Genomic DNA, 144,179 nt, shown 5'->3' on the forward strand with positions numbered 1-144,179 from the left:
ACTCAGAGCTCTCCCTAGCTTCAATTTGCTCAAGTCGGTGTTAGGAGCGTAGGCCTCTGCTGAGGGAGGAGGTGGTGGGTGGAGATTTGACCACAGTGAAAGTTAGAAGTAGTCTTTAAAAATGGAAGGGTTGCTGGACCACTGGGGCTTTGAGAGCCCACCTACATGAGTCCATTTGTGGTGCTACCAATCAGTGGTGTGTACTCAGTAGTATTAAGCAGCCCATGAGGGCAAAGTCAGATGGCTGAAATGATCCAGAAATCGAGTGATGGGGAAACACCATGAGAAGATAGGCCACGCAGCCTAGGCTAAATGGAGAAGATAGAGGGTGGGATATTCAAAATAGTCTTAATATTCCCTCATCAGAGTGAACTGAAGATTGGAAAGAGAAGAGCAACTGGGGGTTTCTCAAGGTCATAGAGTAAATATACCGAGAGGGAGAGATCAAAGGACAAGATGTTAAAAATCAGACTAGTATGACTAAGATCCTAGACATTATTTCAGAAGTAAGGTTTTTAAAATTGTTTTATTTTTAGAGAGGGGGAGAGAGAAAGAGGGAATGGGCTGAAGGTGAAGGAGGGGGAATGGGAGAGAATCTTAAGTGGGCTCCACAGCCAGCATGGAGCCCAATGTAGGACTCGATCTCAGAAACCTGAGATCATGACCTGAAGGGAAATGAAGAGTCAGATGCTTAACTGACTGGGCTACCCAGGCAACCCCCCCCCAAAATAAATTTTTGAGAGTCCAAGCTATGGCCTTGGAATTCGTTTGCTAAATGGAGGGAAAATGATTATTGGAGGTGGAAGTCCAGAAACGCTGAAGTCATCCATGATCAATGATACTGCCCAGAATAATTGTAGGGATGGAGGCAGAGAGGCACTTGAACCATCGAAGTCCTCCATGAATGTAAAAGAATAACCAGTGATGACAGCAATGAGAATAGATGGTAGTACAGCTGAATATCAGAGGCCTCAATGTGTGGCAGTGGAAATCAGTAACAACACAAGCACAAGAGCCCTTATAATCTACCAGTTCACACCTTGTAGTAGTAAAGTGAGAAAATGAGCACCCTCAACTTGAAATAGCCCTAAGGTAATGTGGCTGAGAGCCAGGTTCCACTTAATGAAAAAGTAGGGAAGCTCACGAAAGAATAGGGAATATATATATATATACATATATATATATATAATCTCCATTTACATAATCTCTGCACCCAACATAGGGCTTGGACTCACAACCCCAAGAGAGCCACATGCTCTACCAACTGAGCCAGCCAGGTGCCCCTCTATAATGCAAGAAATTGGAAGAAAGGGCCACAATGGGAACATGAATTGGGGATAGTAGGTAACAGCAATGGAAAACAAGGAGAGAGGACTGATGACTGGATAGGTTTCTATCATTTATTCTTTCCTTCTTCCTTTCTTCATTTTCTTTTATTGTAAGTAGGCTCCACACCCAACACGGGACTTGAACTTAAAACCCTGAGATCAATGCTTGAGCTGAGATGGAGAGTCAGCACCTGCCCTCTCTGGACACCAATTTTAGATGGCAGTAATGAATTACAAGGATGAGAAGCCAAGTGTATTAAACCAGCCTTAATGTTCCAACTGGAACTCTGATGTATCTATGACAAAATAAATAGAAGCACTGAGCCCTGATCAAGGCGAGGTGTGCTTGAACAGTTGTTCTGGGTTCCAAAGAGTGTCTCAACAAAGCTTAGCCCCCAACTCAAGAGGATGGCAAGGTTACTCCAGAAAGAAGACTAAAGTAGCGTACCAAGACTAAAGACCAGTGAGTGACCTACTGGTTTCAGCACAGTGCAGCCTAGTAGGGAGAGGGAAGAGGCCTTTGCTTTGAGTGGTGGAAAAATATTACTAAGACCAAATACCAATTCAGGAGGAGTGGCACACTCAGGTCCGTCAAAATGTATGATACTCTCACCTTCCCTCCGCAGAGTTGGGCACTGGATAGAACAGCGAGGTGCCAGTCTTGGTGCTTCATAAAAACGCCTGATAAGCTCTGCAAAATTCAGACCCAAGTGAAGACTATGGGTAAGCTCTAATAAGTAAGTGACTAAGTACGTAATATTTACATTTTCTAAAAGAATACTCACTGTAGTCTGTATATTCCCTCATCAGAAGTACTGAATAGATCATTAAATAGGGATTTGGACATGTCCAAAGTCCATCTGCCTCTTAAAATTCTCTAAAAGTTTTAGTAGGAAACATCCTTAAAAAATCATCTGTCTCACCCTCTTAAGGGGAGGGGCTATAACTTAAATGTCTTTCTATCCACACAAACTAGCCCACACATGGTAGGAAACTCAGTCTCAGAAAAACTAATATAAGGGCACCTGGGTGGCTCAGTTGGTTGGCCCACTGTCTTTGGCTCAGGTCATGACCCTGAAAGTCCCAGGATTGGGTCCTGCATCAGGCTCCCTGCTCAGCAGGGAGTCTGCTTCTCCCTCTGACCCTCCCCCCTCTGATGCTTTCTCAATCTCTCTCAAATAAAATCTTTTTTAAAAAGCTAATCTAAGGGGACGCCTGGGTGGCTCAGTTGGTTAAGCGGCTGCCTTTGGCTCAGGTCATGATCCCAGCGTTCTGGGATCGAGTCCCACATCAGGCTCCTTGCTCAGCAGGGAGCCTGCTTCTCCCTCTGCCTCTGTCTGCCACTCTGCTTGCGCTCACTCTCGCTCCTCTCTCTCTCTCTGACAAATAAATAAATAAAATCTTAAAAAAAAAAAAAAGCTAATATAAGGTCACATACAGAGCTAAAACCCATTATTTATTTTTGACTCCTAAATCTTTGTTCTTTACTTTATGTGATCCTAAAGTCCTCATCTTTTTGAAGTTTTTGTTCTTTGTTTTTGTAAACTACAAACAATTCTGACTTCATATTCTGGGGAACCCACCAGGGTTCCTTAATACAAGGTTTACCAGCTGGATCCATTAAGCCATTTTCTAGACTTCCTGTGGTGCCTTCTTTCCCATTAATAAGATATTCAACCTAGCTCCAAAGACAAAGTTAGGAAAAATCTTCGGTAAAGAAATTTCATGGAACTTTACTATATGGAAATGTGAATTAAATCTTTCTTCCTACTAAAAGTAGTGCAGAAATATATTTCAAAGAACAAGTAGGTAAAAAGAAATAAATTCCAAAATCATTCTAAATTTATTCATATAATATAGTTTTTTTCCTGTGTTTTCTTCTCTTTTCTCTCCTTGTATCAAGTGTTGACTTCCCAATTAATGGCTAACGGCCAAGATTCGGGCTCTTCAATTTATTCATATCAACCACAACACTAAGGTCCCATGAAATATTTGCTACACAGGGAGGATCCCACATAATTCTTAAACAAAATTTGTCACTGTATGGAATTTCAGGGGTCTTCTTTTGTTGGTAAGAAAAATATTTTCCAATTTAAGAGATAACCAGATTTTTTCCCTTCCTTCCCACCAATTCATACATATACGTCACATACTTCATATTTGAGGCCAATTTCACTGAAGACAGAAACATTTTCAGCAATGCCTGTATGACCTGGTAACGTCGGCAATGAGTAAAAAATGCAATCTCTAAAGTCAGCTGCAGTTTGAACTAGTTTAGAGCATTAGGAGACCAAAATATAGTACTTCCTTATTTTCCCTCTATTACTGGTTTGCTGCAAGGAACAAGCTGCTCAAGAATCACAGGCGGGGAAATGTCCGTTGGTCATCACTGGATTCTTGCTGAAAACAGAGGAGAGCTGAAATCTTCTGGAATCACTTCTTCCACTTCACACTTTGTGAAAACACTGTTCTCAGGAATAGGGTAAACACACCACTGATCAAATTATTTGAGGCCAGTATTTTATTTTATAGAGAGCAACTGCAATATTAGAAACTGCTTTGGCACAGGTTGAAAGTGGCTCTCGTATACTTGCCAGTTTTCCCCAGGATCAATACTCATGACCAAAATTGACCTTTACTTGGTTGCCATTTAGAGCGGCCACCAATGTAAATGACAGAGTAGGGGGGAACCTGAGCACGCACACAAAACTTCTTTTATTTTTTCAGATGTAATGCAAATAACCGTATCTAATATTCTTTCAGAAAACAAAAGAAATGGAAAACATGCTCAAAAAACAAGAAATCAAGTTATACTTTTCATAAGGCACCACCAAAAACCCTGGTAAATTAGAGTCCGTATTATATTTAAGTGTCTCACTAACAGGTAAATAAATATGTAAGAGAATAATCAATAGAGGGTCTTGAGGTTTACAAAAGACATTCCTGTTCAGACATCTTGGAGTATTGTAAAAGTAAGAATAAGCGGGCTCCATCTGAACCCGGCATCTCCTTTCCCAGTGCACATTATTCATTGCATAGTGGTGACTGGATATGATCCAGGCCAAGAGAAGACTGCAATTCCAAAACATATTCACATCCCATTCTTTCCTTCTCATGTTGTGAGTATCACTTGGCACATCCATATCCAAAAAAGTAATGATATGATTTAATTTTAAAAAGGGGGGCGGGGTTCAAAAGGTAAAAGACAAATCAGTTGCCTGCTTTTTAAAATTTAGCTTAACAGACCTACTGTAGCAAAAGCAACTTTCTACACGCATACGAAGCTAGTTCCATATGTAAACCTTTATTGAGCCTGGTTTATGTGGGACTTTAACAGCTTAATTCTTTCACAATTCACAATTTTTAAATCCCACTCCAAATTGTCACTTTCTCCTTTAAAAAGTAGATAGTCCCATCGTTTGAAAGAAGGGGTTTCTCAATTTCTCCTTTCATCTTCCCATTTTAAGTACTGGCTGATAGTCTCACAAATGTACTACAGAATTAAAATATCGACAAGCAGGGGGTTTCTTTTATGTGCACTGAAACTGTATCCAGAATCTTAAAATTAAGAAAACCAAATAAACTGACATTTTTTTGGACACCAAAGACAAAAGCAGAGAAGAACAGAAGTGAAGCACAGGTAAAATTATTCTAATCTTACAGGTCTGCTAGCCTTTGCTAAGATTTTGATTATTAAATAAGTACATGGTAGGCAATCACAGATTTAATGCTCATCTTCTCAATTATTCAAAGTATGACATACAGTAAGTTGTAATTTTATTGAGGCACAAATTTGAATCATGTAGTGCAAAGGTGGTTTGCAGCAACTCAGGAAGGGAGCCTTAGCATCTAAATCTCAACATGGCTTTGTTGCAGTAACTATCAGTAAGTAAAATAAACATTTGTGGGAAGAAAACGTCCCCTCTTCCGCCAACAAGAAAGCAAACTACTAATGTTATAGCTGTAAACTTGGGGATTTGCATAGCTCCAATGACCTACCCCTTTTGAGAACGTTAAAGACTTACATAGCATTTTTTTCATTTTTCTTTCTATAACCTTCCCCAACATAGTTATAATGAAGGTAGTAAGAAATACCTTTGATAGAATTAACATAGAAGTTAAAATACCAATGGTGAAAATTTGCAACTTTGGAGAGAAGGGTAAAGGAACATTTTAAATCAAGTTTTAATATAAAATGTTACAACACTTAAGAATGGATTAAGTTGTAAGTAATTTCCTCTAACTGAAAACAATGTTTTATATTATATCAGGACATCAGCATGCCTTTAAATAGATGAATCTTAGTTCATTAATTCCAAAATTACAGACTTGTGTATGTTCATTTTTCTTCCTCCCTCCCTCTCTCTCCCTTTTATAATTGTTTTAAATTAACTTCTCTTATCTGTTCTTCTCAGCCTTGGTCTAAATCTATGGTCAAGAGTCAGACCAAATCCTCTGTGACTTTCAAATAAATACAGAAAAGCTCATAGTATCAACTAAATGATACATTTAAGTTTCAAAATACCAGAAAGTAAACAGGGAGCTACTCATGGGGGAAGACTGCCTGGCATCTCTCTCTCACATCTCCAGCAGGTGAATACCATATTAAGGACATAAATTATTCCCTAAACAGCCACCTATATCCATCCACCATACTCCAGAAGCAAAGCACCTTAGCCATCTTTCTCAGCATCTTCATGCCCCTCCACTGATGGCTGAGTAAAGCTAACAGGTGACTAGGAAGAAAAATTAAATATTTTTAAATGTAGTCTACCCAGGCAGCCATCACTTAAAACTGCAATTTTTTTACTCACAAGTAATTTGAAGATCTTTACAGAGAGGATGATAAGGCAAACAATATTGTGCTTTCTTTTATAACCAGATGAAATTTTTAACTAAGTAATATCTTCATACAGATTGGCAAAATGAAAACTTATGAAATTGGTTAACAGTTACTTTGCAATATCCACTGAAGTCTTAAATCATATACACACTTAAGATGAGATCATGCACAGTGACACTTATGAACCTCTTAACAGGTCAAAATACTAAAAATGTTATATAAGATTAAGGGAAGAATAACTAAAAATTAGGTAGTATGAACCATAGAGAATGCATTTACAGAAACTGGGTTTTACAGGAAAGCTTTTGCTTTTTTGTAGTAAGATGCCTTTTGAGTTAAATCTCATACCCACTCAAACTGTAACTGGACAGTACATTTCACTTCTAGTTACTAGAAGACATTTCTTTAAAAGAGACTGGGGCCAAAAGGGAAAAGCTGTTCTCTAGGCCCACCTTGCTCCTCCCTTTTAAAAAGAAAATCAATGAATTAAGTCAAACCACAGATTTTTAACCAAAATAAAGGGACACAGGATAGTGAAGACCAAACACTTCATTTAGGGTTTTTCTTTTCTTTTTTTTTTTTTTGTCCTTTAAAAAAAGATGAGTCCCCTTCTAATAAACATTTCCATACAGCTTACCTAACACCTTAACAAGAATAGAGAACACAACAGGAGGAAATAGGACACAGCACCATAGTTTCAAACATTCACATACAAAAACAAAACAAAACAGCCACCACAGAAATAGTAGGACCAAGTTTCCCAACAGATAGGGACAAGTTCTAACACACAAAGGAAATGTAATTATCTATTTGAACAAAACAACATGGAAAATCTGGTCAGGCTAGGACGGATAAGGAAGTGCTAACTCCTTGTACTACAAGGAAGGAATGGGATTTCTTTATTGAAAAGCAAAAAAGAGAAAGCAAGCCCCCAAATGGATTTTTGATGCTGAAACTCTGTCATATGCTGCTGGTAACAGTAAATATATATATATTTATATATTCATATATGTGTATTAAAAAAGGAAAAATAATCTATTTATAGAACAGTCAGTAGTCAGAGACATTTAGAAAAAAGTAAAAACAAGTCCTTTTTTCTTTTTTTAAAAATGGATTTACTAAAACAACTTTATCACCCAGAGGTGCTACAACCCCACATTCTCTGATGAAGCCATGGTGTTATTCAACAGCATCTGCTGTGGGCCACAATCAGAAATTGCCAGTGTTGCAAACAGCAGACATTGGGGTCAGGGCTGCAAGGCAAAAAGCTGTTATTTGCTGGTCTTGCTCATGGCCATGCCTGAAGCCTGGTGGTATCTGGTATACTTGTGAATGAAGGTTTCCCCGAAAAGCATGCATCACTGTGTCTCAGTAAAACATTCTGACTTGTCTTCTCTTCTTTAGCAGGAGCCTGGATCCATGTACCTGCTCGTCTCTAAAACGCAGACCCAAGATAGCAAGACTTCTCAAAGCCAAAAAAGGGCTCCTTGACTTGAAATGAGAAAAGCTCTTCTTCCCAGAATCCAATCTAGTCAGATTTCTGAACTAGAGGACATACTCCTCTCCTTGGGAAGATAAGGGGATCTGCCTCTTACTTAGGGTTTTCTTCTTGGTACAAACACACACAAGTAGCTGGGATCTAGACTCTGGCTACTATCCCATGATTAACAGTAACTCTGGCCCTGTTGCTCCCATCGTTGTAGCTGTAGGGCATTATATGCCAGGTAACAGCAGAAGGGGGGTGGTACTCTCACTCCTCTCCAACTGTCCTAAGGAGAGCCAAGTCATCGGCACCTCCAGATGGTGCTGTCGCTAGGTTGTACTCCACTAACTAATACCAACCGGCCATGAGCCACATCCTACACGCCCTGCTAGCATCCCAGTGTATTAATGCCAACCAGCATTCTAGAGCTCAATCACATGTCTGGCTGTAAAGTAACAAACCATATTTCAGAGGAGACAAATTGAAATATTGGCTGCTGTACCAAAGACACCCTCTGCATAGATGTGTTGAAGAGAATGTAGATCACACAGTCCATGCAAAGAGGAAGTCAGCTAACAGGACTTCCTCTGAAGGCCATTCGTCTTTGGAAGCAACATTCTGAGTGGATCTAAACCACTCTACTTGATGACTAAGGTCTCAACGTGGTCCATTTCTCCCCATGTCCCAAACTAACCCAGCAACTGCTAACTGGTCTCCTTAAGATCCTCCATTGGTAGTTTGTAGCTCATTATGTAGGAAGGAGGTGGTGCTTGACCTGGGCTATCTGGCCCTTGCTTCTTTGCACAGTTTATACAGATGTAATCTTCATTTTCAGCCATTTCTGGAGATACACCCACACAAACTTGATGAAACCACTCATCACAGCCACCATCACATTGTACCCAGTCTACCTGTAGGAGACAAGATTGGGGAATGTTTAGGTTACATAAACATTAAGCCTAGGGGAAAAAAAAAACCAACAAACAAAAAACAAAGAGCTTGCTTGGCTTAAATGATAGCAAATAATTGGGAACGTCCAGAGACAGACAATGACTTCTTATGGGGCTACTTTTTAAAGATAGAAATTGGGAAGTTAATACCCCCAAATTCTATTTTACCATAATATGTCCACAAAATTGGGCCTCTTAGGTACTCCATTACCTCATAATTACCCGGGGCTCCTTTTCAGGCAGAAACATATTTGAGAAAAACTTGACAAAAAAGGAACTTCTAATAGAGCAGCCAAGTAGTTTTAGCTAATATTAACAATTTCTAGGCTCTAAGACAATGCAATTATCGATCAAGAAAGGAAGAATACAACAATGTGAAGGCAATCCTGTGTATTAGCTTTATTTCAAAGAGATAAGCCAAAGTACTAAGAGCATTAAATACCTTTTTAGAAAAGCAGTCACATAGGCCACTTTTAAAACTAATATTTTTTATTCTTCTCTTCTTCCGTTACAAATACAACTCCCTATAAAAAGTTAGCAAATATCAGAGGTCAAATCTTACAAATTATCCAATTAAAACAGTCAAAGTCACAGGTCAATAGATTACTCTGGGGTTTCAAATTAGAGTCTGTATAACTGATAGGTCAGTAGCGGACACTAAGCAAACTTTGACCCTCCAGAGAATATTGTGATTATAGGATGCTAGACAGCGATTGTAGTTTGGTGACTTTAAGCCTTGGGCCTAGAGATAACAAGAAGGTGACCTGGGGCTTTTGTATTTGGAGGGTGATTGTTAGTAGTTTTTATAGCTGATGTCACAGCAGATGAGAACATTTAAGATTAAAAGAGCTACTCCTCAGTATGAAGTGGATCGTCTCACTGGCAACTTACAACGCCACTTAAAACACTGAGCTCCGCCAGTTTTCAGAACAAAGAGGCATGAAAGGGTATAACAGGTACCTCAGTGCAGCTTATGAGAAAAAAGAGGAAGGAGGTTTTGGCTAGGTAAATGAGTGTCAGGAAAAGGGAGTAGTTTTCAAAATTAGATAAGAATTATCAAAATGATATTCATATTAGTGGTTTTATGGTTGTGATATAGCATGGGAAAAATCATTTGTCAAAATAATCTTTCTGCTTCTACTGTTCCTATTCTAGAGTTCCAGATTTAAGAGATGGTGTTGTGCCAAATGAAGACTACTGAATTCAGTCACAAGTTTTGAGTTCTGTACGTATGGCTTGAGGCTAATAATTTAATCTCATTAAGGCTCAATTTCTTCATCTGTAAAATGGAGATAACATCTTGTTTACAGGATTATTCAGAGGAAGAAATGAAATAGTATATGGCAAAACAGCTAGTTCACTGCCTAGGATACTGGAGGCATTTTTTAAGATCACGGTTTCATGGCTCTATCATTACCTTACCTTACACAAAAAGCATTTTGCACCTTGAATAACTGCCTACAGCACTGTTTCTCAAAATGTGTAGAGCACTTGCATAGAATTACCTATTGTGTTTGTTAGAAGTGTGGCTGAGACCCATCCCAAACCTACAGCCTCAGAACATCTTAGGCGTACAAGCCAGAAGACTACATTTTCAGTCAGATTCGAGGTAATTATATATCCTAAATCTGATCGTCCCTGGCACTCTGTGATACTGTTTGCTAGTAAATTCACGGCCATTTAACAACTTTTCCTAAAACAAATTCTTTTTTTGTTCTGTAGTTGTTTATGTAATATTTAACTTCTGAAGTCTGTGTAGTAAAGAAAATTGATCAAAATGTTCCTATTGCAGCAACCTAGTACATGAAAGACAGAAAGGGGAGATAAATGACTTCTGGGCAACAAACTAAAAATACAGGTAGTACAGCTATGAAGATTTACAAAATGTCAATCTGACGGTAAGTGCTTTGGCTCTTTGGAGCTGGTAAGGAGAACTGGGAAGATGATCTGTTTCTCTGAGCTGCCCAAATTTCAGATATTGCCCTCTTTATGATGCCACCCTGAACCAAGAGACAACTCTACTCCTACCTCCAACCCTCTTACTCCAGTCCAGTCCTCAGTCATGCTAATCATCCACAGAATAAGAAATTTCCTAATTTATCAGTATCTGCTGCCAAGAAAAGCGGTTCCATGTTTCTTAAAATCTAATTCTTCACTACACTCACTGGCTTCCAGGTTTCCTCAAATTAAATCAACCAACCTCTCGCAAGTAAGGAAGACATGTTCTCTTCTGTGATTTTGGCTAGAGATCCATTCCTAAGCCTACCTCTCCCACCATTCCAAAAAAGTATAAACTTTTCTTGAGACATTCACCAGTACACAGATTCTATCCCAGCCTATGGATTATGTAACAGTTCACTTCAATAATCGAACAGGGGAAAAAAAAAACCCAGTCCTTCCCTTACAAGTATCTCTCTCTCTTTTTTTTTTAAATCACATTCACATACTAACAACCAAATCCAGTGCTATTTTTGTTTGAAAAGGCCCACTGGATCTAAAGCAAACTAAAGTCTGGAATGTCAACTGAATCCACTGATGATTCTGATACAGGGGCAACAGAGTATGTAGTGGCCTGAAGACACAAGAACATAGAATGTGGCTGACTGCATATTAAGTTCTAACAGTCACTTCCCCTTTCATTATTTTCGAAAGATCTACTTATCAAATCACAAAAATAATTATCAAAGAACTTCAAAGCTATAAGTTGTTCAAATCTCAAAGGATAAGAGATTTAGAAGTACAGTACAAACAGGCTACCAGCTCAATTTGGGGAAATTTTTAAAAAGAAATATGTTAAATACAAGAAATAATGTTAATTTGGCATGTTCTGCTATATGGTTTTGAATTTACCCTTAAAAATATCTTGTTCACTTTGCAGAGCATACTACTGCACTGGGGAAAAAAGAAAGCCTGGAGATGTAGTGATATTCTTAGCTTAGTTCCCCTTAATGAGCTTTTGTTATTTTGGCATTCAACTCTACTTCACCAAGATTCCCTGCAAAAACCAGATACAAAAAACTAAAACAATTTACTCAAAGTACAATATAACAATGTTCAGAATCCTTGTGTTTATTTTTTTGGTGCTCTCAACATTAAGGGACCAAGCTTCCTAGCCAGCCCAAGACTGATATTTCCCAAGACACAGGAATTTCACTGCTAAAATTAAGAAAATCCAGGCAAATTGGAACAGCTGGTTAGCCTATTTTCACATCACCATAATTTCTCTGTGTGTGTGTGTGTGTGTATTGCACACTCACTCAGGGTAATCCAACCTTTGATTATCTGTGCTTTTAAAAAGAGATATGAACTAGTAACACAAACACTATAGCTGAGGCATCACCATGAAAATCTTTTAAAATGAAAATGACTAACAAATAATAAATGTGAGAGACACAGGCTTATAAACTTAATCTCTATTTACCATCCCAAACTTCTTATGAAAGTGGTAATGGGTATGGAAAAGGCCCACAGGAAGAGTTTGGTTTAAAAAAGGAAAAAAGTCTATTTTCCTAAATAAGATGATTAAGTATTTACTCTAATACAGAAAAAAAGTTACTTAAATGTTAGCTTGAAAGAGTTTGCTCCTTCAAGTTAGCTTGTTTTACTCTTGGTAACAGTTAAGACTGAATGAAAGGGGCAGACCTCAGGGAGGAAAAGATTCTGAACCTTCAAACTAATTTTTTGAAAATACTCCTTATTATTTTATTATTTTTTTAATTAATTTCACCTTGAGGTTAATTTGACAATGATGGAAGAGACAATTTTTTTAAAAAACCCTTTACAGTATTATTCTGATAATGTTTTCCTTTTCTCTTTCTAAAACATCCTGAAATTGAGCCTAGATATATTCAGGTAGCCCTTCAAAGTCTTCTCAGTCTGCACGTTTTGGGGGAAAAGTAATAGTAATTACTGGTTAGAAAAATGGTAAATGTACATTTACCTAAATATGAATAAACTCTAGAAGTTATTTTTGCTGCATGACATTTAAAGAGCATAGACTTCTCTCAAAACATTCTTTTCTTATCATTTTGTTCTGAAGATATGTGTCATGCATGTTTTCTTAGAGAAATACTATACTTCACATTGAAAAAGTTGTAAGATTCTTTTACAAAGCAGTTAAAGAAATACACCTTTTATTTAGTAAAACTAGTGCTGAGAACAAACCTAGAGAACCATAAATATTGCAAAACAGCAACGATACGCAAAATGTTTACAATCTGAAATAATTTGTTTAAAGTTAAACACGTTATAGAAATACATTTACTGAGTTTCTTTTATGTAGGATGATGACAGGTTAAAATATGCCTTCCTCACTTTTGTATGTGTTTTAACAGTTTGAAACAGACATTTTATCTGAATGTTCAGCTAAGGCTCCCTTTGTTCTATTAAGAAAGCTTTGTAGGTTTTAAAAGACTACCTTTAATGTTAGGAGCAAATCTTAAGGCTCATTTAAAAATAACCATCACATTTTAACACTGCATTTTGTCAGCAAGTACTTTCATAGAGATTATCTCCTCTTATTCTCATAACCCTGAGAATATGCAGGGCATGTGTTAGGTTAACAATTTCATAGCAGATGAGAAAAAAAACTTCCTGTAGTGTTTATATGCTACAGGAAGATAAGAGATGACCTGAGCGATATTTAAAATGCTGAGCAGAGGAGAGGGAAAAGATTACTAAGTGAAAAGGTGAAAAAAGAGAGAGCAAAAGGTTCATGATGGATATAAACATTGTAGGAAGGATGACAGGAAAACTTGAAAAAGAAACACCACTTCTTGCTGTCAGTCTGATACTACCACAAAATCAGTTAGAAGAGAAACAAAGGGAGAAGGTGCTGCCAACACTAAGCTGCCAATACTTCAGTACCTAAAGAGAAACAGCCTTTCATCAGCCTCTTTACTGAACAAATTCAGATGAGAATAAATTTAAAATGAAAGAAAAATACAAACACACATATAATGTAGCTACTAAAATACTTTAAAATGTTTATAAAATAGAAACATATTTATGAAATCAATAAAGACACAAAAGTGAAAGACAGTATGACATGATATAAAATAAACTATATGGAAAAAGGATTAGAAGGAAACACACTAAAGTATGTATAGGTATTGTCCCTGGAAGGTTAGACTATGGGGATATGTTTCTTACCAAAATATATTCATTTTCCAAAAATAAGTGGAAAACATTTAATAAGTATAATTTAAATCTAAGTGTCATTTAGTTTTGGAATGTGTTTTTGTACTTACATCTTAATTATCGGTAGGGTGGGGATATTAGTGAAGAAAACCTGGTCTGGGAGCCAGGAAACCTCGGTTCTACTTTTGGCTTTGTACTACTTAGCACTGTGACTTTGGTCACATCATTTATCTTCACTGAGTCCTGGTTTCATCATTTGTAAAATAAAGAGCCTGAACAAGGTGACCTCTTCAAGCTCTAACAAGTATTTGACTGAGGAGGGAAGTAATGGAGTAATGATGCAGTTATACTATTCTGTTCATATATTCAAATTGAGGAGGTAATAAAATTTTAAATATCAAGTGGTATAATGAGCAAAATAAAATGAAAACTATGAATTACTAATCTTGATGGGAACCATAACAGATGTCTCCAGTCATTGAATGAACTGGGATTTTTCATAAAATCTATCCATCTTTCTCAGAAATTCTTAACATCAGTATTACCTAAAGAATGGACATCATGTAGTAACTATACTTAAAATTTAGGGCCAAAACTTTTAAAATAATATCTTCAAAGGTCTTAATTATTTTTTGCAAGGTGTCTGGAAAAAATCTCATTCCATTTTAGAAGAATGCAGATAGGCCTGAGTGTGTGTAAGACACAGACCAAAAGTGAAGCTTTAACCCCTTAGTTTTAGGTCTTTAGAACAAAAATTTTAACACAATTTGCCAGAGCTCTTAAAACACTGGCACAGAATGTTTTGAGGCCACCGTGACTAACTAACTGACAAGGTATTTAGTTCTCTGAGTCACCCTACAGGGAAGGCAAAAGGACTAAAGGACTACACTGAACCCCGCTATGCCAACCGCACATGAAATGCACGGCTACCCAGGGTTATCACATAGCTTCCCTCTGCTCTGGTCTTCTTATGTTCACCAGGTACATGATTTTTAAAGCACAACATTTCTTCCATTAAGCACACTGACCTAAGAGCCTCATAATGAAAAACAGTTTATAGAAACTGTAGAAAACATATTCTGCTGGAAGCCCAAATCCTGGAATCAAAACCAGATTCTCATGACATCAGGCTTCTGTCTCGTGACTGCTGCTCCTTGGCCTCTCCCCCAGGGGGGTGGATACAGTTAGAGCTCACCTTGTCCTTGCAGGGCCGCTGGCAGTTCTGTGCGGCACACACGGCATTTTCGTCATCTGACTCCTCTGCTCCAGACCAGTCGTACTTTGAGGGGATGTCCAGCACCTTTTTCTCTCTCTTCTTCTCAGTAGTCTCTTTCACAAGGTCAACTTTGGCTGCAGCAGCCTTCTCCTTCTTTTTCTTTCTCTCTTCTTCCTTTGCCAACTTCTTGGCCAGTTTATTCAGCTCCTTTGATTTTTCTGCACTTAGTTTTAATTTCTTCTTTTTAGGTTTATCCATTTTCTTTAACTCCTTGGACTTCTGTTTTCCTTCTCCAAAAAGTTGTTCTACTTTTTCTAACTTCCGTTTCCGTTTCTTCTCTGAAGAGTCTTTTCCTTTTATTTTTAATGGTTTCTCTTCCATGCTGTCATCCTTCAACAATATCAAATTAGAAAGAATTTTAAAGCAAGACATTTTAAAAAGTTTTATTCTCTTGTAGGAGGTACCTTGAAGAGACAACTTCATAGAGACAGAAAGGACAAGAGAGGTTACCAAGGGCTGAAGGAAGGAGAAATGGGACTTATTGTTTAATGGGTGTAGGGGTTCTGTTTGGGATGATTCAAAAGTTCTGGAAATGGACAACGGCAATAGTGTAACACTGTAAATGCCATTAGTGACAAGTGAACTGTATACTTAAAATGGATTAAAATGGTAGATTTTATGTTGGGTACAATAGAACACAATAAATGTTATAAAGATATTTAGAAGACATTTTAAGAAAACAAATGTAATATTCAATAAAAACAGAAAATAAAGAAAAGCCTGTAGAAAACATGTGACTTTAGCTTAATAGGGAAAAAAGATCATTGTTAGCCTATATCAGTGTATGTGTAGTACCTCTAATTGAGATAAAAAATACACATAAAGCTAAAAGTATTAAAAGTATTAAATGTAATAATCTTCTTGGTCTTCACTTAGCACACTAAGACAGTTCTTTATTAACTCGTAATTCCCAATGGCTAAGAAGTTATTAAAATTGTTGGCAAGACAAAAAACTGTATCCATGATCTCACTACATACAGTGACTCTGGCAAGGGCTAGAGATGTTGATGTGACAAAGCAAAAAAACCTCTTATTTTTCAATTTTCTAATATTGTTCCAATTTCTACTATCTGCCGATGTAATACACATTAAAATTTAAAATTTTTTTAAAGATTCTATATTTATTTGAGGAAGGGAGAGAGAGAGGGAGTGCATGAGAATGGGGGGAGGGGCAGAGGGAAAGAACCCCACACAGACTCCCTGCTGAGCACAGAGCCCAGTGCAGTGCTGGATCCCACAACCCTGTGATCACAACCTGAGGTGAAAACAAGAGTCAGGATGCTTACCTGACTGAGCCACCCAGGTGCCCCAGCATTAAAAATTTTTAATAGTGAAAGTGTGTCTAGCACACTTTCAGAAGAACAGGAGGAGGTAGAAAAAGAAATACTGAAACATATAAGCTTGATAATTAAATACCACTTGAGAATTCATTTTGTGACATATTTGAGACTGAAAAATCTTTGACAAGAACCTAAGAAACTGTAGAACGCAGAACACTGCATTATAAATGTCTTAAGTCGACCACATCTCGAACTACGTATTTACCTTCTCAATAGTCTGTGTTTGCTTATGTGTAAAATAAAGAGGATCAGATGAGATAATGGATGTGAAGAAAACCCTTTGTATTTTGGAAAACAGTATCTAAATCAGGCTACCTTTAATCTGAATTCCACACCAAAAGCTAACTATAATCTGCCAAGTGTATCCGTACCAACGGTTGGTGACACCGTATCATTCCACTGCATCAAAATAAGTAATGGAAAAGAATAATGAAAAGAATACTCGAAGTGAAATGCCCAAGTTGGAATCCAGGTCTTTCTGTTTTTAATAAATGTGTGGCCTAGGCAAGTTTCCACATCTCTGACCCTTTATTTCTTAATATGCAGAAATAGGTCTATCCTTTTCTCTCACCCATTCAGGATTATTTACACTGAGGATAGAATGAGATCATGGATATAAAAATACTGTATAAACTGCAAACTGCTCTTTAAGTATTAATATATGAATGCAGACTTTCTTCCCCACCCCAATCTGCTGTTTAACCCTCCCCTCTTGTTCCCTTGTGCATCCCCTATTTAGCCCTCCCCTTGCTTTTTTTTTTTTTTTTTTTTTAAAAACACTGAATTTTCTTCCACCTTCTTTTTTGGGCCTTTCAACAGTGGGAGTATGGGCTAAGGAAGCTGTTCCTTCCTTAGTAGAAAAACTAAGAGTTTTCAGTATCCTCCATTCTTTTTAGTGGAAATGGCGTTTGGTTTTCCCCCCAAAATATTACATAAAATCGCAATTAGACCATAAAGCAGAATTACACTTGGTTAATAGAAAAGGAGGACAGCCACAGTACTACCCACTCAGCCATCCCCATCCTGGCATATGTGGCACCTCCAAAGAACCAAGGCATTCTAAAAAATTTTAAAACCACTGTTTAAGTAAGCTTTAACTCCTTGCCTCCATGATATGCAGGAATCTGTCTTCAGAGGGTGGGTGTGTGGCCTGCAAAATCCGCCAAATGTGTTGAGTCTCATCCAGAGATACTTCTAGGAGATCTCCAACCATCATAAGTTCTTCCAGCTGGGCTTTAGCTCCAGGTGACAACTCTAATACTGGAGGTTCCAAACTTCGGGGCACCAAAGGGCTCTTCCGAGGTTGTTTCCTTGGGGTGCTAGAACCTTTCCAATAAGACAAAACAAAAAATGAAAACCATGGGAAAAAATGTCATGTTTCGAAAGTAAGTATTTAAGAGAATGGTCCCTCCTCCTCCAGTACTTTATATGTCTGAATTCACTTTATCCATATGAAAGTGAAAATGAAATCTTCAAAAAAATACAAAACAAAAAGATCCAGAATTCTAATGCCCACTCTAAAAAATTAGTTCAGAGTAAAAAATTGGGGGGAGGCCTGGGTGGCTCAGTGGGTTGAAGCCTCTGCCTTCTGCTCGGGTCGTGGTCCCAGGGTCCTGGGATCGAGCCCCGCATCAGGCTCTCTGCTCAGCAGGGAGCCTGCTTCCCTTCCTCCTCTCTCTCTGCCTGCCTCTCTGCCTACCTGTGATCTCTGTCTGTCAAATAAATAAATAAAAATCTTTAAAAAAAAAATTGGTTCCTTATTGATTGTTTAGTCTGTGACTAACAGTGTAAGGAGAATGGGAAAGAATCTCTTATTTTCTCTCCACTTTAGAGGGGACCGAAAGATTAAGCACATGAGGTGCCCTATAAAAATAAGTTGCTATCCTCCTGATAAACCAACCGTACGTAATATGTCACTCCATAAGATCCTAAATTTTACTATGAAAAGAGAAACACCCTTTACTTCCCAGACATGTGACCTAAAGCAGTGTGATATATTTTCAATGGGGAAAAGCAAAGTAGACATATGAGGGCAATTATCTACCAAGGAAAAGAGGAACTCTCTAACACTTGAAACTTTCCAAAATAAGAATAATATTCTCAAAAAGCAACAAGTTCCTCAACAAGTGGTAATAAACAAATAGAGGCCTATCAGAGATTTTATATAAATGGAAATGGCACTAGAAGGCCTCTAAAGTTCTTACTAGGATTCAATAATTCCATGTAACTTTTTTTAGGTTACCACCTAGTAACATAAAATGCACACAGAGACTTAGCTTTTCTTTTTTTCTTTTTTTTTTTTTTAAGATTTTATTTATTTGATAGAGATCACAAGTAGGGAGAGAGGCAGGCAAAGAGAGAGAGGGGGAAGCAGACTCCCCGCTGAGCAGACAGCCTGATGGGGGCTGGATCCCAGGACACTGGGGTCATGACCTGAGCTGAAGGCAGAGGCTTAACCCACTGAGCCACCCAGACACCCCGAGACTTAGCTTTTCTTAATCAAAACAGCATTTTCAGGTTTTACAAACATTTCATGGCCAGGATGTACATTTAAGAGGGATTCATAGTCTGGAGCGCCTGGGTGGCACAGCTGCTTAAGCATCCAACTCTTGATTTTGGTTCTGGTCATGATCTCAGCGTTGCTGAGATCACGCCCGGAGTCAGGCTCTGCCCTTGGCATGAGGTCTGCTTGAAATTCTCTCTCCCTCTTCCTCTGGCCCCTCCTGCTCCCGCTTTCTAAAATAAATAACCTTAAAAAAAAATTTAAAAAGAGGGATTCATAGCCTTGATTAATAAAATGTTTTCTCTCCCTGGTTTCAGGTGTATCTTTTTTTTTTTTTTTTTTTAAGATTTTATTTATTTGAGAGAGAGACAGAGATAGTGAGAGAGAATAAGAGCAGGTAGGAGAAGGAGAAGCAGGCTCCCTGCTGAGCAAGAAGCCCAACGCACGGCTCGATCCCAGGACCCCGGGATCCTGACCGGAGTTGAAGGCAGATGCTTAACTGACTGAACAACCTAGGCACCCCTCAGGTATATTTTTTTACACTGTTTTAAAGGGTAATACCTTGAGAACAACTCTTAGAAGCCGAAGAATAAGCATGTTCCGCACAGAATGAAGGTGCTGTCCACATGTGAGTGACCACTTCTTCAGACTTGATGGGAATTTCTTCATCACAAAAAAGATTGGGCTCCAGACTACTGGAGGACTTCACACTGGCTGTGTCCTGAAGAAGAAACAAAGAAGGAAAAAAAAGAGGAAAAAAAAAGAGGAAACGAAGAGGGGTATTCAGAATTAGAACCACTTCATTTACCCTGTGACAAGGACCTAACTGCAGGTTTTCAGGCTTGTAATATACTAAAAATATGACATTAATGGAATACTACCAGCCATCAAAAAACTGAAATCTTGCCATTTGCAATGACATGGATAGAACCAAAGAGTATTATGCTAAGCAAAATAAGTCAATCACAGAAAGACAGTTATCATATAATCTCACTCATATGTGGAATTTAAGAGACAAGGCAGAGGATCATAGGGAAAGAAGAAAAAATAAGACATGACAAAATCAGAGAGGGAGACAAACTACAACAGACTCTTAATCATAAGAAACAAATAGGGTAGCCTGAGTGGGGGGAATGGATGGGGTAAGTGGGTGATAAACATTAGGAGGGCACGTGATATAATGAGCACTGGGTATTATTTAAGACTGATGAATCACTGAACTCTACCTCTGAAACCAATAATACATTATATGTTAAATAACTGAATTTATATTAAAAAATTAAATAAAAAAAATTTAAAATATGACCTTAAAATTAAATGCACAGTATTAAATAAGACAGAAAATGCCCACGGTGGCGGGGGAATGGTGGAGGGGGTCAGTAATGACTACAGTTTTAGGTCAAAATGGAAACAGTAAACCTCAAAAACAATCCAGAGATAATAAACCTATAAGAAAATAACTACTAAATAATCTACCTTCTACAGTCTACAACTAAAAAAAACTCCTATACTCCCAAGTTAGAGAACCTTGACACTTTTCGGACTTAGTAAAGGGAAGAAAGGTTTAGATGTGACATCTGAAAGACACAAATCATTTAATCCTCTCTAAAGGTTTTCAAGCCTAGAGGCTTATCAATTGCTCTTACAGATTGTTCTTTCTTAATACAATGAAGAGCCTAAGTGACAATATTCAAATTATATACTTCTGGCAGCTTTAATTAGTTCTCAGATGATTCTCCCCTGCAGTTAGTTTCCAGAAGCTCACATGTAGAGCTTTAATGGTAGAGTGCAATCAGGAAGACAGAAATCACCGGCCTTTCAACAAGGATAATTTAATGAACTGGTTAGATATATATTAAAGGCTTGAAAAGACAAAAATAGCACCGAGCTAACACCAAGAAAAAGTTGTCAACCCTAGAGTTTGAGGTAACAAAGGGAAGAAGTGGGGTTATTAGAACCTACAAGCTCAGAGAAGAAGCCCTGCAGAGATGGGAGCCAGATCTCTAAGAAGGAAGTGTTGGCCAGTTCGTTCCGCTCTAACAGAATGTGATGTGGTTGGTTTCAGGGATGTGAAAAAACAACTACAAATTGGACCCAGTTCCCACTGCCAGAGCAAAACAAAAAGAAAAAGAAAAAAACAAAAACAAAAACATGCAGTTCAGATGATGACACGAATAGAGAAAAATAAAACATGGGAAAGATCACGTCCCTTCTCACTGTTCAGGCCTTTTAAATATTTTCTAATGTCCTCTACTGACAGAAGGCAGGCAGCAGGCAGAAAACAAATGTGGAGAGCAGAGTTGGTTGGCATACTGCAACCCAGTTGGCAGCTCATTTTTTGTATGGCGTATAAGGTAAGAATATGTTTTTAAAGAGTTGTGGGGGAAAAAAGGATATCCACTAGGGACCATATGTGGTTTACAAAACCTGAAATATGGGGCACCTGGGTGGCTCAGTGGGTTAAGGCCTCTGCCTTCGGCTCAGGTCATGATCTCAGGGTCGTGGGATTAAGCCCCGCCATCAGGCTCTCTGCTCGGCAGGGAGCCTGCTTCCTCCTCTCTCTCTGCCTACTTGTGATCTCGATCTGTCAGATAAATAAATAAAATCTTAAAAAAAAAAAAAACCTAAAATATTTACTAAGCTTGTGTGTGTGTGTGTGTGTGTGTGTGTGAGAGAGAGAGAGAGAGAGAATACACATGCACATACATATATACAATATATATAAATATATATTACTGCATATTAATGTGTATTGACATATATACATTACTTCACAGAAAAAGTTGACCAGCCCCTGGTGTAGAGCCCCAGTACCAGCATCACAAAGCAAAGTACAGAAGTCTGAGTTAGGAGAGGAGCCAACACCTTCATGACTAAAGACACCTGATTCTCTTGGTGGGGTGCACAAGAAGATCTGCTATTGTGAGATGATCCTTAATTAAATAGGATACTTAAAAGGTTTTGTAAGAAGATTCTGGAAGACAATGCCACTCACTGAGAACAGCAGTTCCTAGTCTTCTTCCCTATTTAAGAACTTAAGCCCTAAAAAGCAAGAGATGGAAGAGTACTTTAGTTCTGTCCTACTTTCGTTCCCATAGCTTTTTCTCAGGGACTAGAAGTGTCTCTTCTGACTTTGACTCTACTCATTTCGTTGTTACGCATACAGGGAACTTTCTGTTAAATTTCCAAAACAGAACAGACAGTGATCAAAAAATAATGATGGAAAATAATGATAGCTAAAAAGAGATTTGTTAAAAAAAAATTACTTCCCCAACATGAAGCTTCAAAAGTGAACATGTACAATACTGACTTTGGTAAGTTAAAGACATACTGTTAACCAGTTAACCATCCATGACGTGAATGGAACTAAAGAGTATTATGCTAAGCGAAATAAGTCAATCAGAGAAAGACAGTTACCATATGACCTCTCTCAAATGTGGAATTTAAGAAATAAGGCAGAGGATCATAGGGAAAGAGAAGAAAATATAAGACATGACAAAATCACTGAAGCAATCACTGAAAACACATAAACAAAAAGAGCTATAAGGCAAGAAATCAATAAAGGAAATGAAATCAAACATTACATTTTTTTTCCAGGTAACCCAAAGAAGTACAACAAAGGAACAAAAAACAGAAATTAATAAAAAATAAACAGCAAAATGATCAACTTAAACACAACCATGTCAACAACTACATTAAATGAAAATGAACTAAATACCCATAATTAAGAGAGACTGTAGTATTACTTTAAAAATGAAACACACAAAAAAAGACTCAACAGTATTACACAAATGCATACAGATGCAGAAGTACAGTTCGGAAAGGACCCTACTATATATACTATCTTCAAGAGACACATTTTAAATTAAAAAAAAAACAAACAACAGACAGGCTGAAAGTAAAAGAACTGACAGACAACAAGCTTAAACAAATTACTCTCCCTAAGGAGGAAAATTATAGTTCAGTCCCATTAATGGCAAACATAGAAGAAAGGTAGAATGTACTTTGTGAGAAATGTGTTTTATATACAGATCCATCACTGTATCTCATCTGGTATTATACTGGACTAAACTCTCGAATAAAACTAACTCTATTTCCACCAAAGCTCAAACAGTCCAAGCATTAAAAAGGGTGAAGAGGAAAACCTAAAAGAATCTAAGTGTTTTATTTGCCTTTCTTATTTTTTTAAAAAGATTTTATTTATTTATTTGATAGAAAGGGAGAGAGGGAACACAAGCAGGGGCGAGAGGGAAAAGCAGATTCCCTGCTGAGCAGGGAGCCCAATGCAGGGCTTGATCCCAGGACTCTGAGATTATGACCTGAGCCGAAGACAGACACTTAACAACTGAGCCACCCAGGAACCCAACCGTTCTCATTTTTAAAATAAGCAATTACTAGGTTGCAAGAAAGAACTTCTCAGGTGAGAACAGCTACTACTGTTGCATATCCTCCTTTCTGATGTGCAATTCTGCACATACATGCATTTGCAAAATATAAACTGTGATATGGATGGACAGTTTCAGTAAAGGGAAATCAATATGCCCTAAAAGGAAATGATCATATGTGAACATATACATACAAAAGATCCATGACAAACTTTCTTTCATTAAACATATATTTTCCTAAGTAATGATTTTCCTGATTCAGTGATGATTCAGTGGTGATTACAAGATACTACATGCAAATGAAGTAATCCAACAATGTAAAGCACAAATTAAATGCTATGATAACTAGGATCAAATGACTGATTTTATTTTTCTATGTAATTACCTACTCATCTTCCTAAACGTTAAGAGTTCTCTCTCAAGCCAAGATACTAAATTCAAACTATTTTAAAGATAAATTCATGGTTATAATCAGGGAACTTCATACAAAGGGAAAAAAATCACCATAATTAATTGTAACTAAATCAGCAAATAACATTTTAATTAATTTTTAAAAGTATTTTTAACCTACATCAAGGTAAATGTGACCTTGAATTATCCTTTTTAAAAAATTTAAATTCAGTTAGCCAATATACAGTACAACATCAGTTTCAGATGCAGAATTCAATAATTCATCAGTTGCCTGAAACATCAAGTGCTCATCATATCACATGCCCTCCTTAATGCCCATCACTCAATTACCCTAAGCCCTCCGGCAACCCTCAGTTTGTTTCCTATAGTTAAGAGTCTCTCATGGTTTTTCTCCTTCTCTGATGACTTCTCATTCAGTTTTCCCTCCCTTCCCTTATGATCCTCTACACTGTTTCTTATATTCCACTTATATGAGTGAACTATATGATAATTGTCTTTCTCTGATTGACTTATTTCGCTCAGCATAATACCCTCTGGTTCCATCCACATAGATATAAATGCTAAGTATTCACTCTTTCTGATATATATCATATAATGGGATATTACATATATATGGGATATTATTATATCCCATTATTTGGAATATATATTATTTTTATATTTTTATATTTATATATAAAAATATGTAATAAAGTATATACCATATACATCACTTTTATGTTTTATATAAATATATAAATATATGTTATATATAAACATATATAAATATGTTATATAAACATATATTATATTTATATAAAATATAAAAATGATGTATATGATATACACTTTATTACATACCATATATTATATATGATGATATATGATATGTAATATTATATATATATCATATGTATGATATATACAATGATATATCATATATATATATCACATCTTTATCCATTCTTCTGTCAGTGGACATCTTGAGGGATATATATGTATCATTTATTGATGGATGTATATATTATTGATGGATGATGTTATGTATCATATATATTATTCTATATCATATATATCATACATACATATACATTTATACATATATATGTGTATGTGTATATATACATATACACACACACACATATACACACATATATATATCACATCTTCTTTATCCATTCGTCTGTCAACGGACATGTCAGCTCTTTCCACAGTCTGGCTATCGTGGACACTGCCGCTATCAACACTGGGGTGCAGGTGCCCCTTGGGGTCACTACATTTGTACCTTTGGGGTAAGTACCTACTAGTGCTATTGCTGGGTCACAGGGCAGCTCTATTTTTAACTTCTTGAGGAAGGCCCATCTGTTTTCCAGAGTGGCTGCACCAGCTTGAATTCCCACCAACAGTATAAGAAGGTCCCCCTTTCTCCACATCCTCACCAAAATTTGTTGTTTCCTGACTTGTCAAGAATTAATTACCCTAAGTCTTGCACCTACCATTCTTCTATTTTTCTAAGCTGTCAAATATATTGCTAACACTATAAATTCCTAATTCATATTATAAAGTCCCCTCCTACCAAAGGAGAGCTCATAAGCTAACACCACTATATAATTTTCATTAAAAAAAAGATTACTCTGTACAACCGTATCAAACCATAGTTTTGATCCCTAGCCCTAAAATCACGTCATATTTGTGATGTTTTGTTTTCACAGGTTTCTAAAAAGCTTCTAAAGTCCATCCCATTTAGCAATTCTAGAGTACTGGTTGATACTTAATATGCTAGAAAGAACAACCCAGATAAGGCCTCTAAGCATAGTAAACGGGCAATTCTAGTATTAGAGAACTAACTTATATGTGGCATGGGCTGCATTCCTGTTCAGCCGCTTCTTTAGAACTTTACCATAACAGGCTAATTCGAGTTTTAACTTTGCTCAAGCCTTTAATTCATAAAACTAAAAATTTCCTCGTTAAAACATCCCCAAGATCCATTTTTATCTTGAGAAAAATATTTTACAGCAGATAGTTTACAAGCATGGTATTAATGGTTAGAGACACAAATTCTAAACAGTTCAACAAAGACTAATATAAAACAGATCAATGGATTAACTGTAACCTAACAGAGTTTCTGCCTAGATAATGATGTTATTACTACTAGGTAAAAGACAAAGCGCCTGGGCCTGACACAAAATAATAAAAGGCCAGTAGGATCTAACACAAAACAAACTTGCCAAAAACCAGTGTAGTGTCATTATCAAAAGAATCACAGTGAGGGTAAATAATTTGTTCTAGCTGCAGCTGTAACTCTGCAAATTTGAGCCATGGGCCCAAGTACAACTCATCTCTGAATAGGACATTCTATCTTGCACCATCCAGATGAGAGATCAGAGCAAGACTCAAAGCACAGCTAGAATGGGATTCTTAAAACATAACTATACAGACTTAAACAACCCAAAGGAAACAAAATACTGAAATGAGCCATGAAAGCTTTCAGTAATCTAAATGCATGATTTTTCTAGTCCCTTTAGGCCACAAGGAGTTACAAGGTAAAGAAAATAAACACAGATTTTTTAAAAAACTCCATCCTTTAAAAAAATTGTTTTATCAGTCTATTCTGGGGGGCTTAGAAAAAAATGCTATCACCACAAACACAGGATAAATAGACTAGCTTTCTCTTCTACTTTCGGGCTTCAAACATCAGTGTTCAGTAGTTTTAACAAGCCCAGTGATCAGGTATTCCTGTCCATTAATTACCTTCATGTCATAGCCATATGTCTCCCGGATATCTTCATCAGAATCTGTTTCTTCATCATCATAGTCCATTGTTTGTCGAGGGGAAGAAGATACACTGCTCACCACCCGGTTAAAAGCAGACTGCTGGAAACTAGGTAAGTGTCCCTAAACAACAAACAATTCCAACATGAACAAAGGGACATACTAAATAAACAAGGGTAATTAATGTGCACGTAAGAACACCTAAATGTAATGAACTTGCAAAGTGACCAAAAGAATTCAACAGTTAGTACAGATCAAATTATTTGGTTATGATGCCAAGGTCCATTTCAATGATATTTCCAGGTTAATGGTTCACTAAAATGACCTAGGTATATACCCGAAGAAAATTCTATAGGCATATATAGAAAGATGTTATGGATAACATAGCTGCTGGCAACTTACTGTTTTCCTAGTCAGCTGGTAAAATATATTTGATTTACAATTTATACACATGATCTCATGAAATAAAAAAAAGAAAGAAAACCCTAAACTTGCCTGTAAGTCTGGATTAGCAGCTGCTTTTTGGAGTTCTGCACTGATGATCTTTTCAGTCTTTTCTCGAGCTGCCTGCTCCACCATGCGCTGGCTCAACACAGACAGTTTGGCTAGGGCAGAGGACAGTTCATCTGTGGCTAGGGCCTGCCGTGCTCTATCTTGCCAACTCATAGCTCGTTCTGTCAAACACTGCAGGGCCTCTCCTTCAGGCAAACGTACAGGCAACTTCTGAAGAGATACCAGGAGTGAAAGAATAGTCTCTAACCTCGGCCTTCGAGACCGCATACAAAGAGGGCAAAGGAATTTTACTTCTTTAGCCTGCCAGCTAGACCCTTTTTTCTGGGAACCTGATTTAGGAAGGGGAACACAGCTGTTATGGAACCAGTCTTTGCAGAGCTCACACTGTAGCATAAACCCACTGGCTGTCTTGCGGCAAATGCAAAATTTTACTTCTTCTATACGGTCCACCATTGTCATCTTGGCTAGGTTGGCTGCTCTGAGGGAATGCATGGCTTCAATCTCTTTTTGCTCCCGTTCTTTGAAAACTGCCACCTATACACAACAAACATTTAAGAGTCACTGAAAAATAGTGCAAAAATGCCAAATCCTCAGAGATGAGAGATCATCTCCACACTGTGCCCTCATTATGACAAGCACTGTCCTTAACAAACAAACATTTATCAATCATTTCCTGTAATATGGGTGCAAACATTCCTCATCTGGGAAATGGGCAAAGTGCTGCCATATTGGGCAATTTCTATCAGTAGAGTACATAGAACTCTTCTGTAGGGTGCAGTACAAAGATAGTCTGCCCTAGAGTTAAGCAACCTAAGCACAAAGCCTGACTCTTGTACTTACAGATGGTTGGTCGAGGGCACAAGTTTTCCGAATTTCAGTTTCCTGAAACATGAGGATACCAACCAACCCCATTTTGTTGTTTTGAGGATTAAATAAGGTAACACATGAAAGTGCCTAACTTGGCACCTCGCACAACGTTAACACCCAATAAATATTACTTCTCATCCCCTTGTAATTCCTTCCCTGGGGATGACTTCTATACAAATCAATTTTTATTTCTTTCTCAACAGCTTCTCCAATTCACGCAGAAGTAGAATAACAAAGTCTGATGGCCAAATATAACAAGGTTTTATGTAACTCATTTAAAAAAATAAGTGAAAGTAAACAAAATTTAATTATCATGAACACTGCCAGTGCATTTTCTTTTTTAAACTGATAGCTTTGAAACAATTTTGAAATAATTTCCAGTTCTGACAGGACTGACTTGATGGGCAGGCTCCCTAATAAATCATTTCCACTGGCCTCAAAACAGGATCATTTGAGGGTGCCTGGGTGGCTAAGTCAGTTTAGCATCTGGCTCTTGGTTTCAGCTCTGGTTGTGGTCTTGGGGTCCAGGGATTGAACTCCACATTAGGCTCCCTGCTATGTGGGAGAGTCTGCTTCCCTGCATTCTCTCCCTCTGTCCCTCCCCCTCTCATGCGCTCTCTCACTCAAATAAATACACCTTAAAAAAAAAAAACCCAGGATCATATGTAGGCAGAAACATCATATCAAGTAACTTAATATATGTAATTCCCTACTGTTAAATAGGCCCAAACTCATTTTTTATTTCTCTTTATATCCTTAGGCTCCTAGTCATCTTCACACATTCCTCCTCCTCTCCAAAAACACCCATCATTCTAATTAGTTACAAGTATTTTCTTGAGCATTCACTATACTGTGAATGAGACTAAGAGAAGGGAGATATTTTAAATAGCAGCTGGTATCATTAAATGGATATAATTCCTTTTAAAAGCACAGTATTAAATGTCATAAAATGCTGTTAAATTCTAACCCGGTAATCACATTCCTAAGAGCCAAGTATATGAAAATAATTTGAAAAAAGGAAAAGACTTTATAAAGAAGTTCACTTTATATTATCCATAATAGCAAACAGTAATAATCAAAGTATTTGATGTATCAGAAAAGTGTTCAATAAATTATGGACAATCTGATGAAATATTAGACAACTATTAAAACAATAATAAAGAACAGAGATATGGAAAAGACAGTTTCACAGGGAATGAGCAGACTAATAAACTTGGATTATAAATATATTAAAATGAAATATTTTACTATAAAGTCAAAGATAAAAGTAAAAATAGTTAAGAACATAAAACCAGTGAATCTGCTAATAGCTTTATAGAATTCTGTATTCACGAAGCAGACTCAGAATACATTACATAATTTCTTACCACCATAGCTGTATCTCTGGTTTCCTCCAATCCTTCCTCCAGATCACTCAGAGGCTCAAGGTCCAGATCCTTTTCTTTTTCTTTTTCTATTAGTTCTTTTACTTTTTTCCTCCTGTTTTTACCACTCCCATATATACCAATGTCAGTCCGGGGACTCAGCACCTACAAAAATAAAACCAAACACTGAGTCCTGGTTTTTAAAAAAATCTTAAAACTGAAAATAATAAAAAGGAACCATAGACCACTCATCTTGTCCTAGGCACTTCTTATGTACCTTCTACACCCACCTAATGCAATCCTCACAACCACCCTCTTTAGTAGGTGTATCACCTGTATTTTACAAACTGAGGAAACGAAGTCTCGGAAAGGAAACAACTTGCCCAAGGACACAGGGTTAGCAATTAGAGAGCCAGTCCGCAACATGAAGTACCTTACTCCAAAGCCTATGCTCTTTAACTACTAGGGCATTCCAACTGCTCAAGATGAAAAGGGTAACACATATAAGATATTTCAAGGACAGAATCCATTAGTAACAGAGATAAGATCCAGGCTGATTCCTTTTTCTGGATGCAGTACAAGATGAACTGCAGATAAGTCTGCCTAAGGCAACAGATTTCCAGTCAACATTTGGTATCACTTAATAAGAATCACTTATAAAACCATGACCAGATAAATTGAAAACAACCTTCACCAATGAAACTCCTACCTAAGGGTACTAAATTACTAACTGTTCTTTACCTGCAACAAGGTATGGCTAGAATTCTTCTTAAGGAAGGTCCTCCCAGTCCGTTCTCTCCATGCCCGTGCAGCTGCCACTTGTGATTCTACCTGGGGTAACGCGTCCAGACGCACAGGGATAGGTCGCCCTTTAGCAGATAAGCTCTCCAGCTGCTCCAAGTAAGCATAGTTGCTGCCACTCTGAAACACAAAAGTGCATTCTCACATGACTTGCACTTTCTTATGGAGTCTAGTGATATTGGTCAAAAGATCTTACAAAGAATTTACTGTTGAGTTTTTTTTTTATTAAATGTTGTTCTTTAAACCTAGTTCTATCTCTTGAACTAATAGAGCTTCCAATGTCCTTTTTAAAAAGTCTGTAAATTCATGCTGTCAAAGATTTTTATTAATCAACGAGGGAGCCAGTCAAGATGTAAAAATCAGTTCAAAAGATAATCTAAAGAACAGACACATAGGGGAATCTGGGTGGCTCCACTGGTTGAGCATCTGACACTTGGTTTCAGCTCAGGTCATGATCTCCTGGTTAGGAGATAAAGTCCCACGTCTAGCTCCCTGCTCGGCAGGAAGTCTGCTTCCCCTCTCCTCCTGTGACCCTCCCCCATTCACACACACTCTCTCTCTAAAATAAATAAATAAATCTTAAAAAAAAAAAGACATTTATAAATACAATCAGGAAATTTGCTAACAGATGGAAACATATTTAATATCATATAGGAAAATTCATCTTCTCTACCATGGAGAAATCAATTGTTTCATTATAAATTTAATTATCTTTCTATGGACACAATTCATTTGTATTACTATAATTTTTTAATAACTGAAAGTTGTAAAATAGCCTGGTCAAAAAAAATCCACAGCATGCACTCATAGAATAAGATGATCCTGGAGAGTTCTCTAGAAAACTTCCAGTACTCCACTAAAAGGACACCCATAATTTCTTTTGCCTATTTCAAAGGCTTTCAAACTTTTCCAATGACCACAGAGCAGTATTTTGGTGCTGATAACCACCTCTCTTTTATGTTATATAAATACAGATGAGAACAGATATTTGCCTAAGTCACAATGGTTTAATATTTCCATATAATGAAATTACTGTTTTTAGAACTATTACTGCTTTAAGTTTACTAAAGAAATCATTATGAAGAGGTGAGAGGGTTAACAAGTAATCCATTTCAGGGATCTGGCAAGAACACCTGCAGTGGGTTGGCAGCCAACAGGCAGTAATTCAGAGTAATACCTTAGACTGGATGAATCTCCAGGCAGACAGAACACATAGCCTAAGAAACTGTATACATGCCCTTAACATTCATTGTTATTAAGAAGCCCTGAATGAGGGAAAGGCACAGTTACATGCTATAAACAGACATTGCAATAAAAGGTTATTTCCTATGTTAACTGACTCATTTGCCTATAAATTCATTTTGAAAGTTATACTGGAACATTTGGAAAAACAGGCAAAAAATTTAAGTGATTTTTTTTTAAGTAGGCTCCACACCCAGTGTGGGGCTTGAACTCACAATCCCGAGATCAAGAGCCACATGCTCCACCAATGAGCCAACCAGGCACCGCAACTTAAGTGAATCTTCAGTAATAATAATGGGAAGGTTCTAGCCCTAAGTGATATTACAATGGCATAATTAAATCACTGTGGTACTAGGATTAAAGAATAGACAGGTAAATAAAAGAGAAAGAAAGCTCAAATAGATACAGCTGAGAAATACCATGTTTACTGCTATCCCTTCTTGTACCCAACTATAGCCATCTGACTACGAAAGACCTGGCTAAGGCTTGACTTAGCCTGTTCCCAAGCTCCGTATCTTAAAGAGTACGCCTGTCAACAGAAGTCGTCCACTTACTTAGATCCTATGAGTCAAGGATAGGAGTCAAGTCCACTTACTTGACTCCTATGAGTCAAGCCCTCCCACTGAAGGGAGGGCTTGGCGGAGGACAAGTCCTTCAAAATTACAGAGGAAACACAAGACAGCCATCTTGTAGACTTGGTCCTATAGTCATAAATTAACAGCCAACTAAGGGTTATCAAATATTTAAGGACAACCAACCTCCTGAAATGGGTTAAAGATGAAACAGAGACTGGGGTGCCTAAGTGGCTCAGTGGGTTAAGCCTCTGTGTTAGGCTCAGGTCATGATCTTGGGGTCCTGGGATCGAGCCCTGCATCGGGCTCTCTGCTAAGCAGGGAGCCTGCTTCCCCCTGCCTGCCTCTCTGCCTACTTGTGATCTCTGTCAAATAAATGAAAAAATCTTAAAAAAAAAAAAAAAAGAAAAGATGAAAGAGGAGCTCTCCTGATGAAAACAGAGATAATTTTTTTTCTTCCAATATTTTTAAAATTCAAGTTAGTTAACATATAATATAGTACTGGTTTCAGGAGTAGAATTTAGTGATTCATCACTTACAGAGAACACCCAGTGCTCACCACAACCCATGCCCTCCTTAATGTCCATCATCCATTTAGCCTATCTCCCTATCCACCCATCTCCCCTCCAGCAATCCTTAGTTTGGAAAATAGAGATAATTTTAACAGTAGTATAGAAAGAGCACAGCTAAGAAGCTCCCAGAAAGAGTTAACTGAAAATAAACTAAAACAGAAGTCATTAGAACTTGACACCCAGAGTATGTTCTTTCTTGGGACAGCAGAGAGTTGGTTTCCTTTTCTTTGGATATAGTTCTACAATAAAGAGTACATACCAAAAAAAAAAAAAAAAAAAAGGAGTACATATATACTCAATACTGAAATGCCGCAAGGTTTTTATAATTCAGGAGGTATGTTATATATTGTTTTAAATTAAAATATATAATACATGTCTTTCTGAGTGCCAGGGTACTATCTTTACACCCTTCCCTCATATTTCTACTCCCAAACAACTAGAATAATATCTATTATAAGTGTTATGGTGTTCAGTAAATTTTCATTTCATTTTCTTTTTTCTGCCTATTTTATTTTATTTTAAGATTTTTTATTTATTTATTTGACAGAGAGAGATTACAAGTAGGCAGAGAGGCAGGCAGAGAGAGAGAGAGGAGGAAGCAGGCTCCCTGCTGAGCAGAGAGCCCGACGCGGGGCTCGATTCCAGGACCCCGGGATCATGACCTGAGCCGAAGGCAGAGGCTTTAACCCACTGAGCCACCCAGGCGCCCCTGCCTATTTTAAAATTTATTTGCACACATGGCAAAGATTCAAAGAATACAGCAGGGAATAAACTCCCTATTGCTACCAGTTAAATAGATAGCTAATTCCATCATCTTTCATAGCAGGGAGTCGAGAGAAACAAGTAACATTTAAATAGGTAATATTTATTTTGAATGACAGAATCAGATGGAAGAACAACTGAATTTTAAGTGCCATTATTTTATTATGGTTATTCTATTTTAAAGAATTAAAGCTTAAAGGATTCATCTGTGAGATAGCATTGCCCAAATCTTAGGATAATTCAAGAGGCTCCTTACCTGAATAGCTTCCACTTTAGCTGTCCATTCTCGAGCTTTTTGTAATGCTTCTTTCAGGGACAATACATTGGGTAGAAAGGCTGGAATGTTTTTGGCTTCATTAACTATGCTTTCTAAACTTGCCACACTGTGCCGTGGTCTAAAAAAAACCACAAAGACAGGGCAGGTGCATAAGGAAAAGTCAAACTGCTACCAACATTTAAATAACATTTTAGAACGTGCAGAGAAATTTCATATATATGATTTCATTTAGTTCTTACCACAACCCTATAAGGGAGGCAAAGCAGCTATTACTTTAATTTCCAATTTACAAATAAGAAAACCTTAACTCAAAAATCAATTTTTTCCCAAAATCATTTAATACAGTGAATGGAACAGCTCAAACACTGATTCAGAATGAGTCTCAGATACCTTGCTCTTTCCACTACACTAAACTGCATCTATGTTAGTTCTCCACAATATCTGAAATTGTCAGAGATGCATGTCAGACAGCAGTGTGGAAAGCAACAGTCTAGGAGTCCAGGAATAGTCTCTAAGTCCAGGAATTAATTCAACCACATTCAATACCACCTAGTTAAAAGATGAATAAAATAGACCTTACCCTCAATGAATCAGAATACAAGGTAAGAATCTAACTTGTACTGGGGACAAAGAGCAAATCATTTTAGGCTCACCACTATGGGAAGTTGTGATTAATTCTGCTTAGAGGAGCTGAGAGGCTTTGAGCCGAAGCTTAAAAAAGAAGTGTGATTTCTCAAGTGAAAGGTTAAAGGAAAAAAAAACCCAGGAATATAATGAACAAAGACATGAAGAAATGTTTAAAAATAAGTTAGAGGTCCAGGAGCACCTGGCTGGCTTAGTGGGTACAGCATGTAGCTCTTGATCTCAGGGTCAAGAGTTCAAGTACCACTTGGGGAGGGGGTAGAGATTATATATTTTTTTTTTATTTAAAAACTAGAATCTCAAAAAAAAAAAAAGTTAGCAGTCCAGTGTGAGGATGGGAGTGAGGTAGGAGCAGGAGTAAGAGCAAGAAGTAGGGGAATTTTGACAGGAAAGAAAGATGCAAACAGATATAAGAGATTCTGAGAGCCATGAATTTCGCCATGGAAGCAATAGGAAGCTACTGAGGGTGGGAACAGTTTCATTATCCATGAATCCTACCATGTGCTAGGCACAGTGCTAGGTCCTGGAGATTATTAATACACAGGAGTGACAGAGCCCTTGCCTCATTAAACATTTTAATCTTGTTTGAGGGGGATTATTCATAGCACTGTTAAGATGTTATCAAAATATAACAGTAGGGGGACCTAAACTGACTTGGCAGGTGATGGAAGGATTCCCAGAAGTGACGTCTAAGCTTTCTTAGCCTTTCTGAATAGGAGCGAGTCAGGAAAGCTGGGACCAGATGCTGGGTAGGAGTATACTGCAGGGGATGGGCAGAAGAGAAGAGTGTTCCAGAGGAGAAAATGAGCACATGCAAAGGCCCAGAGACAAGAAAGAACATGGCATGTCTGAGGAAAGCAGGGTGATCACTACACTTGAAACACAGAATGCAAAGGAAGAATAGCAAGGGACGAGGCTAGATCCTTAAGCAAAGGGCTAGATTACAAGATGGCCTTATGAATTAGATGAAGGACTCTAAATGTCATCCCCAGGGGAATGGGAAACAGTGAAGGGCTCTAAGCAAGGGAGTGAAAAAAACTACACCTGTATTTTAAGAAAATACTAGTTGCAGTGTAGAGAATGGGTGAGAGCAGGATGAGGTCCCAGGGCCTATGGCTATGATTTAGGCCAGCTATGACAGTACCCCAAAGAAGAATGAAAGTGAAAAACATCAAGGAAATATAATCAACGTGACTTGGTGGTTAACTAAGGTTGAGGGTATGGAAATGGAAAGGAAAGGTCAAAGGTAATTTCCAAAGCTTGTTCAAAGGAGAAAAAACAATGGTTTAATTCAAAGAAAAAAGGAGCAAAGGACGAGATGATGGGAAAGAGTTAATGAATCCAATTTTGGATATGGGGAATCTGAGGTACCAACAAGACATCCAATGAAATTACCAAATAAGCAGACAGTATCTACGAAAAATATCAATGTTATAGATAAGAATTTGGAGTTAATCAGCATACAGATGGCCAATGGAGCCAGAAAAGAAGAAGAAATTTCCAGGGAGATGTACAGAGTGAAAAAAGAAGTGGTCTAGGCCAGAATCTTGAGGAAAGACATTATTCAAGAGGCAGGGAGAGAAGGCCAAAAGCAGAGGAGGAGGATATTGAGAAAACAGTGGTCAGGAGTTAACCAATCCAAAAGGCCAAGAACACTGTAGATGTGTTTCAGAAATCTAACTTCGACAGAAGTCAGAAAACAAAAAAGATTCCACTTTCCACTATCCCCACCAAGCCCTCTCCCTCTATTTTCTTACTAATTTTATTTTCTTTGTGACACTAATTATCTGAAGTTCATTCAAACATTCATTCACTCACATATTCACCTGTCTCTCCCCACTAGAATGTTGGCTCTATTGTACAGCAGGGACTTTGTGGGTCTTTTCCCCTACTATCTCTATTGCACTTAGAAATAGTACCTGGCATGTAGTAGGTACTCCATAAATACTGAATTGCAAAGATTAAGGGAAAATACAAGAACACCATACCTAGGTCAGTGACAATGGAGTTGAAGAAGACAGATACAAGAGACATTTTACAGGCGAGCTCCTTAAAACTTAGTGACTGGTAAATGTGGAAAATGAGAGGAAAAAAGTCTTCAAATACTACTACCAACAAAATCTCATTCTGTAGACTACACTAAGTTGCATCAGGTGTATCAAATCAGGTTTTGCATTCCAGTTATTTAGCTTTTCCCATTTACTATGCTCCTGGAACTGTCATAAATAATTTAAAGGTTTCAAACAGGAAAAGCTTTGGATACATTTTAGTATATATTCCCCATGACAACTAGACAGCAAAATATCCAGCAAAAATATATGCAGCCTTTTCTCGGTTAAACAGAACTGTGTTCATTATATAACACAGCTCAAATCTATTTATTTATTTATCGTCTCTCTGGAGGTCTTACAATGGACTTTTTTTTTTTTTTTGTAAAGATTTTATTTGCCAGAGAGAGCAAGAGAGAGAGAGCAAGCTCGAGCAGGGCACAGTAGGCAAAGGGAGAAGGAGACTTTCCGCTGAGCAGGGAGCCCGATATGGAACTCAATCCAGGACCCTGGGATCACAACCTGAGCCAAAGGCAGATGGTTTACCGACTGAGCTACCCAGGTGTCCCAACACAGCTCAAATTTAAAGCCTTTTCCACTTCATTCCGAAATCTTCATGTACTTAATTTTAAGTACTTTGCCAGCCACTTATTTTTGTTGCAGTTGACAGGAAAAGCTGTGTTATTTAGTAACTATGGGCTTTAAGTATGCCAAGTTCCTCATCCTCACAAGAGAAATTACAGATCTTAATTTTAGCTGAAGAAATACTTTCATAAAGAACATTACAGTCTAGGGCGCCTGGGTGGCTCAGTGGGTTAAAGCCTCTGCCTTCGGATCAGGTCATGATCTCAGGGTCCTGGGATCGAGTCCCGCATCGGGCTCTCTGCTCAGCAGGGAGCCTTCTTCCTCCTCTCTCTCTGTCTGCCTCTCTGCCTACTTGTGATCTCTCTCTGTCAAAAAAAAAAAAAAAAAAAAAAAGAACATTACAGTCTAATTAGTTGATATACAATCAAGTATGGTGAATGCTTTACTGAAATCTTGCAAATCCAATGAGGGTACCAATGCTAATGCATTGGTGTGTAATGTAACTGTGTAATGGTCTCCTCCTGTCTTTCTTGCTTCCCCCTTCCCACTACTTTCCTACATAAATTCTTACTCAAATAAAGTCCATTTAACTTTTGTCGCCTAACACACTCTATATATTCTTTAAACTTACTAGCTTGATCTTTCTTACTCCCCTTCCACTCAATCCCACTCACGCTTCAAAGCTTTACCTAAGTTCTTTATTTTCTCTCAAGCTTCTCTCCTGACCACCAAAGCTAAAAATGACCTCTCCTCCTCTGAATTCCTACAGCACTTTTCTGTACCTCTCAGTTAACAACAACATATTGCAGTGAGCATTACATTTCTTAGCTCTGAACTATAGTATAGGTAATGGGAAGGTTCGAAACAAAATACTACTTTGTTTCACTTAAACTACTTAGCAAAGTACTCTGCACGAACATGCATACAATATTTGAAACTGTTTATATGCAGACTTAGTTGATAATTTAGTGACTGGTCAGGGAAGGCATAAAACATCTAACTAAATATTTAATGAAACAGACACTTATGTTCCTCCTTCAGTTCTACCCTTAGTTATTGAAGAGGCAACAGTCACCAATATATGTGTTCACCTTGCCTGTAGGCAGACCTTAGCCTTTTCTTCCCATCGCTCAGAGACCGTAAGGAGCTCCTGTAGTTCAGCCATTGCCTTCTCCACGGCATGGTGGGGGGCCAACCCCACCCCAGAGTCTATCAGTTTCTTCATGACATCCAAAGTGACCTGTTGTGGATCTGACAGGGTCAGTCTTACTTCATCCAACCACCGAGCCTGCTGTAGTTCTTGCTTTAGTCGGGCTAATTCAGGTAGCTCCACATAGAGACTAGAGCCCATGTCTATCAACATCTGAAGTTTGGAAGAATCCGGGGTTTCATCCATCATGGCCTCTTGAGCACGTTCATGAAACTCTTCCACATCATCCAGGAGATTCTGAAAAAGTCAAAAAAATAAAAATAAAAAACAAATTTAAAAGATAGAAAATGAGTATGGAATAGATATAATAAGTCCAGGCAAACTATCAAATTCTAGACTAGTAATTCTAATCCAATAATCTCACCACTATAGCACCAGATATACTAGTTAAAAACATAATTATGCTTCTCTGTAATTACTTACACACTTACTTTTAAAATATGATTAATTCATTCAAACAATATTTAATGACTGCAGACTACGATGCAGCCACTGTTCTAAGCACACAGCACTGAAACTAACGAAGTCCTTGTCTTCAAGGAACATATACACAGTCAGACACTGAATATAAAATGTTTTAGTTAATTTTAAGTGCTGTGAAAATAAAACAGGGCAACACAGGAAAGAATGACCAGAGAGGCGGGCATATTACTTTGCAACGGTGGTCACAGGAAACAGATGAACTGACACTAAAATGAGGAGCTAGAGGTGAGAACCATATGAAGACCTTAGGAGGAAGACCAGTTCAGGCCGAGTGGATAATAACTCACAACCTTTCACAGAGAAATGTCCTGCTCTAAAGTGGATGATGGGAAGCAAAGGGGAGAAATGCAGTTTAAAAATAAGCAGAGGTCAGATTACATAATGCCATATAGATTAGGACTTTAGATTTCATTCTAATGGTTTTGGGGAAGCACTGGAAAATTTTAACCACAGAGAAGTGATAAGCTTTGATTTACATTTTGCATGATCACACTGGCTACCAAATGGAAAATAAACTGTGAGGGACAAGAGAAGAAAAAGGGAGATGAGTTAAGAGGCTATTACAGTAATCCAAGGGGCAGAATCTAGCAGTTCAGAGCACAGTTTAAGCAATGGAGATGATGGCAAATGGTTCACTTTGGGAAACATTCTGAATATTCACACTTGTTTAGAGACAAGTGGGCTATAAGGGAAATAAAGGAATCAAGGATTTGATTCACTAAAAGGCTTTTAAGATGTCTTTTAGTCATAGGCAGAGGAATACAACTGGATAAGCAGAGTACGCAACTGGATGTACAAGCCGGTAGGAGGGAACAAAAGCATTGAGCTGGTGTTCTGGGGATCAATAAGATACAGGTGATATTAATGTCACTGAACAAGTAAGATGTCAGGATCTAAAAAAAGAGCTGAGACTCCTAATATACTCCAACACTTGGAAGTCAAGCCAAGGAGAACACAAATGACAAAGAACACCAAAAAGAAGGAACTGTGAATGAGCGAAGGAAAACAGAACGTGTGATGATGTCACAGATGTTCAGAGAAGAAAGTTCTCTCAGGAAGGAAAGAGTGGTCAACTACTAAATGCTCCCATGACATGGAGTAACAGCAGAAACAGAGCTGATACTGGTTTTTGCGTGCGGATAACCCTCCCCCCCCCCTTTTTTTTAAGATTTTATTTGACAGAGAGAGAGTACACATAAGTAGGGGGAGTAGCAGGCAGAGGGAGAGTGAGAAGCAGGCCTCCTGCTGAGCAGGGAGCCTAATGCAGGGCTCGATTCCAGGACCCTAGGATCAGGACCTCTGCCCAAGGCAGATGCTTAACCAACTGAGCCACCTAGGTGCCCCTAAGCTGATAACGTTGATAAAAACCATTTTAGATACCCTGCCCATGGCCAAATCACAAACCACCACAAACTACCAGAGGATTACTAACTATGCTGATTAATACATTTGATATATACTTTTTAAGACTGTACATATTCAAGAAGCCATCAGGGCCCTAGTAATTTCAGAGCTCACATTTTTTTTTTTAAAGATTTTATTTATTTATTTGACAGAGAGAGATCACAAGTAGGCAGAGAGGAAGGCAGAGAGAGAGAGGGAGAAGCAGGCTCCCCGCTGAGCAGAGAGCCCGATGTGGGGCTCGATCCCAGGACCCCGAGATCATGACCTGAGCTGAAGGCAGAGGCTTAACCCACTGAGCCACCCAGGCGCCCCAGAGCTCACATTTTTAAAAGCTCATGAACTAGTAACTTACTGATACATTCAGGTTCTTTTAACTATTTTCTTGCATCTCAATTACATCTGTGCTAAATGAGGATTCTGATCTAAAATTAATGTAGGAAAAAATTCTAAACTAACTACCTTGGTTCCAGAACTTGAAAAGGAGAATAAAAGGCTAAGAACAAAACCAGGGGTTCTTACTGCCTACTGAAAACCTTCAAACAGCAGCATTTATGTGACAAACAGACCAAAAAGCTAGTCTAGACACACTATTTTGTTTACCCAAAACAGAGACCCATACTACAAAGGATATTACCCAAGAAAAGAATGTAATACTCCACCTTTACTTGTCGAGCTTGGCTGATGACACATGGAAGACTAAAAAGTTGTTGGACAAAGGCCTTCAATTCTTCCACTGTCAGTTTGGTCCGAGTCCTCCCACTATCTGGGCTCTGCCTGATATGAAATAATATTGAGACATAAGTAAGAAAAATCCATAGTCACCTGATAGCGAAGGAGCTTCCAGTCTCTCTAGAATTCTCACCCAAGCAATCCCAGAATACGAATGTTTGAGAGGTTCTACTGTAATGGCGATCACTTCCAAATTAGGTTTTTACCTCATTAGTTAATGACTCAAAGATTCAACTCTCCAAGTTACAGTTCCTCCAATCTTCCAAGTATTGAGCTCTTTAAACAATCAATAAATTCCTCAGAGTAAAATACTATGTTTATTAATAAAACTAAATCTTCTACTTCAAAAAGCTTAAAATGTGGAACAAGGGCCTTTAACTTGGCTAGGGGACGATAAACCCCTCTGAAACGGATTCGGAATGGTATGTGTATATACATTTTTCTAAGAAAAGGGTCCCTATGCTTTTGCCAGATTCCCCAAGGGGGTTAGTGACCCAATGACAGGTGAAAATTCCCTGATCAATGCTTCCAAGAAAGGTTCTCTAATCAAATGGTAAATAAAAAATGTACAAAGTAATTTAGAACCCAACATGAAGGGCCATTCAGGAAAGTGTTGGCATGGATACGAAACAATACCACAGAAAATTTAGCACATGTGAATTCCATTAAATCAAGGGTGCATACTTCTACACTTCTTAATAATACAGCCTCTCCAGCATCCATCAAGGTTAGTCTTTGCTGCCACCTGCCTTCAGCATGTAGTATCATTTATTTATTTACAAATATTTATTGCACATCCAGTATTTGCAGGACACTATTCTAAGCACAAGAAATAGAGCAATGAAAAAGGATAAAAAAAAGTCTGCAACATTCTAGTCTAGAAGGTGTCTAGTGGGACTGGGAAAGAAAGGAGGAGATAATAAATAAACCAGTATATCGGGACGTGACAGGGCTAAGAGAAAAAGAGCAGGAAAAGAATAAGAAGGTTGCAGTTTTATAAAGCGTTGTCAGAGAAGGCCTCTTCAAGAAAAATGTGTCAGCTATCTGAAAAAGACCTGAAAGAAGTGAGGAACAAGCCACTTGGATATGACAGAAGAGGGCTCGAAGAGCAAAGAAGAAGTGTGAAGGCGCTAAGCAGAAGCATGCCTGGTGTTAAAAAGCTCAAAGGGGAAGAGGACTCAGAGTGGAACAAGAAAAAAGGGAGCGCAGTAGGAGAGAAAATCGGGACATAATTGGAGGGAGAGAAATGGCCACAACAAGAGGTCAAAGATATATAGGGAGGGGCCAGTTACACTTTTGGCTTTTACTCTAAAAGAAAAGCAAACAAGCAAAACGAAAAAATGCACAGGAAACCACTGGAGAACTCTTCTTAGTCTTACCTGTGCTTCTGCTTTTTGCTCAGAAGCAGCTGAGCCACAGAAGCGCAAGTCTCAGCTTCCTTCACAGCATCTCTGAGTTTTCTAAAGAGATCATTCTCTGGGTATTTCCTATCCTCAGCATCTTCCAGCATTACTCGTAATTCAATCAAATCTGTAAAAACAAAGCTACATACTATGACCACAGACATAAAAAGCCATTTAAAAATACTCACCAACCTCTCTCAGGTTAGTCATTAATCTATTTGTGGAAACACTGCAGCTGTGAAAATCTCACCAATGCAATAAAAGCTTAAGAACAGGTGCCCATTCCTAACCCTTACAGACAATTTCTCTCCAGGAAGGTAATTCCTCTTTCTTAACTAACCTTTAGTGGCAGTCCACTGGTAACAATGGCTTCCCAAAATACGTACCTACTGTAAGTTAGTTGTCTGTCCCATTTTATATTAACTATTTATGTACAAGAAAATTTTCAAATAGAAAACTAACCTACCTACTAGCTGCAAATCCCTTATGAAGCCTACAATTTTCCCTTACTGGAGGAAAAGCACATAAAACAAAATAAGGTCTCTTTCAATGTGTATGCACACAAAAGCTTAACCTTTCTTGTGGTTGAAGTTGGCAGATAATGCTTCTGTAACACGGCTGACCCAAGTGTCATAGGACTGTGCCCTGACCTTCACACCATACAGCAGAGAAGGGAGGTCCTCTAATGGGTAGCGGTATCTAAGGACAAAGAAAAACAAAATAAACAAACAAAAAACACAGAAATTAAAAACGCTGCAAACCAACGTTAAAATAAATTTTAAGTAAAATCAGCTTAATAAATGACCAAGGAAATGGGGTCTTAGATCAAAGCCACTCACAGAGTTTTAATGCAGGGAACATGTGAAATCAATTGATAAAAAAATCTAACATTAGTTGCCAAGTTTAGGGCCAACTTTAAAGGACTGGTCCTCAGCAGGGAAGCAGAGACAAGGAAAAGTTCCTAGTGCACACTTGGGGAAGGGGAATTACAAAGAACAGTGCACTCAGTTTTAAAAGAAGTAACAAGTTTTACAAGAAACTTAAGGATACCTAAGACATTTCTTCTGCATGGGGCAGGGGCACAGATCAGTTGGATGGTAGAGACACACAAGGCGTTCAGGATTACAGGAGCATGTGAGAGCAGAGAGAAAACACGTGGTTCTGCACGCTGAACACTGTCGCTCATCATCAGGAACAAGTTCAAACACTTCTTCTTCTGACATCAGGACACCCTGAAAAACAATTCATGTCACTACATCAAGTCTTTCTAAGCTCTCAAGCATCAGAACTTAGAGTTCTTAAATTTTCTTCTACAGGTAAATCTGACTTAAGATATAAACACGAGGGGTACAATGGCACATCATCAAAATACTTTCTAAAATTAATCATTCTTAATTTTTTTTAAATGGGAAAGACTAAACCTTTGTGTGCAAGAATACACAGTTGACTGATACAACTATTTTTTAAATGCAGGGAACTTACCACAAAGGTCAAAGCAGTCATTTTTGAGGAGAGGGAGGGAAATTGTAATTGGGAGATACTTTTGGGGTGGCAAACAAAGTTCTATTTCTTGACTAGAATTGTGATGACAGCAAAGTTTACTGTATAACAATTCATGAAACTATATATTTTGTTTCATATGATTTTGTCTTCTCCTTAAAGCAAGAAAAACATTAATTATAATTTTTTTAAAGATTTTATTTATTTATTTGACAGAGAGAGAGATCACAAGTAGGCAGAGAGGCAGAGAGAGGGGGAAAGCAGGCTCCCCACTGAGCAGAGAACTCGATGTGGGGCTCGATCCCAGGACCCCGAGATCATGACCTGAGCTGAAGGGAGAGGCTTAACCCACTGAGCCACCCAGGCTCCCCCCCACAATTTTTTTTTGTTCCAGGGATAATATACCCTTGAATCTTGAATATAAATATATTAGTAATCAATGATCTCAAAATAACATGGATAAATACAAACATATGCAAAGATAAAGTAGTAAAAATTACTTCAACTATGCAAATCAAAATATAATCTACTTCAGCAAGACATCAAAAAGAAAGGAAATTAAATTCAGTCTGCCAGCTTAAGAAAATAAGAGCATTTTGAAGTGCATTTTATAAAGACTTCCATTTAATATACAAGGGTTCTCTTCAGAATCACTACTTGTGTAAGCAAGATACTTATGAACCTAATTCCCCTATGAGAGCAAACTGTTTTCACTTACCCAAGGTAAAAACCCAATAATTTATTCACTGGCAGATACAATTCAGTTCTTACAAAACAGATCTTGTTTTTGATATTGGTTTTAATCTACATGTCTCTTAACCATACTCCCGTATCTTCCCATTTCTGATATTAGCATTTAATATTTGTTTTAAAAATTATTTCATGTAGGGAAGCCTGGGTGGCTCAGTCAGTTAAGTGCCTGCCTTCAACTCAGGTCATGATCCCAGGATCCAGCATCAGGCTCCCTGCTCAGTGGAGAGCCTACTTCTCCCTCTGCCTGCTGCCTCCCCTGCTTGTGCTTTCTCTCTCTCTCTCTCTGTGACAAATAAATAAAATAAAATCTTTTAAAAAAATTATTTCATGTAAAAATGGTTCCAAAATGCACTGCAGGTATTTCTGAGCTTCTAAGAATTTACACAGCTTCAGAACAGCTGCCAAACAGGACATTAATACATCAAGAAATCTGGGGCACCTGGATGGTTCAGTTGGTTAAATCAGCTTGGGATTCTCCCTCTCTCTGCCCGCGGCCCCCACCCCCTGCCACTCACTTTCTGTCTGTCTGTCTGTCTCTGTCTCAAATAAATTTTACACCAAATCCTAAAGTATACTCCAGGAACCCTAGCCCTAGAAGATACTCTGCAAAAAAATTAAATAAATTGTCTATGGGAAAACGCTATGTATTACCCATATCACTCCCAATTTAAGAGATTAACAATGAACACCAGCATATCATAGAAGTTTTACAGTGAGGAATCATTACTTCTTTATCCCCAAGTAATTTTTTCTTTTTTCTCTTTTTGAAGATTTTTAATTTATTTGACAGAGAGAGAGTAGGCAGAGAGAGAAGAGGAAGCAGGCTCCCCACTGAGCAGAGAGGCTGATTCGGGGCTCCACCCCAGGACCCGGAGATCATGACCTGAGCTGAAGGCAGAGGCCCAACCCACTGAGCCACCCAGGCACCGCCCCCCCAAGTAGTTTTTTCTTAATCTACCATTTCCCAAGCTTTGCTATCATAGAACAATTTTTCCTTATAATACTTTTCAACATTATATAACTCAGAAAATTATAAATTATTAGGAGGGAACAGAGAGAAGAAAAAAAGAGATACAAATTAAAAGGCTATTTGAAATAATCAAGGTGAGAAAATTAAGGAATGAAACCAAACGGTAGCAGTAAAGAAAAGGGGGGTGGGGGTGGAATTAATGAGACATTGCCCAAATAAAAACTTCAAATGAGATAGCAGATGACTGTGAGACGGATGAGTCAAGGATCGCATCAAGTTTTTAAAATAATGATCCTGATACTTACTGGCAATTAGTAAAGTGGTCTGTGAAAGGGTAGATGGAGAGGAGATGATATTCTAACTCAGATGCTGAAAGTAAGATGACAAAAAGCTAAACAGAAATGTCTCCCAGGGAAACCTGGATTACAAATGGGTGACTGAACATGACACCTCTTTCAGAGTGACAGTAATTCCTGTGTTTGCATAAACTATGAGGAAATATCAAGACCTGAGAAATGAAACCACAAGGTAGTAAATGAAAAAGAGGTAAAATCCTAAGAAAGGCTAAGAATTCCTTGTAAAGTAGCACAAAAGGAAGACAATAAAAGGTCAAAGGCTGCACCCTGCAAACACTGGCAAATGAAGATGAGGAAAATAATTAAAAGTGACTGGAAAGGGGCACCTGGGTGACTTGGTTGAGAGGCTGACTCTTGGTTTCAACTCAGGTCATGATCTCAGGGTCCTGGGATGGAGCCCCAAGTTGGGCTCCATGCTCAGCAGGGAGTCTGCTTATGGATTCTCTCGCTCCCTTTCCCTGTCTCTCCCCCAGCTCGTTCTCTCTCTAAAATAAATAAATAAATAAATAATAGATTTTTTTTTTTTTTTTTTAAGTGACTGCAAGTGTTATCAGGTGCAAGAAACGGTAGACAAGTGTTAGGGAAAGGAACAAAGAAGCAAAATGTAGTGCAACAAAGAGGTCACGGGGATAAATGACAACGAACAACTAGATTTTGGCAATAAAGTCACTAGCAAATTCTGAGAATTTCAGAATGAGTGACAATGAAGGGATAAAAAGGAAACAAGGGCAGTGACCACAGAAAAACCACTCAAGTTTTTTGGTAGGAAAAAAATGAAAACTTTCTTCAAGATAGGAAAGACAAGAGCACAATATGCAAAGAAAGGGTTGAGATTATAGAGTCTCAAGGGCATAAGAAGAAGTTGAGTTTATAGGAAAAGAGTCCTTAAAGAAATGTGATCAAACAATAAATAAAATGATCAAGAGATGCAATACTCAAATTACTGCAGAACAAGGTAAAACGATACCCAATTAATAACAAAGGTTAAACCTGAAATGAGACTATACCACAAAAACCGACTTCATGAGTCTCCACTAATGTACAAGCAGACCTTGGAGATATTGTGGTTTTGTTTCAGACCACAATAATAAAACGAGTATCATAATAAAATAAGTCAAATGAACTTTCTGGTTTCTCAGCACATATAAAAGTTATATTTACCCTATACTACAGCCTATTAAATATGCAATAGTATTATGCCTAAAAAAGCAATGTATATATCTTAATTTAAAAACCCTTTATTGCTAAAAAATGCTCAACATCATTTGAGCTTTTCACTGGTGGAGGGTCTTATCTCCATGTCGCTCGGGCTGCTGCCTGATCAGGGGGATGGCTGCTAAAGGTTGGGGCGGCTGTGGCAATTTCTTAAAATAAAACAACAGAGTCTGGGACACCTGGCCGGCTCAATTGGTAGACAACAACAACAACAACAGAGTCTGCCACGTCAACTGCCTCTTTCACGTGTGACTTCTCTTAAGAATGCAATGCTGTCTGATAGCATTTTATGCAAAATTAGAACTTCTTTCAAAACTGGAGTCAATCCTCTCAAATCCTGCCACTGCACTATCCACTAAGTTTATGTAATATTCTAAATTCTTTATTGTCATTTCAATAATCTTCACAGCATCTTCACCAGCAGATTTCATCTCAAGAAACCACTTTCTTTGCTTGTCCATAAGAAGCAACTCCTCAACTGCTCAAGTTTCATCATGAGATTGTAGCAATTCAGTCCCATCTTCAGGCTCCACTTCTAATTCTAGCTTTGCTACTTCCACCATCTGCAGTTATCTCCCCCACTGAAGTCTTGAATACTCAAAGTCGTCCATGCTAAGACTGCAATCAGCTTCCTCCAAACTCCTGTTCATATTGATATTCAGGTCTTGTCTCATCTATCAGGGATATTCTTAATAGAATCTAGAATGGTGAACCTTTTCCAGAAGGTTTTCAATTTATTCTGCCTGGATCCATCAGATGAATCCCTCACTATCATGGCAGCTACAGCCTTACAAAATATGTTCCTTAAATAGTAACACTTTTAAAGTTGAATTACTCCTTGGTCCATAGGCTGCAAAACAGATGTCCTGTTTGCAGCACGGCAGAGTAGGTCTAGACCATTTGTAAACAAATGTGCTGTCATCCAGGCTTTGTTGTTCCAGTTACAGAACACAGAGTAGATTCAGCTAATTCTTAAGGACCCTGCTTTTCAGAATGGTAAAATAGGCACTGGCTTCAACCTGAAGTCATGAGCTGTATTAGCCCCTAACAAGACAGTCAGCCTCTCCTTGGAAACTCTGAAGCTAGGCATTAATTTCTCTCTAGCTAACAAAGTCCTAGATGGCATCTTCTTCCAACAGAAGGCGGTTTCTTCTACATTGAACGTCTGTACTTAGCGTAGACACCTTCAGTGACTTCAGCTAGATCTTCTAAATAAACTCGTGCAGCTTCGACATCAGCACTTGCTGCTTCACCTTGCATTTCTGTGGTATAGAGATGACTTCTTTGAACCAACCTCTGCTAGCTTCACGAACCAAACTCTGCTAGCTTCAAACCTCTGTAGCTTCTTTACCACTCCTAGCCTACATAAAACTGAGGAGTTAGGGCCTTGCTATGGATTAGGCCTTGGCATAAGAAAATACTGTAGCTGGCTCTATCTTTTATCCAGATCACTAAAACTTTCACCACATCAGCAATGAGGCTCTTTTAGTTTCTTATTGTTCATGTGTTCACTAGAGTAGTACTTTTAATTTCCTTTAAGAACTTTTCCTTTGCATTCACAACCTGGCTAACTCTGGCACAAGAAGCCAAGCTTTTGACTTATCTAGGCTTCCCACATGCCTTCCTCATGAAGCTTAAGCATTTTTAGTTTCTGATCGAAGTGAGAGGCATGTGACTCTTCCACTTGAACACTTAAAAGGCCATCGTAGGGTTATTAATTGACCTAACTTCAATATTGTTGTGTCTCAAAGAACAAAGAAGCCTGACAAAGAGGAATGAGGAAATAACTAGTTGGTAGAGCAGGCAGAATATATAAAACATTTATCTAATAAGTTCACTGTTATATAAGCACAGATCATGGCACCCAAAACAATGAAAACAGTAACATCAAAGATCACTCATCAAAATGACCACAACAAATATAATAATGAAAAATCTGACCAATTAAAAAATGGGCAGGGGTGCCTGGGTGGTTTAGTGGGTTAAGCATCTGACTCTTCATCTCAGCTCAGGTCTTGATCTCACGTTTGTGAGTACAGCCCCCAAGTTAGGCTCCACCACACCACCCCCACCAAAAAAGGGCAGAAGACATGAACAGACATTTCTCCAAAGACACAGAGATGGTAAAGAGACACATGAAAAGATGCTCAACATCACTTATCAGAGAAATGCAAATTAAAACCATGAGATACCATCTCACACTTATCAGAATTATTAAAATTAAAAATACAAGAAACAAGTGTTGGCAAAGACATGGAGAAAAAGAAATAGTCGTGCACTATTAGTAGAAATGAAAACTGATACAGCCACTGTGGAAAAATACGGAGGTTCCTCAAAAAATTAAAGACAGAATCACCATATGATCTAGTAGTTGCACTACTCGGTATTTACCCAAAGAATATGAAAACACTAATTTTAAAAGATATATGCACCCCTATGTTTATTACAGCATTATTTATAATAGCCAAATCATGGAAGCAACTCAAGTGTTCACTGATAGATGAATGGATAAAGACAATGTGGTATATATACACTGGAATATTACTCATCCATAAAAAAAGAATGAACACTTGCCATTTGCAACAAGGATATAATGCTAAGTAATATAAATCAGTCGGAGAAAGACAAATACCATCTGATTTCACTCATATGTGGAATTTAAGAAATAAAACAAAGAGAAAAAGATAAACTAACAAATCAAAAAGACTCTTAAGGGTATTCCACTTTCTTTTTTTTTTTTTTTTTAAAGATTTTATTTATTTACTTGACAGAGAGAGAGATCACAAGTAGGCAGAGAGTCAGGCAGAGAGAGAGGGCGAAGCAGGCTCTCTGCTCAGCAGAGATGCTGAGGCAGATGCGGGGCTTGATCCCAGGACCCTGAGATCATGACCTGAGCCGAAGGCAGCGGCTTAATCCACTGAGCCACCCAAACGCCCCTCCACTTTCTTTTTTTAAGTAAGCTTTATACACCCAGCATGGGGCTTAAACTCATGACCCTGACATGAAGAGTGCCCCAGATTCTACTAAATACAGAGAATAAACTGGTGCTTACCAGAAGGGAGGTGGGTGGGGGGGATGGGAGAAACAAGTGAAAGGGATTAAGAGTACACTTATAGTGATGAGCATTGAGTAATGTACAGAATTGCTGAATTGCTATATTATACACCTGGAAACTAAAATAACACTGTATATTATGAGATAACTAAAAATAAACAAAATAAATAAATGATACAAAGTCTGAAATATTCTGAGTCTGAAATATTGTGAGAATTACCAAATGTGACATACAGACACAAAGTGAGCAAATGTTGTTGGAAAAATGGGATCAATAAATTTGCTTACTGCAAGGTTACCACAAACTTTCAATTTGTAAAAATCACAGTATTTATGAAGCACAATAAAGCAAAGGCACATTAAAATGAAGTGTACCTATGCTTAAATTTCAAGCTTCAACAGACACCAGGCAATGGGAAAGGAATCCCCCCCCCCTTTTTAAAAGATTTTATTTTTAAGTAATCTCTACACCCAACATGGGGGCTCAAATTTGCAACCCCAAAACCAAGAGTCACACTCTACAGACTAAGCCAGCCAGGCACCCCAAGGAATTCCATTTTAAATAAACATACATAAAATGAATAACCTAAGTTTCCACTTTAGGAAACCAGAAAAAGAAGACCAAATTAAATCCAAATAAGCAGAAGAGGGGCATGGTGTCTGGGTGGTTCAGTTGGTTATGTATCCAACTCCTAATTTTGTCTCAGGTCATGATCTCAGAGTCATGAGATCAAGCCCTGTGTTGGGCTCTGTGTTCAGTGTGTAGTCTGCTTGAAGTTCTCTCTCTCCCTCTCCCTCTGCCCCTCACTCTGCCTGTACTCTCTCTGAAGTAAATAAATAAATAAAATCTTAAAAAAAAAAAAAAGAATTAGAACAGAAATTAGTGAAATGAAAAAAGAGAAATGAGTAGAGAAAAAAATCAATAAAACCAAAAGCTGGTCCTAAGAAAAGTTCAATGATGCTGATAAGCCTCTAGCTGGGAGAAAAACAAACAAACAAACAAACAGGACACAAATTACTAAAATCAGAAATGAAAAAGCGGACATTGCTACAGATCCCATGGATACTGAAAGGATAATGCAAGAATTCTATAAACAACTCTATGCCCATAAATTGCATGACCAGATGAAACGGACCAATTCCTGGAAAGATAATCTGTCAAAATTATCTCTCTCTCTCTCACACACACACACAAACACACACACACACACACACACACTTGCAATATCTGAATAGCTCTATACATCTATTGAGGAAATCAAATCAACAGTTAATAACCTTCCAAAACAAAAAACACCGGACCCAAATGGGTTTATTCTACCAAACATTGGTGAATTCTACCAAACATTTACAGAAGAAATTAAGCCAATTCTCCATACTCTTTCAGAGGACAGAAGCAGAGAAAACACTTAACTCATTCTATGAAGCCAACATTATCCAGCTACCAAAACCACTACAGGCCAGTATCTCTCATGAACACAGATGCAAAAATCTTCAATAAAACTAGCAAGTTGAATCCAACAATATATATTAAGAATTACATGACCAAATTAAGTGGAATTCATCCCAAGTATGCAACAATTAGAACTTTTCAAAATTAGAGTCAATCCTCTCAAACCCTGCCACATGATTCTATCAATAGATGCAGAAAAACCATTTGATACCCATTCCTAATAAGTTTTTCTACTAAGATTAAGAGCAAGACAAAAATGTTCCCTCCCACCACTCCTTTTCAACAGGAAGGCCTAGTTAATACAATAAGACAAGAACAGGAAATAAAAAGGATACAGACTGGGAAGAAAGAAACCAAACCATCTTTGTTCATGGATCATAAGATCACCCATGCAGAAAATCTGAAAGAACTGACAAAAACACTCCTGGAACTAATAAGCAATAATAGCAGGGTTACACAGATACAAGGTTAATATTCAATTCAATCTCTTTTCTATATACCAGTAATAAACAAGTGGAATTTGAAATTAAAAACAAATTACTATTTATATTAGCACCCTCCAAAAATGAAATACTTAGATATCTAACAGAATACGTACAAGAAAGAAAACTACAGAACTCCTATGAACAAAATCAAAGAGCAGCTAAATAAATGGAGAGGTGTTCCATGTTCATAGAGAGAGGTGTTCCATGTTCAGTGTTGTCAAGATGTCAGTTCTACCCACTTAATCTACAAATCTAGTACAATCAAAATCAAAATCCCCACAAGTTATTCTATGGATATTGACAAAGTATTCTAAAGTTTATGTGGAAAAGTAAAAGACTCATAATGGTTCAATACTGCAGAAGAACAAAGTCAGAAGACTAACACTATCTGACTCCAAGACTTAGATAAATTGTACATGTGAAACTAAACTGTGTGTCAACTATACTCAAATAAAAAATCAATAAAATTTTTAAAACATTATAAAGCTACAGTAGTAATGAAGATTACATGGTATTACAAAAGAATAGACAAATCAATCAATGGACACAACAGAGGATGTAGAAACAGACTCACATAAATACAGTCAACTGATCTTTCACAAAGCAGGCAACACAATGAAGCAAAGATAATTATTTTCAATAAATCATGCTGGAACAACTGGACATTCACATGAAAAAAATGAAAGACAATCTGAAGACTACACACTGTATGATTTCAACTATACGATATAAAGACAAAACTACAGAGATAGTAAAAAGATCAGTATTTGCCAATGGAAGGGGGGGCAGAGATAAACAGATGAAACATGGAGGAATTTTAGTAAAGTAAAAATACTCTATACTATAATGATGGATACATGTCATTATATATTCATCCAAACACAAAGAATATACACAAACAGTGAACCACAATATAAACTACAGACTTTGGGTGATCATGATGCATCAATGCAGGTTCATCAATTTAACAAATGTACCACTCTGGTAGGAGACAATGATAATGCAGAAGGCACTGCATGTGTGGTGATGGAAAATATATGGGAAATCTCTATACTCTACTCTTTCCCTTGTTCTGCTGTGAACTTTCAACTACTCTAAAAAGACAGTCTTATTAAAAAAATTAACAATCAGGTGACTGGGTGGCTCAGTCGTTAATTGTCTGCCTTTGGCTAAAGTCATGATCCCAGGGTCCTGGGATGGAGCCCCAAGTCAGGCTCCCTGCTCAGCAGGAAGCCAGCTTCTCTCTTCCCACCCAACCCTGCTTGTGTTCCCTCTCTCATTGTCTCTCTCTCTGTCAAATAAATATATAAAATCTTTAAAAATAATAATAAATAGGGGCGCCTGGGTGGCTCAGTGGGTTAAAGCCTCTGCCTTTGGCTCAGGTCATGATCTCAGGGTCCTGGGATCGAGCCCCACATCGGGCTCTCTGCTCGGCAGGGAGCCTGCTTCCTTCTCTCTCTCCGCCTACCTCTCTGCCTACTTGTGATCTCTGTCTGTCAAATAAATAAATAAAATCTTAAAAATAAATAAATAAATAAAGATGCAAAGTCTTTCCCATGTTGGGGCACCTGGGTGGCTCAGTGGGTTAAAGCCTCTGCCTTTGGCTCAGGTCATGATCTCAGGGTCCTGGGATCGAGCCCCACGTCGGGCTCTCTGCTCAGCAGGGAGCCTGCTTCCTTCTCTCTCTCTGCCTGCCTCTCTGCCTACTTGTGATCTCTGTCTGTCAAATAAATAAAATAAAATCTTTTAAAAAAATAATTAGCTTATAATATTAATATTTATATCATTTGTAATATGTATAGCTTTATACAGCTTTATATAGCTATATATAGCTTTGGTTTAAAGATTTTTCCCCCATTTATGCCCATAAAAATGGTGAAATTGATTTTTCTTTTACTTTTCAGATTCAAATTCCTATCTATCACAGTATTTTTCTTCAGCTTAAACCTTTATTTTCTCAAAACTCTTCAAATCTAAGACAGCCCATTATTTGAAATTCTTTTAAAATAGACAAAGTCCTTAATTTTGTGATTATATAAACTTTTCTAACTCAAAATGGTGTTTTCAAGAAAATTCTGATTTTACTGAGAGGAAACAAGGCTTCTGTTACATTCTACCACTTGGGATCTGTCAAAAAATAAAGTGTCTTCTCAACCTACCAATTGTTATTATTCTTGGTTACTTGGTTATTAAGTTAGCTAAAACCAATTATGCCAAAAGAGGAGATCTCAAGTTAGTAATCTTGTAAGTGGGCCTGAAATCATAAGTGACATATGCAAGAAAATAAACTTTGATCCATACCTCATTCCACATACAAAAATTAACTTGAAACAGACCATACACATAAATGTATGAGCTAAAACTAAAAAATTTCTGGGAAACATAGGAGAAAATCTTCATGATCTTGAGTTAAAGATTTCTTAGGTACAGCCAAAAGCCACGAGCCATAAAAGAAAGAATTGATAAACCAAAGAAACTCCTGTTCTTCAAAAAAATACTATTAAGAGGGGCACCTGAGTGGCTCAGAGGGTTAAGCCTCTGCCTTCGGCTCTGGTCATGATCTCAGGGTCCTGGGATTGAGCCCCGCATTGGGCTCTCTGCTCAGTGGGGAGCCTGCTCCCCACCCCCCGGCCTGCTTCTCTGCTACTTGTGATCTCTCTCTGTCAAACCAATAAATAAATAAAATCTTTAAAAAAATACTATTAAGAAAAGGAAAAGACAAGCCACAGATGGGAAGAAAATATTTTCAAATCACCTATCTGGTAAAGAATCTGTATCTAGACTACATAAAGAACCCTCAAAATTCAGTAAGAACCCAAGTTTTAAAAGTTGGCTAAAAGATCTGAACAAAATCTTCCCTCAAAGATACATAGACAGCGGGGCGGGTTAAAGCCTCTGCCTTCGGCTCAGGTCACGGTCCTAGAGTCCTGGGATCGAGTCCCGCATCGGGCTCTCTGCTCAGTGGGGAGCCTGCTTCCTCCTCTCTCTCTGCCTGCCTCTCTGCCTACTTGTGATCTCTGTCTGTCAAATAAATAAATAAAATTTTTTAAAAAAAAGACATATAGACAGCAAATAAGCACCTAGAAGGTACTCAACATCATTAGTCATTAAAATTAAAGCCACAATGAACTACCACAACAAACCTATTAGAGTATCTATCTAAAGTTGGGAATGCCTGGGTGGTTCAGTTGGTTAAGTATCTGCCTTAGGCTCAGGTCATGATCCTGGGATCCTGGGAACAAGTCCTGCATCGGGCTCCCTGCTCTTGGGGAGCCTGCTTCTCTCTCTCCCTCTGCCTCTCCCCCCAGCCTTTGTACCCTCTCTCTCTCTCACTCTCTCTGTTCAATAAGTGAATAAGATCTTCAAAAAAAATCTTAAGTTAAAATTCCAAGTGTCAGGGAGATTGCAGGACAAGTGGAACTCTCATATTCCTGGCAGAACTGTAAAAACTATTTTGGAATACAGTTTGGCGGTTTGTAGAAAAAATTAAACATACACATGTCATATGACCCAGTCATTCCAGTCCTAGTATTTATCCAAGAAAAGTGAAAATATATGTCAACACAGAAATCTGTTCAGAAATGTTCACAGCAGCTTAACTGATAACAGAAAAAAGTCTAAAAACAACTAAAATGTTCATCTGTAAGTGAAGATATACTGTGGTATATCCATACAAAAAATACTACAACTACTACTTGGCAATTAAAAAGAATAAACAATTAATACATAAATGAATCTCAAAGTATGTTAAGTCAAAGACACTAAACAAAAAGTATAAACTGTATAACTCAATTTAAGTAAGACACTTTTTAAAAAGGAACAAGAAAGCAAGCAGATTGGTGTTTTCCTGGAAGAGGGTGGAGTGGGAGTAGTGAAGAGGGGGAATGGGACAAGAGGGAAGGATCATACAGGGGCCTAAGAAAATTTTTGAAGGTGATATGTTCATTAACTTGATTGTGACAAAGGTTTAGTTTATTTTAGGCATTCGAAATCCCAACACTTGTGGGGATGGTATGGCCACCCCGCTGCCCAGCCACCATCATTGTAAGAAACTCCATCAGAAATTCAACTGGCTTCCAAACTGGGGGCAGAGGGTGGGGGAAATCCCAGGGGGAAAAAAAAAACAACAGATCAATCCACCAATCCACTCTGACAGTTGGAATCACCAGAAACGCAACTTTTACTCATTTCAAAGCTCAGAATAAAGGATCTGAACTTTTTTTTTTTTTTTTAAAGATTTTATTTATTTATTTGACAGACAGAGATCACAAGTAGGCAGAGAGGCAGGCAGAGAGAGAGGAGGAAGCAGGCTCCCTGCTGAGCAGAGAGCCTGATGTGGGACTCGATCCCAGGACCCTGGGATCATGACCTGAGCCGAAAGCAGAGGCTTTAACCCACTGAGCCACCCAGGTTCCCTGGATCTGAACTTTCTTATTTAAAGAAATAATACTGTATGTAAAAGGTTTAAAAAAGAAATATATCTAAGAAATTCTACATGATATGATTCCATTTTTTAAAATCTAGAGGTGACATAAAGATTTCTAAAACTTTTCATTTTGTAGAACCAAAATAGCAAGAATAAAAATATACCTTCTCCAGGGTGCCTGGGTGGCACAGTTGGTTAAGCGCCCAACTCTTGATTTCAGGTCAGGTCTTGAGCTTGTGAGATCAAGCCCCGTATCAGGCTTTGTGCTCAGCAGCAGAGTGTACTTAAGATTCTCTCTCCCTCTCCCCACCCCACTGTACACTTTCTCTCTCTCTCTCCCTAAAATAAATAAATCTTTAAACACACACACACACACACACACACTTTCTCCCAACGTGTGATTTTTGTGTTCATCTTCTAAAGGAATCAAAGATGAAAATGGATTCTTTCTACAAGTTCAATTTTTAGTATGTTCCATGAGCAGTATCAAATTGAGAAAATGTGGTCCACAAACTCACCATTTGTACAACAGACTCCCTTAGTCTTGTCTCTTCTTCAGTCATGAGAGTCAATTCTTTGCACACCATGGCAGCCAGCCCCACGTCTAAGCATTCTGGATCTGCTGCCATCTTGAAAATGAGTTCTTCATGGGAAAAGACACAGTGGCGCCTTAGCCGTCGGTAGTGATTGACACACTGACGTCCAATGGGCAACTGTAAACAAGATTGTCAAATTAAATTACTTGCTTATAACACATCCCAGAACAAAAACCAGTATTTAGTCTACAGCTCCTCTGTTTTATTACCAAAAAAGGCAGAATAACAAATTCCATTTGAACATAAGAGGAAATGTAAATATAAAATCTTTATGGCCCAGCAGGAATTTCAAAGGCCTTCCCACAGAAAATTTCTATAATTTGAGATGCTAAGCTTCTAGCCTAAGCTATTTATTTTCTACTCATTATGTACAACAAGAAGTACAGTTCCTTGATACTTAAATGAAAAAGCAAGCTCTTTTAGACCACTTTAACATAAGCTGCCTTTAAAGAATAAAGAAAAAAACATTCGGTAATAAAGGGTTAAATAGATAGCTTCAGCATGGAAGTTTCCACAGACCAAAAAGCAGAAATGTTATTAAAAGTTAAAAATAAAAAAAAAAAAGGAGAAAGAAAAGGGGAGGAAAAGAAAAAAGCACTACTTCAGCAATTCACATTAACTTTTATTATAAGAACCAAACCAAAAGACGATTTATATAAAGCATCTAGAAATTCTTTTAAAAGCATCAGTCTGGTCTAAAGAGAATCCAAGTGAAATCATGAGATTATACACTTTATTCTCCCTAAGTGAATAAACAAATCACTAGATGATCACTTTTCATAAATCATCAGATACACCATTTAGGATAAATTCTGAACACTTCTTTAACCACCAAGCTTTAAGCCAAATTATGATACTGGTTATACTATATAGGCATACTTTGGAGATACTGTGGGTTGGGTTCCAGACCACCATAAATAAAGTATCACAATAAAGTGAGTAAAATGAATGATTTGGTTTTCCAGTGCACATAAAAGTTATGTCTACATTATACTGTAGTGTTTAGTGTGCAACAGCATTATGTCTAAAAAAACAATGTACACAACTTAATTCAAAAATACTTTCTTGCTAAAAAATGCTAACCATCACCAGAGCTTTCAGTCACAATTTCTAATCACACATCACCAGAACAAATAATAACAAAAAAGTTTGAAATATTGCCAGAATTCCCAAAATGTGATACAGAGACATGAAATGAATAAATGCTATTGGAAAAACGGTGCCAACAGACTTGCTCTCAACACAGGGTTGCCACAAGCTCTCAATTTGTAAAAAATGCAATTATATGTGGAATGCAATGAAGCAAAGTGCAATAAAAGAATGTATGCCTGTACATAAAAACAAACACACATATACACACATACTTCCTCCCTCCTATCTTTCCCCAACTTCTACCCTTCTGTCCAGCAGAAAAACCTGGATAGTTTAAATAGGAGTTTCAGTTTACATTTGAAAACTATGACATAAAAGAGAAAAAATAAGAAAATGGACCTTTAAGAACCTTTAAGAATTCACCTCCATTTTGAAAAAGGCAGAAGACAATCACGGGAATCACATTTTGAGAATATAAGACTATCTCTAACAAACAGTATTTCCATGCTGTTTTTTTGTTTTTTGTTTTTTGTTTTTTAAGTAGGCTCCATCCCCAGCGCGGAGCTCAATGTAGGGCTTGAACTCAGGACCCTGAGATCACGACCTGAGCCAAAATCAGAGTTGGATGTTTAACCAACTGGGCCACCCAGGCGCACCTACTCTTTTAAAGAAACAAACTTTCGGAGTGCCCGGCTGGCTGAGTCATTAGGCATCTACCTTTGGCTCAGGTCATGATCCCAGAGTTCTGGGATGGAGCCCTGCATCGGAGGGGGAGGGAGGGTGCGCAGTCCCTGCTCAGCGGGAAGCCTGCTTCTCCCTCTCCTCCCCCTGCTTGTGTTCTGTCTCTCACTGTGTCAGTCAGATAAATAAGTAAAAATCTTAAAAAAAAAAAAAAAGAAAGAAAAAGAAATAATCTTTCCAAAGAAAATAATGATACTGAACTTAGGCACTATCCTATTAACACACAACTCTTCCATTTCCTAATTCATAAATGTTTACTTGTTAAACATTTTTCATATAGCTTATTAACAATGGCAAGAAAATATGAAGATCTTAATTGTTATAATCTGTAAAGAAGCCACATAAAATAGAACTGATTATCCACTGTGGCTTATAAAACTTAGTACCATCAATCACCATATTCCAAATCTAAAGCTGCTATAATTTTTCATTTCTATCACACCCTTCTTTTCAAGAGTTTCAAGGATTTCTACATATACCATCTCACTTGTTTGAGGTTATCAAGAGAATCTTAGTATCCTCACATACAAGGTAAAAAACTTAGGCACACTGAAATTAAAAGAGTTGCCAAAGGCCACACATCAATAACAGCAAACACGTTAAAGGCAGAAACCATCTCAAATTCATTTCTGTATTATCTTTATTTCCTACACTACATCCAGCCAAGAAGTAAATCATAAATATTTTAATAAATGTTAGCTGAATTTTAAAAAACAGACCTCAAAACCCAAGGGAAAGTCCTAAGCTCAGTCTTGCTCATACTGCTTCCTAAGCCTAGTAATGTTTCAAATTACTAGATCAAATAAGATTACTCATCACGTCATTCATTAACCAAGGAAACAAAAATCATGAAATCATGAATTATAGAATTTAATAAATTAATGTTGCCCACAGAAAACACAAGACCCAGTATTACTAAAAAAATCTCTCCCTTGGGACACCTGCGTGCTTCGGACGGTTGGCATCCGACTTGATTTTGTTCAGGTCGTAATCTCAGGGTCCTGAACTCAACAAGAGATCAAGCCACATGTCAGGCTCTGTGCTCAGCATGGAGCCTGCTACAATGCTCTCTTCTCCCTCTGGGTGCTCTCTCTCTCTCTTAAAATATGAAAACAAAAACTCCCCAAATATTGAGAGGAGACCAAAAAAAGATCACAAAATGAAAACTAAAGTCAAAGAGTGTATTATAAATTTGTAGTCTTTTCCCAACCAACATGACATAATCATAACTAGTCACTTTTTGATATCTACCTCATAAAAAAAGCAAAATAGCAATCACTGGCATTATCATTTATTTTATTTTTTAAAAGATTTTATTTATTCCTTTGAGAACAAGAGAGAGCACGAGCAGGGGGGAGGGGTAAAGGGAAAGGGAGAAACAGACTCCCTCCTGAGCAGGGAGCCTGATGCAGAACTCGATCCCAGGACTCCAGGATCATGACCTGAGCTGAAGTCAGACGCTTAAACGACTGAGCCACCCAGGCACCCTTGGCATTATCATTTAAACACAAGTATATCCCACAAGAGATCTCAGTACTATAGTTACTCTCTAAGTTTTTTTTTAAAGAAATACAAAAAAACATAAAATGGTAGGAAGAATAAAATCACTTAATTGTCTATAAGAAGGGAAGTAATAAAGGGGTATTTTAAAATAAAAATCCGAGTTAGATACTTGAAAATACAGGTAAAATTAATTCTTAAAAAGATCCAGTTGTCAAAAAAAAAAAATCTAGTTGTCATTATAAAATCCTTAAGTTGCTCAGAGAAGGCAAAGACTAGAGGCACGACAGTCTCTCAGAAAAGAAAGATTCAAAAACTAACAAGTGCTTACTTAAAATTCAAACAGAATGGGGAAAAGAATGAATGGATGAGAAGTAAAGAACTATAAAATCTTCCAAATAAAAACTGCAATGGAAACTCTAACTGAATTTTCTAAATTACAACACCCATTCCAGTCTCTACTAAAATATTCATGAGGGCGCCTGGGTGGCTCAGTTGGTTAAGCGACTGCCTTCGGCTCAGGTCACGGATCCTGGAGTCCCGGGATCGAGTCCTGCATCGGGCTCCCTGCTCGGCAGGGAGTCTGCTTCTCCCGCTGACCTCTCTCCCCTCATGCTCTCTCTCTCTCTCTCAAATAAATAAATAAAATCTTAAAATAAAAAATAAAATATTCATGAATCCTCCCCTCCCCACCTAAGCAAATATGGCCACTAAGATGCATTTTCCAGGGGTGTTAGTAGACGTACAACAGCTACTTGCTATAGAACAGACCCAGTCAGCAGTACAGAAGTTCACAGCTTCAGCAAAGTTGTAGCCCTGGTTAAATCCAGAATGATAGGCACGAGGAAACGTCACAACAAACTCGCCAGCACACTGATTGGTCCTGTACACCTAAATGCAAAGTGGGAACAGGGATACAAAACAAAACGAAATAAAAACAACAAAAAAGAGGAAGAGATTTTATCAGTCACTTTCAGAGGCATTTTCTAAAATTAAAAACAGTAAAGCATTCATATCAGAAAATAATATCAGGGTTTAAGAAGCAGCGTGAACTCTTACCTTCTTAAAATAGTCACTGATAACAAGCTACAATAATTCACAACAAGAAGTAGCAGACAGGGTGCCTGGGTGGCTCAGTCATTAAGCATGTGCCTTTGGCTCAGGTCATGATCCCAGGGTCCTGAGATAGAGCTCATATTGGGCTCCCTGCTCAGCCAGATGCCTGCTTCTCCCTCTCCCTCCTCCTGCTTGTGCTCCCTCTCTCCCTGTGTCTCTCTCTGTCAAATAAATAACTAAAATCTTTTTAAAAAATAAATAATAAAATAAAGTTGTAATTGACTTAAAAAAAAGTAGCAAATTCTCAAAAAGAAAACGTTACTCTCACTGGGCTACTAGTTTCTGAAATGTGATAAAATTTTTACAATTAAGAGACTTTTTCTTTTATTCCTTTCATCCTTATGTTGTCAATAACATTAAAAAATGGAACTGCCTCCTACTCTTGGATAATTTTTTGGAAATTAACTAAGTAATTAGCTCACATGTTACATGGCAATAACCCCAAAATCAGTTTTCCTGGATCCCAATTATTTTTATGATAAGATTATGTGTCTTTATTTATTTATTTTAGAGAGAGTGTGTATGTGCCACCCAGCCACCCCAATACTGTGTGTCTTTAGAAAAATCCCAGATTCTAGTATAAATTCACTCTGCCTTCAGCTCAGGTCATGATCCCAGGTCCTGAGATCAAGTCTTATATCCGGCTCCCTTCTCAGGGGGGAGTCTGCTTCTCACTCTGCTCCTCCCCGTTGCCTGCGTGCGTGCGTGCGTGGAGGCATATTAGCGCTCTCTCTCACTGTCCCTGTCTGAAACGAGTAAGATCTTTAAAGACAAAATAATACTGGGTGCCTGGGTGGCTCAGTCAGTTAAGCATCCAACTCTGGATTTCAGCTCAGGTCATGGTCTCAGGGTCATGAAATCAAGCCTCACATCAAGTTCCAAGCTCAGTGCAGAGTCTGCTTGAGATTCTCTCTCTCCTCTCCCTCTGCCCCTCCCCCCATTCGTGCTTGCACACTCTCTCACACTCTCTCTAAATAAATAAAATCTTTTTTAAAAAGGTAAAGTAAGGGGCGCCTGGGTGGCTCAGTGGGTTAAAGCCTCTGCCTTCGGCTCAGGTCATGATGCCAGGGTTCTGGGATCGGGCCCCACATCAGGCTCTCTGCTCAGCAGGGAGCCTGCTTCCCTTCCTCTCTCTCTCTGCCTGCCTCTCTGCCTACTTGTGTTCTCTGTCAAATAAAAATAAAATCTTAAAAAAAAAAAAAGGTAAAGTAAAAAAGGTATTCATAGTACTTGATTATCACATATTTTTTTAAAAAGCTGTGAAACCTTTAATGAAATATGATCTCCAAAGGATAAGTATTAGTTACTACAAGTATCACTTAAAATACTTTACACTCTGATGAAACAAAAATAATACAGATAATAAATAACAGAGTATTATTATATCTACTAAATAATAAAGAATGTAAGATTTTTGTCAAAACCAGGATATAAAGGTTTACTGAAAACAGAAGCCTATTTCAATAGGTAGCTATACATAAAGTAAGATTAATACTTTAAAACACCTCTTTCTTACCAAGAAATGTTGTTCCCTTTGGAATATAAATTGTAATTTGGCTAGAAGATGAAATCTTTTGCTTCCAGTTATAAAACAGAAGAACTATGTTTCTGTCTAATGAAAAGCTAACAGAACCTTGAAATAAAAATACTAAAAGGAGACACAAAAAGACTCACAGGCACACCATGCTCCATCAGTACATTGGGGTTCATGATGGTGACTAACTGATGCAGGAGATCAGGCTGGGACTCAAACAACTCAGGAGCCAGCTCCCTCATCACCTCCTCCAGCTGTTCGGCAGCATGAGATGGCACACCATACCATGTCTTTGGCTCCCCCCTAGCAAAAAGAAATAATTGTTTAGCTAGGTGAGCATGTTACCAACGAGGCCAGAGTCTCTCATTCAAATCCACTGAACTATAATTAATTTTGTCTTGTTCCATGGTCACAGATTATATACCCTCAATCTTGGCAAACCAATTCATGAATCTGTTCATAACAGGAGGTAAGGCAAAGTATAAAAAATACGTAGACACATACTTATCACTACTATTAAAATTAATTCTAAATCAACTTAATTAATGCAATTCAAAGCACATGAACTCTTTAAGGTGGATCAATAAATAGTTTCTTCAAATAGGAAAGGCACTATATGAAAAATAAACATCATTCCAAAGGATACTAACATACTACCTTATTTCCTAAGTCCCCTGGACATTCCAATTATCCCCACAATGATCAAAGTTGAAGTCAACACTCTGTAGAATACCTTTACATAACTTCACTAAGTGGAATTTTCTATCCAAAAAACTAAGGCAAGGGTAGAAACTGTTGAAACCTTGAAAAGAGTTCTATCTACAAATCTTAAGAACCAAAAACTTGGCATCATTAATGTACTATATTTTAGTGAACTAGAGTTCATTTATGATACAATGCTGCACTTTTAGGAAATGGATTTAGTGAGTCATAGTATTTATAAAATAGCTGAATTTCCTAATCCTAATACAATCCAGTGCTGTCTCCAACAGAACTTACCGCAATAATGAGAATATTCCAGGGCGCCTGGGTGGCTCAGTGGGTTAAGCCTCTGCCTTTGGCTCAGGTCATGGACTCAAGGGTTCTGGGATCAAGCCCAGCATTGGGCTCTCAGGGAAGCCTGCTTCCCCCTCTCTCTCTGCCTGCCTCTCTGCCTACTTGTGATCTCTCTCTCTGTGTCAAACAAATAAATAAAATCTTAAAATAATAATGAGAATATTCTATATCTGTGCTGGTCAATACACAGGGCTCTAGTCACGGGTGACCATAAAGTACTTGAAATGCTTCCTATAACTGGGGAAGTACATTTTTAATTTTACTTAATCTTAACTAATTTAAAAACCCACATGTAGCTAAGGGTTATCATATTACACAGCACAGTGATGAAACAGAAAAATAAAATCACTACAGTTTTCCAATACTGCATAGTGTGATTTGAGCAGTATTTTCCAAATGGAGAAAATCATTTAACTGATGTCATGATAATTTACATGGGCAAGTAAATGAAAGCTGTGGGGGAGGCACAAAAAAATTCAGCCAAAGAATTTAATAAATACGCACGTAACAGGCATTTTTAGGGAAAATGGCATTAAAAAGAAAAAAATCATTTAATAACTTCCAATCCTGAAGGTTTAGTCAGATCTCAATTATACATACTTTTTTTTAACTATACATACTTTAAGATCCTACCTTGCATATCAAAAGATATACCAAGGTAATTTCCCCGTATACCAAATTAAGTATCACATGGCCTAAAACTGCAGGGTCTGCTGCATGCTGCATGTACATACTTTAAAAGGGAAGGTGTCTGAGATATACACACCTTTAGGACCTTCTATGCTTCTCAATATATTACCGTCCTTTGGGTAGGAATAATTTTAAATTCAGTTCTTGCTAATATATCACCTAGTATCATTACACCTTTAAAAAGGTTCCTAAGTATGTAACAAAAATCATACATACCAGTGTAAGTAGTTGATTGAGTAACTCCAGTGATCTTCAATGTGCCAGCAGAAAGAAGAGAAACACATTCCTACATAGAGCCATGGCACCTTCATACCAGAGATGTCTACATTAATATGTGCAAGAACAGACTGCTCTAGGACAGGCATATTATTCAAATTCCAACCAGAAAGCGCATATTCCTATCAAAAAAAAAAAAAAAAGATATATATGCAAGATCAGAAATGACAAGTGCCCAAATTCCACGGGAGTCTTCAAAAAAAGTAAAAAATGTATATAATATTTATAATAATCTAGTCCATCTGTGCTCTTTGCTCTGTAACACGTAACTCACGTAACTATCTTATCCAGGTGGTATTCAGATTTCCCTCTAATTATTTCAGATCCCTCTGGTTTATTCTGAAGGATATAAGCATTTTTACACTATTCCTCCCTAGCTTACTGGTAAAATAATGTGAGACTCATTTTAATAGGTCAGTATTATATTTCTATTTTACCCCCAGGAGTGTAATTTCCCAAAATGTTTACCACTATGTTTATAGAATGGTGTCAGATGCTATGAAAACAAAAAATAGTTAAGACACATAATCCTGCATTTATGTCAACACCAAAGACTAAGATGATGCAGAAAGTTACCACTATACCACCCTCACCACAAACACGTCCAGAAATATTATTATTTAATATTATAACAATAACAAAAACATCTGTTTCATAGATGAACTGAGAAAAGAATTCCCAGTTTCCAGAAACAAAGAAAGGAATGAAAGGCAGAATGAAAAAGAAAAGCTATTGTCTGAGTTTTCATTGAGGTTTCTAACTGGACCGGACATCACGTTTCAAAAACCTACCCTTGAAGCCATGTGAAGTAAAGCCTTAAAGTGCTTATCATCCTTGTGGAGAGCAATTCTCAAAGTGGGGTCTAGGGAACCTAAGACTATTTCAGGGAATCTGCAAAGTCAAACTATTTCCATAATAACTGTAAGATGTTATTTGCCCTTTTTACTCTCATTCTTGCAGGAACATAGTGTGAGTTTTCCAGAGGATACAGGGATATGTGACATCACAACAGACTGACAACAGACTGAATGCAGAAACAGGTAAGAGAATCCAACTGCCTTCTAATAGGAGGTTGATAACCTGCTGAACCTGGATGCCAGGTACTGGAGGGAAGAAGGGAAATTCCTTATTATGTACACTTTCATACATTTGAAACCTTCTATAATACAGAGTTGAAAAATAAAACCTGCAAACTAAGGGATTTAACAGCCAACGACAACGGTGAAGAAATATGTCAACTAGAATTCAGATTTGAGAGTATCATCCATAATGTAGCACAAAACAATGAAAACCATATTTGTGATTAAGAGTTGCAGAAGATAGAATAAGAAAGTCCAGCACAGGTTTAAGTAAGAATTCCATTAAAAAATAAAGACATATGATTCATACCCTCAGTAGGCTTTTTAAAGAAAGCTTTCAGGGGCACCTGGGTGGCTCAGTTGGTTAGGTGTCTGCCTTCGGCACAGGTAACAATCTCGACCTGGGATCGAGCCCCACATCAGGCTCCCTGCTCAGCGGGGAGTCTGCTTCTCATTCTCCCTCTGTCTCTCACTTTATCTCTCTCTCAAATAAGTAAAATCTTAAAAAATAATAATAAAAATAAAAAAGGCTTTGTTATTTCTTAAAATTTTATTTATTTATTTGAGAGTGAGCAAGACACAATGCACATGAGTGAGGGAAGGAGCAGAAGCAGAGCAGACTCCCTGCAGAGCACAAAGCCTGACTCGGGGCTCAGTCCCAGGTCCCTGAGATCATGACCTGATATGAAGTCAGACATCTAGCCAACTGAGTTGCCCAGGCTTTCAACAATTACTACTCCATATGCTTTTTAGTTGGTTGGTCAGCTGATTGCCTGAAAACATAATGAATCACTTGAAGAGATAAGGCCTACATACAAAGTTTCAAGACAAGGCTGTATAGGGATGCCTGAGTAATTCCTGAGTAGTTCCCTGCTCAGCTGGGGATCTGCTTCTCCCTCTCCCTCTGAACCTCCCCCTGCTTGTGCTCTCTTTCTCTCTCTCTCAAATGAATAAATAAAATCTTAAAAAAGAAAGAAGACAAGGCCGTATATATTAAACTCCAAATACAGATAAAAGAGCAATTTCTTTAGTTCTTCAGAGGACAATAGTAATCAGTATGGGTTTGCATCATTAAGAAAACTTCTATGAAAAGGAAGAAGCGGAGTACAGCTTGGAAAAAATAGATGAGTTTTCACAGTAAATGACAGAGGGACCAAAAATATACTGTTCTGACAGGTGAAAGGGAAGAGTAGAATAGTCATGCTCAGAAATACAGGAAATAAGATTAGAAAAGAAGAATCTTGGACCTTTAATCTTATGTTTCAAACTAAGAAGCTTGGATTTTATCCTATGTTCAGAAGAGAAATAAGACAGAATTTGAAAAATGAAACAATATAAACATAGTATCTTCAGTATTTTTAAACTTTTGATTATGGAAAGTTTTAAACATTAAAAAAAAAAAGTAGACAGAATTGCATACTGAACTCCCAAAGACCTTTCGACCTTAAAATTTTAAATAAAAGCAATAATAAAAAAGATTGCAGAGAGAAGCAGTAATAAGCAGAAAATGGTTACCATAACAGGCCTAAGACTTTTCTTCAAAGAGCCTGCTTAAAGTTCTGTCAGCTGGCATATGCAAACTTACATCACCAACAGTTCCCTCCACTAATACAGGGTAATTCACAATGCCTAGGCTATACAATGCCGTTTACATACACCTGCTTTCCTTCTGGGAGTCTGGGGTGTTAGTATGTGTTAAGTAGAGGATGCCTTCGTCACCAGCCTCCAGTAAAAACCTTGAGCACTAAGTCTCTAATGAGACTGGTAAGTAATACTTCATACACATTGTCAATTTGATACTAGTGCATCCTGTGTAACTCCATTGGGAGAGGACTCTCGGAAGCTTCTACCTGGTTTTCTCTGGACTTGGACCACGCATCTTTTCCCTTTGTTTATTTTGCTTTGCATTCTTTCACTATAATAAATCATAGCCATGAGTCCTCCCAGAAAAAGCACTGAACCTGGAGATGGTCTTAGGGAGTCCCAACACAAGTGGTCATTTAGGTAAAACTATGGTAATCATCCCAACACAGTATGATAGGACCTAGACAAGGATGATGGTAGTGGGTATGAAAAAGAAGGCAATCCTACAGAAAATAATGAAAAGTGAATTAACAGGATTTAATATGGAGCAAAGACAAGAAGGAAAAAAAAATGTTCCCAAGGTTTCAAGTCCTATGCCTCTTTTTATTTCTTAGAAGCTCTATTGGTAAGCACACTGTACTCATAAGATAAATATGTTAACTTTGGAAGTACTTTTCCAGTGTACTATGATACCAGAGAAATATGCTATCAGATATCAACAGCTAACCCATATAGAAGTTCAACATAAATGTACAACTCCTGGTGAAAAGCCAGCAGTTATCTACTATTCTAATACAGTAACTTTCAGAGAGGAGTAATGAACTGATGTAAGTATTAAAAAGTCTGAAGTGTTTCGTTTTTTTTTTTTTAAAGAGAGAGAGAAAGAGAACATGTTGGGGTGGGGGGTTGGGGGGATGTCACAGAGGTAGAGAGAATCCTGAAGCAGACCCCCAGCTAAGCAGGGAGTCCAACTCAGGACTTGATCTCACCACCCAGAGATCATGACCCAAGCTGAAACCAAGAGTCGGCCACTCAACTGAATGAGTCACCCAGGCACCCCTAAAAGTCCAAAGTTTGGGGCACCTGGGTGGCTCAGTGGGTTAAGCCTCTGCCTTTGGCTCAGGTCATGATCTCAGGGTCCTGGGATCGAGCCCCATATCGCGCTCTCTGCTCAGCATGGAGCCTGCCCCCCCACCACCACTTGCCTCTCTGCCTACTTGTGATCTCTGTCAAATAAATAAATAAAACCTTTAAAAAAAAAAAAAGTCCAAAGTTTTATACACATTGTCTAATTAGTCCTTAAAATCCCTCTGTAATAAACAGGTTCTCTCATTCTATCTTACAACACAAAAACAATATCCTGAGAAAAACATAATTGCTTAGAAAATAAATAGCAAATATATGACCCAGTCTGTAACATCTGTCTCTGCATACTATGGTTGGTTACAACCCAGCATTTCTGCACATTTTTTTTAAAGATTTTATTTATTTATTTGACAGAGACACAGCGAGAGAGGGAACACAAGCAGGGGGAGTCGGAAAGGGAGAAACAGGCTTCCCACTGAGCAGGAAGCCCAATGTGGGGCCTGATCTCAGAACCCTGGGATCCTGACCTGAGCTGAAGGCAGATGTCCAGCAACTGAGCTACCCAAGTGCTCCCCTTCACATTCTTATAAGAAGGTGAATAGAGCAAAACCAGAAATAGATAAATGAATATTCATTCAAAACTCAAACATGGAGGATTATTTACATTATTAATATTAATCACTGAGATTTGACACTGAAAACAATCTTTAAAAACTCTATGACCTTGTCTCTAAGATTAGAAGATATAAATATCCATTCAAGAACAACTTAAAAATTCAAAACAGAAATAAATTCAGAAAAAGGCAAAAGTTATATAATGAAGTCTCTTCCCAATAATTCAGTAATTGCCTACCATTTGGCAATGGAAGGGTATAAGGAAACTCAGACTGATGCATCTCTTTATGTTTATACAAACCAGGTCTGACTCAGTGATGCTGAACAAACCATCCCTATATAATTTATGTTCTCCATCTACTGTAATCATTCTCTTTCTCCTTTGGTAAAATCTAGTATGTATTCTCTAGTCTCTATTATCCCAACCTGATTAATGTAACCTGTACTCCACCTTCACAGAAAGAAAAAAGTCAAATAACGGGACTAAAATTTGAAAAATTTGAAAAAATTTGAAAAAAAAATTTGGAAAAAAAAAAAGGCACTCACAACTTTTGATCACAAAACGAAACAAAATGAAAATTTCACTCACCACACACTAAAAGCTCAGATATTGGTTGGCATTAATAACACGATGAGATGGTACAATGAATAAACTGGGTAGGTAATGCTATAAGGAATTAGGATGGACTGGATAGGGCCTGAAGGGACTCAAAAACAAGAAGGGTAGATCAGGTACAAACCATGTAAGTAGTATACTCCATTTCTGTTTAAAAGAGTATGTAAGGGGCGCCTGGGTGGCTCAGTGGGTTAAAGCCTCTGCCTTCAGCTCAGGTCATGATCCCAGGGTCCTGGGATCGAGCTCCGCATCAGGCTCTCTGCTCAGCAGGGAGCCTGCTTCCCTTCCTCTCTCTCTGCCTGCCTCTCTGCCTACTTGGGATCTCTGTCAAATAAATAAATAAAATCTTAAAAAAAAAAAAAAAAAGGAAAGAAAAGAAAAGAAAAAGAGTATGTAAGGGGCACCTAGGTGGCTCAGTCAGTTAAGTATCCAACTCTTGATTTCAGCTCAGGTCACGATCTCGGGTTGTGAGATGGAGGCCCCCACTGGGCTTCATGCACAGCAGGAAGTCTGCTTGAGGTTCTCTCCCTATCCCTTCCCCCTCCGTGCACTCTCTAAATATAAACGAGCAAGTCTTTAAAAAATATTTAAAAAACAAGTAAATAAAAAGGAATATGTAATTCTGTATGTGTGATGTATAAAGGCTTGTATAGATATGTATCTGGAAGGATGCACTAGAAAATAAAATAGGGTCTTCCTCTGTCACACTAGAGACTTGGGTAGGAGGGGTACTTTTTTTTAAAGATTTTTTATTTATTTACTTGAGAAAGAGTGTGAGCAGTGGAGGAAGGGAAGGCAGAGGGAGAGGAAGAAACAGACTCCCCGCTGAGCAGGGAGTCCAATGCAAGGTTCATTCCCAGGACCCCAAGATCATGACCCAAGCCAAAGGCAGATCCTTAAATGAATGAGCCACCCAGACGCTCCAGGACGGAGATTTTTTAATTGTGAAGAATTTCCAGCAGTGGTTAATATGAAGAGATTGGGCAACTCCCCTCCACAGAAAACAAAGATAAATGGACAAAATTACCAAAACCACCATTTCAAGGCACTAGAAATAAGGAAAAAAAAATTGGGAACCATTTACTGTTACAAGACTAAAAGGCTGAATTAAAACGTTCCCAAATGAGCAAAGACTGAAAGAATTTATTGCTTAGGATACCCACACGACAAATAAAAGCAGTCCTCCAGACTGAAAGAAAATGAACCTGAAAGGTAACCTGGATCCCACAGGAATAAATGAAGAGCATCAGAAATGGTAAATTTGTGAGCAAATGCGTAACAGGGTGTATGTGTATTTTTTCCTTTTCTCTTTTTTTTAAACGTAAAATGGTTTAAAGTAATAATTATACTGCTATGTTTTTGTATTTATACATGTACATACAATGTATAATACACAAAAAGATACTAGGAAATGAAGAGACATTGTTTCAAAGTTGTTATATGCACCAGAATTAAGTCAATATTAACATGAAGTAGGCTGCATAGAGATGTACATTCTCAATAAAACCATTTTAAAAATGTATATTTTAATTCTTAAAATCACTAAATAACTAAAAAGTATCCATCCAAACAAAAAAAATCTGGAGAAATTAATATGGTATTATAAAAAGTATCTGTTTAACACTAAAAAAAGGCCACAAAGGAGAGATAGAGGAAGACATACAAAATCACAAAATGGTAGACATACATCAGTATCAATAATTATGTTAAATGTAAATGAACTAAATAACTCCAATCAAAAGGCAACCCTCAGACTAGGTTTAAAAAAAGCAAATCCAGTCATATGCTGCCTATAAGAGACACACTTCAGATCCTAAGGTAAAAACAGCTTCAAAGTAAAAGAATGGGAAAAGATATACCTTACAAACAGTAATCTTAAGAGAACTGGAATGGCTAGATATACTTTTAACTGTATATCCTATTGTACTATGTAACCCTTTTTTTTTTGTCTTTTTAACCATGTGTAACTCTTTTAATAGGAAATAAAACTATTAATTACTGCCAATTATAGAGGGAGAGAAAAAATAAAAAGGACCAAAATAATGAGAAAAGGAAATGATCATCTTAATTCAGCTTTGTACATAGAGGTTTATCACCAATGCGACAGGATTCCATAGTACGTTACAGCTTAAACATATTTGAAAACCTACCTGCTCAAGTACTGAAAGAAACTTAATTTTGGACCTATCAATGAAATGTAATTTTTAAAAAAATTCTTAAAAAAAAATTAAAATTAAAACAAAAAAGTATTCTTAAAGCACCTTCTAGATTCTCAACCAGAAAGAGGCAAAATTCTTTTAACTGGAATCATAGTTTTAAACTAATTAAATTGGTTTTAAAATGCAAAGTTAAACTTTGTTTTAAATTTCTTTTAAAGCTTGAATGCTAGTACAAAGCTCCAAAAGGAAGGGACCCAAGAGGGTAAAGTTAAATTTTTAAAGATATTTTGAATGTATTATTTTTAAAACTGAAAATTACTTATAATGTCCAAATCCTACATAGTTAATATTTTAAATGAACATAAACCCTTAAGATTAGAGAAAGGTAGTTTTCTACTATGCAAAGACTAAATCAACTTGGAGTAAGTTTGAATTACTACTATCTGCTCTGCACCTCTTCTTCTGGCAGCATCTTTCTCCGACCATCCTTTACAGGAAATCCACTTCCAAAGTCTTTTGAGGAGATATCTGCTCCATACTCTACAATAACATCTTCTTCAATGCTGCTCACCAGCCGCCAGAATTCCTTTTCTACTAGTTCTGTAGGAACCATCTACACAGGGAAAACAAAGATTACAGATTACTAACTCATTATAACCATAACCTTCTAACACATTATATGCCTGTCAAATGAACACATACCCACGATAAAATGAAAAAATCCTATTTCCAGAGCGAAAAAGACCAGGGTCCTAGCTCTTCCCAATAAGGACAGGGAAAAGCTAAAGACAAACTAGATATTGAGAAAAACATAATAAACTTGCACTGCCTTTTTGTGTAAGCTATTTCCCAGCTAAGAAATATAAAGATGACCCAGCAAGCACATCAAGGAGGAAAAAGGAAATGCAAAATTCAAGGCTGAATTTTAAAAGCTTTGCCAAATTTTTTGGATAGGGATTTTAAAAAGCCCAAGATCCCCTAGGAAAAGCAGCAAACTTCGTATTACAAATAACCAAGCAAAAGGAACAACGGTCATATACTTCATGTTTTTCTATAAAAGATTACTCACAGAAGGCTAATAAACAATTCAAAGATCAAAGCAGATTTCTCAACAGGAGAGTACACAGTGCCACATTAGTGAGTGAAATAGAAACAGATGCCAGGCCCCTTAATCTTCAAGATTTAATATTCTATCATCTTTTTCATGCTGTCCGTTTTTCCAAAAAATGATGAAAGCAAACCAAAAGCTTTAGACTCAGATAAATATTCATACCTCCCCAAACTGAGCTAAATGACAGATACTCACATGAACTGGCATATTGAAATAATCAGACTTAAAATTATCTGCCATCTCTCCAAAGCTCTGAAGTGTATACTCTCGTACAGCTTGTTCAAATCCAAAGGCCTCTCGAGGTTTATTACATTCCTAAGAAGAAGAAATACTTAAGATTAACTCACTGAAAATGAACTAACAAAATATTAGTATTACCTTCTTTGATCATTTCCTTAGGTGAAGCAAATCCAATCAACCTTAGACAGCAAAACAAGTATTAATTACTTGCAACACAAAATCAGGAAATAATGTTCTAGAACCTCAACTACATTTTCATAGCCTTCCGTAAGGAAGGTGGTAACAAGACAGGTTCAGACTCTGGAGTTGACATTAAGCTCTGGCACCAAAACAAACACTGGGAGAACTACTACCATGCCATCAAGTCCAAGGATACCTACGATTCTCAGTTTCTTAGTGGATTTAGCTACAGAGAAAATAAATGTTCATAGATGAAGAAAATATAATGGATAAATGGATATCCACTGGACTGCAAGAACATCTAGCTATAGGAATGGCTGTTTCATACCATCAATCACCCTGACCAGTATATTAACACAAATTCTCAGAGCAGAACTGCTGCTGAATCATCTTACCTTGAGAATAATAACTCAAAGCTCTGAATACACCCACATACAGGCCAGCCAAGCCCTTCCCATCCATGTCCTATCACAGTATTTTGTTAAAATAAGTGAACAAATTAGGTATTTCAGGACAATAATGTCTTTGGACGTTAATAATTCAGGATAATCAAGTAAAAATTAAACTAATAGATACCATCAGTTTATCTGATAACATGAAAACTGGATGAATCCTAAGTTTTAGAGCTTCATGTCTGACTTCTTTTTTAATTAAAAAAAAAACAAAAACAAAAACAAATAACCTACAGCCTTTCTTCATTTTTATTATTTTCCAAGAATACTAAGTTCTGAATAAAAGTATCATTCATCTACATCAACAAATAGAATTATCTAACAGTCAAAAAAGAACTTATGAAAGGTAAGCTGCCGCAATACAATTATTATATTTTCATTCAATATTGCTCTTAAAAAATCCTAGAGACTTTAAACATTGAAGAACAAAGTAAGAGCTTTTGAGAATGGATTTACTGTATGTGTTATGTGAACCATCATTGTTGTTAAGAAAGGATCTGTAAAATTTAGGCTTGTACCTCGGCAACACATTTAGGACACCTCCAATCTCCTTTGGGCACATCAGGTAGTGGGGGAATTAAACAAAATGTATGATAGCTGTCATCACATCCATCACACAAAAGCAATTTATCTTCATTATTTCCCCGACCACAAAACATACAAACATAGAGATCAACCTGTTAGAAAACAAACAAAATAAAATAAAAGTCTATTTTCTATATTAATAATATTAAATTTTTACCAGGAACTCCTTAATTGAAACAAACAAAATAATGTACACTAAGAGCACACATAACTTAAACCCTGAATATTTTTTAAATGACTGTATTTAGACAACTTTTCATAAAGCTTCCTCAATTTCCTCAGTGCTTCTACAGGCAAGTTAATAAAAGTTTATCAAGTTATCGGAATAAAGAAAGACCACAAATCCAGGTTACTTGAAAGTCAATTATATAAATAAAATACACCATGTCATCCTATACACAAACACTCTTCAGTAGAGAATGAATACTGAGCACTGTCTACAATACAGCTCAAGAATTTACAAATTCATATTCATTCTCTCACTCACAAGGTATATGTGAGTATAACTCAGGGGAAGAGTCAATGTAAACAGACAAAGCAGGGTTCACATTACATTAACGAAAGCTGCGACTTTAGATTTACCATCTAGTCTTCTAACCAAACAAACTAACTAAACGGCATACCAAAATACAGCGAGATAAAAAGTGCAAAACTAAAAATAAATCCTTTCCCTCCTGACACATCTCAGAACACTTACAAAGTTAACAGAGAGAGTTCCTTTCCGTTGTCTCATTTGCATGTTAAATGCGTCTGACCTGTTGGTAACTTTTCGTCTTCGGGAGACCTCATCTTGAAATAAAAATAGTTATATAATAATAGTAAAAACTAATGTTGAGAGCTTACTATGGACCAGACACTATTTAAAATAATTTATATTAAATCTCAAAAACACTATGAGGTAGATATGCTATTATCCCCACTGAAGATAAAGAATCTAAAGTCTAAAAGAATTTATATAACTTGCCCAAAATCACACAGCCAGTCAGTGGCAGATCTGGAAATCTAATCCAGGCAATCAAGCTCCAGAGAGCTAAACTACTAATTCTATACTGCCTGTATGTAGTGTTTATCAGGGACTAATTTGAGACTAGTTTTAAGATCACTGCCAGCCAATGCAATAGGTACGAGAATGAAAAAGATAATCAAAGTGCTTAATTCTTAGAAGGGTGATAATAAACATCGTTATGTATGTAGTGGGTCCTATCACAATGAATGTTTTTAGAGTGAGGGGACAGTATCATCTGACCCTCCAGAGTTCTCGTCCACAATCTGAATTGTGATGTAATTTCTCATATCATGAAAAGGGTAACAATACAACCCGTGATTATAGTATTTCATTAAATTCATATACATTAAAAACAAATCCAACACAATCTTTATGGAGTTTTAAAACTGACACATATATAGAGAGAATAATGGAACTTGATCTCTGCATTAGCAATTTTACTGAGAGTTTCAAACATACTAAGCTGAGAATACAAGGCTTTCTTCAAACATAGAGTTTATTTAAATGAAGTGTCATAATATATCAAGGCAATTATGGAAAAATAACAAAATCAGAATTAGAATTTTAATCATAAGCTCTCCACAGTAAATTCTGATACTAAAGGTCAGAAAATCCGATCTTTAAATTTAAAAGTTATAAGGTATGGATCACCAGGTGAGAATCATTCATTTCACCTTTCTCTCCTAAACTAGCCTTTAGAAACTACAAATTTCTGTCACATATTAGACGTGGAAAAGGAAAATTTCTCTCTTCCAAATATTACAAAAATTCAATAAAATATGGTTCCTCAAGCCTTAAATTCAAGATTAAATGCCATAAAAGGTGATCCATCTAGGAACCACATTCCAAGTTTACACTCATAAGAAAATCCCAAGGCAAACTTCAATTCAAATATTATTTGAATCTTATCAGAACCATATGGCTATACCTTATTTCTTTTCGTGACCGAATAAGAGATTTTACCTTCTTTATCTTTTGCTCCCACTGCCAGGCCCACGACCTTGGGCCCAGCCCCAAAAATTCGAAGTTTCTTCAGTTCCGTGTTTCTGTTCACTTCTCCAGATTCTGACTAAAAAAATAAATACATAAACAAAACTCCATTATCTAATCATTCTGATTCATACATTTACTTTCTTACCGAGAAAAGTTTCAAGATCCTCTTCAATATGAAGAAAAAAATATTTTATTTTTGCTCTCTAAATCCACTCACCGCCTCATTACAACTGGATAGTCACCCAGCTTCATTTCCACAAAAGGAAATCTATCTTAATTAAAACCACAGTTGTCAATTAGGTTCTGTCCACTGACAAATGCTACTGGTTATAACCAGTGTGCTACTGGTAATAATAGAAATCCTCACTTCTACCTTGCTAATGGACACCCATCTTTGATCAAAAGGCAATATGCCCATCCTATTAGATGAATAATGACTATCCTAAGCCAATCATGCCATTTCTCTTTGTTAGTGAAGACTGAGCCTGGAGTAGAAATGTTAATCTGGTCTAGACCAATGAAACACCTTCTAGAAGTCTCTGGGAAAGATTTTTGTCTCTAGTAAAAGAGAAAGCTTCTCAAAGAGTAATAAGCCTTTTACCCCAACCTCCTTCCCTATTATTAGGAGATGAAGCCTGGTGAAAGCACTGCACTGGACTCTAGCAGCCACACTGCAGCTAAGAAGAGATCTATTACCCCCACACACTGAGGAAAGCAAAGTAGAAAGATGGAAAGAGCCCAGGCCCTTCGTGGCAATGTGCAGTAGTTGCATCAACCCCAGAACTACCTATTTCTGGAAATCTTATGTGAAAAATCTGTACTCATGTGAAAATTGTGTTCCTAATGTTTAAGCTGATATCATCTGCCACTCTAGTACCTGAAGATGAGAACATCCTGATAGTTAAAGTGTTACACCATGAATTCAAATGAACCATACACTCTGAATGTACACTAAGTAAATAACTAAAACTTATTAAAAAGAGTCAAAAAGAATAAAAATGAATCAGGATAAAATACACACTTTGTAAGTCTATGATCATGTAAGAATCAACCAACGAAAACAGCATTTTAATATATTTAAAATTTTGATGAATTTAATTATATTAATCAACCTCTACAGTCTGAGGATAAACATGACACTATACATTCACCACTATTAATGCACAGTACATAAGAAATCCTAACATACACTAAGCAGATACTGTGTACCATAAAACACACAGTAGCAGATACTATTGTACCATACCATTTTAATCAATTAATCCTCACAACCTTTTCAGGCAATAAAGTTCCAAAAAGTAGAAATAATAAAACATTATCTGATCTTAATGGAATAAAAGCTAGAAGTAGCAAAAATAAAAAGACCGGTCAGAAATCTTTAACTTCCTATTAAAAACTGGTAACAACAACAACAATAAAAGACTATAAATCAGAATATCCAGAATAAATCAAAGCAGTGATCACAGGGAGTTTTGTAGTCTTAAACATCTTAGTCAAAAGAGAAGAATAGAAATAAATTACGTTGCCAACTCAAAAAACTAGGAAAAGACCTACAACATAAACCAAAAGAACTTTGTGAAGCTAGATTAGAACTGAAATTATCAATCCATTTCTGAAAATATAAACTCACAACGTTTTTAAATTTTATTTCCCAGGCCTAACCACTAAAAGGACCTATAAAAGCAATGGCATCCCAGTAGGAACAAACACACCTTGTGCTCAGATCTTGGTTTCTAAATATTATTTCACACTAAAATGAACCAGAATTCCACGGAGAAATGGCTGATTCCAAGTCTAAAGCAAGGCAAGAAGACAATGAGCCTTTTTGTGCTAAACAAGTGCTCAAATAAGGATGGAGACAAGTCAAAAGAGTATCATGAAGCAGCTTGATGGGGTTCCCATTAGCCAAATTTGGAACAACAGGATTACCAAAATGGAGTAAGAGATGGTAATAAATAATAAGACATTATATTTTTTTTAAAAATCATGATCTATAGTGACTATAGTGGGGGAGTCAGTCATGGTTTCACAGGTACAGGCATTTATCAAAATTCACAAAACTGTACACTTAAGATATAAACGTTTTACTGTATGAAAAAAGTATCTCAAGAAAGTGTGGGAGAAGAGTTCTCCTTTAATGAAAAATGTTAACAAATATAGAAAATGACGGAGCTAGAAAATCAGCCAGCTTGCAACCACCAACATAACTAATTCAGGTAAGGATCATCAAGAATGTGAAAACATTGGGTAAAACATAACTGGAAAACAGGTTATTCACACTATCTTACAGTGTACTCTGGTTACTTTTATTACAAAGAGAATAAGTATAATGGAAATCTGGCTCAAACTTAATGTCACCAATAATGAGACATACTGGGGCGCCTGGGTGGCTCAGTGGGTTAAGCCTCTGCCTTCGGCTTAGGTCATCATCTCGGGATCCTGGAATCAAGCCCCGCATCGGGCTCTCTGCTCAGCAGGGAGCCTGCTTCCCCCTCTTTCTGCCTGCCTCTCTGCCTACTTGTGATCTCTGTCAAATAAATAAAGAAAATCTTTAAAAAATAATAATAATAATAATAATGAGACATACTGGCATCATGGGCTTCATACTAATGTATAAATGTGTTAAGGGTCTAATAACCCTTCATACAGACAAACTGTGACTCCAGGTTTCAAAAAGCTCACTAGTGAGGTCAAAGATGAAAAAAACAATCATTGCAGGGGTGCCAGGGTGGATCAGCTGATTAAGTGTCCAGCTCTTGACTTTGTCTCAGGTCATGATCTCAGGGTTGTGAGACAGAGCCCTGCATCAGGCTCTGTGCTCAACAGGTCTGCTTGAGATTCCCTCTCCCTCTGCCCCTCCCCCCACTTGCATGCACTTTCATTCTCTCTCTCTCTCTCCCCCTTTCTCCAAAATAAATATTATTTATCTATTCTTTAAAAAAAAGAATAAAAACAAAAGTAAAGCAAGTGATGTGACAGAGATAAGAAAGGGGAATAAGATAACTTCTGTAACTTCTGTTTCTTGTTTAAAAGACTATCGGATGGCTGTGCTTGTCATGGATACCAGGCTAGAAAATAATAAAGGAAAAATAGATTTAGAGAAGATGGTCATGTTTGAGATGTACTGAATTCAGCATACCTGCTGTGGCCACCAATGGCCACCAATATGCACACACACATCTTTGGTAAACACAAAAGAAACATGAGCGTTACAACATATTTAGGAGTCTTGAGTGTACAGGTAGTAACTGAAATCACAGAGTAGATAAGATAGCTAAGGAGAGCAAAGATAGGAAAAGACTTAAAATCACCATGTAAAGGGCAATAGGAAGAGAGAACAAAGATGACTGAGGGGGAAGAGAGAACAAAGATAACTGAGGAGAGGTCAGAGTGAAGAGGATAACCAGGAGAGAGGCATCACGGAAGACAAAGTTAAAAAATCAAGTTAACTGAATTTCAAAAAGGGGAGTCAACAACCCTACTAAATGTATATATCCTCAGAGATGAAGAAGAAATAAAAAGTCCTCAGCTTTTGACAATTATTAACTCAGTGGTAACTTGGGTGCAGTTTCAACAAAATTATTTAGCTCAGTGTCAGATTACAGAGTACAAAAGCTAAACTGATACTGAGGAAAATGAGACAACATTGACTGTTTTTCAAGAAACTTCATGAAAAGAGGCAAGGAGTAAGGCACTATGGAGGAAGGGAGTTTTTGTTTTAAGATGACAGAGACTTTAAACATGTTTACATTGGGGGTAGGAGGAGATTCAGCAGAGAGAGGAGGTAGGAGAGAGAAATCTCACAAGTGGTGTATTAAAATCCCTAAAGAAGCCAGAAAGGACAGATGTGGGAGGATTATCCTTAGAGACAAAGGTACCCTTTGCCCACAGAAACTGGCAGAAATTCAGAAGGAATACCAACAGTTCTGTGTATGGGGCAAGAAGTCAAAGGAGTTCTACCAGAAAGCCTTTCACTTCTTTCTGAAATTGAAGAGTAGGAATGAGGCAGACTAAGCAATATAAAAATTAAGGACAAACTGTGAAATGACCAAATTCTTCACTGAAAAGCCTACGGTAAAGAAAAAAAAATAAAAAGAAAAAGAAAGAAAAACTTACAATGGTTCTAGTTTCTACCTGGTATCAACCAATCTGACTACATTAAAAATTATTCCAACAAGTAAAAACATTCTATATTGTCCTTTTCTTATATACAGGCAATGAGCAGCTGAGCTTTTTTATGGTTTCAAAAGGAACATCAAAAGAAATTTCATCACAAGTAGTCAACTGATTAGAGGAGCAGGGCCACCTGGGGCAACTCTTAGTGAGTCACCAAGTCAGAGACTACTAGTCTTCAAGTGTTTCAGGTCTTGAAATAGAATCATCACTATATACCCAATGATGGTTAGAACTTTTGAGATCAGCCACAGTAACAAAAATCACTTAATGACCAAACCAGAGTTTACTAACTTATAACGGTTTATAACTAAGAATTCTCATTATGCTAAATATAATTATATTATTATAATGCAATAAAATACTTATTTAATTATGAATTACCAAACAATTTAAATTACATACTGGTAACTTACTAATAAAGGAACATAAATTTATAATTCACTTTCCAGTGAATTTCCATTAAATTCACATTCTCCATCCAAGACACCTACCTTTCTGTTATCAAAGTATCTAAGAAGCTAAATTACCATGGAGGAGATTATTTAAGGAGCAATTCAGAGCAAGGAAAGCAGCATCTTACCGTCCCAACCCACAGACCTATCTTTACAACAACTTTAAAAGCACACTTTGAAGACCACAAATGAGAATGGGGAAAGGAAGATAGGGCAGGTCCAGACAAGAAGAAATTAGGGCATTTTTCTTCTGATGAAATTATTTTTGGCTACAAGAACACTACAGAAGTTAACATTGGAATGGTTCAAACACTAAAATTTATGCTCTAGCTTTTAAAGGAATGAGCGAAAAATAAAACCACCCATTCCTACTCCTCTCATTTCTGCTAACCATGAAAATAAAATATACTACAGTTCATCAGCATGTCTATAACACTGGCCCTATAGTACCCAGAGTTACCCTCTGATTTGTCCTCCTCATCAAAACTGTTCAAAATTAACTAAAAGCTTTCTAAATTGAATCAGACTGAATTTTATAATTTCCTCCTTGTTCATCTTAAAGGTAAATGAAAGACAGGTCTCTTCACGTTCTAAAGAACAACAGTATGAGAATGCCTCCAATAACCACATAATTGTTCTGCAGTCAATGCACTTAAAACTCCTATTAAAAATGATCCATGGAAGTTGATACCTGAGACTTGACACGCCTTGTTCTCTTCGGCAGAATGTTCATTCTTGTGCCTGGCTCTGGGGAAGTTTGGACATCAGTGCCAAGAACCTCAGGCTCTACTTTTTCCTTAAGATCTAAATTAGGCATCTGTATACCCTAAAGAATCAGAGCACAGAAAGAAAGCAGGTTCACTGATAAGAAGTAAGATTGGAGAATCAGGAGAGAAATAATAAATTTCCAATAAATCCCAAAACTACATGAAACCAGATGACAATTCCACCCAGCAAATTCATCTATAGATTGAAGACAATCCCTATCAAAATCCTAGCAGGCTTTTGTTGCAGAAATTGAGAAGTCAATTTCTAAAATTTATGTGGAAATGCATGTTCTTTGGAAATTCTGAAAAAAGAAGAACCAAGTTGGAAGACTAACACTATTGGATATCAAAACTTACAATACAGCTACAATACTCAGGACAGTATAGTACCGGTGTTAGGGTAAATATGTGACCAAAGAACAAAACAGAGACCAGAAATAAACCCACATTAATAGTCAACTGATTTTCAACAAAGGTGCCAAGGTAAATCAAGAGGAAAAGGGTAGTAGTCTTTTAAACATATGATACTGGCACAACTGAATATTCATATACATATACATTTCCCCTCCCCCCAACAAATGAACTTACACTTTTACCTCATACTTTACACATACAAACAAACAAACAAACAAAAAAACTCAAAATGGATCTAGACCTAAGTATAAAAACTAAAACTATAAAACTACTAGATGAAAACAAAAAAGAGTATCTTTGGGGACTTAGGTTAGGAAAAGATTTCTTAGATATAACAACAGAAGCACAATCCATAGAAGGGGGGTAAAGGAAATTAATAAACTACTCTTCAAACAGACACCATTATAAAAATGAAAAGATAAACCACAGACTAGCAGAGAATATTTGTAAAATCATATACCTAATAAAAGACTTGTATCAAGACTACATAGCAAACTCTTAAAACAAGTGTAAGATGACAAACAATCCAATAAAAAAAGATCAGAACAGACACTTCATCAAGAAGATATACAAATGGCTAATATGCACATGAAAAGATGCACACCACTGGTCATTAGGGAAATGAAAATTAAAACCACAATGAGATACCACTACACACCCACTAGAATGGCTATAAGCAAAAAAACTGACAATACCAAGTGTTGGCAAAGACGTGAAGAAACTGGAAGCCTCTACATTACTGGTGGGAATGTAAAATGGTTCAGCCACTTTGGAAAACAGTTTGGCAGTTTCTTAAAAAGTTAAACATAAACTTACCATATAACCCAGCAATTCCACTCCTAGGTATCTACCCAAGAGAAATGAAAACATATGTCCACACAAAGACTTATACATGAATATTCATAGCATTTATTCATAATAGCCATAAACTGGAAACAATCCAACTGTCCACCAACTGGTAAATGGATAAACAAATATGGTATATCCATACAATGGACTATTATTCAGCCATAAAAAGGAATGAAGTACTAATACAGGCTAAAACATAGATGAACCTTGAAAACATTAGGCTAAGTGAAAGAAGCCAGACACAAAATTATACTGTATGATCCCATCTATGTGAAATTTCTACAAAGGCAAAAAACTACAGAGCCAGAAAGAAAATCAGGTGTTTATCTGGATTTGGGGTTATGAACAGGAACCAACTACAACCAAACACAAAGGAACTTTCTGGGCTGATGGAAATATTCTAAAACTGAGCTGTGGTGATTACTGCATAAATGTATAATTTATTAAAGCTTACTGACTATGTATCTACAATGACTGAATTCTACAGTATGCAAATTATAACCTCAATAAAGCTATTTTAAAAATACATGAAGTCAAGAGGAGGAATTTTTCAAAAAGCTTAAGTCAAGAGAATTTATTTCAAATAAATAAGAAAACAACCTTCATTCCCATTGACCTTTATCTTGCAAACCACCAAAAATAGCTGCAATTTTTAAACCACACCTTGCTACCCCAAATTTTGGTACCCAGAGAAACCTTTTTAACTTTCTATGCTTAGCAAACTGCTAACTTGTTAACAGTGAACACAGTCTAACATTCATATTTGGAGGACTGGATTTATCCACTCCTGGATTTATCCACTCCTGCTTTCACTCCTGAAAACAAAAAATGATGCATCTCACCATAAGGCTGACACCAGATTGGAAAAGTTCATATGGGTAGAGAATTCTTTCATAATGTGACTTCAAAAGAGACCCAGTTCCTTTTCCTGGCATATATCCCAAGCGACTACCCACTTTGGACCATTTCTTCTCTTTTGTGACCATTTCAAAACCTCCTTTGCTGGCAACGATCTGAAAAGAAAGTAAAAATCATTTAGAAAAAGAAGGCAGATTCATGCATTCTGACTCTGTATCTTGCCTGCTAAACAGAAAAATTGTTCTGAGCTTAAGAAATTGGATTTCTAATTTCCTTTCCACATACACCTGACATTGAAATTTGTCAGCATTTAAAGTATGAAATAAAGAACGACTTTCAGAAGCTTTAAACTCTACTATTTAACTAATGTTAATGTGCCTATTTTCAATGAATTAAACAGTTTTATGTACTCCATATCCACAAGGAACTCAAAATATAAAATAAGAATTAAAACAACAGAAATAAACATAAACATAAATGTAAGTTATATAGCACGAAATACACATAGGAAATGAAATTGGGAAATGTACCAAATAACAGAATTTTAACAGAAATGACAAGGAAACAGTGGATTCAGAGACTATTTTGGAAAAGGCTATAATTTTTCAAAAGAAGTTTTACATGGAAGATTACAAAGGAAAGATGGGGAAAGATCAGATTACAGTGGTAGACTTACTAGAAAACATAGTACAGAATGTATTAGCATAGGAAGAGTTAAGATAAATTGAACAATTTGGCTGAATGCTCACATCAAACCAGGCACTATATAGAACATACATATATAAAGGTTCCCTATCTTTCAGAAACTGATACTGTACATCTCTCACACTCTAAAATATAGGCAGTGTTCAGGTGACTGATGATAAAATAAAAAGGACTGTGACATAGTTATCTGAACTCAAAAAAATATCTGAGTGTACACTATTGCTATTTCTCTTCATCAAAAAAGTTAAGAGAAGGGTGCCTGGCTGGCTCAGTTGGTGGAACATGCAACTTGATTTCAGGTTTATGAGTTCAAGCCCCACACTAGGCGTAAAGCTTACTAAAAAAAAGTTAAAAGAAAAATTAAACATAGAATTACCCGACTCAACAATTCCACCCAAAATAACTGAAAACAGAGAGTTAAACAGATACTTGCAAACCAATGTTCACAGAGGCATTACTCACAATACTCAAATGCTGGTAACAATGGTGGAAAAAACCCAAAGGTCCATCAAGAAATGAATAAGCAAAATCTGATACACACATATAATGGAATATTATTCAGCCTTAAAAAGGAATGAAACTAATGCATGTGACAACATGGATCCTTGAAAACATTATGCTCAAACACAAAAAGATGAATATTATATGATTCTACTTATATGAAATACCTAGAATAAACAAATTTAATAGACAGAGGAAGTAGAATAGAGGTTTTACCAGGGGCCTGAAGGGAGAGGGGAAGTTCTAGAAATGAAGAGTAGTGATGGTTGTACAACATTTTGAATGCACTTAAAGTCATTAAATTGTACACTTAAAAAAATGGTTAACTGTTATGTTATGCATACTGTACCATAATTTTGTATAAAAAGGTTAAGAACATGGACTGTAGAGCCAGATTTCCAGAGTTCAAATCTCAGCTCACTACTTAATAACTGTGTGACCTTGGGTCACATCATAATTTGCACTTTGGAGCCCTCGCTATTATTAAAATATTAATAATAGCATTTACACTTTATTATGAGGCAGTTATAAAGAAAAATGAAATAAAACCCGAAAAGCACCAGGACAAAATAAGCACAGTGTCAACGTTAGCAGTGTTATAATGTCTGTGTTTGTAGGCACATGGGGTCTGGGCATGCTGTAAATAAACGTTTTCAGCTCTTGTACTCCACAATGCTCTTATACACAGAACCGAACCTATACCAAAGCAAAATTTCCCTCAAAGCTTGGTGGGAATACTTAAGTTCACGTGCACAAAAGTTGAACATATCTCTAATTCTTTAGTTTCTTTTAGCACATCCTCAGACAAGCCATCTCTGTTAAAAAAGACTAGCCAGGGGAAAATTATAAGGAGAAAAAAGTTTATTTTTCCAATCTCGTAGTGTGAGGAAAACACAATGAGGGTGTTTTAGAGGGCTATCTGGAAACAAGTGCATGAATCAGGATGCCTTTCATTCATATCTTTCCAGCGCTTCCATACTGTCAGGTACTATTCTGGGTGCTTGGGATACACCTGTGAATAAAACAAAGATCTCTGCCCTCATGGTGCTTATATTCTACCAGGAAAAACAGCCAATAAACTTAGTATGTAAATTTTAAAGTGATAAGTCCCATAGAAGAAACTTTAAAAAGCAGTTAAAAGACCTCACAAGTGAGGGTTTAACCAAAGTATAAATGGTCACAAAAAAGTTCATTATAAAAGTGAAATTTGAGCAAAGACTTCTTCAAGGTGAAAGAGTTACCCAAGCAGATATACAGGGAACGGTCAGAGCGCAGGCTCCATCTTAGAAGTATACCTCGAATGTCTGAGGAACAGTAAGGAAGCCAATGTGGTTGAAGCAAGTGGGGAAGAGTCCAAAAGAAACAGAAGCTCTCTTAGTAGTCTTCATTATACGATACATTTATCACCATTACATACTACTCTAGTTTGTATGCAAAGCACCTTAAGTTAAATTTCCATTAGTAATGATATATCTGCATGGATCCAGTCATGCTGTACCACCCAGTTAAGATGCTTACTGGCATGCAGCTGTGAAAATGACAGCCAGCACAGTCAGAGTACAGCTAAGAAATAAGATAAAATTATCTCACAAAAAAATCAATACTATGACTTTGTCTTCGTGCATATAACACTCTAACAATCTAACAAGGCCTGATACTATAAAAACCCACAAAACTTTACACTTATTTTTCTTCAGCTGACAGATTCAAGAATTATCATGTATAATTTCAAAATATAAAAACCATTTACTCCTAACATTTTACCATGAAATATATCACACCGTTATCACCAGAAAAATATCACTTGTAAGCCATGCCCTATAAAAAGGTACATAACATGCAAAGATAAACCGAACAAAATGGAAACAAGCCCTTCAATCAAAACTTGAGCGAAAAATAATGTCAATCAAGGCAAAAATTTCCATCCAATGTAAAACTAAGTCTGGCCAGTAGGAGACAATCTTAACGGAAATAAGTAGTAGTCTCCTACTTAAAACCTCCCTCTCAAGCCTCCGCTGAAAAGATAGTTAAGGCACAAAAAGGCATAGGACCAAGAGAAAGCAGATACATTAAGTGATAATCTAGCAGGCAAGAACAAAAACCAACCAAGCACCTTCAACAGAAGAAAGCCACAGAGAAGCAGAGCCTGGAAAGGCCTAAGAAATGGAAGCAGCAGTCCCTTTAAAATCAGAGATGGTGGGGCGCCTGGGTTGATCAGTCAGTTAAGCATCTGCCTTCAGCTCAGGTCATGATCCCAGGGTCCTGGGATAGAGCCCCAAGTTGGGAATTCTTGCTCAGCAGGGAGCCTGTTTCTCCCGCTCCCTCTGCCTGCTGCTCCCCCTGTTTGGGCTATCTATCTCTCTGTCAAATAAATAAAATCTTAAAAAAATAAAATAAAATAAAATCAGAGACAGCAATAAACAGAGAACAGGACTGGTTGAAAACCTGTATAAAAGCAATTAGACCTCCTCCAGTCAGCACAGCCAGGCAACTATTGTTCTCTAACCCCAGGACAAGACTAAAGATTTACTCAGGAGTCTGAAAAGAAGGAACTCTAACCGTTGTGAAATGTGTAAGCCTAATGATTCACAAACCTGTACCCCTAGGGCAAATAATACATAGTATGTTAATAAAAATAATTAAAAAAAAAAAAAAAAAAAAGAAGGGACTCTAACCTAATAGAAACAGGTAAGCAAACTTAGGATCAGTCAAATACTCTAATAGTCCAGAATCAAGTTATTAGTCTAATATTTAACTAATAAAAGTTCAGAAAGTGAGAAAAGATAAGTGGGAGATATAATTATCAAAGAATACAAAAAATACAAGAAAAGTTATAAGACCTCAAAGATATGAGTTCAGATAAGAAAACTTAACAAGTGGGAAAAGGAGCAGGAGGGGGATAGGGTGGCTGGGTGATGGACATTGGGGAGAGTATGTGCTGTGGTGAGCACTGGGTGTTGTGTAAGACTGATGAATCACAGACTTGTACCCTTGAACAAATAATACATTATATGTTACTGTTAAAAAAAAAAAAAGAATTAAACATACATGCCTGAGTGCCTATACCAAGTTAAAAAAAAAAGAAGAAGAAAAGTTATTAAGTACAATCAAAGTATTAAATGAGATAGTGGAGATTCTCTCCTCGGAATGGATTTCATAGAGAAGGGTACAGGAAGGCTATGAAGAAAGAAAGCAATAGTTTGGGTATAAATGGAGGAAGACAACATGGCACATTACATGGAATTAAAATTGGATCTGAGATCGAGGGCTACCACAATTTTGCTTTTGCCTGGAGAGGTTTCCTGCAGTTGTGCCAATGAGAAAGACAGCAAAAAGATTGAAGTCTTAGGATCACTGACTGGAATGATTCACAAGTTCCCTTATGATGACCCTACTTACAATAAACTTCATAAACACTTTGACAAAAATAAAACATACTTGATCCCAAAACCAGAAAAAGACCCCATCAAAAAAGAGAGTTACAGACCAATATCCTTGATGAACACTGATGCAAAAATTCTCACCAAAATACTAGCCAATAAGATCCAACAGTACATTAAAAGGATTATTCACCACGACCAAGTAGGATTTATTCCAGGGCTGCAAGGCTGATTCAACATCCGCAAATCAATCAATGTGACACAATATATTAATAAAAGAAAGAACAAGAACCATATGATACTCCCAATAGATGCTGAAAAAGCATTTGACAAAGTACAGCATACTTTCTTGATCAAAACTCTTCAAAGGGTAGGGATAGAGGGTACGTTCCTCAATATCATCAAAGCCATCTATGAAAAACCCACAGCGAACATCATTCTAAATGGAGAACTGAGAGCTTTTCCGCTAAGGTCAGGAACACAAGAGGGATGTCCATTATCACCACTGCTATCCAACATAGTAACAGAAGTCCTAGCCTCAGCAATCAGACAACAAAAAGAAATTAAAGGCATCCAAATTGGCAAAGAAAAAGTCAAACTATCACTCTTTGCAGATGATGTGATACTTTATGTGGAAAACCCAAAAGACTCCACTCCAAATCTGCTAGAACTTGTACAGGAATTCAGTAAAGCATCAGGATATAAAATCAATACACAGAAATCAGTTGCATTTCTTTACACCAACAGCAAGACAGAAGAAAGAGAAATTAAGGAGTCAATCCCATTTACAATAGCACCCAAAACCATAAGATACCTAGGAATAAACCTAACCAAAGAGGCAAAGAATCTGTACTCAGAAAACTATAAAGTACTCATGGAAAAAACTGAGGAGGACACAAATGGAAAAAAGTTCCATGCTCATGGATTGGAAATGTCTATGCTACCTAAAGCAATCTACACGTTTAATGCAGTCCCTATCAAAATACCACCAATTTTTTTCAAAGAAATGGAACAAACAATCCTAAAATTTATATGGAACTAAAAAGACCTCGAATAGCCAGAGGAATGTTGAAAAAGAAAGCCAAAGTTGGTGACATCACAATTCCAGACTTAAACTCTATTACAAAGCTATCATCAACACAGTATGGTACTGGCATAAAAACAGACACACAGATCAATGGAACAGAATAGAGAGCCCAGAAATAGACCCTCAACTCTATGGTCAACTAATCTTCAACAAAGCACGAAAGAATGTCCAATGGAAAAAAGACAGTCTCTTCAACAAATGGTGCTGGGAAAACTGGACAGCCACATGCAGAAAAATGAAACTGGACCATTTCCTTACACCACACACAAAAATAGATTCCAAATGGATTAAAGACCTCAATGTGAGAAAGGAATCTATCAAAATACTTGAGGACAACACAGGCAGCAACCTCTTCGACCTCAACTGCAGCAACTTCTTCCTAGAAACATCGCCAAAGGCAAGGGAAGCAAGGGCAAAAATGAAGTATTGGGACTTCATCAAGATCAAAAGCTTTTGCACAGCAAAGGAAACAGTCAACAAAACCAAAAGACAACCGACAGAATGGGAAGATTTTTGCAAACGACATTATCAGATAAAGGGCTAGTATCCAAAATCTATAAAGAACTTATCAAACTCAACACCCAAAGAACAAATAATCCAATCAAGAAAGGGCAGAGGACATGAATAGACATTTCTTTTTTTTTTTTTTTAAGATTTTTATTTATTTATTTGTCAGAGAGGTAGAGTACAGGCAGGTAGAGTGGCAGGCAGAAGCAGAGGGAGAAGCCAGCTCCCTGCAGAGCAAGGAGCCTGATGTGGGACTCGATCCCAGGACACTGGGATCATGACCTGAGCCGAAGGCAGACGCTTAACTGACTGAGCCACCCAGGCATCCCATGAATAGACATTTCTGCAAGAAGACATCCAGATGGCCAACAGACACATGAAAAAGTGCTCCATATCACTTGGCATCAGGGAAATACAAATCAAAACCACAATGAGATAGCACCTCACACCAGTCAGAATGGCTAACATTAACAAGTCAGGAAGTAACAAATGCTGGTGAGGATGCAGAGAAAGGGGAACCCTCCTACACTGCTGGTGGGAATGCAAGCTGGTGCAGCCACTCTGGAAAACAGCATGGAGGTTCCTCAAAAAAGTTGAAAATAGAGCTACCCTACAACCCAGCAGTCGCACTACTGGGTATTTACCCTAAAGATACAAGTGTAGTGATCCGAAGGGGCACCGAATGTTTATAGCAGCAATGTCCACAATAGCCAAACTATGGAAAGAACCTAGATGTCCATCAACAGATGAATGGATAAAGAAGATGCGGTATATACAATGGAATACTATGTAGCCATCAAAAGAAATGAAATCTTGCCTTTTGCAAGGACGTGGATGGAACTAGAGGGTGTTATGCAGAGCGAAATAAGTCAGAGACAGACAATTATCATATGATCTCCCTGATATGAGGAATTTGAGAGGCAAATTTGAGAGGGGTTTGGGGGGCAGGGAAGGAAAAAATGAAACAAGATGGGATCGGGAGGGAGACAACCGTAAGAGACTCTTAATCTCACAAACCAAACTGAGGGTTGCGGGGGGGGGGGGGGCGCGTAGGGAGAGGGTGGTTGGGTTATGGACATTGTGGAGGGTATGTGCTATGGTGAGTGCTATGAAGTGTGTAAGCCTAATGATTCACAGACATGTACCCCTCGGGCAAATAATACATTATATGTTAATAAAAAAATTTTTTAATAAAAAATAAAATGTAAATTTTATTAAACTTTGTTCATTATGAAATGTTCAGCTGGACTTTAAATTAGTGAAAGTTCTAGACTTTCATTTTAAAGATGACAGATGAACAAAGATGAAACATCAAGGAACACATGATGTCCACCTGTTAACTGTTTAAAAATGTGATAAAAAGCTAAACAAAATAAATAAATAAATAAATAAAAATAAAAAAATAAAAAGCAAAACAATAACTAAACAAACATGTATGTATAAATGAAAAACACATACTAATGCATATACCACTGTGAAATCTCAAGGCACTGGGAATAAAGATTAGATTCTGCATCTTCAAGAAAAAGAAAGCCACATAGGAAGGAACAGAATTAATTTAGCATCATTCTTCTCAACAGCAACACTAAAGGCGGAAAGATTATGGAGTAAAGCTTTCAAAATATTAAAGGAAAACAATTTAAAATTTAAACTTCTAAACACTAAAGTGTAAGAATAGAACACTTTTAGATGAGCAAAAAATTTATATTCCATTCATCATCTTCTTCATGAAACTAACAGAAGAAATGCTTCACCAAAATAGGAGGAAACCAAGTAATATGGACTTGAAATAAGGGGAGAGGGAAAGGGAATTCCCAGAACAATAATAGCAAAAGGAGGTTCCATGCTGACAGCTGACCTTAAAAAAACAAGGACTATGGATTGGAGCAGGAAAAAAGAGCTCCAAAGGAATGGCCCCAAGAAGAAAATTGAACTGATAGACTACCTGACAGGAAAATCATATGGAAAGATTTATACTGCTACTGGAAATTCTGAAAATAAATTTTTGATGGTTACAAAGAAAACTTACAAAATGACAACAGGGAGGGTGATTATTAACTCCAAGGAAAATAAAAATGGGTATAAGGAAAACAATCATAGCACACTATAAGGCTCAGGTACACATAATATTTGTATTTACAGGCAAACTAATAAATTTTGATTTATTAAAATTTAATAAAAAACTAATCTGGGACACTTGGCCAGCTCAGTTCATGGAGCATGCAACTCTTGATTTGGGGGTTTTAAAAAAAAATTTGATCTAACTACACTAGAATAAAACAGGGGCAATAAGTAAGGATTTAGGTTTCTTACACCCACTCTCCATCTCTAACAGTAGAAAATCAGTGTATAATATTTAAAACTGAAAAGTGAAGAGCTAACATGAGTACATTATTTGGAAATACAAAGATCTAAATCAGAAACAGCTAAAAGAATTGAAAGTAATTAGTTCTGAGGACTGGGAATGGGAGTGGAGAGGTAGAGAGGAAGAACATTAGTTTTTATTTTAAGCCTGATATTTTACAAAGTATTACACTGACCAAAAAAGTTCTTTTTTGTTTTAAAAGATTTTGTTTATTTATTTGACAGAAAGAGAGAGAGAGAGAGCATACACAAGTAGGCAGAGCAGCAGGCAGAGGGAGAGGGAGAACCAGGCTCTCAGCTGTGCTGGGAGCCCAACGTGGATTCTGATCCTAGGACCCTAGGATTATGACCTGAGCCGAAGGCAGCCACTCAACCAACTGAGCCACCCAGGCACCAAACCAAAAAAGTTGTTAAGGGCTAGAATGAATGTTCCTTGCTGCACTGATTGTAAACAGTAATTGCTAATTTTAAAACTCCATTAAATTATGGACATTCCAAGTATCACTTTTTATTATTAAAAATAGTAAGACAAAATTACAATTTAATCAACAAGGAAACCATCAAAATGAGAATTTAATGACTCAGACTGATAACTGAAAATTTGTTTCCCATTAGAAAGTAGTGGAAAGCAAAGTGTTTCAAAATCATGTCTGTAGGGGGGCGCCTGGGTGGCTCAGTGGGTTAAGCCACTGCCTTCGGCTCAGATCATGATCTCGGGGTCCTGGGATCGAGCCCCGCATCGGGCTCTCTGCTCAGCAAGGAGCCTGCTTCCTCCCTTCTCTCTCTGCCTGCCTCTATGCCTGCTTGTGATCTGTCTGTCAAATAAATAAATAAAATCTTTAAAAAAAAAAAAAAAAAAAAAATCATGTCTGTAGGGCGCCTGGGTGGCTCAGTGGGTTAAAGCCTCTGCCTTCGGCTCAGGTCATGATCCCAGGGTCCTGGGATCGAGTCCCATATGGGGCTCTCTGCTCAGCGGGGAGCCTGCTTCCTCCTCTCTCTCTGCCTGCCTCTCTGCGTACTTGTAATCTCTGTCTGTCAAATAAATAAATAAAATATTAAAAAAAAAAATCATGTCTGTAATAGCACAAACTCCAGAGATGATAACCAGCTATCAGCCAAATCTTTTAAGTTTCAGTATAAAATTTAATATAAAATTTTTAAAGTGGGGTGCCTGGGTGGCTCAGTCGTTAAGCGTCTGCCTTCAGCTCAGGTCATGATCCCAGAGTTCTGGGATCGTGCCCCGCATTGGGCTCCCTGCTTGGCGGGAAGCCTGATTCTCCCTCTCCCACTCCCCCTGCTTGTGTTCCCCCTCTCTCGTTGTGTATCTCTCTGTCAAATAAATAAATAAAATCTTTGAAAAAATTGTTTTACAGCATTCTGACCTGACACTAAATTTAAAGTGTATCACAAAAAATAGCCTAAATATGTTTGTCTTGTTTTTCCTTGAAAATGAATCTCCAAAATTAACTCTATAATTTGAGTAACAATTTTATTTCAAAACAATGTATCCAATCAGAGGATATGAAAGACCACACAGAAAAAGACATTTTGCAAAGTTCCTCAGATAGTCAAGCTATCTTCACTCACAAGTCAGAAGGATCATATATTTTTATTACTATATTAACAAAACATGTTTTCAAGGTAATTTTTTTTTTAAGATTTTATTTATTTGACAGAGATCACAAGTAGGCAGAGAGGCAGAGAGAGGTGGGGGGGAAGCAGGCTCCCTTGTGAGCAGAGAGCAGAGAGCCCGATGCGGGGCTCAATCCCAGGACCCAGAGATCATGACCTGAGCTGAAGGCAGAGGCCCAACCCACTGAGCCACCCAGGTGCCCCATTTTTCAAGATAATTTAAATGCTGCTGCAGATCAGTTAGTTCTTTTCACATTAGGAAATAAAATGTTACAAAATTAACAAGTTTAGGCAAAAATTAATCTCTTACTCATTCTGGATAATGCTGGCTTCAGTTACCCATTAACACTACTTATAGCTATTAATACAATGAATTCATATCACACATGAGAATGATGATATGAATTTTTAATGTCAAATTTTCAATTAAGAAACAGAAAAAGATGACAAGGTCAACAAAAAACATTATACACTCAACACAAGATAATATTAACAGATCGGCATCATTTCTCTTGCATATTGATTATCACAGAGCCTACTAATCTGCCATTAAATATGTTAAATTTTTTTTTTAAGATTATTATTTATTTGTCAGAGAGAAAGAAAGAGCAAGCAGAAGCAGGGGGAGCAGCAGGCAGAGGGAGAAGGTGGTTCTCTGCTATGTGGAACTCAATGCCAGGACCCCGGGATCATGACCTGAGCCGAAGGCAATAGCTTCACCAACTGGGCCACTCAGGAGTCCCTAAATATGTTAAATCTTACTATAAATTATAAAATAATTTTAAAGATAATTTCAAAATTTCTCATTTACATTTCATGGTCAAACACACAAATCCTGCCCAGGAAGGAATGTTTTCCATCAAGTTTATTAGAAATTCCTAATTTCATAGATTCATTAGCCTCTGCTCCAATTTCTAAACCAAGTACAAGCCTCACCTTGCTCAAAGCATACAGATCCAGGATTTTTCTCTCCACTACTGGAATCTTCAAAGTAGATCCTTGGAGTTCCCAAAATTTTGCTAATTGATCCAAGAAGTCCAGTCTCACTCTGGTCATTGCCTAAGATTATTAGAAAACAAAAACCAGAAATAGGAATTAAATTATGATTGAAAATAAATCAACTTTACTTAACAAAGGTACTCATTTTTCTAAAGAAATCCAAAGACCTCATTATTGCTTAGTCCAACCCCCAATAAAGAAACAAAATACTTCTAATAAACTTTATTCACTAAGGCCAAAAATCACTCTATTAGAAATGTTCTTATATTTTATAAACCAAAGCAATTTTTTTGTAATAGTTGGCTTAACTTTTAGCTAACCAGAAAATGTAGTAAATTGGATTATTCTGTTTCTAAGCATTCTATCATCTCATCCATAGAAAATATGCCTACCTCAGGTATACCAATTCTCCACCCTACTGATATTAAAATCCTTCATGTATCTAATTACAAGAGACTAGGGGGAAAAAAGGATTAAAATCCCAGAAAATAAATGTCTCAGAAACATCAAGAGGAAAAAAAAAACTTCACCATGACATATTAAGCCTCAGCTAGCTAAGATTTCTCTTTTGTACTCTGAAACACTTTTCTACTACACTGAAATATCTTTCAACAACCCAGCAGAGAGGAATAACAGCAATATTTAAATAGACTTCAATCTAGAAAATTTAAAAGAGACCAGTAATACTTAAAGAGACATGTTAATAAATCAGATTAACAGTCTTGGAAAAGTTCCATTAAAGCTAAAAATAACCCTTGAAAACCTTTCATAAAATATTAAAACATACTCTTCCAAGACCCCAAGAGAGAATCTTCCGACATTAACATAAAATTTTAGTAGAATAATAAGTGCTAAAGGAAGTAGAACTTAGAATTTCAGGATCTCAAAATTTAAAAGAAAAAAAGAATTCCAGGTCTCTGCAGGTAAGCACTGGATATTTCCACTATGAAACACATAGCTAGAGAGCGTTTTCCATATTCCCAGTTAAGTGAAAAAAAAACTGTTAAGAACTACTTTTTACAATTTGATCTCAGCCCAGGTCTTGATCTCAAGGCTGTGGGTTCAAGTCCCATGTAGGGCTCCAACCCCGAAGTAGATCCTATTTAATAAGGAAGGAAGGAAAGGAGGGAGGGAGGGAAGGAGGGAGAGGAGAAAAAAAAATGAAAAGGGAAAAGAAGAAGAAACCTCCTTCCATTCAATCCCAACTAACATTAATTCTAAGCCTGGTACATGAGTTGCTCAAAGTTCTCTACTAGAGCCTGACATTAAAAATGAATCAGGAGAGGGGCACCTGGGTGGCTCAGTGGGTTGAAGCCTCTGCCTTCGGCTTAGGTCATGATCTCAGGGTCCTGGGATCGAGCCCCGCATCGGGCTCTCTGCTCGGTGGGGAGCCTGCTTCTCCCTCTCTCTCTGCCTGCCTCTCTGCCTACCTGTGATCTCTGTCTGTCAAATAAATAAATAAAATCTTTAAAAAAAAAAAAAAAAAGAATCAGGAGGAGGGCGCCTGAGTGGCTCAGTGGGTTAAGCCTCTGCCTTCAGCTCGGGTCATGATCTCAGGGTCCTGGGATTGAGTCCCGCATTGGGCTCTCTCTCAGCAGGGAGCCTGCTTCCCCCCTCTCTCTGCCTGCCTCTCTGCCTACTTGTGATCTCTCTCTGTCAAATAAATAAAAAAATAAAATCTAAAAAAAAAAAAAAAAAAAAAAAAAGAATGAATCAGGAGGAAGAAATCCTGAAATACTACTCACCTCAAGTTCATTCAGGCGCTGGACTCTGGGAGTGAAACGAAAACTTTTTACTTCACATGCAAATGGAGGTTGCCAATCCTAAACAGAAATATATATATACATTTTTTTTAAACATACTGATGTATAAGCAAAGAATGCATTATTCACTCCCTTAGTTTAAGGGGATGAATAGCCGTAAATCATAATGAAAACAAGTCAACTTTAAGTATTTTTCATTGTAGAAACAGAAAGAGTAGTATTTTTCAGATGAGATATTTTCAATATTACTTATCTCCAATCACTCATCTCTCATGTTCCATTATTAAAATTATTTTACCTATAAATCCTCCTCAAATTGCACCAGTCACATTATTTATAAGCCACAATTATGTTTTCCCCAATTACTCAAGTGGAATGCAGTGAACTCATGTATCACAACGGTGTCTAATAAACATCTAAGTTTACCAAATTAAAAACAAAACAGAATCTGAAAGAAACTATAAAGGGTAAAATTGAAGATTAAAAAGTAATTTTTTAAAGTACTTATATAATTTTTTGAAGTACTTATATAATACATATATAATCTTTTTTTGTTCATGTGTAATGTGACACAGCACTTCACAGTCTATGTTACATAAATGTTTTGTTCAAAGCCTGGTTTCTCAGCATCCAAATATTTAAAAAAAAAAAAAGTAAGCAAATCCACAGAACAAGGGCAATTTCCAGATTGGAGTCGTGGTATAACTGAAATGAGATAGCACAATTCAAGTAGGGTTCTAGAAAACGTATTTTGATTTGGCCTAAATAAGAGTAAATCTACTTAAAAATGTGAGAAGTAGTCAAAAAAATTTTCTTATCTTAGAAACTAAAGAACTTCACCAATATTGAAATTAAATTCTGCTTATAAACGAGATTTATTTTTAATAATAGTATAACATACAAAGAAAACTATATTATTTCAATCTTTTAGTATTAAAAGGCATATATATATACACACACACATACACATACATACACATACACACACACTTTTTTTTACCTGAAGGTACCCTAATACAATTTCTAACTCATAAAGGCAAGACAGTAGATAAAAACATGGTTTAGGAAAAACTTCAGTCTTCAAGTTTTGCCAGTATTAAGTAATTCTGATAGCTGAACAGTTAAATGAAGCTTTAGGAAGATGGCAATGCATATACCATCAATTATCATAGCAATCATAGCAAGTTTTTAATCTTTTGCCTGTGATTAACAGTTTATAAATCTTAACCAGATTCATTAAGCACAAACAGGTTTAGCGTGTCTGGGTTTGAGAGTCAAACAGACTGATCTAGATTCAAAATCTACCTTGCCACTCACCCAAGATCATACATTTGATAAGTTATGTAACTTATTCGGACTTGTCTCATCTGTAAAATGAGATGTTATTTACCCACTAAGATTTCAAAGAATATTAAGTGAAATACTCTGTAGGTGCTAAATTAGCTCCTGCTCCTCCCTCCTATCTTAAACTCTTTTTATTCTCTAGGGTGCCCACCACTTGTGGTTGTCTGTGGTGAGAGCAGACACTTTTTAAAATGCAACACGGAAAACACTACTTCATCTTTTATTCTGATTAGTAGACAAAACACAAAGCAAGGAGTCCCTTTAAGAAGCACCAAAGGCAATAGTTCATAAACTTTAATGTGCATTAAGCATCATCTGAGAATATGTGCTGGAAAAGCACATTCTAGAACTTCCACATCCAGAAATTTATGCTAGTCTGAAAAGGGGCCTAGAGATCTGCATTTTAACAAGCATCTGATTGAGCCTTGTGCAAGTGGACCAAGAACAGCATTTGGAAAATGCTGGTTTAACAGGTAAAGAAAAAAACCCTTTTGACCTTGAGCAAATCACACAACCTCTTGGGGCACTAATTCCCCCAAAGGCGTAGTCTTGGCTTTCCTTGCTTTAAAGACGGAGAATTATAAAAACCTACAGGCGAACAGTAATTTGCAATAATTGCAATTCATAAATCTTTGGATCTTGGTTCCTTATGTCAAAAGATTCAACGTTTTTTTCCACATCTATTGTTAACTAATTCCTCTTAAGCCACCAAATTCTAAAATAAATGCTTCTCCTTTTCCCCTGGGAAGCCTCTTTCATTGCGGCAACAGAGTCTAGGGTTCTTGTTTGGAAATACCATTTTAGGGGACAACTAGATCTCAGATTACCGTTTAAGAAACCTTACCCTCGAGATGAGGCCTGCAAGTATTTAATAAATTAAGCACTAACACAACTTGGATAAAAGGAAAAAAGTAAATGCAAGGGCAGTTTTTACTATAGCACCACAATGAGAGAGCACAGTACAGGAGGGTAAGACGTGTCATGCCCTAACACTTCAAACACCATCTCGGCCAACGAAAGGCCTGAAGTCTTTTGTTACCCCTGCCTACAATCAAGAAGAGAAGTACCAGCTCCCAAGTTCTAAGCGGAAAGGCCCCTAGGACACAACTCTCGCGTTCAGACGTGCCTACCACATAAAGCCTACAAAAGAAACCAAGGCAAGCACATCGAGAAACTTAGCTTCTAGTTGTTGAGAAACAAGAGAGTAAATATGAAAGGGCAGAAGGACCCGAAAAGTAAAGCTAAAGCACTCTCCCTGCCCTCTCTCCTCGGACTCCGGTACCTTGGGCGGTCGGATTTTGCAGATGCCGGTTTTCTCCGCCAGAGGCCGGATGCGGCCGATAAAGCTGAGCGGGTCCGTGAATTCCTCCCAGCTGGGCTCAAAGACTGGGCACTCGGGAGGTGGCACAAACTCCGCCGCGTAGCCCCCCGGCCCCACGCCTGCCATGGCAATACCCGGAGAGCCCCCCCCCCGGGGGGGGAGGCGGGGAACAGGTGAAGAAAGGCTGGCTGAAGCCCTCCGAACCCTCTCACGTCTCCTGACACCGGCCAAAGCTCATCTTCTCGGACAAGAACTGCTCAACACAGGAACCCCACAATCGCTTCCTCTTCTCGTTTGTTATTGTTTCCTTCGGGGTTTTTCCTCTCTGGGTCAGGACTCTTCCGGAAGTTAACGTACTGTCAAATCCCTCCGCCACCACAGAAACAGAATCCCTCCGCAGCAACGCGACGCCTCGTCGTAGGGCCTTCCTTCTTCCTCCCTTTGCCGGCAGCCGGGTGTGGTCCCTAATCTCCTTGTCTGCGAAAATTCTGCGCTGTCCGACGGCTTCAAGCGGCAGACCCCGGAGGTTCCACGAGCGTTCGTTTAGGAAAGAGAGCGCTGAGAGGAAAACAGCCGGAGCTCAGGGGGAACGCACTCTTCCGGCGCGGAGGAATGTGTAATGCCCCAGAGGGCAGAGGTTCTGCTTCCGGTGAGGAGGGTTCTGTTCCCCTTTGTGTACAAATAACACGAAAACAAACTCAGCTAGCCCTAGGCGTTACTATCTCACAGCCCCGGTACCGCGGCGTGTTTTAACCTTCCTGTCTTTTTCCACCTAACTCACCTCTTCGGCATCTCTTTAGTCTTTTGACTGTTAGTCTCCCTTCTGAATACTCACTCGGCCTATTTATAGCCTCCTCATCTCCATGACAACAGGTTCAGGTCGAATCTAACCCCCCAAATCCTGACAGCCGATTTTAGCCATCATCTAGGAATTGCTTTTCGTTCACAGGGAAGCAACCGCTCTTGACCTTGTTTTTCCAGCAATTGATCCCAAGTCATCTCAACAGCAAGCACTTTACTCGGCTACCACACGCTCCGTAAACCTTTGTCAGTATGCTGTAAAAGCTATTGCAACCTTCTGATCCCGCTTGTCAAAAATTTCTGTGCCAGTGTACATCTCCACTTACTCCAAATTGTGGGCAAATAACGTAGAAAGAATTAAAGAAGAAACCATGAAGTGGTAGTTCCAGTATTAAATATTTACTGGAAGGAAGACTTCCTTTCCAGGGCTTTTCCTCATACTCCCTGGGCAACCTCAGCTACCCCAAGACCTAAATTGCCTACTATAGTTGATGATTCCCAGCCAAGATTTTTCTTTCGAGTTACAAATCAATACATCTCGCTAGATACTAGATAAGCCCATTTGGTTAATTCAAGTACCTACAGTTTTCTCAGTGTTTCTAGTTTCCATGAATGACTTCATCCACCTACTCAGCTGCCTGAGCCAGAAATCCTCGACTGCTCCCTTACTATGCATAATCAGATGTCAAGTCTAGAGACTGTGTCACCTAAAAATCTGCCTCCCTATTCTCATGATCTCTATCCTAATTTAAGTTCTCTCCCACCTGAACTATGATAGCTTAGTTCTTACCCCCCTCTCCAATCCCATTCTACTCTGTAGTCAGATTGCTTTGTCTAAAATCCATCTTACTCCCAAACTTCACCTGCTATGTTTCTCCATGTACTACACCAAGAATTCTGTGATGGCTTTAATGCACCATGCTTTCTCTCATCTCTGAGCCTTCACAGATATGTTTCCTCTGTCTGAAACGTGTTTTACTCTCCTGATCCCACCCCACAGTTTCATATATCTCCTTTCTGACCTACTCCTCTTTCTCTCTCTCTCTTTTTAAAGATTTTATTTATTTATTTGAGAGAGAGCATGAGCAGGAGTGAGGGGCAGAGGGAGAGGGACAAGCGGACTCCCCACTAAGCAAGGTGCCTAGTGTGGAGCTTGATCTCAGCACACTGAGATCATGACTCGAGCGGAAGGCAGACATTTACCTGAGACGCCAGGTGCCCCTGACCTACTCCTCTTTCATCTATCAGGTTAAATATCACTTCGTCTGGAAAACCTTCCCTAACTCTCGAAAGTTATTTACTCAGCAGCAACCTGTACTTCTTCATCAGACTCTTTTGGAATTGCTTAATTGCTTTTCTTCCTCAGACTTTAAGCTATACAAAGGCAGGTGCAGAGCCTGTTTTATTGACCATTGTAGCCCCATTCCTAAAATAGTGCTTGGTGTATAAAGGCGTGCAATAAATGTCTGCTAAATAAATATCTGTTGAATGAGCGGATGGATTCACCCAATAAATTTACCTTGTGTTTCACTGACTCATCCTATGTTTACATATAACAAATTTTGAGACTCTACCAGGGTGTGGCATATATAATATCCCTTAACTTGATTTTAGCATCCATAAAAATTCACACCCAGTTACTCACACCCACCAGTCTAAACCCCATACACACTTTTTTAAAAAGATTTTATTAATTCATTTGACAGAGAGAGAGAACACAAGCAGGGGGAGTGGCAGAGGGAGAGGGAGAAGCAGACTCCCCACTGAACAGGGAGCCCGATGTGGGGCTCAATCCCAGGATCCTGGGATCATGACCTGAGCCGAAGACAGACACTTAACCGACTAAGCCACCCAGGCCCCCCTCACAAACACTTGTTTCAGTTAGTCTTTGTTATGTAACAAACCACGTCAAAACTTAGTGGCTAAAAAAACTTAGTGGCTAAAAATGAAAACTATTACTGCAATTCTGTGGGTTGGAAATCTGTTGTTTGCATGGTTCCCCTGGGATCACTCATGCAGCTACAGACATCTGACAGCTTAACTGGAGTTGGAGGATCCAAATTGGCCTCACCACATCTCTGGCAGCTGGTGCTGGCCGTTGGCTGTCCATTCTCCGCATGACTGCTCATGCTTGGTAGAATAGACTATGCTTTTTCATAGGATGGTGAAACATTCTAAGAGTATGAGAGTAGAAGCCTGGGCCTAAGTTCTAGGCTCCAAAGTATACAAGATCACTTCTGTCATAATCTGTTGGTCAAAGCAAATCATAAGGCTAGCCCAGATTCAATAGGGCAGTGAAACAGGCTACAAATTTTCATGGAAAGAACAATAATATCGCATTGCAAAGGCATGGAGAGAAAGAAAAGTGTAATTCATTGCATACAATCATAATGATTCACAACAAAGTCAGATTTTGTACTATTTAAACCTGAAAATCCAGATTATTCACCAAAAAAGAGAAATAAAGAAATTCTAAGTAAAGTAACACTGAAATAATCATTAAATATCTAATTAAAGTATAATGGTTTTGCTTTCATATTATTAATAGAACAGCAAAGCCATGACTGACCCTCAGAATAAGCACAAACTCCTAAAAGCTTTGTTTCTCTTTATTTCCTTTTAGTCTTTTGAGTTATACTTACCAATTACTTTATTTTAAATTGTCTCCCTAGAATATAAGATCACAGAATAATTATCCTCAATCATGTCTTTGCTTTGATATGCCTGAGAAATCTATAGCAGTCCCTTAAGCAATGAGTCTATAAGAGAAGGGCAGTGAATATCTCCACGGGATGGGAAAAAAAAAACTCCTCCAGTTTCTCCCACAGGAGATTCTGATGCTCCCCTCAGGAAAGCAAAGTGAAGCCACTCTCACCCCCCCATGCCCATCCCTTTGAGCATCACTATTGTAAATATCTCAGACTTGTGTTTAATCAGCTCCTATGAGGGCTTTCTGCATACAGGCTGTTAAATTGACTCCTCCGTAGTATTTAGTTAGGTCTCTGGGCAGAACAGTTTGGTTTCTCTGGAGTTTAAAAGTGCTATTTGCATTATCTAAGCAGTTCCTAAAAACTTTTGAGAAAGAAATTAAATAATATTAAAGTATTAGGTGTTATCTAAAATTTGCTGTCCTTAGCATTAGAATTGGATAAAACGAATACCCAACTCTAATAATCATTTAGCTAGGCTGTGATCTCTGAATTTAAAAAAAAAAACACATTAAAAAAGTTCATAAATTCGGACTAATAGAGGGAAGGCTAATTTCAGAGAGCCAACAGTCAAAATTATTGAATTTTTAAGGAAAAGCTATTTTGTTTCAAATATAGTTTTTACCAGTGGTTCTCAACGTTTTTGGTCCAACTTTTGGTCTCAGACCAGTTTTTTTTTTTAAAGATTTTATTTATTTATTTGAGAGAGAGAGAGAGACAGAGTGAGAGAGCATGAGAGGGGAGGTCAGAGGGAGAAGCAGACTCCCCATGGAGCTGGGAGCCTGATGTGGAACTCAATCCCTGGACTCCGGGATCATGACCCAAGCCAAAGGCAGTCACTCAACCAACTGAGCCACCCAGGCGCCCCAAGTTTCAGGACCACTTTTATTAAGAATTATTGAGAACCCCCAAAACGTCTTGGTATACATGGATATTTACTATATTAGAAATTAAAACTGAGAAGTGTTTAAAATATTTACTCATTTAAAAATAGAAATAATAAACTCATTATATGTCGTATTGGTCAGCTTTCTCCAGAGAAACAGGACCAACAGACTGTGTATATATGGAGAGAAAGTTAGTATGAGGAATTAGCTCACCCAATTATGGAGGCTAGTAAGTCCGAAATCTGCAGTGTGGGCTAGCAGGCTGGAGTCCCAGAGAAGCTGCTGATTGCACAGATGAATTCTGAAGGCACCTGAAGGAGAATTCTGTCTTGCTTGGGGAGGCTGGATTTTTGTTCTTTTTTTTTTTTAAGATTTTATTTATTTATTTGAGAGAGAATGAGTGAGAGAGAGCATGAGAGTGGAGGAGGTCAGAAGGAGAAGCGGACTCCCCAAGGAGCTGGGAGCCCGATGCGGGACTCGATCCTGGAAGTCCAGTATCATGACCTGAGCCGAAGGCAGTCGCTCAACCAACTGAGCCACGCAGGCGCCCCCTGGATTTTTGTTCTATTCCAGCTGATGAGATGAGGTCCCCCTACATTATGAAGAACAATCTGCTTTACTCAAAGTTCAATGATTAAACACTAATCTCATCCCCAAACCATCACATATGTTGATATAAATATATTTTATATATAATAATAATATTTTCCAAAAGACATTTAATGATAGTGGCTTTGGTTTATGTTTATTAAAAAACTTTTTAATGTTTGGCTTTGTGGGATCAAGCTGGATTCTTATACATGTTTCTGCACTCAATCTTCTATGATATGTTGTTTGGGTTGAAAGACATGAAAAAATGCAGCATCACATAGATATGTAATAGGAAAGGGAATAGTATTTTTTCAAAATTCGGCCTTTTCAGATAATTGTAATTTCTTAAAGACTAGCAATGTAGAATCTAAAACTTTATCAATGAACTTTTTGAACTCTGTTACATTAAAATGGCAATCAACATGGTCCTTGAATGGGGTTATTTATTTATTTATTTTTAAAGATTTTATTTATTTATTTGTCAGAGAGACAGAGACAGCACAGGTAGACAGAGTGGCAGGCAGAGGCAGAGGGAGAAGCACACTCCCTGCGTAGCAAGGACCCCGATATGGGACTCGATCCCAGGATGTTGGAATCATGACCTGAGCCAAAGGCAGCCGCTTAACTGACTGAGCCACCCAGGTGACCCTTGAATGGGTTTTTAAATCAATCCTGACTTAGTAATATCGCTCATTGATCGTTTTGAAAATATTAGTTCAATATTATAACTGAGTTATACAGGTCTTCCCAATGTTGATGCACATAATTATATAATATTTTAAAATCATGACAATATTGCCATTGATGTTCTCAGAAAACTGGGAGGCTGTCAAACTCAGAGTAAGAGAAACAAGTTTTCCAAAAAATAATTTTCATTTAAAGCTCAAATTTTCATTGTCAACAAATCCCATCAGTTGTTTCCCTTGATTAAATGGACTCACAATGTTCATTTTCAAAAAAATGTCTGTCACATATCAAGATCGAAATAGCCATCATTTATCTGTTAGACTCTCTGGCATTCCATGAAAAAAGTAGCTAGTTTAGCTTATAAGCCTTTCTCCTTGAGGAAACCCTCCTGCTTCTCTATGCAATGGAACTCCTTTATTTGTACTTCCTATTTCAGCACACAGACTATTAAAAAGACATGTTCCAGAGCCATGGTTTATTAATACTAATCACTTTTATTGCCTCATCATGGGCATTCTTAAATGAAACTGGCTTTTTTTTTTAAACCATTACTGTGTGTAATGAAGACAATGGTTGCAAGTACAGTTTGGTGTCACTAAAGAACCGAGTCTTACCCATCACTGTTTTTGCACTATCAGTGCCAATGTCACTGGTAAAAAACAACAACAAAAAAACCCAATTAACATCTTAGTATTAATATGAAAATTTTGACTTCAAGACCTTCAGAGAGTATCTCAGGGACCAACATGGATCTGGGGACAAACAAGATCTGTTGACCAGACTTTGGGGACTGCTGGTTTATCCTATCATTTGAATTAACATAAACAATAAAAGAGCCGAAAGAGACCTGCTTTAAGAAGAAACTACTTATAAATTATCACACTCTATTGTCCTTCCTTAATTCAAGTTTCAACAACTACTTTCCAATCAGATTATTTGTACACTCCTCTTTAGTCTATGTCTGTGTTCCCTCAAAGTACCCACGGTTTGTTTTGCCCAAGATATTTATTTATTTGAATTATTTATTATTTATTTGAATATGACTTTTATGACCTTTAATGGATTTTTCATCATCTATTCTTTTGTACTTAACAGATAAAGGATTGTTGTAAGGCAAGGCACAAGATTATCAATAAACTTTGGTGCATTGTAAATTGTTCTTTTTAGCAGTTAAAACCATGAATATCCTTCCAAGAATATCGTGTAATCACTTCTAAAATAACATAATGTAGGGTGCCTGGCTGGTTCAGTTGGAAGAGCATGCAACTCTTGATCTTAGGGCTGTGAGTTTGAGCCCCACGTGTCGGGTAGAGGTTACATAAAAAAATAAAATTTAATACTATAATGTATTTTTCAGTTTATAAAGTCCTTTACTGTCTTTCCTGGGTTGTGCTTAAATTCTGGAATTGAATTTGATATCCTTTTTTTCCAAATGGGAGTAAGTGAAAAATTACATTTACTTCCTAGAAAAATTAGTGAAACTCTCAAAATGTACCATAAAAATAATGTAGCCAGGCAAAACATGTCATTTGAATCTCTAAATCTGTGTTTACCAAAATATTTGCATAATTTGTGAAGTAAGGTACCAAGAGCTTCTAGCCTAAAAAAGTGGGTGAATTCAAGAATAAAGTTAAATGCCATATTTAAAAAAACAGACAAAAAAACAAACCTGGGTGAAATATTCCCTCACATTTGTTTTGGATTAGCTCACATTTATTTCAAAGACTTTACCAATAATTTTCTATATCACAGATGTCTTCATAGAGAACAGATAACACAGAACTTATTCACTATTATGTACCAACCTACATATGACAATAAAAATACAAATGATAGTAATGGAAAGGAAATGGTAAAAGTCAATCTTCTATGTTCTCTCTGCCCTATGATTTTTTAAAAGTAAAACATGGGTACTAGTTATTTCTTTGTTTTCCTGGTGTAAGCTCCCTGGACAGGTACATACTTTTTGAGTACTCCTATTTCCTTTAATGTGCTTGTACGTGCATTGTCTGTTTTTCTGTGATCTCTCAGAGGGCAAGAGGTATTAGTTTTTTTTTTTAAGATTGATTGATTGATTTGAGAGAAAGAGCGCACGCCCACGACAGGAGAGAATACAAGTACGGCAGGGGGAGTGGCAGACAGAGGGAGAAGCAGGGTCCTCGCGGAGTAGGGAGCCCAATGTGGAGCTTAATCCCAGTACCCTGAGATCACGACCTGAGCTGAAGGCAAATGCTTAACCAACTGAACCACTCAGGCTCCCCAAGAGCTGTTATTTCTTAAATTTAGCATTGAATGAGGATAGGAAGCATACCGGATACATATTTCTTCAGTTATAGTTATTCTTACTTTGATAGAAGCCTATGGCTCCTCCTGCACAAGTAAGAGAAACCAGAAGTTTACTCTTGAATTGTTTGTGCTGAGCTAATTAAAAGTGAGTTTTTCCAGGAAGGTATTAGTTCTTTCACCTTTTTTTTTAAAGATTTTATTTATTTATTTGAGGGAGAGCAAGAGAGCACACGTGGAGGAGGAGCAGAGGCAGAGGCAGACTCCCTGCTGAGCAGGGAGCCCGATGTGGGGCTCTATCCCATGACCCTGAGATCATGACCTGAGCTGAAGGCAAACAGTTAACCAACTGAGCCATGCAGGTGCCCCTAGTTCTTTCACCTTAAGAAGAAAAACCAGCACGTGATGCTAAGAATGAATGCAGAGAGTCATTGGAGAGTGCTTTCATGGTTGCCAAGTGAGTAAAACTTGGAGAAAAGATGAAAATTGGCAACAGTACAAAATGCCAGGAAGAATGGGGCAAGACAAGTTAAGAAGTGATCATTCAATCTAACAATTGGTAGATCATCGAGCAATTTCAATAAAGTTATGGAGTCAAAATCCAGTTTCTAGTAAGTTTGGAAGTGAATGGGGGGTGAAGAAAAGAAGCGAAGCATAGACTCAAGGTTCTTGGCTGTGGAGGAAAGGTTGGGCATCAGGAAGATGGAAGTTCCTGAAGGAGAACGGAAGAAAGTCTTCAGAAACTAGTACAGACAAGTGGGTCTCAGTACTGAGAAGGAAGAACTAATGGAGAACAGGAGGTTGAAGATAATAAGAAAAATGGAAGTCCCTAAAGAGATGAAGAAACTAGCACATGATTGGAGCAGGGATACCCCTTCCTCTAAAGCAGGGGGGAAGGAAGCAAGTACAAGTACAGTGCTGTTAAGTAAGTGAGTGAGAAGGCAAGAAGTTAAAGCAGTTGGTGACTTTGGGAAACAAAGAGAAAGTCAGGAGAGCTCCCTTAAGGGCTTAAAGCAAATTGTGAAAGCCCAAAATGGGCATAACATTATATATTCCCACATAATACCATGGGAAATAGGAGAAGGAGCAAATGTTTCCTGAGAAGTGCTGTTCTTTGCTTCTGAGGGCTCAACTAAGGTAAGAGACCATACAATTTTAAAAAACTATTTATTTTATGGGGCGCCTGGGTAGCTCAGTGGGTTAAGCCTCTGCCTTCAGCTCAGGTCATGATCCCAGTGTCCTGGGATCAAGCTCCGCATCGGGCTCTCTGCTCAGCAGGGAGCCTGCTTCCCCTCTCTCTCTCTGCCTGCCTCTCTGCCTACTTGTGATCTCTGTCTGTCAAATAAATAAATAAAATCTTTAAAAAAATATTTATTTTATGAGAGAAGAGCTCAAGTGTGCACACATGTGACCAGGGGGAGGGGCAGAGGGAGAAGGAGAGAGAGTCTCAAGCAGACCCCCTGCTGAGTGCAGAGACTGATATGGGCTTGATCTCACGAACCTGAGATCACAACCTGAGTGGAAACCAAGAGTCAGATGGTTAACCAACTGCACCACCCAGGCGCCCCTGAGAGCAGGAGAATATACCAAGTAAGAGTTTGCCAGGCTGTTCTTCTCATAGTCTCCATATATATTCTTCTTCTTGTATTTCCTATTCTTTTCTTTTCCCCTCTTTCTTTCTTTCTTTCTTTCTTTCTTTCTTTCTTTCTTTCTTTCTTTCTTTCTTCCTTTAGGTTTTATTTTTAAGTGATCCCTACACCCAACGTGGGGCTCAAACTTACAACCCCAAGATCAAGAGTTGCACTCTCCACCGACTGACCTAACCAGGTGTTCCTTGTATTTCCCATTCTGATTAATGTCAATTACTCCAGCTAGTCTTCCTGTCCTGGATCCAGTCAGTTGGAACTTTTAAATATCCCCCATTTTCCTCTTCATATTCCCATCATTGCCTTCCTTGTTTAGTTAGGCCTTTTCCTTCGCATGAATTATCATTGCAGCCTTCAGGTGTCATTCTTGATTGATCCTCTGCCAACAGAGTGTTTTAAAGAAAAAAAATCGGGGACGCCTGGGTGACTCAGTGGGTTAAAGCCTCTGCCTTTGGCTCGGGTCATGATCCCAGGGTCCTGGGATAGAGCCCTGCATCGGGCTCTCTGCTCAGCAGGGAGCCTGCTTCCTCCTCTCTCTCTGCCTGCCTCTCTGCCTACTTGTGATCTCTCTCTCTCTGTCAAATAAATAAATAAAATCTTTAAAGAAAAAAAAATCAGTCTGATGTTAGGTGGTTGTGAGAGAGAGGAGGGGGCGCTGAGGATAACCCTTTGGCACTTGAAAGAATGATGACACATTAACCTTGACATAGAATGGAAGAAGAAGAGCAATCCAGCAGGAGAGGCAATACATGTGTAGGGAAGAATGTTACACATGCATTTATTCATTTGGCCACAACTTCTGAGCATCTGCTGTGTGCCAGGCACTTTTCCAGATGCTGGATATATGACATGAACAACAACAAAAAAAGATATAGAACTTACTTTCTCAGGGTGAGGGGATTCAAAATAATAAGTACAAGCCAATAAATATGATTTTAGGTGCTGATAAGATCTTGTAAAAGTAGAGAAGGCAGGGAGTGAAAGGATGGTAAGGGAGGCTAGGATAATCAGAGAAGGACTCAAGATTGATAACATTTGAACAGAAGCTATGTAGAAAAAATAAGATGACGAATTGCTAAACAAGTATCAAAACAGAAAGGAGATGGTATTTGTGCTGGCCTTCATCGGAAGTTTACGGGTAAAGATTCCTGGAAAGGGTCAATCCAGATAAAAGGAAGGGTGTGCACCAAAACTAGGAAGTCCATACTACATTCAGAAAATAACCAGTTAATTATTATATAATAGAGATAAGCAGGGTCAGAATGTGTCAGTATTTGAATGCCATATTACTATCTGGACTTACTCTCTACTCTTAGGGAGTCACCAAAAATTTATGAGCAGGAGAGTGACATGTTCAGAAGTGTGCTTTTTTAAAAAAAATCGCCTTTTATGAATGGATTGGAGAAGGAAAAAACACCAGTTTGAAACCTATTGTAGTAGCCCAAGTGAAAGGTAATGAGACACAGAGTAGAAATAAATAGAATATCTTATAGAATATATAATATTTAAGAGCCAGTATGAAAATAAGATCGCCATGGTTTTGTTTTTTTAAAATGTAAGGCCCAAAAGAGAGACAAAAATACTGAGTTCATATGTCTGGGAAGATCTATTTTTTTTTTTAATGTCCCTGGGAAGATCTTGATGTAACTAACAGAGAAAAATCACAAGACAGAAAAAAGTAAATTAGAAGACGTCAAGTGACACCGGTGAGAAGTCCCAACTTTTCCACAGCAGTAGCTGCAGCTCTGAGATGAAGTGCCTTTCCCCTACCCCTACACCTTGCTCTTCTGGAAAGATGAGACTACAATTGACTTTCCACTAGCTTAATATGATTAAAGCCAGTCTTTCACAAATTTCAGGAAAAGGAAGTAGTGTCTGCTATCTGACAAAAATAGTAGCATTATATACATAATTCTCGGTAGAAATTGAACCACAGGTCCTATCTTGGCTCTAGGCCACCAGGTCATTGAAGAAGAAACTATTTTCTTAGAAAATTCACCTTGATATAAGCTTGTAAGTTGCAACATATAATAATCCTGTGATCCATTCCATAATTATGCATCGCGTGCCTGCATAATTTTTCGTGAAAAGAAAGTAGTTGAGCAAGCTTAAACTGGGTGTGCCCAGAACTAGTGCGTTCTGACCCCAAACAGCACACTGCTAGTACTGACATGGCCTGGGCTGCAATCGGTTTACATCCTCCACCGGGGGAAGCTGTGTGCAGAAGTAAAACTACACTTCCCGGCGATCTCTGCGCGGTTAGGCCCGTAGCGAGAAAGGGCGGGGAGTGCGGGGGGCGGGGGGGCGTGTCTCTGTGTGAATAGCCTTCCTATTGGTGCGCAATCCAAAGGGTCCTGTAAACTCGTGGACGATTGGACAGATTCGTGCACGGTCAGTGGCGCCGCTTCGCTACCGGATTTAAGTTTTGTTTTTCGGTTGGGGTCTCAGACTCGAAGGCTTAGTGTGGCGTGAGTACAGAGTTTTGGGTTTAGGATGCTGGGATTGGGGAATGGGGCCATAGACTAAAAAGAACTTAGCGAGGGAGAAGTAGGTGCGGGGACCGGAAGAGGGAAGTTAGGACGTGCAAAGTGAAAGGTTTCAGGGGGGTGTTGGAGGATTGGGGAGCCATAGTAAGAGGGAGTCAACAGCGGGATGAAATGTAGAACGGGGGGTAGAATTTGGAGGTCCTGGAAATGCGTTCCAATATTCCCTCATTCCAGCATAGTCTAAGCCCCCAATTTCCTCATTTTTAGAACTAAGGAATAATAAAAAATACTTGACAGAATTGTTGTGGGGGTGTATAATTGAAAATTCAAGTCAGAATATCGAAAGATGTCATTTGTTCATTCAATGATAATTATTACTCTGTGCCAGGTAGTGTTTTAGATAATGAGGTAGTCATAAACGCAGTGGAAATAATGATGTTCCCACAGAAGTGGTTAGAGGAAGTAGAAAAGAAAGTTGAAGACAGAACCTTTTGAACCAAGGGAGGAAAATTATTGGTAAAAATAGTAATGATCTCCATTTATTGAGCACTTGCGTGTCAGACACTGTGCTCAGCTCTTTTATTCATTATCATCTAATCCTTACACCAACCTATGATAAATGCTATTCTCCCTCTCTTTTAATAAGTAACTCGAGTGTAGTAAGAGGTGTAGAGGTGAAGTAACTTGCCTTGTCACACAGCTAATAAGGGACAGAGTTTTGACTGAAACCCAAGCCTGTTAGATTTCAGAGCCCGAGCTCTGAACTACAATATTTTTTAAAAGGTGATCAATACTGTCAAAGTAAGCATATAAATCAAGGAGTGACTTGCTGGGTGGAGGATGGGAAACCAAGAAAGCAGCTGAATTCATTCATTTGGGTGTCTAATGACCAAGAAAATAACTTCAACTCAGATGTTATAGTAAGCATTGGTAGTATAGTGGTGAGCATAGCTGCCTTCCAGATGTTGTAGAAGTCAGACTGTGAGAGATTATAAAACTAAATGAGATGTGAATGTAGACACTGTTTTTGTTGATGTGCTGTAGTCACAGGCAAGAGAAGGAGTGAGGACAGTCTCTAGGAGGAAGAAGAGAAGTTACAGGTTCTTAGAAGGCTCTTTAAAAGTTCCAAGATATTCTGCGGTGCCTGGTGCCTGGCTGGCTCAGTTGGTAGAGCATGCAACTCTCTCTTTTTTTTAAGATTTATTTATTTATTTATTTGAGAGAGAGAGCATGCACAAGCAGTGGGAGAGGGAGAGAGAGAGAGAGAATCCTTGAGCAGACTCCCCACGGAGCTTGGAGCCTGACTCAGGGCTCAATCCCAGGACCCTAAGATCATGACCCAAGCCAAAACCAAGAGTTGGTTGGCTCTTGGTTTTGGCTTGAGCCAAACCAACCGACTGATCCACCCAGGGGCCTGAGCATTTGACTCTTGATCTTGGGGTCTTGAGTTTGAGCCCCACATTGGGCATAGAAATTTCTTTAAAAAAAAATTAAAGAGATTTCTTTAAAATTAAATTCTTTAAATTTAAAAAATTAAATTTAAAATTTAAAATTAAATTCTTTAAAATTAAAGAGATTTCTTTTAAAAAATTTCTTTAAAAACAAACAAATGACTAAAAAAATTACTATTTATTTTTAAGATTCATTTATTTATTTATTTGACAGACAGAGATTACCAGTAGGCAGAGAGAGAGAGAGAGAGAGAGAGAGAGAGAGGAGGAAGCAGGCTCCCCGCTGAGCAAAGAGCCCGATTCGGGGCTCGATCCCAGGACCCTGGGATCATGACCTGAGCCAAAGGCAGAGGCTTTAACCCACTGAGCCACCCAGGTGCCCCTCAAAATTATTTTTTAAAAGAATATTCCAAAGGGGCGCCTGGGTGGCTCAGTTGGTTGGGCGACTGCCTTCGGCTTGGGTCATGATCCCGGACTTCCAGGATCGAGTCCCACATCGGGCTCCAGGCTCTTTGGGGAGTCTGCTTCTCCCTCTGATCTTCTCCTCTCTCATGCTCTCTCTCTCAAATAAATAAATAAAATTAAAAAATGTTCCAAGGGCGCCTGGGAGGCTCAGTTGGTTAAGCATCTGCCTTCAGCTCAGGTCATGATTCCAGGGTGCTGGGATGGAGTCTCACTTCAGGCTCCCTTCTCAGTGGAGAGCCTGCTTCTCCCTCTCCCTCTGCCTGCTGCTCTTCCTACTTGTGCTCTCTCTCTGTCAAATAAATAAATAAAATCTTTTAAAAAAAAGTTCCAAGTTACTCTTAAATAGTTGTAGAACAGTGACATTCATCTTTAAGATGTCACCTGTATTTATAAAATGGAATATTATTTAGCCATATATAGGAATGAAAAACTAACATGCTACAACATGGATGAACCTTGAAAACATCATGCTAAGTGAAAGAAATCCGTCATAGCCAGCCACAAAAGGACCACATACTATATGATCTCATTCTTATGGAAGTCCAAAATAAGGAGCTCTATAGAAATAGAAAGTAGGGCGCCTGGGTGGCTCAGTGGGTTGAGCCTCTGCCTTCATTTCAGGTCATGATCTGAGGGTCCTGGGATTGAGCCCCACAATCGGGCTCCCTGCTCAGCAGGAAGCCTGCTTTCCCCTCTCTCTCTCTGCCTGCCTCTCTGCCTATTTGTGATCTCTCTCTCTTTGTGTCAAATAAATAAATAAAATATTAAAAAAAAATAGAAAGTAGATTAGTAGTTCCTTAGGGCTTGGGGGAAGGTAGAACACAGGGCTGATGGCTAAAGGATATAGGATTTCTTGAAGTGATGAAAATGTTCTATAATTGTGAGGGTTGCACATATCTGAATATACTAAAATCATTGAGTTGTATGGAATGTGAATTATATAATTGTATCTCTATAAAGCTGTTAAGAAAAATGTTGCCCATAATCCTACCATACCAACCCAATTGCCATTTTTATTTTCTTGGTAGGTTTTTTTTTTTTTTTAAAGATTTTATTTATTCACTTGACAGAGATCACAAGTAGGCAGTGAGGCAGAGAGAGAGAGAGAGGAAGGGAGGCAGGCTCCCCGCTGAGCAGAGACCCTGATGCGGGGCTCGATCCCAGGACCCTGGGATCATGACCTGAGCCGAAGGCAGAGGCTTTCACACACTGAGCCACCCAGGTGCCCCTCGGTGGTTTTTTACAAGAGACAAATTCGCCCAAGTTGAAGAACCTTTGTGGAAGGAAGTGAGTTTAAAGGAGGAGAGTAGTCATTTTAAAGGAGAGAGTGAGAAAAAGAGATGGCATGCTTGAAGGTTTGGTGGGCAGAAGGAAGCTAATGGAATGACAGAAGCAGAAATTGATTTTCCAGTTATGTCAAATGGTGATAAAGTGAAGCAGAGAAGGTAGGTAAGGGAAAGCCAGATGATCAGAGAAGACTTCGCCAAGAAAGTGACATTAGAACCCTCAAGGAGAGGGAACAAGCCATATATAGGTAAATGGGGAAAGAACATCATAAATGAAGTAGAAGGTGGGAGTCTGAGGTAAAGGTTTATCTGGCATGTTTGAAGAACAGCAGAGGCCAGTGTTGTTGGATCATTGAGCAGGGGGAGAGTCGTAGGTGAGGCCACAGAAGTCCCGGGATACCCAGATCATGTAGGACCTTGGAAGCCATTTTAAAGACTTTGGTTTTCTGACTAAAACTAAAAGTCTTAGGAGGCTTTTGAGCAGAGGAGTTTTGTGTTTTGACTTACATTTTATTTATTTTTTTATTTTTTAGAAAAGATTTTATTTGTTTATTTGACAGAGAGACACAGCGAGAGAGGGAACAGAAGCAGGGGAAGTGGGAGAGGGAGAAGCAGGCTCCCCGCTGAGCAGAGAGCCCGATGCGGGGCTCGATCCCAGGACCGTGGGATCATGACCTGAACCAAAGGCAGATGCTTAAGTGACTGAGCCACCCAGGCCTCCCTTGACTTAACATTTTAGATAGTCACTCTAACTGCTGTGTTGAAAATAGACTGCAGGGGCTGAATTTGAAAGTGGAAGCAAAGAGACCCGATAAAGAGGCTATTTTAGTCCTCCAAGCAAAAGATTGTAGTGGGTTAGACCAGGGCAGCATTGGCATGAGCAATTGTCTGATTCTGGATATTTTGGTGGTAGAGCCAAGGGGATTTGCTTTTGGATTGAGCATAGCATGTAGGACAAGAGGAGTAAAATTACTCCAAGTTTTTTGGTCGTAAGCAATTGGCAAGATAGAGGTAGTAATTACTGGAATGTAGAATTCTGAGAGAAGAGCAGGTTTTGGTGGAAGTATTTATCAGGAACTTGATTTTGGACTTGAGAAGCTTGAGAGACCTGTAAGACATCCAAGTGGAGATAAGAAATGGGCAATGAGATAGGTATGAGTGGAGTGGAGGCCAGAGTCAGTCCTGGAGGTAGGAATTTGAAAACCATTAGTGTGTACATGGTATTTAAGAATGACACTTTTTTTTTTTTTTTTTTTTGACACTTTTTTTTTTTAAGGATTTTTTATTTATTTGTTTGAGAGAGAGTTCACGAGTTAGAGGAGGGATGGGGCAGAGGGAGGGGGAGAAGCAGGCTCCCCGCTAAGCAAGAAACCTGATGTGGGGTTCAATCCCAGGACTCCAGGATCATGACCTGAGTCGAAAGCAGACACTTAACTGGCTGAGCCACCCAGTTGCCCCTAAAACTGACACGTTATACAGTCACCAAGGCCCTAAGTATAGATAAAAAAGAAGAAAGCAGTGACTGAAGATTAATGACCAGAGAGGGAGAAAGAAAACCAGGAACCTCTGGTGTCCTAGAAGGCAAATGAAGAAAGGTTTTAAGGAGGAGGTGCAGAGGCATTCTGGGGTTCCGAGCGGGAAAATGATCTAGAATTAACAAGAGTGATGATCTCTTCACTCTTGTTCACGAAATTCTTCTCCAAAGGATTGAAGATTATAAACAGATACATACAGATTAAAAGAGCACAGGAATAGAATATTATATCATCGTGCCCAAGATCAGAATGGGTTGACAAAGCATGCTTGATAAGCCAGGATTCCCCAAAGCTAATAAAATAAACTCTCCCCTTCCATCCTTCTCTCCTTCCTCCTCTCCCTTTCTTCTCCTCTTCTCTCCCCCTTCTCTCCTTCTCTTCTGTTCCCTCCCTGACTGTGAGGTTATCTTCATGAAAATTTCTGTGATAAGATTATTCAAATAGAGGAACCCAAGCCCCTTGTTAGCAATTGGAATGGAGATTGTAAGTGGACCTTACAAAGCTTATAAGTAATTTTTTCTTTCTTTAAGATGAAACAATAGATAAAGTTCACCAGGTGTCAGTGGCTTTGTATTTATTTTAAATTTAGTGTAATTAAATTAATTTCCATTTACCGTCCCTTATTAGAAACTTTTCTGCATCTCCCTCCTATTTCAGCAAAAGGACTGTCGATTCGTTTTGCATTGTTGCAGACAACCTCCATGTTAAGGAGGCTTTTCTTTTGTGTGTGCTTCTCCATCCAAACATTAGGTGCCATAATGATTTTACTCAAAAATAGTAATGAAAAATGCCTTATGAAGATTCAAAAGTCATAGATTTTCAGGATTTGGAATCACTTTAAAGAATCCTACATTGTAGAGCATCACATTCTCACCAGCATGTGATGGTGGAAAGGGAACCTGTCTGTGTATCCTGTACTGTTGTTTTTGGGTTTTGTTTTGTTTTGTTTTTGTTTTTTTGGTCTGTTCCTGACCCTTCATTCTGAATTTTTGTGTATTTGACAGGTGTGAAAAGGACAGGATGAACTTTACCCCAGTGCGTACCCCCGTCTGCAGAAAGTAAGACATTTGCCTATTTGCGAGTTGTTAAAGAATCAAGAGTTCTGTAGCCAGAAGCACAAGTTAGCTGAGAAACTGGAAAGGTTTTGGAAGTGTGTTTCCAACCTCTGGATTTGAACTATATTACATGTCATTTATCTATTCTTATTAAGTGCCATTAGGATTCAAAACTGGGACATATTAAATGTTGATACCTGAATCCAGGCAGTTTGAATGGGCCTGGCATAGTGTCCCTGGATCCCGAATTATAGAGGAACAGCCAGCATGCATAAGCAGGGGACTTTTAATTCTGGTTCTGCCCTCAGCTTCCCGCGCAACAGACATCCTCCTCCTCATCCTCTCCGCCACAACTCTCCACTGCAAAATCTCAGCAGGACCTCTTAGTTCATCCACTGGTCTATTTCCCAGAGTACTTACAAGGCAACTCCCTTTGAAGACATGAAACATTAAGTAAAAGAACATTTCTGTCACAAGCTTTTCGTGATTAAGAAAATACTAGGATTTTTTTTTCCCTTCATGATAGCTGAAAGTGAATTTTAGTATCTCTTCTATACACACTTAATAAAGGTGCTGACCGTCTCCATTGTTAACTACAGCTTTGGGAATCCATTATAAAGTTTCTGCAGGGAGTTAGCCAAAGTGGATTAATTTTCACAGGGTTTTTCCACTTCCACAGCATTTATTTTCTGATTTGGCATTGTTTCAGCTGAATGCTCTTGTTTGCTAAAAACAAACAAATAGAACTTCTTGCCTAGCCTTTCATTAGCCTTTGGTCTTGTCTAGTCTTGGTCTGCGTAATTTAAACGTTCTGATGCTGGTGTGATTGCGTGGTTACTAACTAAGGCTATATCTTCTAATCCTCAATCTTACATTTGTCATTTCCTTTCTTAATAATTTTGCCACTTACATGTACCTGTTCCTAAAAACAGTTTCATTTGGCAAGTTCCATTCTTAAATGGTAATATCTTCTACATATGCATCTACGTACATTTTACCACTTAATGTTGTTTGAATGATTCATTGATATTTGGATATCTCTAATCCATTGTTTCTAATGACTTTGAGTAATGTTCCATTTATATAAATATACCACAATTTATCCATTACCCTATTGAGTGAATGTCTGGAAGGTTTACCGGTTTTGTTATTACAAATAATGTTGCTATCAACATTTTCATGTGTGTTGCCTTGTACACATATGCATGAGTTTCTCTAGGACAAGAGGGATGGCGGTTTTACTAGATTCTGCCAAATTACTCTCTGTAGTGTCAAGTTAGATCCCACCAGTAGTGGAATGTGTTCTTTTGCTCTGTGTCTTTTTTTTTTTTTCTGTGTCTTAATAGTATTAAATTTTCTGTTATTACCAGGTCTTACTTGGGTAATATTTCATTTTTAATGATCTTTTTGCTCTTTTAACATGTATTTTGAATCTAGCTTTAAGCCTTTAATACTTGGAAACCGGTTCATAAAACTACTTACCAACCCAGAACATCAAACTTTGAAGGTTTATGAGCACCTTAATTATGGCACTTCAAGAACATAAACTTTTTTATTTAAGAAATTATAGTGTCTCATAGCTGTTCATATCGTTGAATGACTATGTCCTTTTTGATTTCTCACAGGCCGACGACTGTCTCCAAACACGATGTTCCCTGTGGCTTCAGTGGTCCCACCAAGTGGAAGAGAATGTCTTTCTTGGATTCGATGGAGTCAACTCCCTTGCCTTCCACGGAAGATCGTCTGGCTGTTCTCTGCCCTTCTCAGGAGCTTCTGGAATATTACCAAAAGAAGATGACTGAGTGTGAGGAAGAAAATGAGGACCTGCTGAAGAAACTGGAACTCTACAAAGCAGCTTGTGATGCACAGGTGAAAGGGATGACGCGCTATACCCTCTTAGGGCTCTGATTGAATCTGTTCATTTCTGAGAGCAGTGCCAGCTCGTACCATAAGCAGATATTTATTTAAGAAATTCTTTTTTTATTCCTTTCTGCCTCAGCCTAGCTACCTATCCACCCTGGGGGTCCCTCACTAGATCATAATCTCCCCCAGCTGCTGGACCTCTAAAACTCTTATATCTCGGTCTCTTGTATACTTCTAGATCTTTCACCCCCTTACACCTGACTTCATTTAACTTCATTGATAGCTCTGTAGCTCCTTTACAGTTCGGTTTTCGAAGCATTGCCTGCCAGCTTCTGAACTCACATCCTTCCTTTCTAATCCAGGCTCCACTGGGCTTCACTTCAGTAACTGTACTGCCTACATGGGACCCCTTGCTTATTCTGCCTTGCTTGCATAGCACAAACCCTAGCTAGAATTTCGCCCAGTTCCCTACCACCTCTTCTCTTGGAGCAGGATTTCTCAACCTTGGCATTATTGACATTTGGGGCTTGGTACTTGTTTGTTGTGAAGACTGTTGTGTGCATTGTAGGATTTGAAGTAGCACCCTTGGCCTCCACTCACCAGATACCAGTAGCACACTTCTTCTCCCATCCCCCCATCCCCAGTTCATGACCCATCAAAAATGCCTGCTGTTGCCCAGTTTCTCCTGGGGCATAGGCAAAATCACCCCCAGTTGAGAACCATTGTCCTAACACGGTTATATATCATTACAGAATAAATTCATGATAAACTTGTCCATCTGTATCCTTAGTCACTTTACAGCAGTTTTCTTGGCCTGTGCACACCTGTGCCATACCTTCACCCTCCACCAACCTGCAACCCCTTCTTAGTCCTCTTCTCTCCGGCCATCTTGTTTCTGAGTTCATGGAGGAAACACCAGCTATCACACATGTGCTCCCTTCCTGCCCATCCACGCAAGTTACCTACGTCTACATCCATGTCTCCTTTCTTACTGCTTCGGGGACGAGCTGTCTCTGCCTGTTCAAGCTGCACTGATCCCAGCAGTCCTCCTGACCCCCAACCCTTTCTCCTCCTCAGAAACCCTGCTTCATCATCTCTCTTCTCTGTGTGTTCTATTTTTAACTTTTTGCCTGACATTGACTTTTTGTCCTCAGTGTGTAAACCTACTCAGGTCTTTCCCAACTTAAAAAAACACCCTTCTGTAGTTGACTTTCCCCTCTAACTTCTCTCTTATGTAGGTGGCTCTTTCTCAACCATACCTTTAGAATAGCTTGACTTTGTCACCCACTCAGTGACCTCTTGACTGCAGTTTGGTCTCTGTCCTCATTGCTCCACTATAAGTCACCCCTTGTGGTCTTTGGAACCTGCCAGTCAAAATGATCTCTTCTCTTCATGGCCTTGGCAGTGTCTGTCACTATTGATCTCTCCTTTCTGCAGACTTGTCCTTTCTTGATTTCCTTTCCCAGTTTCTGTCTTACCTCTCTGACCGGTTCTTCTCAGTCTCCGTCAACAGCCCCCCTTCCTTAGTCTTAAATATCAAAGTTCCAGATTCCACTATATGGTCTTGTTGTATCCATGCCTTCTACTACCACATAGGAGATGATGACACCAAATAACTAATGTGGACTCATTTTTCTCCAGAGTTCCTTGTTAACACGTCCATGTCTGAACTGCTCTCTCTTTCCTACCCCACCCACACATGATCTGTACCACTGGTGTTTCCCCTCCCTCCATTCCTTATCTCTTTGCTTTTTCTTTATTCCGTGTCCCGTAAATGGTATCATTGCCTGCAATTCTCCCCAGCTCCTACTTTTGTCACTTGGCAAGTCCTCTTGATTCTGCTTCCTAAATGTCACTGCACCCATTCCAACAACTTAATCACTGTTCCCTCAACATTGGTTCCAACTCTCATTATGTCTCCTCCAAACTATTAAAGTGTCCTCCATACCAGTACCCAGCCTGGGGCCTCATACTTCCCCACTCTGCCCCTCGCTGTCCACTCCAGCAATACTGAAATACTTGGGGTTACCCAGACACTTAGGGCTCTGATGGTTCGGTCTTTCTCTCCCTTTCCCAAGAGTACCTGTCTTCTGGTAGTCTGTAGCAGTCTTCATCTTTCAAGTTCCAGCTTTGCCTGTGTTCTCTGACTTTCCAAAACCTGCAGAGGTTTTACTCTGCTGTACTTTCCCGTCTACCATTTTACTATGCATGCTCTTTTATGAAATAACTATTTCATTTTAGTTGTTTGCATGTCTCTCCCCCCCCCCTAAAATTCTTCAACTCTGTGGGCAAGAATCATACCTTTTTATCTGTGTTTTTCCAAAATTTTGTAATCCTTATTGCCTAGAAAGCATTAAAAAAAAAAAAGTGTGACTAGAACAGGTAAATCACATGTCGTTATAGGGTTCTGTAATCTGTAAAAGGAAGATACGAGAGCTTTGATGTTATAGGCAAACAGCACACTCACCCTGCAGCTGTTAAACTCAAGTCTGTACACAACCTGTTGTTGTCATTTGAATTCCATGTTGGTGAAACCATTCACTCTGTAATATTTCTTTTCTTTTCTTTTCTTTTTTTTTTTTTTTAAGATTTTATTATTTGACAGAGAGACACACAGGGAGAGAGGGAACACAAGCAGGGGAACAGGGAGAAGCAGGCTTTCTGCTGAGCAGGGACCCTGACGTGGGGCTTGATCCCAGGACCCTGGGATCATGGCCTGAGCCAAAGGCAGATGCCCAACCAACTGAGCCGCCCAGGTGCCCCCACTCTGTAATATTTCTGCATGACCTGATCCACCAGATCCAATCAGAGATACTCCCATGAAGTGCAGTATCTTTTCAATTACCTTTTTTCCCCCCCAGCATAAACTAGAATGGGATTTGCAGCAGAGGGAGGAAGAGATTGCGGAATTACAGAAAGCTCTAAGCGATATACAGGTCTGCCTCTTCCAGGAACGGGAACATGTTTTACGCCTCTACTCAGAAAACGACCGACTGAGAATCAGGTACCCAGTGGGAGAAGGGAAATATTGGAGTTCTATTTCTAAATTACACTAAACAAGATACATTTCTCTTAGGTTGTGTTCCCTAGAAAGCAGACTCTGAGATGGATACAAGGATGGTTAGTTGGGGGACTCAGCAATAATATCTATGAGCAAATTTGGGCAGAGGGAGAATTTGAACTGTGATTCTGTGGTAGCAGAGGCTTTAGCCAACTGCGCAGGGAGCTCTGAGGCCAGGACAGCCATTCAGAGGCAAAGGGGTTGACCATTTGTACCCCACAGTGATCACTCATTGGATGTTGGCTGTCACCAGGGAGGGGATGTAAATTTGAAAGAGGCAGCCCCCGTCAGCCTAGGGCAGTTCCTGGAGAAGGACTCAGCTCTTGGGTGATGGATGTCTTGGTCCTGAAGGTGGCATCTGAGCAGCATCCACTACTAAAATTTTTTTAATTGTGGTAAAATATACTTAACGTAATATTTACCATTTTAGTAATTTTCAAGTGCATAGTGCAGTGGCTGTTAGTATATTTATGTTATTAGGCAGCCATACCGCTATCCAGCTCTAGAACTTTTCATCATCCCTTATAGAAACTCTGTCCCCATTAAACAATAATTCCTTATCACCACCCCTCCTCAGCCCTTAGTCACCACTGTTACATTTTCTATGTTTTTGACCTCATATAAGTAGAATCATACACTATTTGTCCCTCTGTGACTGGCTTATTTCACTTAGCATGATGTTTTCAGGGTTCATCCATGTTGTAGCATGTATCAAAATTTTGTTCCTTTTTAAGGCCATATTCAAATTCAAATTCATATTTAAAAAAATCATTGCCAAATCCAGTATCACTATAGTTTTTTGTTGTTGTTGTTTGCTTGTTTGTTTTTTTAAGAGAGAGCACTTGTGAGTGGGTGTGGGGAAGGGGCAGAGGGAGAGGGAGAGAGAAAATCTTAAGCAGGCTCCATGCCCAGTGCAGAGCCCAACACAGGGCTCCATCTCACAACCCTGAGATCATGACCTGAGCCCAAATCAGGAGTCAGGTGCTCAACCACCTGAGCCACCCAGGCACCCCCAACTGTGTTTTAGAGTTTTAGGTCTTACAGGTAGGTCTTTGATCCATTTTAAGATAAACTTTTGTATATTGTGTTAGGTAAGGGTCCACCTTCATTCTTTTGCATTTTGGATATCCAGTTTTCCCAGCACCATTTGTTGAAAAGACTGTCTTTTCTCCATTGAAAGTTGAAAATCACTTGACCATGCATGTGGGACTTATTTCTGGGCTGTGTATTTGATTCCAGTGGTCTAAAGATCTATCATTATGTCAGTACCCCACTGTTTTGATTACTGTAACTTTGTAGTAAGTTTTGAAATCAAGATGTGTGGGTCTTCTAACGGTGTTCTTTTTCTAGATTTTCTTAACTATTTTGAGTTCCCTGAGATTCCATATGAATTTTAGGGTGGATTTTTCTATTTCTGAAAAAAAATGTCATTGAGATTTGATGGGAGTTGCTCTGAATCTGTAGATTGGTTTGGGTAATATTGACATCATGATATCAAGTCTTCCAATCCATGTACATGGCATCTCTCCATTTATGTATGTGTTCTTTTTTTCAGCAGTGTTTTTAGTATACAAGTCTTTCAGTTTCTTTTTTAATTCCTAAGTATTTTATTCTTTTTGATGCTATTATAAAGCAAATTATTGTCTTAATTTCCTTTTCAGATTGTTTACCATTAGTGTATAGAAATGCACCTGATTTTTGCATGAAGAATTTGTATTTTGCTACTTTGCTGAATTCTCTTATATCAGTTCTAATGGGATTTCCTTGGTTTGTTTGGTTTGGCTTTTGTTATTTTTGTGGAACCCTTCGGTTTTCTACATATAAGATTATGTCATCTGTGAACAAAGATAATTTTATTTTTCTCTTTTCACTTTGGTTGTCTCTTCCTTTTTTCTTGCCTACTTGCCCTGGCTTGGATTTCCAATACTATGTTAAATGGAAGTTGCGAAAATGGGAATCCTTGTCTTGTTCTCGATCATAGAGGAAAACTTTTGGTCTTTCACCATTGAATATGATGTCAACTATGGGTTTCCCATACATAGCTTTTATTGGGTAGAGGTTGTTTCCTTCTTTAGCTAGTTTGTTGAATGTTTTTTATCATAAAAGGGTTTTGAATATTGTTACATGAGTTTTCTTTGTCAATTGATGATTGTGGTTTTTTTCCTTTCATTCTGCTAATGTGGTATATTACGTCGATCAATTTTCATATGCTGAACTATGCTTGGATTCCAGAAATAAATTCCACTTAATCATGGTGTGTAATCCATTTAATGCTCCTGAATTTGGTTTGCTTATATTTTGTTGAGGATTTTCACATCAGTGTTCGTGAGGGATATTGGTCTGTAGTGTTGTCTCTTCTTCAGTTTTTAGAAAAGTTTGAGAATTATTGGTTTGTCCTTTAGATACTTGGTTGAGTTCACTAGTGAAGACATCGGGTCCAGAGTTTTTCTTTGTCAGGAGGTTTTTGATTATCAACTCAATCGCCTTAATAGTTTTAGCCTTGACCTAATGCGGAATTTCCTTTCAACTCTGGGCCACACTGAAAGCTCACCTTTCATGTCACTTGATATATGGGTCAGAGCAGTATCCCAGAGTATGGGATATGGTCTCTGAAGAGTCCTTTTTTCTACTTGGTAAGGGTTAGGCACAGTAATTTGTCCTTTACTTTGAAGGAAATGTCTGGTGATACCTAGATCAGACCCCTAAAACTTCACTGATGTGCTTTGAAAGGTTTACTCCAACCCTCTCAAGCCCATGTATCTTACCAAGGGTTTTAATGCATCTGCCATTTCTTGCCTATCCAATCTAATTTAATCTGATATCATTAGTAATGAACTAATGAAATCTGTGGTATGGCCAGATCCAGGTCTCTTCAGACTTATTTGATAGGATGCAGAAGAGTTAACATGGTTTTATGGAAAGGCTGTAAAAGTATACTATGTTCACCCCACACAAATGAGAACTATTTCTGGTCCTGTTAGGAATGGAAAGGAATGCATTTGCTTAATCAGTATCCATATACCATGTACCTAAAACAAGTTAATCTACTCTAGCAAAAACACTACTTCTAGGACAGTGACTGAAATTGGGACCTCCTTGACCTCCTTCGTAGTAGTCCACTGTTATCCTTCTGGTTTTGCATAGGTCATACTGTGAATTAAATGGGGATTTGATGGTGACTTTGACCCCTACATCTTTTAAGTCTTTATCTTCCATCTTGGCAGGGGTGGGGAGGGGCAGTTTCAGAGTCGTCTTCTTACCTTAACCCAGATGCCAAGAAACCAGTTTGGAGGCTTTGCCAACTACCAAATATGTCCATTCCAGTTATACATTTAGAGAAGGGGAAATTAACCATTGATTGGGTCTGGGCCCAGTGGACCCACTGTGAGCTGGGCCTGGTACAAAATTCTGTTGATTACATGGTTCCTATATACTCCAGTGCCATGATAATGGCAGGTATCAATGTCATTTCACACCCTGGATCCATCAGTCCTTGAATTACCTGTGTATTTCCTTTTCTCCAGTGTATAATTACTTAAATAAATGGCCATGGGTCTTTTGGGGAAAGACTAGGGGACTCATTATCATGTACTTGCTGTGGTGTCACCTAGTCTTACCTCCTGGGGACCCAGCTTCTTTGTCAAGTAATAATCTTTACGCTGGCTGAGGTGTGGAAAATGGATCAGAAATTGTGCTTTTGTGTAGGGCGCTGCCCTTAGCCTCCCTTTATCTTTGATTTATTTTATTTTATTTTATTTATTCATTTATTTATTTTAAGTAGGCTCCACATCTGATGTGAAGCCCAGTATGGAGCTTGAACTCACAACCCTGAGATCAAGACCTGAGCTGAGATCAAAAGTTGGACGCTTAACCAACTGAGCTGCCCAGGAGCCCATCTTAGATTTATTTTAATTTTTTAATCTGTACCTTGTTAACCACCCATCTCTTTTGCCCCTAAGAATACTGTATTCATTTGTTATTAAAGATTTTATTTATTTAGAGAGAGAAAAGGAGCACAAAGGGGAGGTGAGGCAAAAGAAGAGGGAGAGAGAGAGAGAATCTCCAGCAGACTTTGTGCTGAGCACAGAGCCCAACACAGGGCTGGATCCCATGACCCTGAAATCATGACCTGAGCCCAAATCAAGAGTCAGATGCTCAGCCAACTGAGCCACCCAGGCACCGCAAGAACACTATGTTCTATAAACCATCTCCATATCACAGACTCTGAAATCTCGTTTTAGAGTTTGCTTCCTTTATCCATTTCTGATATCAACTGTCTTAGGTTGGGTTCCCCGGAAAACAGACTCTGTAATGGATATTTGCTTGCAGGAGATTATTTGGAGAGTCCCTTCAGGGATAACCACCTATGAAGGAATAAGTAAAGTCTGATTGGGCAGCAGTAGAACTATTTAATTAATTACAGAAGACCTCAGCCAGTGCCACAGGGTGCACTGAAGCTGGGATGGCCCTTCAGAGGTATTCTGAATTGAGGCAAGGGAATTGGACTTTTCTGCCCTCTCATTAGCCAGGCCCTGGGTCCATTCTGCCCATTGGGTATACAGTTGGTTAAGGCAGTCCCTCTTGACTGAGGACAATTCTGGAGAGAGATTCAGCTGTGAGCCACAATTTACAACATTGCTGGCAGTTGGAGGAATGAACCCATTAGTGCTGAAAAGGGGAATCTGAGCAGGGTACCCCAGCATCTACTATAACTCTCTCGTAGAACCAACTAAGAAATTATTTTCTGGTCCCCTCTCTCAATTTCTGGATATAAATATCTGATGTTTTAAAAATTAGAGCCAAGGTCTCAATAAATCTTATTCAATTTTAATTTGATGTTGCCATTGTCTTAAAAATAGATCAGAAAGGAGATCCTTTAAATAGAAAAATTTACTTCCTCTGAACACAATGTGTGGTTACTCTCTTTGAGAATCGCAGGGAGCTAGAAGACAAGAAAAAGATTCAGAATCTCTTGGCTCTTGTGGGCACAGACACTGGAGAAGTGACCTATTTTTATAAGGAGCCTCCAAACAAAGTAAGTAATCTTTGGTACGGCATGGTAAGCATTACTTTTTATAAAAAAACAGGCTGGGGTCTATAATGAGAGCAATTTTGGTACTTGCTAAAGAAGATAGAAGGAGAATTAGCTGTCTTAGTCCCTAAGTCTTCAAAGCATTTTCTATAATTACAAAGAGCTTTGTGCTTTCATTTACTTTTTTTCCCCCAAAAAAACCTTGGGAGGTGGCATCATTTCACTGTTTGGAAACCTTAAAGCACAGAGGAGTGGATGTTTTGGGTGAGGTTAGAGAGGAAAGTAGGAGCTGACTTAGTGTGGGAGCAAATTTGCAATACTCAGATTTCTTTTTTATCTTAGTTTATGCTGCTGATAAAGTACTACATGGTCTTTATGAAAAACAGACAGATTTCAGAAATCTGTCATATAAAAGTGGCAGTCTCTTTTATCCCCAGAGATAAAGCTCTTTTCCCATTCATACAGATTTATGTGTATATATAGATATTTATGTGTATATATAGTTTTTTTAAATTTTTACTCTTCAATAAACTGCCTCAGTGAGCATCTTTGTGCATATCTACATATGCATGCTTTTGTGTTCCCATTATTTTCCTAAATGCCTTTGCCAAAGATGCCCCACCCCTTTCTTTTAGCAGATAGTATTAAATAACTCTGAAATTTAATTTTTTAGCTTATTTCACTAGCACTAAGTTTTGTCCACTTTGGTGTTCCTCATGTATGACATCCTTAATGATTGTGGTAATTTTGACCAATTGTATTTATGAGTAGTGTTTTGATCTATAGAAGTAAAGCTAAAAAGAAATACAACATTTATAGGAAAGCTAATTCTATACTTTTTGGGGTTTTTTTGCTTCTTCAGGTCAGCATTCACTCCAAGACTATCCAGGCTGTAGGTATATGTGAACAGAATGAATCTTCCTCAGCTTTCAGAGCAGGTACCAGCCGTATTGCTATAAATTCTCGTTGATGCAGAATTCAAAAACACAGTCAAATAATTAGATTTTGTTTCTACTGTGTAGTAATAATGAATGTTCATAATGATGTCTCTGCTGGTTTAAGATCTCACTGAGCTTTTTTTCCTTTAACCTTCCCGTGATGTTTTAATAAAGGTGAATAAAGAATACGTAATAAACATGCTTATAGGTGATAAAACAGATCTGGATAACTTCTGGGATCACAGAATGTTAATTAGCTTCTAAGCCTCAGTCTCCCCCTGCCCCTTTTTTTTTAATGGAAGTTCCAATTTTATTTCTTTCTTTGCCTTTTTTTTTTTTTTTAGAAAATTGAGATGTAATTGACATATAACATTACATTTAAGTATATAATGTAAGGATTCAATACTTGCATATATTATGAAATGATCACCACAATAAATCTAGATAACAATCATCATGACAGTGGTTACAGATTTGTTTTCCTTGTGATGGGAACTTTTAAGATCTGTTCTCTTAGTATGAGCTTCTTGAATCATCCTAGGAATTTTGTTCAGTGTAATTTTAGTGTTTCTTATTTTTAAAATAATCTTGTCTTTTGAAAATTGGGTGATCCATCATAACCAAATATTTAGACTTACTTTTCCTTATTCCTTACCTTTTCTGATTAAATATGATTTTATGAAGGAAACAGATATAACTTCAAAGGTAAATTTATTATATTCTTTAGAAAGATGAATATTATTATTCAGGAGACATCCTAGCAGAGTTCCTTTAGGGAGATTCCCATTTGAAAAAGTATTGCTATAGTCATTGTATGCTTTCCTTTTTCTTCCTTTCCTTCTCTTGTAGGTAAATGAAATCTGACTCCTCTGTAGAAGTCTGCTGATGCTCGAATAGCCAAAAGAAAAACTAAGTAAAGGTCTTGATTAATTTTTGTTTTCTATTTTAGATCCTAAAGTAAACAAAAAAAAAACAGCAATGAGAGAGAAGGAAGAAAGTTCTGAGCAGTATCAGAGAGACATAGAAACACTTATCCTACAGGTAAAGCAGATCAGAACAGTTTCTGTCCACAAGTTTAGCTTTGTGTAACAGATCTTTGTTATCATATAAGTATCTCCTTGCACACATATTATTTTTTCTTTTTGTGTGTATGTGTGTGTGTACATATGTTTTCTTTTTTTTTATTAACATATATTATTTGTTCCAGGGCTACAGGTCTGTGATTCATCGGTCTCATATAATACCCAGTGCTCATTACAACACACACCCTCCCCAATGTCCATCACCCTGTTACCCCAACCCCCACCTCTCCCCTCCAGCAATCCTCAGTTTCCTAAGATTAAGAGTCTCTTATGGTTTGTCTCCCTCTCTGGTTTCATCTTGTTTCATTTTTTCCTTTCTTCCCCTATGATCCTCAGCCCTGCCTCTCAAATTCCTCATATCATTGAGATCATATGATAATTGTCTTTCTCTGACTGACTTATTTTGCTTAGCATAATACCCTCTAGTTCCATCCACATTGTTGCAAATGGCAAGATTTCATTTTTTTATGGCCTTGCACATGTATATCTAGGCATCAAGTGATTAAGAAAATTTAGGTTGTTCCTAATTTCCAAGAGTTTATGTTTTAAAACAATTATTCTCTATTCAGCCATTCTAGAAGTGCTATTCTGAACCTTCTGTTTGTTTCGCTTATATGCTTAGCCCTACCCAACAAAACTATCATATAGTAAGAATTCCCTTTGTGGTTGGCCTGAGGGGATACACAGAGAGTTACAATTGCCTCTGCTGACAGATTGACCAGTAGGGGTATATCCATTTATTTAGTGCATGTGTTCTAAAGTCACCAATCATCCTTTTACCACCTGGTGATTGTGTAACACTTGCAACCATGGTTTTTTTTTCTAGGTGCACTCAAGTTCCTGTCCTTACTGGGGCCTGTTGCTTTAAATGACGGTCTCTGCCTTTGACCAGTATCTCCCCTGGGAGTCATGACAACCACAGTCAGAGAAGGAAATAACATGATACTGATTTTTCTCCACTTTTTAAATTAAAAGATGAAGAAAGGAGTCATTTTATTTCTATGCAACTACGGAGTCTTAGAAGGGAGATAGTCCTAAGAATCCCAAAAGGAAGATAGTGAAAAGCTGAAAATGTTAGGGTAGAGGAAACTGGATTTTCTGGCTTTTTGTGTGTGATGCAGATGCTGTGTGGTGTGGACAGAGCTTGCTCTTGTGTAGCCTAACCCCATGTATAAGACATTAAATAAAAAGGAGTACATTTAAGACTTTTCTCCTATTTGTTTCGCTGCCGTGCTTTTGTTTGTGGATTTTTTTGTTTTGTTTTCTAAAGTTTTCTGGAGAAAGACTTGCTTTTTGAGGTAAGAAGTAAGTGGAAGTGAGACAGGAGTGGATACCTCACCCCTTTTGGCCTGCCTAGGTGGAATCACTGCAGGCTCAGCTGGAAGAGCAGACCAAGCTTTCTAGAGAGCAAGTTGAAGGGCTCATGGAGGACAGACGGATTCGCATTGAGGAAATACAAGTTCATCACCAGAGAAATCAGGACAAAATCAAAGAGCTTACCAAAAAGTGAGTATTCAGGAAAGCTGCACCTGGCAGATCTTTTTCTTTTTTTTATTTTATTTACTTATTTATTTGACAGGGAGAGAGAGAGATCACAAGTAGGCAGAGAGTCAGGCAGAGAGAGGGGGAAGCAGGCCCCTGCTGAGCAGAGAGCCGACGTGGGGCTCGATCCCAGGACCCTGAGATCATGACCTGAGCCGAAAGTAGAGGCTTTAACCCACTGAGCCACCCAGGTGCCCCTGCACCTGACAGATCTGTAAATTTTTCTGAGTGGCTTGGAAGTTAACAGTCCTGTCCTTTAGCAGCATAGCACTGTGCAACTGAAAGGGATCTGGAAAATTCGTCTTCATCAGACACCCCTGCTTCTATATAGGTGGGTGTCCGGGCTTCTCCAGGAGTGTTGTTGATTCTTTTCTTGAATAGCTGCCGAGTAACCCCTATGCTCCATTTAACCCACTTGACTTTTAGCTTGACCTTAGTGGTGAAGAAATGTTCTCTTATCCACCGACAGGTTATCCAGTGCAGCCCAGTACTTGGGAACCTTTTCTTTTGTTTGGCCCTTCACGAATGTGGAGAAAATGACTACGTACCTGTGCAAAAACCGCAAATTCTCTGTCCTCACTGCTTTAATTCCTCACCTGCCTGCCTGCCTTTCCTCACCTTTCTGCAGTCGGATTTCATCCCCACTGTTTTACCAAGCATGCCCTTTCTAAGGTCATCACTGACTTCATAATCTCTTTATAGTGCCAGTTGTAACTAGTCTCATTCTGTATATTCAGTACCTCTGAGCTCCCTTTCTTTGAGATTAATTCTCTTTGCTTTCTGTAGCACCTCGCTTGATTCTTCTACCTGTCTGACCCTCCTCAGATTTTTTTAACGGTTCCAGTGGCCAGACTGTGCTGTACAGATCTCTTCCATAATGTTCGAACGTCTCCAGTTTACCACGACTAAAACAGACTGTTTATGTTCCCCAAGAAACATCCCTTTGTCCCATCTCAAACCTACTACTACATTCTTTTTCCCATTTAGTTTAAAGATATCCATCCTGTTTCCCAAGCTTCCTGACCTTAGAGTTATCTTGAACTCCCCACTCTCTTATTCCAGAATTCCAAGCCCTATTGAGTGTGATGAGCCTGGGAAGCCTCTCCAGGCTGTTCTCTCCCTCTTATTCTTCTCACATTGGTTTAAGCTATTCTTCTTCTTTTTTTTTTTTTTTTAAAGATTTTATATTTTTCTAAGTAATCTCTACCCCCAACATAGCACTCGAATTTGTGACTCTGACACCCAAGAGTCGTGTTCTCCCCGTCAGGGGTCCCCCAGCTCTATGGTTGTTTACATTCCTGCAGTAATCTAACTGTTCTTTCTATCACTGATCCCACTGCCTTCTACAGTCTTCCTCACTGTTGTGAGTTAGAAGTTACCAACCGCTCCATTAGGAGTTACCAACTGCTCAGAAACATACGATAGCTCCCCATTTATCTTATGATAAAGTCCTGCTGCCTCAGCATGAATTACTAGAATCTTTGTCATCTAGCATCAAATTAACCTTTTCAGTCTCAGCCCTTCCTCTACTGCTGTGTTTTAACCTGTCCTTCAGTCTGACCACTCATGTCTGTTGCTTATGGGATCCTTGCTGTGTGGCAGGCACTTTGCTGTGCGTGGTCATCTCTTCTCTGAACACTTCCCCCGGCAGAATTTAATTTTTCCTCCTCCACATTCCTCTGATGACTCGCCTGCCTCCGGTGGCACTAATCGCCACCTATTGGAGTTATGTCTGTTCCCCAGGGGCGTGCTATGGCCTCAGTTAAGCATCTGATTCTTGATCTGAGCTCAGGTTTTGATCTCAAGGTTATGAGTTCAAGCCCTGCCTTGGCCTCCATGCCCAGCGTGGAGTCTATTTAAAAAAAAAAGTGTGATGATTAAAATTGGATGTGATTCTTAAATTAAGATCTCTGACCAATACAGGTTAGAAAGTGCTTTGTGCCTCTTACAGACTCTGGTTTTTTGGTTTTTGTTTTGTTTTGGTTTTTGTTTTTAAGATGTTACTCATTTATTTGACAGACAGAGATCACAAGTAGGCAGAGAGGCAGGCATAGAGAGAGGGGGGGAAGCAGACTCCCCGCTGAGCAGAGAGCCGGATATGGGGCTCGATCCCAGGACTCTGAGATCGTGACCTGAGCTGAAGGCAGAGGCTTAACCAACTGAGACACCCAGACGCCCCACAGACTCTGTTTCTTTTAACACAGTATAATATGTTTTCGTGTGGCCAGCACATCTCCATCTTCATTTTCATGTTTGGTATTTTGTGCTTACACATAGCATGTTCACTTTTCATTGTATTTTAATTGTTTTTAAGGAAGCAGTGTTTTTAAATTGTCACAGTAATTTGTAATTTTATATCTGTCTTCCAGCAGATTAATAACCATCCTAGTTTAGCATTATCTGCCCATCTGAGCATATAATCAGTCCCTTACATTAGATAGATCATCCTAAGGATATTGAATGGCATGAAATCCAAGGCCTTTAATGACTGTCCTTTGGGTCTCACTTTCATACCATTTATACATTAACAAGACTATTTCTTGCTCAGTTTGTAATCAAGAACATAATGTAAACTAGAATAAAATAACTCATTGAAAGCACAAGAGATCTTGTGGTAACTGAATGTCTCTCTTTATACACATACGTATATACCTGAGTATATATATACATTTGTCTGGTGACAGTTATCCTGCTTTGTGCCTGCATTATGCTCTCACGTTCCCCTTATCTGTGTATCCTATTACTCATGAAAAAATCTAAGTTTCTCTGACATTATTTGGCCAGTGGAAAATTACAGTGATTGCCTCATGGTATTTAATATTCTTTGCAAGCAGTTTGATCATTTGATACAGTATTTTTCTAGAAAGTGTTGATGTTAAACTCATGAGTTTCTAACTTCTTAGGGATATCCTTTTTTGAAGATAGAAACATCATTTGCCTATTCCTAAATCTCAGTAATCAGCAGGAATCTGTTTAGTACTCTGTGTATGTTTAGTATTTGGTACTGTTCTTGACAATACCAAATCTTGACAATATGGTGATGGCAAGGCAAAAGTAAATGATAAATAGGGGATATGCTTTCACTCGGGTTAGAAAAAATATGCATGTTGGGGTGCCTGGCTGGCTCAGTTGGGAAAGCATGTGACTCTTGATCTTGGGGTTGTAAGTTTGAGACCCACATTGGGTGTAGAGATTACTTAAAAACAAAATCTTAAAAAAAAAACCACAAAAAACGAAATTATGCCTGTTGACGGTTAAAACATGACAAGGGCACCTGGGTGGCTCAATCAGTTAGGCATCTGCCTTTGGCTCGGGTTGTGGTCCTGGGGTCCTGGGATTGGGCCCTGAGTCAGGCTCCCTGCTCAGTGGGGGTCTGCTTCTCCCTCTCCCCTCCTGTTTATGCTTTCTCTCTCTCTCTCACTCACTCTCTCAAATAAATAAATAAAATTTTAAAAATAAAATAAAATAAATAAAACATGACACAGTCTATGAGCAAGTGTCAAATTATACCAGGGGTAGAATTTCAGAGAATGGAGAAACTAAATGGGCTAAAGTTGTCACGATCTCTCCATGGAGGAAACTGATGTTGAGAAAAGGACAAGATTTGATACCAGGCAGTTTACATGTGGAGTACAGCATAACTATTTTTGACATTTTAGAACTTGTGTTCACCCTTAGTCAGGGAATATAGTCCATACTTGTACAGGCTCTGTGTAGATATTTTTGTAAATCTTTTAATGATATAAACTGGAATTAGCATTGGGAAAATATCAAGACCAGTCTACGTTGGGCACATGGGTTACACAGTCAGTTAAGCAACTTAACTTGATTTTAGCTCAGGTCATGGTCTCAGGGTGGTGAGATGAAGCCTTGCATTGTTCTCCACGCTCAGCAGAGAGTTTGCTGGAGACTCTCTCTCTCCCTCTCCCCCCACCCAATGCATGCGTGCATTTATCTCAAATAAATCTTTTAAAAAATATTTAATTTTTTTATTTAAGAGAGAGAGAGATCATGAGTGGAGTGGGAGGGGCAGAGGGAAAAGCAGACTTTGCCGAGCAGGGAGCCCAATACAGGACTCAATCCCAGGCCCCTGGGATCATAACCTGAGCCAAAGGCCGAGGCTTAACCAACTGAGCCACCCAGGTGCCCAGTAAATAAATCTTTAAAAAAAAAAAAGACTAGTCTGTGAACTAGTGTGCATTACACTTTGTCCAGTAAAACATGGAAGTTTACCAGTGATCAGATTGTGTCTTTTAAATACTGCTAGTGATATTTTATAGAATTTATGTATTGCACAATTTTTAAAGAACCCATATCTTCCCTTTGTTTGAGTAACTATGTACCATATGTACCACTAGGCATGGTGTCCACATTTGTACTTTCTTTCACAGTCTCCATCACACCCAAGAACTTCTCTATGAGAGCACAAAAGACTTTTTGCAACTCAGATTTGAAAGCCAAAATAAAGAGAAGTCGTGGATGCTTGAAAAGGATCATTTGATGTCGAAGATTAAGCAATACAGCGTGCAGTGTAAGAAGAAAGAAGAAAAAATTGGAAAAGTTTGGCCAGTCATTCATGAGACTCATCATAACCAAAATGAATATATTAAGGTAGTTTTCTTATGTCCTACAGAAATTGTTAATTTTTCTGGAAAAGTTGAAAGTACTCAGAGAATTCCAAAGAACCTGAGAATTGTCATACAAGATCCATTTGGTCCAGAAAGCTGTTGGAGCAGCGGCCTCAAGAACTAGGTTTCAAAGAGTAGCTTATCATTATAGTGTTTAGGGATTTAGAAAAGTGAACTATTGATTGATCCATTTATTCATTCAACAAATATTTATTGCACTCCTACTGTGGGCTAGGCTCTACAGTAGTAGATAAATTAGACCAGGTCTGCCTTTGTGGCATTTACATTTTTTTTTAAATATTTTATTTATTCATTTGACAGAGACCACAAGCAGGCAGAGAGGCAGGCAGAGAGAGGGGGGAGGAAGCAGGCTCCCCGCCGAGCAGAGAGCCCGACGCGGGGCTCGATCCCCGGACCCCGGGACCACGACCCGAGCCGAAGGCAGAGGCCCAACCCACTGAGCCACCCGGGTGCCCCTGTGGCATTTACATTTTAATGGGTGGGGGGTAGGGAGGGAAGACAGGACTGGCTGGCTCAGTGGTGAGAGCATGCACCTCTCCGTCTCTTGAGTTCAAGCCCCACATGGGGTGTAGAGACTATTTAAATAAATAAAGAAACAAATGAATAAATAAAAACTTTCATGGGTGAGAGGGTACAGAAACAAAACAGAGAAAATGAAAGCTTATTTTAAAAAATGGTGTTAAGGAATTGAAAAGATTATATGAAGATTTTATATAGTTGCTGAAAGTCTGCTTTTATAGGGAAGCACAGGGATCCTCTGTGAAGTCTGATATTGTTGCTGAGACCTATAAAATGGTACTGAGCTTGCCATACAGACCTAGGGGAAGAACATTCCAGGCAGAGGGAAGAGCAAGTGTGAAGTATGTTCAGGGAAGAGAGGGAATATCATTGTGGTCATGGAGGGATAAGCAAGAAGAAAGTGGTAAGCAGAGAGGTTGGAGGGTGGGCAGCAGGCAGTCGTGGAGGGCCTTCCAGGGCCTTTACATGCCTGGTAAGAATATTTAGCTCTAAATGTTGTATGTCTTTGAAAGATTGTGTGTAAGGAAGAAACATGAGCTGACTAAGGTTTTTATCCATCATTCCCACTGCTCAATGGAACATGTATGTGTTCTTGTTTCTATTTAAAGAAGAGCTTCAGAAATTTGTGCCAAAACATATGTTGTCATATCCTACTTGGTATAGTTCTAAGCTCCATTATCTGACCCTTCTCAGAGCCAAAAATACTTGTTTTATTTTAAAGAATTTCTACTGTGGACACTTTAAGAAAAGGTTAAGAGAATCATCTAGAAATAGGAGGCTTTCAGATGTTCTCCAATGTTCCTTGCCATCTTGTTCCTTAGCTCGTTTTAGACTTCTTGGAAATCATTTCTTTCCTTTCTTTTGTTGCCTAAGTACTATTTGAATTAGCAAAATTGTAATTTTATTTTCCCTCTGACCTGCAGTCCCTAAAGGATAAGTTAGTTCAAGAGAAAAAATTGTCCAACATGTATCAAGAGCAGTGCATTTCTCTAGAAGAAGAACTTGCCCGAATTCGTGAGGAAGAGGGAGTGAGGAGAGAGATCTTCAAGGTACAAATTCTCTGCCACTTCTGATGGGGTGGGAAGCGCAGATGCTCTGGGAATGTGTCCCTCTCTTCACAAATGCCTTGCCATGTCTCTATATTTAGGATCGCACTAACAAGATGGGGAAGCGTTTACAGGTGATGACAAGACGCTATGAGGCCTTGGAGAATCGGCGCATCCTGGAAGTAGAAGGCTTTAAGACAGATATTAAGATTCTCCGGCAAAAGCTGAAACACTTGGAGCAAATCCTCTATAAGGTAATCACTGATCCTGAATTACTGAGAGGGGGAAAAGGCGTGCAGGTAAGGAAACATGGTCGTGAGGGCTCCTCAGAAGAAAGACAGGCTGTTTCTCTGGTGGTACACCCTAGTGGATCAACATCCTTTAAGTCTCATTAAAAGCAGCTTAAGTACACAGCAGAGGGAGGACACAGTAGACTGAAATCATTGCTAGTCTGCACCATCGTACTTCCATCTGAGTTAAACTTAGCAGAAAGCTTCCTCCTTCCCAGATCAAGAAGCAGATGAAAAGAACTGTGTCTATTTTACCAATGGAGAGAGAGCGAGTGAGTAAGGAATGAAGTAGTTTCTCCCCTCAAACACAGCTTTATTTAGAATTCAGGTTGCCTCAGAATCCTTCTTAGATTTAAGCAGTAATCCACATATCCTAAATGATTGCTATGTGCCAAATGAGGTTAGTTACAGAAGAGAAGCTTTTTTTTCCCCATTCTTTGGCAAATTTACCAGTAATGTTTATATCGGCCTCTGTTTTTACTCATTATTGTTTGTTGACCTCTATCTTATGGCTTCTTTACTATCATATAGAAAAGCAGAGTCTCATGCCTTTTCTGCTTTAATTCTACTCTACTTTTTCTCTCTCTCTTTTTTTTTTTAAGATTTTATTTATTTATTTGACAGAGAAAGATCACAAGTAGGCAGAGAGGCAGGCAGAGAGAGAGAGAGAAGCAGACTCCCCGCTAAGCAAAGAGCCCGATGCGGGGCTCGATCCCAGGACCTGAGATCATGACCTGAGCCGAAGGCAGCGGCTTAACCCACTGAGCCACCCAGGCGCCCCTACTTTTTCTTTCTTTTAGTCATTAAGCAAGCTAAGGATTGAATTTATCTTATGTGCTAAAAGTCTGCCAAAAAGGAGCCAGCATAGCCTAATCTTTATGACTGATTTCTTTCTCCTGGAATGTGCCATAATCATTTCTTTTTTTTCCCAATCTCTAGGCAACACTGAATGCTCAGGCAAACCAGGATCTTGCTATTCTGTGTGAGGTGCGTGACAGCAATAGACGGGCACATAAGCTGCAAGGAGAACTAAAGAACCTTAAGTCCAAAGTCTTTGGTCTGGAGAATGAACTTAGACTCTGTTGACGTTTACGTTTAACCATCGCCTTCATCTGGAATAGGTCTGCTTCCTAAATCTGAGGAAAAGGTCCTTTTCTCCCAGAAATTATGCACAGAGCCAGCTAGAATCGTGATATCCGTTATTAAGAAGATGGGGCTAGGAATTGGGGACCGCTAAAAGAGCCCTTCTTGCATGCTAAGCTTTAGCTATCATTTTTGCTGTCCTATTAACCTTTTTTGTATTTTTGGTCTGGATTATAACCTGAATCACTTAGGGACTTTCCCACATTATTTCTCATTTATAATATGATGACAGTTTTTGTTTTTTTAAGAAGGCAGTGATGGTGAAAATTCCAGAAGGAAGTATTTTTTTGCTATGAGCTTGATTGGGTGTCAGAAGTTGAAACTCTGCCTGAGACCAAGGCACCCTCTGAAGTTGCCCAAGGCAGCAAATCACAATTTGTCACATGTAAGCAGATAGTAATTCTGCTATTTAACTCTTCCATTGTGAGCCGAATTACTTTTTTGGATACCCAGTCTCAGTAAGTCACCAGAGGGCACTAGAGACCCTAGTCTTTTTCTTTTTCTTTTTTTCTTTTAGAGACGCTATTTTTAAGCAAAATGTTCATCTAGGAAAATAAAGGTGCCACTTTGGTAAGAGTGAGTGAAACTTTAGTGATCCTTGTATGAAAGATCATTATTTTACCAATAAAATGCTTTTTAAAAAATAATGTATAAATCAACTATTTTTCAATAAAAATGTAATTTAAAAGATTCTAGTTTCTATAATTCTTGTTAAAACCACATTTATAACTTTGTTAATGACTCGGTTTACTTACTTGTTCCATGGTGTCTGTAGTTTAGTATAATTATTAAGGTTTTACTCTGAAATTTTATGATTCAATAACCTTTTTGTTTGATGCCTAGCATCAAAACAGTAACTAATAAAAAGTCAGTTCCTTAAGTGTTAGAACAGAAGGAAGAACCATCCGTTATATATGTCCCTCTAAAGCCCAAGACCGATCCCTCTGGGAATTTGGGGTTGAATTTATTAGTGAAAAAAACTGTAATCTGTTATCATAGGCTTTAAAAAAGAAAAAAAAGCATCTTCTACTGGCAGTTCAGTCGCCATTTTCCTTTAACACAAATGTGAAAACCTGAGTTCTTTCCTTTGTCCTGGGTGAATCAGAATGATGCTGTATACTAAGATAGGATCTGCTGGCTTTCCAGAGGCTGTCCAGAGACATTTGCAATTATTTTGCCCCAGATGCACAGCAATTGGCTTAAAAAAGGATATAGATGGAAAAACAGATAAGGTTTTAGTGCCACGGTCTTTGGTTCTATCACTTGAAGAGAGATGAATGAGAAGGGATGTCCGTGAAGTAAAGTGCTGGAGGAGATTGAGGGTCAATCCTGGTGGGCAGCAGGAAGAGTGAATGAGTAGATAACCCCAAAAGATTAATTGCCTCATTTTTCACAGAGGAAATAAAAGCAAGTCCTTTCACTGAGAGTGGAGTGGGGCACTGCTGTGATTGGGAGCTTGAGAAGAGGGAATGTTTGGAAAGATGAGAAGGTGCTGGTGAGGGGCAGGCAATAGGGCCATTAGGAGGAGGTCTTGAAGAATTTAGTAAGTTGAATTGACTGCCAATGAAAACATGTCTAGCATTCCAGCAAGTCATAGTCTGTTTCAAGTGCCCTCCTACCTTCCCAGGTAGGTAAGGGCGCAGAACCAAATGGATCTAGAACAGGCAGATGGGCAGGAGAAAGGGCTGGAGGGTTTAACTGCCAAGTAAAGGGAGACACCACAAAGGAAATGTTTCAAAACGTTTTGTTTGTTTTTAAAGTAATTTCTAGGTCCAATGTGGGGCTTGAACTCATGACCCTGAGATCACAAGTCTCATGTTCTGGGGTGTCTAGGTGGCTCAGTTGGTTGGGCAGCTGCCTTTGGCTCAGGTCATGATCCCAGGGTCCTGGGATCAAACCCCACAGTGGGCTCCCTGCTTAGTGGAGAGTCTGCCACTACCTCTCCCCCTGCTTTCACTCTCCTTCCCTCTTAAATAAATCAATAAAATCTTCAAAAAAAAAAAGGGGGGTGTCTGGGTGGCTCAGTGGATTAAACCTCTGCCTTCGGCTCAAGTCATGATCTCAGGGTCTTGGGATCGAGCCCCGCATCGGGCTCTCTGCTCAGCAGGGAGCCTGCTTCCCCCTCTCTCTCTGCCTGCTGTTCTGCCTACTTGTGATCTCTCTCTCTCTGTCAAATAAATAAATAAAATCTTTAAAATATATATATAATAAAAAAGTCACATGTTCTACCAAATGAACCAGTCTCCAAAAGGTCTTTTTTTGTTGTTGTTGTTAAGATTTTATTTATTTATTTGACAGAGAGAGAGAGACCACAAGTAGGCAGAGAGGCAGATAGAGAGGGGGAAGCAGGCTCCCTGCTGAGCAGAGAGCCCGATGTGGGACTTGATCCCAGGACCCTGGGCTTGATCCCAGGATGCTGGGATCGTGACCTGAGCCGAAGGCAGAGGCTTTAACCCACTGAGCTACCCAGGCGCCCCTAAAAGGTCTTTTTTTAAGCCTCTACATAGCTTTATGGGTCTCACCTGTGAAGTAGTCCACTCCTGGACTGACCAATAGCTTAGTTCCCAGTTAGTCCTGCAAAAAGCAAGTGTGAACATAACAAAGACCTCTGGAGCACTTCCTTGATTACTTCGTGTCAGGTGACATCACAGTCTTTCCCTGTTACCGTGTTTGGGGTAGCTCTCAGTTTGGAAATGACATAATTTATTTCTGAGCTACCAGATGATAATATTCACACCTTAAGTGGAACCTAAGTGTATGGAGTAAGATTGTTACTAAGAAACCCACTGCCCTTGCCATAGCAGCTTTCTGGGAACTTGCCCGTCAAATGGCAGCAATCACCGCTTTTGTTTGCCGATCTTTTTGGTATCTCTTCCTCTTTGCTTCTTGGACTGTGTGGCTTCTTTTTGAAAACTGAGCCAGTCACGCCTTTTTTTTTTTTTTTTTTTTTAACTAAATGTGTTGTATTGACACACGAACAGACTGGCCAATGGCACAGAATATGAAGTGGAGAAATAGGCCCAATTAAATACTGGAATTTAGGTTATTGTCATAGAGTCAAGTTGGCCTGCTAAATATGTATTTGTTTTAGTTAAACAAATATTTATTATAAAATCTTGTGCTTGAAAAATTAGCTCATTTACCTCCACCTGCTGACACCTATCTATGCCAGAATACTTTTTTTTTTTTTTAAAGATTTTATTTATTTGTTTGACAGACAGAGATCACAAGCAGGCAGAAAGAGGAGGAAGCAGGCTCTATGCTGAGCAGAGAACCCAATACGGGGCTTGATCCCAGGACTCTGGGATCATGACCTGAACTGAAGGCAGAGGCTTTAACCCACTGAGCCACCGAGGCGCCCCTATGCCAGAATGTCTTTTAGATAATTGCAGAGTTACATGTGGTTGTAAGAAATCATACAGAGTCCAGTTTCCCCCAGCGCTCCATTCTGACACGGCTAGACTACAGTTTTTGCATCCCAGCAAACTCTGAATAGGACCACAAGGTTTCTGATAGGCTTTGTGTTGGTTTTGTGACCCCCCCCCACTGCTTTTGCTTCACGATTGTCCTACCCACTAAGCATCTTGTTATTTAACCATATCAGTGCTAATTTTAAATTTGTACAATCTTGATATTGCTATGTTGACTGTTCTTTGCCTTGACATTTAGAAAGAGATAATGAAATGTTAAATGGAGGAACCTAAAATCTAAGTAATGTAGTATTATAGTATTGTCATGCAGATTTCTATAAAATTTCATTGGGCCCCAAGCTCCATAATCAGTAAAGATTGAACTGGTCTGTCTGAAGTTCTTTTATTTAAACTAGAGTGATTCTCCATTTCAGCCCTACGACTTGTATCGCTCCCTAGGCCAGGCCAGCACCTGATAAGTTTCTGCAGAAAATAGCTATGTTCTCTATGTGCCAAAAGCTGTGTTCTCTTTCTTGCTTCGTGTCAAAGCAATGAATTCCTTTCCCCCCAAAACAACCTCATAAAATTCCTCTTTCTCTGTATGTTCTTTGCTCAGATCCTCTACAATGTTTTTGGGATTCTGTATTTCGCCTCTACTCAGTCTGACCATAACCCTCTGGAATTCATCCTGCACCTTCTGCTTGTGTGTCATACCTGGCCTCCCAGCTTCACCTCCTGAGCACTGGCATCTTAGGATGCCACCCTGTCCACGCCTATTCTCTCTGCTTTGTCAATCTCTGTCCTGGCTCCTCTGTCTGCTGGGTTTGCTCACTCCTTGTCTGACTCTCTTCTGCTTATCCCGACAATGTTAGTATCCCCAGGACTCTGTGACCCACGTGATCCTACCTAGGTGATCTCGTGCTTTTCTATCATGCCAACAATGTTATGGGATTTCTTTTCCTAGAGGTCTCAAAAAGCAGGAGTAATCCCCCTTGAGAACCGTATGAAATTTTTAAAAGAAACTTTTATTATTTTTTAAAATTATTTATTTTATAAAGTACTCTCTACACCCAATATGGGGCTTGAACTCAACCCTGAGATCAAGAGTTGCATGCCCTACCCACCAACCCCGCCAGACACCCTGAGAACAGTATAGAATTTAAGGGAAAACTTAGTTGAAAGCAAAACTTTCCATGTAGTAAGCCAAGGTTGCACTGGGTTGGGAAAATGTATAGCAAAGGGTGACTGAACTCAGATGAGAAAATAAATCAGAGACTGATTTATTTATTTTTAAAGATTTTATTTATTTTTTTGACAGAGATCACAAGTAGGCAGAGAGGCAGGCAGACAGAGAGAGGAGGAAGCAGGCTCCCTGCTGAGCAGAGAGCCCGATTTGGGGCTCGATCCCAGGACCCCGGGATCATGACCTGAGCAGAGGCTTTAACCCACTGAGCCACCCAGGCACCCCTCAGAGACTGATTTAAAGTTCCCAAGTTCACTTTCTAATAACCTAAAGAAAAACTGAGAGCATGAAATGTCCCCTAAAAAGATCTGGGATGATGGAATGCAAGGTTTTCCCATGCATGTCTCTCACTGACCTGCACTGACAGCCCTCTTTTGAGGGTAAGATGTCAGGTTGAAAAGCAGACTCTTTGTCAAGGCAGAAGAATTTTTTTAGAACTCTAGGGAATAAAAAAGTTTAGGAAGACCTCAGCATTTCACTTTCTCTAAGAGTGGTTCCTTATACCCAACACCCACCCTGACCACCCTCCACTACCACCACACACACCGGGTATTTGGTGAATATACGAAGGGCCAGGAGAACAAAAGAAAAAACCTCATCACGTGACTAGTTGCGCTGTCCTTGTCCCAAATCACTAGACGGGGTTTATCTCCTCTCTTCATAGCTTCACCCAATGAGAATGTTCTATTTCAATTGGTTCTTGGAAACTGACTTTATTATTTTTTTTTATGGTGAAAAGATTTATATTTAGAATTAGCCAGCTGGACTCAGTTTAGATGATCCCAATTTTGTTGGCAACATCCAAAGCATCCTAGTCAGGAGCCAGCTGAATGGAACATATGCCTTCTTCTCTCCATCGGGCCTGATCAGGGTGTTGACCTTGGCCACAACAATGTCATAGAGCTCCTTCACAGCCTGTTTGATCTCATGCTTGTTGGCCACGATATCCACAATGAACA

General features: G+C 38.4%; 2 protein-coding genes across 2 annotated transcripts; one reads left to right on the top strand and one right to left on the bottom strand.

Annotated features, from left to right (window-relative positions):
* Positions 1-7,276: 7,276 nt before the first annotated feature.
* Positions 7,277-100,155, bottom strand: KDM5A (lysine demethylase 5A). The gene is made up of 28 exons (XM_080810678.1): positions 99,483-100,155; positions 96,839-96,916; positions 95,031-95,153; positions 83,903-84,073; positions 81,722-81,856; positions 76,373-76,478; positions 75,101-75,192; positions 74,337-74,495; positions 73,142-73,261; positions 72,290-72,448; positions 64,637-64,818; positions 62,815-62,977; positions 60,796-60,915; positions 56,614-56,808; positions 42,934-43,115; positions 42,458-42,582; positions 41,860-42,010; positions 40,411-40,525; positions 37,746-38,101; positions 33,359-33,497; positions 29,895-30,074; positions 29,157-29,318; positions 26,905-27,456; positions 26,389-26,532; positions 19,424-19,583; positions 17,465-17,685; positions 14,939-15,349; positions 7,277-8,565 (listed from the first exon to the last, which is right to left on the bottom strand). Exons 1-28 carry the CDS (start codon positions 99,645-99,647, stop codon positions 8,359-8,361), a joined length of 5,073 nt encoding a protein of 1,690 aa, XP_080666804.1. The 5' UTR covers positions 99,648-100,155; the 3' UTR covers positions 7,277-8,358.
* Positions 100,156-111,494: 11,339 nt separating this feature from the next.
* CCDC77 (coiled-coil domain containing 77) lies at positions 111,495-139,251 on the top strand. Its single transcript, XM_080811948.1, has 12 exons — positions 111,495-111,592; positions 117,352-117,405; positions 119,028-119,271; positions 122,127-122,269; positions 127,265-127,361; positions 128,221-128,296; positions 129,246-129,337; positions 130,736-130,884; positions 135,312-135,531; positions 137,012-137,137; positions 137,236-137,388; positions 138,364-139,251. The coding sequence occupies exons 2-12, from the start codon at positions 117,368-117,370 to the stop codon at positions 138,508-138,510; spliced, it is 1,485 nt and encodes a 494-aa protein (XP_080668074.1). The 5' UTR covers positions 111,495-111,592; positions 117,352-117,367; the 3' UTR covers positions 138,511-139,251.
* The last annotated feature ends 4,928 nt before the right edge of the window (positions 139,252-144,179 follow it).

The sequence above is a fragment of the Martes martes genome (assembly GCF_963455335.1).
Source record: "Martes martes genome assembly, chromosome: 8".
Classification (NCBI taxonomy): Eukaryota; Metazoa; Chordata; class Mammalia; order Carnivora; family Mustelidae; genus Martes; species Martes martes.

Bases quoted from the DNA above. Each gene is read 5' to 3' on its own strand.
- KDM5A (XM_080810678.1), bottom strand. From the start codon at position 99,647: ATGGCAGGCGTGGGGCCGGGGGGCTACGCGGCGGAGTTTGTGCCACCT. The intron at 84,074-95,030 runs GTGAGGCTTGTA...CTTTCTTTTCAG, and splicing joins ATCTGTATGCTTTGAGCAAG to ATCGTTGCCAGCAAAGGAGG. The intron at 29,319-29,894 runs GTAAAGAACAGT...TTATTTTTGTAG, and splicing joins CTAGCCATACCTTGTTGCAG to GTGCTGAGTCCCCGGACTGA.
- CCDC77 (XM_080811948.1), top strand. From the start codon at position 117,368: ATGAACTTTACCCCAGTGCGTACCCCCGTCTGCAGAAA. The intron at 117,406-119,027 runs GTAAGACATTTG...GATTTCTCACAG, and splicing joins CGTACCCCCGTCTGCAGAAA to GCCGACGACTGTCTCCAAAC. The intron at 137,138-137,235 runs GTACAAATTCTC...CTCTATATTTAG, and splicing joins TGAGGAGAGAGATCTTCAAG to GATCGCACTAACAAGATGGG.